General features: G+C 42.4%; 1 protein-coding gene and 2 long non-coding RNA genes across 4 annotated transcripts; 2 read left to right on the top strand and 1 right to left on the bottom strand.

Moving 5' to 3' along the window:
• Positions 1-21,567: 21,567 nt before the first annotated feature.
• On the bottom strand, positions 21,568-24,950 carry LOC146763591 (uncharacterized). Its single transcript, XR_014951450.1, has 2 exons — positions 24,720-24,950; positions 21,568-21,802 (listed from the first exon to the last, which is right to left on the bottom strand). It is a non-coding gene; the product is annotated as an uncharacterized LOC146763591 (long non-coding RNA).
• On the top strand, positions 21,799-25,074 carry LOC146763590 (uncharacterized). The gene is made up of 3 exons (XR_014951451.1): positions 21,799-23,681; positions 24,731-24,826; positions 24,948-25,074. It is a non-coding gene; the product is annotated as an uncharacterized LOC146763590 (long non-coding RNA).
• Positions 25,075-66,373: 41,299 nt separating this feature from the next.
• RAD23B (RAD23 nucleotide excision repair protein B) lies at positions 66,374-101,953 on the top strand. Of its 2 annotated transcripts, none has more exons than XM_021533994.3 (10): positions 66,374-66,494; positions 78,846-78,927; positions 81,416-81,495; positions 83,711-83,958; positions 87,050-87,105; positions 90,911-91,038; positions 95,358-95,481; positions 96,410-96,540; positions 96,939-97,115; positions 98,964-101,953. In XM_021533994.3, exons 1-10 carry the CDS (start codon positions 66,429-66,431, stop codon positions 99,075-99,077), a joined length of 1,206 nt encoding a protein of 401 aa, XP_021389669.1. In that variant the 5' UTR covers positions 66,374-66,428; the 3' UTR covers positions 99,078-101,953. The 2 variants fall into 2 exon arrangements, with proteins under 2 accessions (XP_021389669.1, XP_085423733.1); XM_085567607.1 differs by lacking the exon at positions 66,374-66,494 and adding an exon at positions 67,347-67,536 and having other exon boundaries at positions 98,964-99,856.
• Positions 101,954-126,411: the final 24,458 nt, after the last annotated feature.

Below are 126,411 nucleotides of genomic sequence, written 5' to 3'. Positions count from 1 at the left end.
GAGATTTTTTTTCCCTCCCATTAATTTATATCAAGTGGATGCTGTCGCTGAGTCAGTGGGGTGTTCCTGGGAGAGCCTTAGAAGGAGAGAATTCACCTGGATTTTGCCTGGGGGGGGGGGGGGGGAAATGGTAGACCCTCTCCTCATTGTGATCCTTGAGAGAAAATTCTGTGATTATACACTGTGAATTCAAATAGAGGCATGATCATGTCCCTTCAAAGCCAGCAGTGGAGAACTGATGTGCTAACAGGTGGCTAAAGTGCTCAGGGAAGAGCTAACCACTTCATTTTCCATGCAAAATTGGAACCTTGAGCAAGACAAGTTTCCAAGATTTCTCGGTTAAAATGTCTACATTAAATTTCAGAGAGCCCCCACCCTGAAATGAACACCAGCAAATGCTGTAAATGAAATATCAAGGATGTAATGCAGCTGGACTGTTCTCCAGTACTCAGGTGAGCTTCTGCTTTGTGGGAGTTTACTAATTCTGTGTTAATTCGTATTTTCTGCAAAGACCAGGAACTCCATGCCATGGCTGGTTCTCATGCACACAAATGTGGTCTGCCTTTTTATCAAGGTAAAGTATCTCAAACTTTGCCATTATACTTTTTTCTTTTTTACTTTTATTTTTTTTTCAATGTCTAATCTGAAAGCTAATGATGGAAAAGGGAAAACAAAAGCAGAGAGTTATGATATAGGCTTGCTTCCTGGTTTCTTCCTCTCTTTGGAGTTGTCTGTAGGTTGACACAGTGGTTTTCCACACAAATCTCAAGGCAGAGGATGAGTTTGAGCTTTTGGAGCTTGAGCTGGGTGTGGGTTGAATCCTCTCAGGTCCAAACTGAGCAAGATCTTTGGAGACATCAGGATGTGAGCACCTGAATCCTGATCAAAATTTGTGGCTCAGATCCATGTCTAATTTGAAAATCTAAATTGATGGTCCCCGAACAACCTGTCAGTACAGCTGTTTCACTGCTGGACTGCTTTGCTCTGCACCAGGTTTTCCAGATTGTCTTTAGCTGGCTCTGTGCAGTGGGGAACCGTGTTTTCCCCTTCAACAGCAGGCTCCTAGCACTGCTTTGGTTAGTCCAGGTTGTCTCCACGTTCAGGCTGGGGTGTATTTCTTCTAAAGGTAGTGATAGTCCCCTCTTGATTAACTTTACTGTGTCAGGAATAACAGCCACCAAACCAAACCTATAACATTTGAGTCTCTCAAAGCAGGAAGAGTTGTACAAACTTGCATTCAAAATCCTCAAACTTTTATTCCTGTTTACAGTCCAGTAACAGACAAGGGCTTAAACCTCCATATAAATATCTCCTATCACAATTTCAAGGTCCTTTTCGTGGAGGATCAGTTGCACTAGAGAGGCTTTTGTTGCTCATGAAGTATTTCAGTTATTTTTAATCTAATGTTTCTTTGCACCAGCAGTAGATAGAGTTTGAGCAGAAGTCTGTTAGCATTTCATCCTCTGCCACTAATGCTCTTTCAAAGAGAGTAATTAGGGGATGTAATGAGGAAAATGGAATAAGACAATAACCTATTTTGCATGACAATAGCATAAAGAAATGATGTCACACAAATATTTCTGTAGCGTTTCCTGTCATAAGAAGAGAGCAGAAACCTTGCGCAAAAAGTCTTACAGTATAAAGGACAAACAAGTTGTGTCTCACTGTTGGGGCAGAAAAGGTGTTTAACATCCCTTTTTGCCAGATGTGGAACTGGTAGAAGAGGGAATGTTGTTTTGAAGAATTCTATCATAACCCAAAAATTAATTCTGGTGAGTTGGGTCTTTGTCCATGGCCTTAGCCTGAAGACATTCACAAGTGGAAAGGATTTAGTCAAATATTTTCTCCAAATTATACCTTTGTGCATGAAAGGCACACACATTTCTTATTACTATTTTTATTTTTTTATGCTTATTTTTAATTTTTTTTTAATCTTTTAATCTGGCAGGGTACCATATATTAGGATTTACTATCTAGATGAGTAATTACTAGAATATTGTCAAATATTTTCAAGTCAAATCAAATACTGTCAAATAACTTAAGCAAATTTAGTGAGGGGATACCCTTTTTCTGAGGGGGAAGAAATTTCCAAATCTCCTTGGGGCCTGTTAAAAAACACTTCTGAAGAAAGGGAGGCATTTCTACCAATTTGGGGAAGAAGCAAACACTCATCTGTGTGTCTGGGGCCAGGAGATGACCCTCTCTTGTTGGAGTTCCAGTTTGACCAACCACATCCAGACTTACCCCATGGAATCAGGGTCTGTTTGGGTGTCCCGTCCTCATCACCTCCCTTTGCAAGCAGAGAAACCCTACAAGTCCCTGGGCTGCCCTTGGCAGGCTTGGAGCTGAGGTAAGGATGTTACCTGGCTTGGAAAATGGAGTTTGTGCTTCCAGAGCTCGTTGTGATGGGGAGGATGGTAACATTAGCTTGGGCAGCAGCAGATGGCTTTTTCAGGAAGATGTTCTGGGAACATGTTCAGGTTTTGCCTTTCATGTGGTGTGTGTGCACGCTGGCAGCTGACTTAGACTAAACAAAGGGTAATTCTGCGTTGTGGTTTCCTTCTGTGTCAACAGGCTGTGTGGTTGGGTGACGTTCCCAGTGGCACACATCAGAGATTATTTTCCTCCCTCTGGGATCCCTAGCAAGAATCCATCCTGACTGCAGGTCCTACCCCTTGCTCTGCCAGCCCTCACCCTGGGTTTCCTGCTTTTTCAGACTCCCGTTGTAATCTCCATCCCTCACTTCCCTCCTGGTGATGGTGGGGGCCTCCAGCCCTCCAGTTTTGGCTCCCCTCTCCCTGGCCTCTGCCAAAATCCCTCCTGCTGAAGTCACCCAGCACTGATCTCCTCTCCCAGCATGAGTAGCTTCGTGCAGGACCCTTTTCACTGCCCTGATGGGGCCAGCACAGTGTGAATTGCTGTTCACACCTCATTTTCAGGCCAGATTTCTAGGCACATTCTCCTGGAGGTGAGGGCTGCCGACCATGCCCAGGAGCATCTCTTCCCACTGCCCCTCCCCTGCCCTCTGGCTCTCTCAGGAATATCCTGTGTGGTGAGGTGATTCTGGAGTCAGGGGAATCTTTGTCCCCGACCTAAAATCACTGAACAGTAGCTGGAATCACCCAGCTCCCAGGACAGTACGAGCCCTGCCTGCTGAGGGATGGTTTCACATGGCTAATGTGGAGCTCAACAATGTTTTAGTGATAATTTGGTACTTAACTTTTAGCCTGTTAAGTACATGCTAATTAAATGTTTTAACATGCAGTACATGTTTTATGTATTAATAAGCAATAAGTGTACAAGTTACACTTTTTAAAATGTGATTTAGAACTAATTGCAGGGTGGTGAGATTTTCTCCTTTATATACCTATTAAACCCACATAACTGCTGTTTTTACAGTTGATGGGTGTTCAGTTAACATATAGTAATTGCTCTTTAAAGGCTTCAGTAAGTGTATGTTTGAGACAATTTACAATGTTAGGCAATTTCCCCGTACTATTCCTCGGAGGTTCAGGGAAGTTAATCACACCCAGCTCTGGATTTCACTGGGAGTCTGCCTGGACTCCCTCGCAAGCTGCATCCAGCCACGAGGGATTCCACTTTCAAGGATGATAAATGCACAGAGAAACACTTCACTGGCTATCACACAACTGTTTAGGTTGAAAAAAGTCCCTTTTAATATCATCAAGTCCAACCATTAACCCAGCGCTGCCAAGCCTGAGGTGCCACATCTGCATGTCCTTTAAATCTCTCCAAGGATGGTGACTCCGTCACTTCCCTGGACAGCCTGTTCTAATGCTTAATAGCCTTTTCAATTAAGAAATTCTTCCTAATATACAACTAAACCTCCCCTGGCCCAGCCTGAGGCTGTTCCCTCTGCTCCTGTCCCTGTTCCTGGAGCAGAGCCTGACCCCTCTGGCTGTCCCCTCCTGTCAGGAGCTGTGCAGAGCTCCAGGTCCCCCCTGAGCCTCCTTTCCTCCAGGCTGAGCCCCTTCCCAGCTCCCTCAGCTGCTCCTGATGAGATCTGTGCTCCAGCACTTCACTGCACAGCATCCCGAGAGCAGCTGTGATGCAGGGACACGTTGTTAGAAAAACAAATCAGGAGGGGCATCACTCAGTGTTTCCTGGTTTATCCTGCAAAGCCACAGAGGAAAACTGCCATCTGTCCTCTTTTCTCTTGGTGGATCACGCAGTCCCCTCTGTGTTTGCCTGCAGAGTGAGGCCAGGGATGCTGTGAGCCCTGGTCCCTGCTGCTGCACTCGCTGTCAGCTGGGGCAGATCCCTCTGTGTCCCTCTGGGTGTGACACTGCCTGCCTTCACTCTGGGAATAGTGCTCATCCCGGCAGGAAGCTGTTCAAACACATATTTAAGACAGATTTAAAACCAGACAAACAGCACCACCCTCCTGCCCCATTAATTTAGACATTTTGTGGGCAGGAGGGAACTGCTTCCTGAGGCAGCAAGGTGTACTTGCTGTTTAATTGACAGAGTCATCTGAAATCCAATCTACCAGGCAAAGCAAAGGAGGAATGTGATTTGAAAACTGTATGCCAGTGAGAGAGAGCGTGTGGAAAAGAAAGCAATTTTTTTTTTTTTTGTTCCACTTCATTCCTTTTGCATAATGTTGTATCCTTTTGACAAGGCAGCATAATAAAGCTTAACTCCCTCTCTGCTGTCCACCCTCCAAACGCTGACTTAAAAGAAAACAGCAAAGCTCTATCTTTAGTGTCAAATGAACAATGGGCTCTCTTCCAACAAGAAGAAATGAGCTGATTTTGAAAGAGTTCTGGAGAAAAGTGCAAAATGTTCTTACTTCTCATGAAATAAATATTTGAATGATAGTCACTTGGCTGATCCTGTAACGTGTCAGCACAGACTCTGCACTCCAGGTTTGTATAAAATATTGGTTGGGGTACAGAGAAGGGCCAGGAAGCCCATATTGCAGATAACAAGAGACAGAGACACCATAACATCTAATACACTTCAGAAACAGTAACTAATTAATATTTCCACCACAAGATGGTATATTTCATCCTATCTCACTGACAAAGCTTGGCCAAAGCTTCCCAAGCAGGCTGTGGGATGTTGGTTTTCACAGGCCTGGGGAAGCTCAGTGCCTCAGGCAGCAATGTGCATTTCACCAGAGGCTAAGGGAGCTGCAGGGGCTTCACTCAGCACAAAAAGCAGGGAAAGTGCTTCATCCTGCAGGACCAGCCAGGAGCCAAAGCCACACACCACACACAGCACTCGGACCAGGCGTGAGGAGCTGTCCCCACAGAGACAGGGACAGCCTTGATATCCCACAGCTTTTCTCATTCTGTCTCCTTTTTCCTCACTTTTCTTCTTTATGAAGCTGTTCAGCATGGAAAAGACATTTTGTTTACAGTGCTTAGGCTGCTGTTATTGCTGTTGAGAGCTTTTGGAAAAGTTTGGAAAAGCTAATTTAAAATATGTTCTGGTGGGCTAAGGAGTTGTAAATTTAGCATTTTTGAAGGAATGACTTTATTAAACCCACTTCAGGGTGCTTGAGGGACACCACCAGTCTTCTCCCCCTTCCAGAAGACAGCCACTGGGCAAAATGGAGCTTTCAATACTTCCTTCAGAATGTGGCAATAATGAAAATCCCTCCTATGTTTTTGCTAGCTCCCGTGCCCATAGAAAAATACATATCAAAATGATAATTTACCTGGATGTGCATAATGTCAGACCTCAGCAGCTGTCACAGGTCTGGTAGAGCTGCATTGTCTCAGTTACTCACATTGTCCCAGTTATTTTCCTCCTCCAGTGCAGTTACGTGTTTCCCACTGATGATGATATATCGAGACTTGGCACACGCAGCTGGGAGAGGGAAAACAATCTTAAAGGTCAGGCTTGGGGGTCAGGTTCAGAAGAATCGTCTCAGTTTTCTCCTCCACAGAATGACTCCTGCTTCAGTCAGCTATGACAATGCTGTCCTCCTCCTGCAGGGAGCAGGAATGTGGGGAAGGTGAATTCCATAGGAGGTTCTAGGTGGGCAAAGGGGATGTGAAGTGTTCCGTGTGAACCTGGTTCAAAACGTGGGCTGATATTTCAGATCATTTTTACCTCTCACTACCTACCTTCTGATACAATAGTGGCTGTGGAAAGATACCTGGAAGAGACAAGAGCAACAAAATACGTGTTCAAAGCAGGTTGCTTGGAGGCATCTGATATTCTGTTTTTTTTTCACAAAGCTCAGAATTTAGGATTCTTGCTTGTAGAAGCAGAGTGATAGTTAAATGCAGCCATATATCCTGTTTGCTTTTAGTGCTTCTGAAATTGCTGCCTGTGAGTAGCTAGCATCACCTAGAAGCTCCTGCAGTGGTGAGAGTAATAATCTTAATTTGGCAGAGAGCAGCAATGTAAACATTTATAACAATGCTCATTGCCCTGGGAAGAACTGGAAGTGGAAAAAGGATTTTTTAAAATTAAGGGTGTGGTGAAAAAAAAAAAAAAAAAAGCTTGTTCTGGTGCTCTGGAAACCCTCTAGGCTTGTATCTTAATCTGAGGTATTATTCAGTGTTGATGTGGCAGTGTGATTTGCCCATAAGCACTGTTTCCAAAGCAATGATGGCTGGAAACTTTCCACAGGCTGAGGTTGAGGTTTTCAGCTGGGAGGTGCTGATTCTAGGGATGCAAAACCTGCCAACCTGCCTGGCAGGATCCCTGCTGTGGCTGGAATCTCCTGGCAAATCAAAGCAGCGGGTGCCACTTGCTCCAGGTCCCCACAGCAATGGCCTTTGTTTAGGGACAAGGTGCTGCTGAGAGCTCAACTGGAGAGGCGAGGGTTTCCTTTTGGTTGGGACCTGCAGCATTCCTGCTCCACCAAGCCCTACAAATCCACCCCTACCAGCCCAGAGGACACCTGGTACTTCAGCACCTGGGAGCTTCATTAATCAGACAGGCTGAAGCAGGAACCCACGCTCTCCAATTTCTCTTAAACCTCGTGCTGAAGGCTGGGGTGTCGAACGGGGCACAGTGACCCAGAAGAGGGGTTCCAGGTGAGTTATCTCACCCCTGTGGACCTGAAGCAGAGACGCAGAGGAAAGGGGGCTCAACAGGTTGGTGGCATCTCAGCCAAGCAGCAGAGGTGTCAGGGAGCCAGTGCCTTTACTGGCAGCTTCTCTGGAGCTTGGTAAAGAGGCAGGCAACTGAGATGAGAAGCTTCAGTTCTCGCCCCTGGATCCAGGCTGGACACCAGAGAAAAGGATGAGGTCAGGATTACAGAAACAGCACAGGCTGAGGAAAGGCAGAGCATGTCAGGCAACGTTTCCCTGGTGTTTTTCCATGACCTCACCAGCCTTGGTTTCTCACCTTCTGAAGCCCAGGAGATGTACCAGGGAGCCTCACTAAACTCACTAACAGTGGATCCTAAAGAAGGGCATGCACTTTTCACACTCCTGGTGAAAAATTCCTCTGTGCCAGAAAACTGGATCATGCCTTTAGACTTGCAAGCATCCCACAGTAGCTGGTTTTTTTTCCCTGTTGTATCCTGCTGCCTGAAAACCAGAGCATTTTCCCCTCTCTGTGCTTTTCCACAGACATAAACACAGCCAAAAAGAGTTTTCAACTGTCAGTGGACTTGCACAGGTTCAATATTCTTTCTTGTTGCACAAAGTCTTGTTACAGGTTTTCCTGAACCTTAGTTTAGAAAAGGTTGAGTCTCACATGATGCCCAGAGCTGTAATGCTCCCTTTCTTACAAAAACACCTATTTTGCTCAACTGCACATCTGTGTCTTGTTCCTTTCTCTAAAGGGGACTACAAAAAAACCACAGACATTTTGTCAGCTTCTCCTTCCTCACCCACACTGGTCAACCCTTGTTTCCTCCACCACTTCATGCTGCCGAAGAAAAAGAAGATTATGAACTCTGTCAAATTACCTCCAGAAAGATTTAATAAATACAAGAAGACTCTGAGTACTATTAAAAATATTTTTCATAAAGAATAAAAACACAATGGCAGGTCACCTCTTGAGTGGTTCCCAGCCTATGGCAGTGACAACAAAGATGCTGATCCCTGATGGGGGCAGGTGTGGCATTAAATTCTGGTTCCATTGCCAGGACAAGTGCTGCCTGACAGAGTTGTGGCATGTAGATGGTGCAGGACACAAAGTTGTTGGGATGCACTGGGCATGAAAAAGTGGGAAAGGTGGGAACACTGCAAGGACAGGCTTAGTGGGGACCATGAACGTGGAAAGCTGGGGACACCAGAGCATGGAACTAGAAGGTGTGTGGAGATCTGGTGTCTGGGGAGCTGCCACACAGTCCATGAAAAGCTTGGATGAAGCTGTTCCCACCCAGTTGCAGAGGAAAAAAAAAAGAAAAAAAAAGAAAAAAAAGAGGGAAATCTTGCTGGCTTCACACACTTGCACAGATGCTTCTTGCAGTGTCTCTGCAAGAGCAATTTCCTGGTGAACTGGAAGGTGTGACTGAAGGGTTTGTGAAGTTTCCTCCAAGGCAACAGCTCTTCCACTGGCACAGATCACCACCCCACCCCTGACTGATGGATTAACCTCCCTTTGTACCCCCCAGAAATCTGAGCAGAGGCTCTGGCCACAGCTCTTTGCTGCCCTGTTGAGTATTCAGAGGTGCAGATTTACACAACCAGGTTCTTTGAACTCCCATCTTCTGGTTCCAATGACAAAACGAGTCATCCTGGAGCATTTCCAGTGATTTGGAAGATCCTCCTATGTCCCTCTATAAGTCGCCAGCTGGATCTAGCTCCTCAGTGTTTCTGACCGTGCCTGCAGTGACGTGAGCTGCGCCTCATAAATTTGTGAAGATCTGGGAGTTATTGCTGCTTCTGCCTGGAGAGCAAAAAAGACCTGAGGAACCTCCAGGAGCTCAGTGCATGCATGATTTCCAAAGCGTGGCTGGCTGCTGGGGCTGCTGCTGAGCTGAGTGGCCTCACCTGAGAGTGTGTGGAGCGGCGTGAGCTCACCTGTGCCCCAGCTCTGCCTCCTGGGGTGGAGTGCTGCTTGGCCCAAGGGACTCAGCACAAGGCAGGACAATGCAAGGTGTCCTCCTCTGGCAGGGAAAAATGTGTATTTCTTGACACAGAGCCGCCCCTGAGTGAGGCTCAGCTCGGCTCTCAGAAGTGCCTGGAGAAGTGCAGGCTCAGTTTGCTGGTGACCTCCCCACCCTTGGTGTGCCATGACTGCCCCTTCCTCCCCACCTGCCAGGCTCCCCAGCTCTGCCTCAAGTGCTGGGAGCACGTGGGGTGTGCTCATCCTCCTTTGTGAGCAGCAGGAGTGGAAGGCTCTGAGAGGAAAGCTCTGCTTTTCATTCCGCTCACATTAATCCTTGCAGGGTGGTGACAGGAGCTCAGGAAACAATTTGGTGATGATCCACAGCCGCAGACCAAGCCCGTCTCCTGCTGTCTCAGGGATGTCATCTCCACGGTGCCTGGGGAAGGGAAGAGCTGTGGAGTACTTGTGTAATTACTGGGGTCACCAAAGCAGTTGTGCATATGCAGAGGATTCCCCGCTCTGCAGCAGCTGCCTGGCAGATGGAGATTAAATGTAAGCATCAGAACTGGTGAAATAATAACAACAACTGCAATAATTACAGTAACAACCGCAATAATGGGGTTGTGGAGGTGGAGGGAAACTGTTCAGAGGAATTTCTGATTTGGGTTTCTCACCAGATTTCTCTGTTTAGGCCATGCTTCAGGTTTGCCCATTTGGTGTATGTGTAGCCCCTCAAAAATCAGCTTTTTCTAGCAACACATGCACATAAAACCCTTGCAGGTTGCTGCTGCTGTCCCTGGCTGACCTATGCTGGGCAATGCCTTTCTGCACAGTCTCCTGTCTACAAGTGCCTTCCCTGTGTTGCACTGAGCCCTGGATCCTGGTTGGATCCAGGACCCCAAGCCAGATGCCCAACAGTAGAACACAGTACCACTTCCAGAGTTTAAGGATTTTACCAAAAATTTCAGGATCTTTGATTCTGTCTTCTAGAAATGACGGCTGTGTTACAGACTGAGGGAGTGAAAAATCCAAAACCAGCTTTTTGTGCCTGAGTATTTTGGTTTCTGCAGTCTCAAGCCTCTATCGTTATAACCTGGTGAGAAATGAGATTGGATAGATTTATTGAGGGAAAAAAATTATTCCCTTTAATTAAACTTTTGTAGAACACATCTCTGCTTTAAATATGGTCTTGAATGGCTCCTGACACCATTGCTATTACATCCCACCCAGATCTTCCTGTTGGTGGGCAGTAGGGTGACTTTTGAGAGTTTCACTCTCATTTTCTCAGCATGGAAGAATATTCCTGAAGGCACCAAAAATAAATAAATAAATAAATAAATAAATAAATAAATAGGGAGGAACACCATACATTTCACTTCCTGCAACTGCTGAGTTTGAAACCATTGTTCTCTGGATTGCTTTGGCTTTAACCTGGATGCCATTTAATCCCATCATCCAACTGACAGCATTGTGTTAGGATGTATGGGATGGCTCTCAGGAGATTACTAGGCAGGCTGGGAAGGATCTTTTGGTTTGAACTTGCTGTATTATATTACCCTGGAAAATAAGAAAAGCCCAAGATTTGCCCTGATTTCACAGAGGTGTTGAAGGATTGCAGGTGCTTTTGATTTTTGGAATTGTGTGCTCTTAGAAAACAAAAATGAGGTCGACCTGAAGTTTCTGTGAACTAGATTTCTTCCCTTTTTTTTTTTCTTTTCTTTTCTTTTTTTTTTTTTCCCCATGGAAAAATAAAACTTCCTTCCTTCCCAAAATTAATTTCTATGCAGACCTTATGACCCTCAGCACCTTGCTATCTTGTTAACTTGCTGGTTGCAGCACTTTTTGCTGCACAAGTTGGTAAGAACACAAAGGCCCCCCATGGGATGTTCTGTAGTGCTTTCATAACCCTGGAACTGGATAGGAGAGAAAACACCAAGCTCACGTCCTAGAAACTGCCAGTGTGTGGTTCCAGACTTATTTCTCTGGCATTAGAAGGGATTTTACCTGGTAAGTAAACTCTGTGACAATTTGGCTTCATGTCTCACAAGGTCTGATGGATTGAACACAACATGGGGACTCCGGAGATGTTGTCAGTCAAGTCCTTTATTTATCAAGTTTTCAGCTCCCTTTATTGCCTTAGCTCATTATGCCACAGGTGAGGTCTGGCTGGGTTTTTGTTTTTTTTCTTCTTCTTCTTTTTAAAATCAGAAATACTTCCCACTCCTTTTAGGAATGACTGGTGTTAAACTAAAGGTTGCAAAGGGCTTTACATCTTTACATTGTCACCCTGCACAGCCTTGTTTCCAAAACCCAAATGTCTTCTCTGCTGTGCCTCTCAAGGGCAGGAGTAGATGTTCCTTGAGGCTTAGATAATTTATTTTCCCTCATGTTTGCTGATATTGATGGTTACATTACAGAGAAAGAGCTTCCTGTTCTGGAGGAATGCAATATTTGGCCAGGATTCGATTTCAAAACTGAGCAGGCAGGAGAGCACCAAAACTAAGGACAATGATGAAACCAATGGCCTTGGAAAAATGTCTTCAGAATTTGAAAGGATGTAGTAGAAGTCATAAAAGCTTTCTTCCCTGAGGATGGGACTGAAGGAATGCAGAAATGTTTACTGTGATGGAGTTAAATTCAGGGCCAATAGTTACTTACAATGCAAGAGGAAAAACTCTGGAGGGAAATGAGTATTTCTAATGACCATGCTGGTGAGGAAAACGCTGAGGAAATGCATCCATTTTTCTGATTTTAAGGATTGTGTGCATCTTTCTTTACCCACCCTGCACGAGGAGCTGAGCCTCAGCCCAGTGTTTGTGCTTGGACATCTCTGCTGGCACATGTGGGTTCCTTCTGCATGTGTGTGTAGGTGAGAATTGGACCTCCGGGTGCTGCTAAAAAACACAGTGGCATGTGATAACTGCAGGCTCCTGGCAGGATGCTCCCTCTCCAAAGCACATTCCTGGAGGTTCAGTCAGTGCTGCTAGGGCAGCCTTTTGTGTGTGTGTGGAGCAACTGCTTGGTATTAAGTACCTAAACCCTTGGTGAGCTGCTTTGGGGTGGCATAAACAATGTCATCTGGAGATGACTGTTCTTCTCCTCCTTTCAGTCCAGAACAATTGGGGTAATAGATGAGGCTTCCTGGACAGATGAGTGTGACTCACCCAGCTTGATGGACAGAAGGGAGGGGAAATGAAGTAAGGGGCCCAAAATAGTCTTAGAGACATTGGCTTGGGAGGAAGGACAAAACAGGGCACAGACTAGAAAATAAAAGACCTACAGTGATGTGACATTAAGACCATCTGGACAATGTTTGGCAGCAGCTGAAAAGCAAACAAAGCCCTGAGAAGGGTTTCTAAAAGTGAGGGGAATATAAACTACACACTGATGGGCAAGTACTCAGGAGGAACTGAGCTCTCCTCATCGATCTGCCTTGGCACCTCCAGCTTTGAAAAGGGGCAGTCCAGAGGCAAGGGGGATTAAAAAAAAAAAATCAAAACAAAAAAAAAGCCAAAACCCCCCCAAAACAAACCAACATTATCTCAGGGAATATGACAGCATCATATTCCCTGGAAGAGAGAGGGATTCCACCAAGTCTTGGCTTGCTTACACTTGGAGAAGCTCTCTGAGAGATCTGGCTGAGACAAGGCTGTTTGAAAGGCAGGTAGCACAGTAACACTCACCAGCCATGCAAATCAGTCCCAGCAATAATAGGAGAGCTCAGGGGCTGACATGAAGAACGGTGCAAATGGACCCGTGTGTTTGCATAACATCTGCCAAAATGATTGAGGTTGCTAGGTGCTGCTGCCAGAGAAGTGAAGTAACAGTGATTGTATCAAAAGTGGTGCAAGGAGGACCTCAAAGGCTTGAAATCCTCAGGGGAAAAAAAAAAAACAACACTTTTGGGGTTGTCCTTGGTAGCTGCTTTGCCCATGAGAAATGCTGTGGTTGAAGGGAAAGCAGGAGCTGCTGCCTGCTTTTCTGAACTGAGTAAGGTGGCTTCCTGCAAACCCTTTTTTTCCCCTGAAGAAAATCCCAAAGCAGAAGGTTTGCTGTGCTTTCCAGACTGGTGGTTTGGAGTTTTTTCCCCCCTATCTATCTTTTTCTTTAAAAAATCCCAAACCATACCAAACCCAAAGATATTCTAACTACAATTTTTTTCAGGCTGTGAGTCAGAGAGATAAAGAGAAAGAAGAAATGCCAGGGAAAAACCCTGTTTAATTCCTTGTTCCACTCCCCTTGATAACATTGATTTTGATCCAAGTGCCACAGCAACATTGTTGGGAATGTTTCTCCTATCTCCAGTCCAAAATTAGAGAGAAGGAACTTTGCTGGCAGGCAGCTAAGCTTTGTTTTGGGGAAGCATATCTGTATAGACAATCATGGTTTTGGAGAGCAGCTGAGGATGTGGGCCCTTATCCACCCAGACTGATGGATGGAACAGAAGTTTTCCTATCCAACAATTCCAATAAAGTCCTTAAAAACACCACTGCTACTGAAGTGGACAGGTGTCATTTGGTAACAGCAGTGCCTTTGGACAGAGTGGTGGTTTGCCATCTTTCCATATAATGTGTCTGTGCCTCCTCCTGCTGCTCAAAGAGCAGGAAAAATGATTATCAGCTTTGGGGTAAGACATATGCTGTTTTGTTTTGTGCGTGTAAAACAGGAAATTCCCCCTGCCCCCTCCTTCTTCTGACTCTGTTCTTGTCTCCCCAGCTCTGGTTTCTGCATCCTTTTATCACAACTGCTGCAAAGTTCCTTCTTATCTAAATTGACTTTTGTGGTCTTGCATCTGCACGCCCAGCACAGAGGAAACAATCCATTGCAGGAACACAAACCACAGGGCTTCAGACTGTTGATTTCACACTGATCTCCCTGCAGCTGGCAAGCAAATCCCTGATTTCCAACTTGGGCACTCCCAGTTACTTACTCCCAGAACCGGGAGTAAGAGTTGAATTATATGAGGGTATTTAGTGAGGGAAATAAGGACTCATTATTTAGAAATTAATATAAGTGTAATTAAGCATTCCGCTTCCATGTAGACCTTCAACATCAAAGGGTTGAGAGGAGTGGGATCTTTCCAAAAGTGTTTTTTTCCCCAAAGTTTTCAGGCTCTTTATCAATAAGTAGAGCTTGGAGAGGATGGCTGGGGCTCCGGCCAAGGCTGGAGGAGACACCTGGCTCCTCCAGCTGAGCTGTGCTAACTCGGGGACAAACAAGGGAGATGCTCACAGTGATCAGACAGCCAGGAAACCCTACTCTGGGGCTCTCTGCCATGCCACATCCACAGGCAGTGAATCTGAGCATCAGCAACCCATTCACACAACAGAAAAGCAAAATAATCCTCTGATGGAGGTGCTTCATTTAAAAAGTCAGTTGGCAAACAGGAAACCAGAGAACGTGCCTGGAAGAGATGTCTGCTCCATGGCCATGCCCCAAGGCTGGTTCGAGTTATGGATGTTTGTCTAATCTCTCCTTCAATCCCTCCGGAGGTGGAGGTGTAATACCGATGCCCTGGGGCTCAGCTGCTCCTGCTGCCTGCGTGTTTTGTTTCCTGAAGCTGGAGCTAATGACCTTTTCCTGCAGTAGACGCATAATTTTGTGTCCCATCTGCAATGGAAATGGAAGGCAGATTATTCCATTCTTCCTCAGAGCAGCTGAGGACATCTCCCACACCTCCCTTTGCTGTCCTCTGAGCTGGACAGACACCAAGGCTTTTCTGTCTTTTGCAGGTCAGGATTTCCAGACTCTCAATCTCACTGTTGCTCTCCTTTGCATTTGCTGCCATGGACCCACATTTTCCTTGGAATCTGAGGCCCACAAAATGACCGAATAGGTATATTGCATGCAAAATCTATGTGTGAAGAAGCAGAGGGATGACTTCAGATGTGTTAGGCATAACTGCTAAATTCCTGCATCCAGACATAGTTTGTCTGTATCGCCCTTGGCTTACATGTAATTTGTGACCACCTAAAACCCCAGATATTTTTATACTGTATTTGAACAATTGATTATTCCTTCCAGATTATTTTTTTTTTGAGACAGTTAATTTACTTTCTTCATCCTTTTCCCAGGATGAAGATCAGATCAGATCTGTCAAGATCAGATTGAATTCTTCAGCTTGTTTTCCAAAGCTCACAGGCCCTCTCACTTGCAACCTACAGAGTAATGAAAGACTTTCAAGTCCCTCAAATCAATAAAAATATTGAATAAAAAATGTTGAATGCAGTCTTTATCTGAATATTGTTGCAAATTAACTTTTTATTATGCCCAGGTAATTTCTGCTTCACTGAGCAATGTCTCCCTAAAAGGAAGCACACAGAGAAGTCTCGTTTTTGCCTCATGCAGGGAAATGAAATTTAAAACATCAGAGATATGTGTAAGGGAAGGAGGCAGAGTTTGGAGGCAGACCTGGTTTATGGCCGAGGCTTCACGCTGGCTTTGGGTCTCACCAAACTTGGGAATGACATCAGGAATCTCTTCTTCACCAAGCAATATCACCAGGAATGTGACTTTCACAGGCTGCCAGACTACACTGACTCACTCCTCGGCATTGAAAAGGGACAAAACTCCTAAAAGTATTATTCCTTCACTTGCTTTTACTACTTGACAGCGGTCCAAAACTTCCTATAACACTCATCAGCAATTACAGGGACTGCCCAAGAGTATCTGTTACCACGGGTATTTCATATGCAAAATGCAGGGCTCTGTGCTCCCAGCAGCTCCTTAAATTCCTACGATTCTTGAATCCATCCTTGTTGCAACAGCCAGAGGTGAGAGGGCTCATATAAAAAGAGAAAAGGTGATAATGGATGTGTCTGCATGTTCCACCAGCCAAAGATATGGGCTAAGGCACCTATTTATTACTGATTCTTTTAGCTGCTGCTTTGTTATATAAGAAAACTCCAACTTTTTCCGGACTTGAAATGAGTTTACTCAGGTTCAGAACTTCTTTAGCTGTGTTACCTATGTTTTAGCTCACCTGTTTAACAGAATGCATCAAGCTGTAAACACAGCTTGCCCTGCCAACCTGAAATTGTGTGGCTGATTCAGCTCCAAAGTTTATATTTCATTTTAGAGTTTTCTTCCTCATGCAACAGCAGTTAAGCCCCTTAAGCAGGTAAGGGATTTCCAATGGGATACTGACTTAATTCAGTGCACTTTGCATGCACTCAGGTATGTTTTAAGAATCCCAGTTTTGGTGTATGCTGGAATTTGTCTCCTCAGTCTTGTAAACCACACCCCACCTTGGAAAGCATGTAGGCAAGATTTCTGTCCTTTATAGCATTCCAGGCTGGAAAAACTGCACTGTGCTGTTTCTGGGGAACTTGTTTGATGCCAGCACGGCCAAATCTGCACAACTTCCTCACGTCACACCCAGCACAGCTGGAAGAAAGACACAGGAAGGACAAACAGACCCTATCTAAAGTGTTGTTTGCAGTAATCAGAGTTTTCCTCAGGTCTGAGGCAGGACGTGTTGCTCCTGAGGGGGAAAGCTGCCTGGGATTCAGAGAGGAGAAGCTGATGTGCCCAGCAGGAACATGCAGCACTGTCCACACCTCTGGCTGCTCTCCTGCTGCCCAGGCAGGTGTCAGGAGACACCAGGCAGCCAAAATCAGCAGATCCTGAGGGAAGCTTTGCCTCCTTCCAGCACAGACTGCCTGGGTGGATCCGACATCTCATGGTTCCAGTTTATTTTCCTGCTAGGGAGAGGATGTCAAAGAGGAAGGGATTTCTTGGGATTCAGGTGTTTTCTGCCCATCTTGGACATAATGATTTCTCCACGTGTGGTGAGCTCACTGTGCTTCTCAGGGGGTGCTGCCTTCACTGTCCAGCCCACTGCTTGCTGTGGGATTTGGGTGTTGTTCTGCTGTTTTTGGTTCTTTTGGAGGGGCTCTTACAGTCTTGATGGTGTTGCCCTAGTTTGGATAACACCCAGGCCCAAAAGAAAAGGCTGTTTCTCATTCCAAGGGGTCCAAACTCAGCTGGGAGGTTTTTAGGACCAGCACTTTTCACTCTACAGCCGTGTTTTAGCACTGCCTCTGCACCATGTCAGCCATCTCCCAGCACTGGAACTACAGGTGTTTTCATTGGACCTCCTTCCCATTCCTCCAGGATATACTCAGTCCTCAAACAAGTTATTTCAGGCCTCTTGGAGACCTTATTTACCACATTCTTACTGCATTTTTTTGCTGGAGTTTGTGCACATTATGAGCTTTCTTTCAATTTTTTTTTCTTTCTTTTTTTTTTTTTTTTAACCTCAGGAACTGATGGGAAGAGGGAAATGCTTTGCCTCCTATTTCACAAATAAGAACACATTATGGACCTCGATGAGACAGACATTAGCACAGTTCTGGATTTCATGGCCATCTCACTTTACAGCCAGCAGGCAGGGCAGAAGGCATCAGGGGATCCAGCCCTGAGCAGGAGGGATGCCTGCAGCAGACAGAGGAGATGAGATGGGCTCTCCCCCAGAAGAGCAGGTTAATCCCCACTCTATTCTTCCTGCCAGCTTTTTGGAGACAACTTTTGGCCAGGCAGAGGGGAGGAAGGCTTAGTGTGTAATCTAGTAGCTGGCTGTCCCCCAGGCATCTTTTGTGTGATCTCCAGCAGCTCTTGTGTGCTGCCAAACCATACCCCTGCCACACGTGATGAGCTCTGACTTGTCTTAAATTATTTCAGAGATGCTAGAACCCGATCCCACAGAAATAATAATAATAAAAAAAAGACAAATAAATCCACAATCCACACAAAGATTGGACAGAGTGGTGGCATCCTTGCACACAACAAATGAAAGCCTGTTTTGCCATCTACTTGGGGGTGGCATCATCTGACAACTTAAGGAGTTGTGAAGGTGAAAACGTGGCTGTGAAATCGTGTAATTAGGTGGTTTTCTCTCTGTGATAAAAACTAAATTAAATATAACATTAAATAGTTCAGTTAATTAGAGTGCCAGAGTGTAGTCTCTTCTTGTGCTCTAATTTGTGCCATGGCTGCTTCTTCCACCTCTGCCTTCTTATAAATAAACCATATGTTTTCTGGATCAACTCATCCAATTATATCTTAATTGTTTTTAGGAGCACATCTCCCTACTATGTTAATTGTCATACAAGGATTTGTACACCCAGGGTCAGATTCCCACTGGTGATATTTTAATTATTATTACAGTGCAAATATGGTACTTAATAGCTTATTAACACACCAGAGTGTTTAGCAAACTTCTACCAGCAAGCAGATACAAACCAGGATATTTTTCTGCCAGGGTTTTGGTAACCTCTTTGATAATTTCCTTATAACACATCTGAAGAACCTGGGTTGAACACGGGCAGGCCTCAGAAGCCAGATTTGGGTATTGGAATGCATCTGGTGATGTATCTGACACCACGATTCCCACAGGGATGTCTGACATGCACTGAGTAGCACAAATTGCACACGGAGAAGAGGAGGGGTGATTGAATAATTTTGTTACATTCCTGAAGTGCGGAGGGCCACAAAAGCTTTACAAATTGCATCTAGCTAGGTAGTTACAGGTTTAAACAGAGTTAAAAAAACAAAACAAAACAAAACAAAAAAGCAAAACAAAGCAAAACAAACCACTGAAGGAGGCTTTGGTTTCTGAGCTGCTGTTGGCATTCAGTAGGGCTCATCCTCCTACATCACTTTGCTGCTTTTGAATCTGCATCTCTCCCGTGTGTATTTTAGCACCTTCCAATAAAATTTGTGCTGAAAGATAGAGAGAGGACAAGCGATGCAGGAACTTGCAGTGTATTACCTATGTTACAGATTAATAAGATTGAAACTTTGTAGAAAATAGGTCTTTGCACTTAGTTCTACTGGCCATGTGACAACTTTTTACAGCTTTTTTTTTTTTTTTAATATTTCCTTCATAAAACAAAAAAGTAGCGGGGGAAAAAAATAACTTCTTTAGAGTCAAGCAAATCTTTAGTCTTGAACAAAAACATTTAACTTCAGATGAGCCTGGAGTTTTAAAAGTACACACATAAGAAGAAGGAGTTTTGGTAAGAGACGTGACCTTGAAATGAGAAATGACAGTGTGATGTTTAGGCAGTAGTGGACCCCAAGTAGGCTTCCTGTTGCTTGAGCCCTCTCTCTTGCTCCTAAAATATTTCTTTCCTGGTGGGTTAAATTTTAAGCTGCTCTGATTGTGTGGGTTTTGTGCTTCCATTGGAGGGGTGGGAGAGATGAGGAAGGTGTGGAGCCCTGACACACAAGGAGCCCCCGTGCACAGCAGGGCAGCCGTGCTTCCCTCCCACCTCTTCATGCTGTGTGAGCAGTGAAAAAGGGCCAGAAAAAAGGCCAAGCCATGCCTGAGAGAGGAGCAGAATGTTGCTGGAGCTGAGCTGGGGTACCTGCTTTTCTGTACTGCTCGCTCTGCGTCCAGGATATTCCCTGGGAGAGGACATCGGCAAGGAGGACACCACGTGTGAGCTGCAAAGACAACCTGAAGTGAAAATAAATGAAAATGCAGGCTGATTCCTCGTGTCTGCAGCCAGGCAAAGTGAACCAAGAGCACTTGGGGAGATGGACACTTGCCCATGCTGGACACTTGCCCACTTTCAGTGCTGCTTGCCATGCCTGGAGGGACCCAGCTCAGGCACTTCATCGGACATGGAGAGGGGACCCAGCATCAAAGCTCCACTCTGCAGGACTGTGCCTGTGATTCCAGCGTGCAAATCCTGGCTCCAAAAGCCACTCACTGTCTGGAGGAGCCATGGGTGGTTGTGTAAGCTCCTGCTAGAGGAGGCAGTGACACTGCAGGCGGGTGGCACACGTCTGTGAGGGGTGAGGGATGGGCAGGGCGGTGGCACTGGGGAAACAGGACAAACACAACACCTCAGCCCTTTGCTCTACCTGTGGGTGTCTTCCATGAGGTTGTTTTGGTCCAGCAGTTCCTCACCTGGAAAGAAATGGAATATTGCCCCTGCCCCATTCCAGTGAGAAGGAAAGGAGAAGGGGAGTGTGAAGTACTCAGATCCTGGTGTGGAGGCACAGCAGTATTTTGTGCAGAACTGAGCTGCAACACCACCCCTCACAACATCTCATTTACTCAGCTGGGCCAATCCTTCTCTGGGAGCACAAAGGAGCTTCTTTTCAGGCTGGGATCTGGTTTTTGAGGTCAACACCAGAAATAAAACCTCTGACAAGCAAAGGCTTTGTAGCCAAAGAGAAGGAGATGCCAGAAACCCAGAGAGGGCCCTTGAGGAAGGGAATCTAGAGAAACAGTGGTTCAAACCCTTCTGTTCTGTTGTTTACCAAGCCCTGGGAACCTCAGTCCCTGTTCCATCCTGCTCCAGTGCCATTACCAAGCAGGGTGGGGGGAGAGGCTCAAGCCACTTGTGGAGACATCACTAAGGGTCAGAGAGTACACAAAATTTCATTGCTAATAAGTGTGAGGCACTTTGCAACAGGAGCCCAAAGTGCAGTTTTTAAGCAAAACTGAAGCCTTAGTAGTGGACAGCGTGCCTTGGCCTATGCCCAAATTGGTACAAATGGACATTTGTGTTTAGAGTACGTGCAAATGTATATATAGTTGTATTTATGTTTCTATTAAGTTATCATTCTCCATCTTTCCTTCGTATTTGCTTCTCATTCTTCCTTCCCATCCTTGTCCCCACAAACCCTTGCTACAACAGTGGTTTTTTTAACACTTTGGTTTCTCCTATTCTGGCAAAATTGTGAATTCTAATGGTTGGAGATTTAACCAGAAAATCTCAGTTGCCTTGCTGTAATTTTCAAATCTAATTTAACCTCTTGGAAACCTAATGATTTATTGAAAATTAATAGGACCTAGGACATTAAATTTCTGATTCTCTTTTGGATAGGACACATAAACTGCATGTCTTCATGAATTCATGGGCCAATCCCATTCCTAATAGGAAGCTCATGGGTAACTGCAACGAAAACTAGCTGGAGGAAAAAGTGTTTTAATCTAGATTTTGATCTCAGCATTCACCTGAGTTTGTAAATATCTTTCAGCTGAGCAACTCTGCAAAGCTATCCCACTGTCATGAATATGACTTGGGCCTTTAATGATCTTCTGCACTATTCCAGACTCTTCAGATTTCAAAGGTAAAAACTGAGGCTTTGAAGAAAAGATAATCTCAATGCAACTGGAAAAAAAAACAAACAAACCAACAAAAACCACCAACAAAACAAATAAAACCCAAACCAAAACAACAAAAAACCTCAAAACAATCTAGTGCATGATTTAGTTTATAAATAATTCCTAATAAAATGCAGCTATGAGAAGGAACTTCTCTATTGCCTTTTTCACAGCTAATTCACAAATAATCACTATTATTTGCTCTGGCAAAACCAGCAGAGACCACTTCACAGGTAACAGCACACAGAGATAATTATGGCCTTGCTATTCACAAGATAAAAACTTGTGCCTGACTACTCAAGGTACCTGTTCTTCACTCTGAACTTTGTTCAGGTGGTTTCTATCTACACCATATTCCCTTAACAAAAACTTATTTCTACTTGATCGGAGATTTTTGCTGTTGCCACTAGAGGTCCATTCACCACTACAAATATAGAAGAAAGAGGCAAGCAATGCATTTTCTTCTCCAGAATTTATTTATTTAAATCACTGTTCAGTGTTAGCCTTGGCGTAATGATCTAAAGGATGTTGTGGGCACCTTATAGAAGCGCCTCTGTTTTTTCAGGGTCTGGTCTTACTGATGTCATCCTTTTGGTTTGGTAACAGACACTTCTTGGGTTTTATTTTCTGTTTCCTGATGAGCTGCGCCCAGGTCTGTGTTGCCCACACCTGCTGTGTAAGCACATTCACCTGTGATAAACAAAAAAAGCCAAATGTTCCCCTTCTCCCCCAGAGTGCCACACTCAGTTATCACAAACTGCAGCAGCGTTTGCTTCAGCCTGGGTAAGAGCAGAGTCTGTCCTTTTGTTCCCTGAGCTTCCCTTCTCCCTCCTTCCCTCCTCCTGTCTTTGTCAGAGTCCCTGTGAGCGCTGCCTTTGCCCCATTTATCTTTTCATCCCCGGCTCAGCGCAGCCTCCTGTTCTGCTGTGACATCCTAGGGTGTCTCTGAGGTTTCCAGCTCTCTCCCCCTTCGGCTGACATTAAATGCAGGCTTTTTGCTGATCATCAGAAACGTGCCTCTGCTCAGCTCTGGAGGGAAGGAACAATGCTGCTCTCAAAGGTGGGGTTTGCTCACTCCCGACTTTATTCTGTTCCCATTGGTAATCAGGAGTAACATTCCTGCTGGCTGCAGTGAGACCAAAGCTGGGCTGAAGCTCATGGCTTTTGAAAATCTCCTGCTCGCATCCTTTGGATCTGTTATTCTGAAGGACCAAAATTAGAAGGCACTTACTGCACTCCACCAGTTTTTCTCTGGTGGGTTTAACAGCTGTCCTGCCTGTCCATCCTTTCCCCTTCAGTCTGTGAGGATGATCCCACCCAGGACAGGACAGAATCATGTCCCACCTCAGAAGGAGTGGTGGGAGGAAATCTCATATGCAGGAGAGAATCCTGAAGCACTTGTCCTTGCCTCTCTTTGGAATCAAGACATGTTAACAGCACAGGGCTGGCTCTTCCATTTGTCACCAGAGCCACTGTCTGGCACACCTCCCCACCCCACACTGTCCCCATGCTTCAGCCTTTTGCCTTTTCCTTCCCTGGATTCACTTTTTTTTTTTTTTTTTTTTTTTTTTTTTTTTTTTTTTTTGTCCCATGGATCATAAAAGCTTGGTAAAACTCTTGGGAGACACAACTCGCTTTTACTCAAGCTGACAACCTACCAGATCCATGGATCTCAGGAAGTTTATTCTTTGAGTTAAACCTACTCATGTAATCTCCCAGTAATTGGCCTGATTGAACATAACATCATTTTGAACTTATCAGCCAACAGCCCACCTGTGGGCATTTTACAGTTGAATTTCCAAGTTTCCTCTTCCTCTGCCAGTGGAGATTGGTAATGAAGCTCAGCACTGGCAGGGAGGTCACCTCAGGATGAGTGTTTTCATAATTCACCTTATTTCCAAATTAGGAGAGGCTTGGTGCCCTGCACAGAGACCTCTCGTTTGCTCAGGCACTTGTCTGGCACAGGATATGGTGAGATGGAAAATTCCTGGCAATGGGTGACCCTCGAGATGTAACTCAAAGTTCCTGGGAAGGTGCTGGTGTCTTGCATCCCCCTCTGTGTGATTGTATACACCCTCTGTTTTCTTTTCCCTTTTCCCTTTTCCCATTTTCCCTTCCCCCTTCCTTTGCCTGGCTGTGCAGTCACGATTTCCTCAGGTCATGGGACAGATGACTTGCACTGTGGTGGACACATATTTCTAATATTTGAGTCTGCTCACTTCCCTTCTGCAGCACTCAAAAAATTGTTCCTCCTCTCTGTTTTTGACATGCCTGCCTTGGGCCATGTGAGTGCACAGAGAGGATAATCCTGCCCTGAAATGCTGATGTGTGCAATCATTCCTTTAGGATCTGAGTGTGGGCTTCCTCTCTCCAAACAATCGACAGGAGGAGGAAATTGCCTCAAACTGCTCCAGGGAAGGCTCAGGCTGGACCTCAGGAGGAATTTCTCCATGAAAAGGGTGGTCAGGCACTGGAAGGGGGTGCCCAGGAAGGTGCTGGAGTCCCCATCCCTGGAGGTGTCCAAGGAATGACTGGACATGGCACTCAGTGTTGTGGCCTGGGTGACAAGGTGAGGATCAGTCACAAGTTGGACTTGACCTCTTTTCCAGCTGTAATAACCCTGGGATTCTGGTCCTAGTCCTGTTCTCTAGTTGTGGATGAGTGGCAACTTCAAATACCAGCAGAAGAAAATCTGACCTGCACATAAGAAGCAAAGTTCTGTTACTTGAATGGCAAAAGAAAACACATACTCATATATCTGAAGTATTTCCTATTTAAATCTGCATCAAAATGGTAGAAGCCTCCATACACAGAGATTTTTAATACTGAAAATCAGTTTGTCCAGTTTAAGGACCTTGTTTGCTTTGTTTTTTTCCATTGTGCATTCCAAGTGCCACTTTTTATTCTGTTACTGCTGGAACAGAAATTAGCAATGAATACTTGAAATAGGAATGTAGCAGAAAGGAAACACATTGAAGTACAGCAAAGATACAGAGAGTTACTCTGCAGAAAAGATGAGTAGTTTTATCCTTGCCTTACATCAGCCCAGCTCTCCAGATTTCCAGTGGGGATTTAATGGTTTTTTTGTTTGTTTGTTTGTGGGGTTTTTTTTGTTGTTGTTTTTTTTTTTTTGTTTGTTTTTGTTTTTTTGTTTTGGTGGGGTGTTTTTTGGGGGGTTTGGGGTTTTCTTTTTGGCTGTTATTTTTTTGGGGGAGGGGTTTGGTTGGTCTTTTGTTTGGGGTTTGGGGTTTTGGTTTTTTTGTTCGTTTTTGTTTGTTAGTTTTTTTTTGTGTGTGTGTGTGGTTTTTGTGGCATTTTGTTATTTTTATTTGTTTGTGGGGTTTTTTTTGGTTTGGTTTCAAGGTTTCTTGGTTGCTTTTTTCCCACAATATCCTAACTGTTTGAACAGGAGAGACCTAGAATGAAAACCACCTATTATTTTTACATCAGCCCTACCTGAAGGTCCAAAACAATATCACAGTACCAGCAGGATAAGCCATTTTATACCCCTGATCAAGGAGAAATGTGCTGCCCTGAGGAGTTTTGAATCTAGAGCAGTGCTTCTCAGCCCTGTTAGCCCAGCCTGTGTTAGATTACTGTGACTTACTGGTTTTGCAGGTTTTATCATGGCTCAGTTCTCCAAGGGTGGACAGAAAGATGCTTTCCACTGAGCTCTGGGATGCAGCAGAGATGGAGACCCATAAACCTGGACAGGTAATAGAGGTGAAGATTAGGGATGGATCTGCAAGTTCCAGAAGACGAGCAAAAATACAAAATTTATCCCACTCCCCTCAAATCTTCACTCTCTTCAAGTGTCATTTTGGATTTTTCACAGTGCATCAAGACCTGAGCATGGCAAAAACCCCACAGAGGCTTTAGCATGTGGCTCCTGGTTGTGCCCCACGCTGGGAAGGAGAAACCCCATGCCAGCACTTTTTATTTTTTTTTCTTGTTTGGCACTCCTTGGAAGCTTTTTGGCTTTGCTCTTCACCTGACCAAAAAGCCACAAATGCAAACCAAGGCAAAAAGAGAGGTGTGCACCTCTTTATGGGCCTGTGTGGACACCAAAAAACACCCCCTGCTCTGCCTTGAGCCTCGCCACTAATCTGTGACTTAAGGGCTTTCTGAGACGGGGAGGTAAAACCAGGCAATTTTCCTGATCTGGAATGATAATCTTCTTTGCCTCCGTGCTCCAAAAAGCCTTGATAGGAATGAAGTGGTGAAAGAGTCACATCTTCTCTCCATGTGAATCATCAGGAGAGGGGGGCTGCCCCAGTGAAAGGAAGCAGGGCACCTGTCCTGACACACTTTGCTCTGCATCCAGAGGTTTAGAAGAAATCCTGCTGGCCTCAATGCTGGAGCTGTTTACTGGTTTTAGGCTTGACAGCCTATTATTAACTGCAACAGCAGAGAACACCATCTGTCTGCTCTTGAGCTATTCCATCAGGCTGTGAGTTGGGGGTTCTGCTTTTTTCTAGGGAAAAGGTGTAGTTGTCCTGATTTAGTGAAAGGTCTTGAATTATCATATCTAAAGCAGAAATTTGAACCCTCAAACATTTTTCTTTTATGGCCTCTTGATATCCTGAGCTCATTTTCTCTTGACAGCTTGCTGGTTTTCCTAATCATTTGCAGGCAATGTAGGAAATACAAGAAAACAAATAGAATGAGGACAGAGTGGGACATCAAAGATTTTGGGGCAGGTCATTAGTTAACATGTCTAGCTTAATAGGTAGCACTGGTTGTTTCTTTTTAATTACCATGTGAACTTTCATGTCCTATCTTTTCTCTCTGCAAGTAATAGGATTAGATCTCTGTTTTGTTTCTTTTTTTTTTTTTTTTGGGGGGGGTTGGGGGGAGATTTTTTTGGTTAAATGAACTGTTGTCTACAGTTGGCTAAATTTGGAGGATCTAGAACCTACCAGCTGACATCTGACAAAGGAATGGTAGACTGGATATCCTAGAGATGAGCTTTAAGATGAAAATCAGAGAAACTGGAAACATTATGAGCAGGAGTTTTTGGTTTAAGCGATGATAAAGAGGTTTGTTTCCTGTGGGAGGGATCCATGCTGGAGCAGTCCATGAAGAACTGGAGCACTCAGGAGAAGGTAGAGCAGGGTAAGAGAAAGGAGCGGCAGAGGCAAACTGTGATGAAGTGACCACAAGCCACATTCCCATCCCACCTTGGGGGGAGGACGTAGGAAATATCTGGAGAGAAGCTGAAGGAAAGGAAGAGCACAAGGAAGGTGGTTTTGTGTTTGTCCTTATTTCTCATTGTACTAATCTGTTTGATTGGCAATAAACTGAATTAATTTCCCCCAAGCTGAATCTGGTTTGACAATTTGTGAGTAATCTCTCCCTGTCCTTAACTCAACCCATGACCCTTTTGTCACTTCATTTTCCCCCTTCACTTGAGGAGGCAGAGCTACAGGGAATATTGGTGGGCTCCTGAGAGCCAGCCAAAGTCAGCCTACCATGGTGGGCCCAAATCTTTTAGTGGGCTTTTCTTTCAAGGCTAATGCAATCCTCATGAGCACCGAGGGTCTCTTTTGCTCTGCACCAGGATGAGATGAGGAGGGGGAACTGGTTTAGAGGTGAGAATTCAGGTTGGCTTTGAAAATTACTTGCTGGCTTCCTGAGGAAGAATCCCTGAGTGAAAATCCCTCCAAGTTATCTTCAGGGAAGATGCTGCCCCTTGGGCACACCTGCTGCCCACAGAGCATTGTGCACAGCTGCCACCAGCATGTGGTGGTGTTGCTTTTGCAAAAAAGCCAAGAGAAACTTCCATCAGTAAGCAAGTGTGGGTTTTTATCCTTGCAAAATGCAGAGCCAGCTAGCACGACGTTGATTTTTGCACACATGCACGCACTGCCCCCAGCCCTCCTTTTTTGCTGGCACTGATGCTGCTGGATTATTCCTCCAGTCCTTGTATTACAGATGAGGGATTTTCCAACCTCTCAGGCAGCAAGGATGGATAGTGTCCACTCCCAGCCTCAAAACAGGAATAAGAATGCGTGAGGAAGTGGGGGAAGGAAGTCCTGGGGGCAGCTGCCACCTCCTGCAGGTGACAGTGACACTGCCACCTGCTCCCTAGTGGCTCCTCCCCAGGAGGAGATCCACTTGTGGATCTGAATCCAGCTTATTGTTAATTAACAACAAATTAATTATTTTATACTGCATCAATACTGCACTGTTCCCATAGGGGAGTCAGACTGCAATTCATTACATTCTTAGTGCAGTAAACATGAAAATGAAGAGCCAGCTAATATTGTAATTATAGCAGGCCTGGATAGATGTCATGGAAGTAGCGTTTTTTACTTTCCTTGAAGAGCTGAAGAAAACTTACACTTGCTTTGTAATAATTAAAGGAAACAAAAATGAGCCCTCCACACTCTGCATTGGTGTGAATGAGAACTGAACACTGTGTGACTTTACATAGAAAATAAGATGTTTTACTTTTAAAATTGACATTTTGAGAATCAAAATCAGATTTGAGCCAGCAAGTCTGAGTATTTTTTTAAGTGATGTTCTTTTTTTAAGTGATTTTTTTTTAACTGATGTTCCAGAAAAAAACAACAAAGAAAGAAACCAACCTTCCAACTTTTTACCTGTATTTGTTTCTCTCTCCATAAAGACACTTCACTGGCACAGGTAAAGAAGGGATTAGTGCTATTTTTTTGTGGGATTGTGATCTATAATGAACTAACAGCAAAATACTCAGGTATGGGGATTTTTGAAGGAATTTTGGATGAATTAGAGGCAGGACCTCTGAGTAGTTTTTTATTACGTGATTTATTGTTCTTATCTTTGACTTAGGCAGGAAGGGTGAATTTGGCTCACCTTTTTACCCCATCATTCAGAAGGTCATCTAGGGGTCTTGTAACCCCTAGTTACAAGACCTTTTAAGGAGTTATTGATTAATATATAAAACACTGCTAACAAAGATATTTATGGTTTTGACCCAATCCTTAAATATTTCGTCGTATGGACCCATTCTACAATGTCAGCTTTCTTAACCATGTTATGACACACAAACCAACAGTACTGCATTCTAAACTCCTTGTTTACCTTTGCAACTATTTTTATTTTTATATCTTAAACTCTAAACCCTAATTTTCCTTTACTTAGCTTAACATACCTGTGCTTTAAACTATAAATCCACATTCTCACTACTTGCCCCTAAGTTCGGAAGCCTTTTCCAAGGTCTCAGATCAAATCTTGTGTTTCATTCTAAGCTTTGTCTTACAGGCCCAAAGTTCTGAGAACTTCAGCATTTCAGATTCCAGCATCCAGGCGGTGTGCTGAAAAAAAAAGGGCAAGCTGCTCTAATGGTTTAGGGAACTGAAGTCCTAATTTGCAAAGGATGGGTGAAGGGGATGCTATTCACATCGCCATCACATCATCTTGGGAAAGGTGCCCATAAGATGCTTAGGCACCCCAGTGTTGGAACTCAAAATGTCCCTCAGACATTTTTGGAGGTTCCAGGCCTTGGTCAGAAGCATTTGAGACCCTGGCAGGCAGCTGGAAACAGCTGTGATTTTGGGTTTGAGCCATGGAATGAATTACCAACTTTGCAGGAAGAACAAGAAGCCACAAAAGTTTAGATATTATAGTAGAAGTAGTTACAAAGTAGAGGGAAGAAATTTTTAGTGTTGTACAGGGCGGTTTTAACACCTCTACAGGGGGGTTTTTACTTTATACAAGTAAGTCAAAAGTTTTAAAATAAAAAGATTCTTTGCCAGTCTTATCCTTCCTCTTTCTTCTTCCTTATCTCCATGTTTTTAGTAATGTTAGCACTTATAAATCAGTTTAGAGTAAAAAAAACCACCATTTAATATAAGTAGTAAGTATTAAAAAAACCCTATAAACATTTATCACGTAATGTGCCATATAAAAAATAGCAACAACCCAAGGGCAGGAAGGAAAAAAAAAGAAGTCAAAAGACAAAGAAAATGTCAAAGGTGTGTGTGCCTCTGCCTGAGCTAGTAACCAAACTGCAGTAGCCCAAAAAGACAATCTTTTGAATAGCTTACAATGAACTGCCTTAAAACCAAACAACAAAAGACTGCTGAACCTTTCTTTAGAAGCACAAATTAGAAAATAAACTTTTCCACCACGCGGAACCCCTAAACCAAGCCTGGGTTCCGTCACCCCAGCAAGGTGAGCTGTGGGACCTCAGAGGCAGGTCCCAGCCCAGCTGGGAAGGGGAGGAAGGGGAGGAAGGGGAGGAAGGGGAGGAAGGGGAGGAAGGGGGTTGTGGCTGCAGACTCGCCTACAGGGTGGAAGTGGTACCTCAGAAATCTCCATCTGGGACCTCAGCAATTCCCAAAAGCAGCTCATGACCTGCTGGGGCTTTTCAGAGAGGCGCTGCCACCAAGGTGCTCAGCTGCTCCGTGTGATTCCCCTCCCTTGGGAGAGACAGGTATTCCCTGTTATTCTTGGCCTGGGCAAGCAGTTCCTGAGGTGGCTTTTCAAGGCAAAAAACCAGAGAGACACAAGTGTCCATGCTCTAGGACTGGCTGGATGAGGTGTGATAGCTGGAGTGAGCCAGGACTGTGAGACAGAATGCAGAACAGCAGCGTCGAGGACTTTCTGCTTTGGTGCTGAAGTATTACCCCTGCTTTTCAGTCAAGTCTGTCTTTCCATTTTTCCACTGCATAAGCCTTGCTGCTGCCTGCCTGCCTGCCTGCCTACTTGCAGAGCTTGTGAAAATGAACCTTGAAGAGGTTTTTCAGGCTCTAAGGAATTACTTTGGAACTCACCAGTATTTATTCCCATTTGATAGGGCACAGTGCATCAGAGGAAGCAAGGTCAGTGTGCTTTTTTTGCAGCAGAGACCTGCAACAAGGCAGCAGCTTCTCCAGAGAGAGCCCACAAACTTCCAACATTATTTTCAAGATAACAATGATAAAAATATTTTTGCTGTTGTGTGCAGGGAGCCACAGGCATTAATGCAGCTGCCACCACTGTCATGCTGCTGGTGAGTCACTGGTGAATGCCACTGGAATGACACACTGAGAAGCTCCAGCAGGTCCAGCTTGCTGAGTCCTTCCAGTGCTTTGGACACTCATGTGTTTTATGACAGCAGATCACTCAAGGGCATAAAGGGCACTGAACCCCAGACTGTGTGAGCACAAAATGGTTTTTTAGCTCTCCATGCCCAGTGTTCACCTGCACTTACAAGAAAGGGCAAATTCACCTTGTTTGTGGAAAAAGTATATTTATCTGGGTCAAGGAGACCATGCATTTAAATCCTACTCTGATTTTGTCACTCATTCAGAGCAGGAGGGTGGTCATATCCTCAGCTCCTCTGGCATAGCACAGAGCTGTGGCTGTGGTGGTGTGAACTGTAAATTCATGGATAGAATCAGGGATGAGCATCCATCTCCTGGAAACAAAAGAAAACTGCCTCTCTGAGTGCAAAACCAGCAGTGTGCTGGTTTTCCAACACAAGGGGTAGGTGTGGGAGGGAAGGGGATATTTGACCTCCAAACTCAGCCTAGCTACTGGTCCTATCCCAATTTTCACACTTCTTGCCATCACCATGACTAAAGGCAGGCAAGTCTATTAGAACAGACCTCAGGAGATCATCAAGTCCACTTTCTGGGTCCAGGGCAGGCTCAGCTGTGTCTAGGTTAATTCCCAGTGAGTGTTTTCTTATAACCTGTTCTTAAATACATCCCTGATAGAGGCCTCACCTTCCCTCCCAGCCTCATTGCTGCAGGATTGCCCAAGCTTCAACACCACAACTTGAGCTCATCACCCCCACAGCTGTGGAGATTTCCATTCCTTTTCTAGCTCTTCTTCTTAAGTATTTGAAATTCTCTGTCATGATCTTCTTGAATCACTTCACAATGTTTTTCCCAGTCCGGCACTTTCCAGATTTCTCACTATTCCCAGCATGGACTGGAAATTATTTCCAAAATGGGACACAGCTGCCATGCAGAGAAGGAAACTGGAAATTGCTCTGGGTGTGTTGTACATAAAAACCCTGTTTGCACCCCCTCACAACCTCACCTTCTTTTCCTTGCTTTTCCCACAGCAGCAAACCACTGCCACATCCCCTCTGGTTCTGCTGGACTCTGATCAGTGGTGGCTCCCTGTTTCCTGGGCCTTTCAGGTGGTGGAAAGCCATGTCCACAGTTTCCACCAGGTCTGCCTGAATTTCAGCACTCTTCAGGGAGCTGGTTGTGAAGTGCTGCAGGGTAGGGGTGAGTTCTAGCAGGTTGCAGATGCCTGCCTGGTGCTGGGCTAAACACAGCTCCACCAAATAAGGAGTTCTATCTCTGCTTCAGCGTGTCATGCAAGGGTCTGAAACTCTTTTATTTTACTTTTTTTTAAACCAGGTTAAAAATGGCATTCTGTTCAGCCTAGCCAGAAGCTGGGAGCTGGCTTGTGCTCAGGCTTACCATCAATAGCAAACAGACCTGGTGTGGTGGGAGCCTCTTGATCCCCAGAGTGACTTCCACTCAGCACTAACAGCACCAATTTATCTAGCAGCTGTGACCAGACAACAGCTCACAGTCTCCAAGGAGCTCAGAGGAAAATAAAATTATCCTGGTATGCCTGAATATTTTCTGTCTGCATTTTGGCTTTTTTGTAGGGCTTCCTGAAGGGTAGTTTGTTGATAGGGTCTAGACACATAACTCCTGAATCTAGTGACTTTTAGTCACTGATACACCAGGAATTACAATTAAATATAAAGAAGTTACCAAGAGAGGAATTTCTCCCAGCTGTTGTGGGCATTGAAAGATGTAATTTGGAAGATATGTGTTTCAGTACACTAAAATTATACACCTTATTTCTCAGGCTAGACAAGCCTTTAGCATTCTCACCACACCACCAGAAATTCCACCATCTGAGGAGAAGAAATGCCTTGGGAAGCTCCTCACCAACTTGCAATACACACAGTGCCCATGAAAGAGAGTGCTTCCCTTTCATGGCTCACTCAGCAGAACTTTAATATCTACAGCAGAAACAGCTGCTAAAGAGAAAATGTGAGTTTCAGGAATGAGGGTTGGTGGTGTATGCCTGTACAGTGACTTGGTTTTGTTGTGTTTTTCTTAACCACATCCATAAGAATATGTATCACAAAGAAAGGAGCACAGAAGGGAGAGAAAGGAGAAGAAATCTGATTCTTTACTCCTCCTGGGGTACGAAAGAGGCTATTCTGATTCTACAACTTACTGCAGTGTAGTGTTTTCTTCATCTACATGCAGTTGCTCCTGTGTTTTTGTTGCACTCATAGTTTGCCAACCATTTTTTTGGATTTCAGTGGAGGGAAAGGTATGTTCCTATCCCATGCAGTCAGACACCGTGGAAAATGTGATAGTTTACAGCATAGACCTTCTGCCAGTGGAAAAAAATATTACAGCATAAACCCTACATTTTAGTATTTGAAAAAAATATAAAATTACCGTTTAAGCTCTTGCTGCCCTGTTTCATGCTGGGCTGAGACACCTCTCTCAAACCCACTTCAAAGCTGCCACTTTGACAACTTGTGAGAAAAGTGACCCATTTTTCCCTAATGCAGCTGAATTACCCTGGTGCAAGAGGACAGGATGCAAGTATCATCTGCCTGCTCTGGGCCAGAAGACTTAAGCACAAAGATAAAAACAAACAAAAGCCATTGACAGTTCTTCTGCAACAATAACATCTGAAACCACAAGTCGGGTCAGGGCTCTGCACTCGTGAGGTGAAAAATAAAGAAAAAATCCCTGGTTTTTAGAATCAAAAGAAAGGTTGTCAGACAGCAGCACACTGATCAAGTCTCAGCACTGAGTAATTAAAAGACTCTAGCTAAGTAACTTGCCTTATTTTATAGTGAAAATAAATAAATAAAAAAGCAGAGGCAAGAGATTATCTACTCCAGATAAGTGCAAGATATTGTTCCAGCAGATTGTTGGTAGACCATCCCACCCACACAGCAATTAAATGGCACACATTTTAATGATGCTGTATCCTTTCAACTGTGCTTTCAAAAAGATTTTTTTTTTCCTCCAGAGCAGAATGACTTATCTCAGAACTTCTGCCCTATGAAAGTTTAGCTGTTTTGTTAGTTGAACCCCTTTGCTCCCTGCAGTGTGCCATGTACCTACCAGGTCACCCTGACACCAGAGCCCTTTGCTCATGGGTACACGTTGCAGGATTACTATGACAGCTGAGTCCTTTTGGCAAATATCTATGCTAGGATCCCAAAACAAATAATTTTCTACTGCTCTTTGCAGTAAGCCGAGAATACAACCCACTTTAAAGCAACAAAATCAAACTCTTTCTTTGGAGTGCTACACCTTTAATGATTTACTTCTAAATGCTTTAACAAATTCTCATCTGACCCAATCGTTGACCCCAAGAAAGTACCCACTTAATTTATTGTTGAGTAAGAAAGTCCCCAGGAGAGCTGCTGGATAGAGCAGTATGGTGAAAATACAAACTACACAGGCAAAGTAACAGATTTCTACTTTATGGCAATGTCCTGACCCTGTCTGAATATTTTAATTTCTAGATTCTTACTATTCGAAAGCAAGGTGGAAATCAGGTTTGGGCAACAACAGACCAAAGCACACCACCTGTTTTTCAGACCTTAGAACAACAACAACAAAAAAAAAAAAATAGAGAGGATGAATTAATACAATTTAAGAGGAGACAAGGCAGGTGAAGTGACTTGCCAAATACCACCCACCAGGGGAAGATCATCTTAATTACAAATAAAGAAGGTAACTCAGTGAAGTAAACTTTTACCATACTCCTGATCACTCCACTGTACAGTTCAAAGACAAAGCCTGTGTTTTTTGTCTTGGTTTGGCCAGTGTCAATCAGCAATTGAAGGAGGAACCCTTGGACATGTCTAAAATAAACAGAACGTCCAACACCTGTAGAAGATAAGCCAAAATCCTTGGAGGAACTTTGTTATAGACTTGAAAATTAGAGCTATTCTGCTACAAACAGAAATAAATTACTTTGATCCACTAAAACAAGGAAACTGATAAAGTTCAGACCATTTCCACAGTGAGGCACCAAAGACAGAGGACCACAGGGTAAGCTGGACAATTCGAGTCACGACCCACTGGGGAACCCTCTTGCAGCAGCTGGTGCTCATCATTTTGCTGCATGGGGCTTGCTGACTGATGTCCCCCTCTCTGGAGGTGCTGGACAGGCCTCTGTGAACAGAGCTGCCACATCTGCCTGTGCAGAGGCAGTCTGCTGGCTCAGATCCCCACAGCTGCTTCCAGCACAGAGTGGCCTGATGGCTCAAGGAAGGAGACCCATCCTAGCCATCCCTGCTTGCCAGGGCAAGGAGCCCTCTCCTAGCCAGGGGGGCTGGGGAGAGTCACCTGAGCTCCACAGGCACAGGAGCTGGAAGCTCAGAATGAGATTGGGGGGGAAATTGAGCTCTGCCAGTGCATTTCCCAATCAGCCTCAGCTGATGCTGTGCAAAAATCTTGGTGCTCACCCCACGCTGACCTCGTCTCTCTGTGTGGTCTGTGTGACACACTGCCAGATGCAGCACTGCTGTAGTCCTTAGAGCAGTTCAAGGTTATTGAAAGAAAAAAGAAAATAAGGGGAAAAGAAAAGAAAAGAAAAACCAACTCTCTCTTCTGAGAATGGGATGGTGCTTAACAGATACAATGAAAAGAAATTAAGTGGTGCTAATTTGTTGATTGCTCACACTGCCATGAACACGGCAGATTAAATAGCAAATTTATAAGCTGACTGCACTCCAGCTGAAAAATCACAGTGCTTGGAAGAGAAAAGCCCCATAAGAGTGCTGCTGTGCAATTTAACTGCTTTTTCAATTGTTATGACCCACCTCCCTGCCTATTTTACAAGACATTTCTTTTCCTTTTCTGCTCCAGCTTAACAGGTGCCTGGTGCAGGAAAAGGAAAAGGAAATGAAGCAAACGTGGAGGAGGACAGAGGCAAAAAGGTGGGTGGAAGCAGGGTAAAGGGACACAGAGACATCATTTGAACAATGCTCAGACTTGACATTTTCAGGGTTTAACGTGTGACAAAGGCTCATTCTTGGGAGCAAGGGTGGACCTATGGGCCTCAGAAGGAAGGCAGTGTTGTTGTAGGAAGCAGAGAGGAAGAGGCCAATGCTTTGACTTTTCTATTTGCTCATCAGGCTGGAGGAAATAAGATTTCCTCATGTTGAAGGCCAGCAGCAGAGTCCCCTTTAGCAGCAGGGAAAAAGCAGCAGAGAGGACTTGTTCCTCTGGTGCATGTCTGGGCATCAGACTGGCTGCTCAGGAGGCCAGGCTGACTCTTTGAGGGCTGCAAGATTAACAGGCAAAGAGAAAGCCTGGAAACCAGTGATGTACTAACGTGGGCACAGCATCACTTTAAAGCTTCCCTTTTATTTTAAGAATGTGATTACGGGCTCCTAACACTGCAGGGAATAAAATCAAAATGTGGAAGCCCCTAAATACAACAAAGGGAATCTGTTATGGGATCAGCCTCAAATATGGAGGGAAGTTTTTCAGTGAATGTCCCAGTGGGAGAAATGGTATGAGCACTAGCCCTCCTTATCTGCATCAGCAATTCCAGTGATCAAGTGGGAGGGTCAAGAGGAACTCACAGTTTCTGCCAAAAGTAAGGATTTTGCTTGCTTGGGGATGGGACAGGAGGACACCAAAATGAATGACTCTTCAGGATCAATCAGTGTTAATTACATGCGTGTGTAGGAAGGTGTTGATAATGGCCTGTAGTAAGAAGCATCTCTGAGTTACCCTGCCTAGAGCAGATTGCTAGAGTTGTGACTTTGCTTTTCCCCACCTTCACCCCAGGATAAAAAAAAATTGAACAGCTCTTGCGTCTATTCTGTCTCTTGCTCATTTGCTCCTTGCCCTGCAAGCTGGCTCTGCTGAGCAACCAGCAGCACTGGTGATCCCAAACCCACATTTTTCTCCCCTCTTCATCCTCTTGCCTACAGGAGTGCCAGGCTCTGGCTGACAGGTTGCTCTGCCTGAGTACTTGTGAAACAGAGAGGCTGTGCCAAGGAATAGGCAGTATGTCTGAAAACTGAGCACACAGATCTGTGCTTGGCCCTAAATAAGGGCATAAAATATATTACGATGTGTGAGTGTTAGAACTCATCCAAGTCTTCACATTCTGAAATCCTGAGGGGAATTACTAATCTAATTTCAAGGGGAAAGGAAAAGAGGGGGGAAGGCATCCTTCTAAAATGTTAATAATTTCTATGCACCCTGATTAGCACCCTGTAAATGTGGGGGGTGCTCTGCACAACTCCTGCTGGGTCTGGGGTAGGAGTAGGTGGTGATTCTGGACTGAGACCAAGGCAAGACCAGGGGCTGTGTTCAGAGTCACCAGCACTGGGCTTTACAGGTTGCTCTCAGAAGCAGCTGCCAGCAGGAAGGCTGTTTGGTGTCCTAAGATTTTCCCTACCTGGTATGCTGGCAGTTCTGCAAGACAACATTTTGCTAACCACTCAGAAGACTTTCAGGAATTTCCACAGGAAACAAACAGGAGGCCAGGCCAGGAGCTGCTCTGCAGCAAAAATGACAGAGGGGAGTTTGGAGGAGTCACATCTGGAATTTAGGGAGCTGTCCTAGCAGTGGCAGCATGGCCTGCAGGGGTGAGGTGGCCTCATCTGCATGGCTTTGGGAAAACTGCTTCTCCTGCAAAGGTCTGTGTGCCAGAGCTATCTCTTAGCAGGCACTGGTGTGGCCACTGGCCCCTGGTCTCAGGCGGTGGCTCTGTGGCCACCCTAACACATACAGAAAGGCTCTAGCCCCAATCTTCCCAGTTAGTCATGTTGGGTTCATAGCAAGGAAAGAATCCTTGGGCTTCTAAACTACCCCAGCTGAACTGCATTGAGAGCTATTGAGGAATTCACGGCTATCCACCCAGGCTGCAATCCCCAAAAAAGGCAGATCTGCAAGCACACAAAACTGAAGGTTCCATTAAGAAAGTGAAGACATCATCATGATGGTCTCACCTTAAAAAAGTTTCATGGAACTCCACAAAGGGTCCTTTGCCCAAAATTGCTCCAGTCAGCTGTTTCCTTTTTTACAGCCAAAATAACATGGCTAGACCTCAGGAGAAGGTGCAGGGTGAGGGGCAAAAATTAAATCTCTTGGAGCACAAGATATCCTATGAATGAGTCTCCCACCAAAAATAATCCCAGGACATCCAGCACATGAGAACCTCTTGGACCTAGGGGTGTAAATGTATCCCAGGACATTTTTTCTAGCCACCAGTGCCTACAAAGATGCAAATGGCTTAGACAGGGCCTCTGCTTTACCTCTACAGTGGGAAAGTCCAACCAATTGTTAGCAGCAAAGGCAAATGGAAGCCTGATTTAAGCGGGAGGTGAGACAAAACAAATGCAGTGGTTTTTTCCTAACATGCTTTCCATGGTGTGGATTTCATCAGAAGGTTTTGAGCAGCCAAGCTGCAATGGCTGTAAGAACAGATGGAAGGAATCACTCCTGAGCTGGAACTGCCATCTCCCATCAAGCAGCAGTGCCCAGTGCTCTGCTCCTCCTCTGCAGCAGAGTTAGCTGAGAAAAAAAACTCCCACAAAACATGCAGCAGTTGAGTAAAACACAACCAGGCATATCCGCACTGACTGTGGCTCTATCAGACATGGTAGACAGTAAATCCTTACTTCAAATTAAGAACTGAAGTAAGAAGTTTTCCACTTTTTGTGGAAAAAGTAAACAAGTAGGAGTAGCAGAGGGGACAGTTAAGTGATCCCATGCTGACTCATGAACACCCATGCTTTCATGACTAAGGGGTCAAAACTCCAGAAATCTGAGGCCTGGAGGCTTCAGTTCTGACTTCAAGACATCACAATGACCAGGGTGTAAAGGACAGGTTCTCATGTGTGAGGTGAGGAAAGAGTGGAACTCTTACTCAACCAGAGGAAGAGGACTGCGTGTGACACAACACTTTTATTTCCATTCCTTATCACCCTCTTTCTAAAGAAAAACTGTTCCAGATTCCTCCTTGTCTTCCAGGAAGAAAAACATGCAGGAATCACACATGTAACAGCATGGAGCTAACCTGGATAATGAACAACTCTCTTGTATTCCATCTTTAGCCATACCTTCAACTGTAGCTGTCTAAAATAGGACACATCTTTCTTTATGGTGAGCCAACTGTACTGTGTACCAAAACAAAGCCAGTGGTAGTTCTAAAAGGTATATTCCAGTCAAATCTGTCATTATTGCAAGCCTTTCATGCCCCACTTTGGGTGTCAAAAGGGACTGACAACGAGTAATTACCACACAGCCACTTGCTCACTCCCTCAGCAGTGCAGTGGGGGAAAAAGTGGATGAGGAAAAATAAAAAAAATTCCTGGCAGTTCAAAGACAGTTTAATAGGAAAAGCAAAACCTGCACACACAAATAAAGCAAGATGAGGAATTAATTCCCTGCTCCCCATGGGCAGGCAGTGCTCAGCCATGCTCAGGAAAGCCAGGCTCCGTCACAGGTGGCTTGGGAAGAGAAAGGCCATCACTCCAGATGTCCCCTGCTCCTTCTGCCCCAGCTCTGTGTGCTGAGCCCAATCCCCAGTGGTTGGACCATCCCTTGGGCCAGCTGGGCTCTGTCCTGGCTGTGTCCCCTCCCAGGTCCTCGATGGGCAAACAGTGAGCTTCCACAGCCAGCACATCCCTGAGTTATCAGCATTGCTTCCAGCACGGAGCCAAAGCACGGCCACGCTCCTGCGGGAAGGAAATCAGGTGTGCTCCATCCAAAAGCAGCACAAAGTGACTGCCATATACTGGATATCACAGGTACACTCTGCTCCAGCTGTCCTTAAATGTGCTCTTTCCATGGCATTCTGCAGTAAGTGGAATTTCTCACTTTTTTACTGGCATAAGGGTACTTTGTAGGCATTTACTCCAGGTAAAAGCATCCAAACAGGCCATCAACAGAGAGCATGACTACTTGTGACTCTTTGTGAAGTGGTAGCTTTGGGCTACCACACCACTGAGTAAATGGAAATTTATCTTGATTCCCTCTCTTGCGAGTTTCAGTAGATGAAGCAGGCATTGTTGTGTTGATTAAATTTTTTTTAGGCCTTTTGTGTCTCTGAGAATTTCTTCATGACTTAAAGGGCCAAAATCTGATTCCTCTGCAGGAGGCTACCACCCACATTATGGGAGGAGGAGGAAATCAGATCATGTCCCTACACCTCTGCTGCTTTCTACTTGCTCAGGGTTTTATTTTTATCTTCCAGTAAACGTGCTAAGCAGTGAACAGTGGTGGCTGAGAAAAAAGGCTCACGTCCCGTCCTGCTGACCCTTTTCACAGAAGCAGAAAACCTTTGGTAGTGGGAGAAGGAAAGTGAGCAGCACCTCAGCACCTGCCCAGAAAGGATGAAGGGAGGAATCAGTCAGATCCAGAAAAACAGTTTCTGAATAAGAGAGAAGTGTCAGGCAAGAATAGTGCATAGGACCAGAGAAAAATGGTTGGATTGCCTGGATACTACAAGTAAGCCGTGTACTGGTGCCCTGGAGACCCAGCTGACTTCCTTCATAGTTGTTTTGTACTTGTTATACTTGTAAAAAACCAGCTGAATCTTCACCACTGTCTACTGCTGAAGAACCCTTTTGCTCTAAATAGGCAATTTCTGATGCCTGTGAAAAGTTCTGCTGAATGTGTTACTTTGAAAAGTATTGTGAAACATGATTTCATTACCACTGATGTGTGGTTAGAAACAAATACCCCACAATCTATCCAGCTGAATCCGCAGCCACAATTTGTCAGACAGATGCAACTGCCAGATTTGCAGCTGCAGAAGTGAAACTAGAATTCAGGCAGAGTCAGTCACTGAAAGAGCCGTGCTGTGCAGATAGAGCTGCACTTTACCATACTTGCTGTATAGTAAACCCAACATTTCTGTTCATTTCCAGCTGCTACAGAGTATGAAAGCCAGCACGATCCAAATGGGGCAGGACAGGATCAAATATCAGAACACACCTTTTCCCCTGTGCTATTTAATTAAAATATTTTATTGTAGAAAAAACTACATAGCAGTCAGAGAAGTCAGCAAGTTTGGGGTTAGAATTGCCATCAAAACAACCTACTCTCTTTCAGTTTGAAGCCATTCCCCCTTGTAAATAGTTTCTCCATCTTTCTTGTTGGCTCCTTCAGGCACTGGAAGGGGCAATTATAAAGCCTCCTCTTCTCAAGCCTGTACAAGCCCAGTTCTCTCCGTCTTTGCTCACAGCAGAGATGCTCCATCCCTCTGCTCATCCTGGTGGTCTCCTCTGGACTGGCTCCAACAGGTTGATATCCTTCCTGTGCTGGGGAAGAGGAAACCACAGAGGAAACCTGCGCATACAGAGCAAATTAAGGATGCTGTCAAGAATTCCAGGTGGGAATTCTGGGGCAATCATTTCTTGGCTGTTCTTTATGTTACTGATAGCAGTGTCCCCTCACTGGTTCACCCCAACAGCTCTGTCATCCAGGACTGGGTTTACCTGCAAGGCTGTCATGTGTCCTGTGCTATTCCTTAGCTTTCTGCAGCCTGCAGGCTTTGCTTGTCCTTCTCTGTTCAGTCAGAGTGGGATGCTGCTGAGGTCAGACTCATTTTTGCACGGCTCTTGGCAATGCAGGCATCCCCCAGAGCAGTCCCCACTGCTTGCAGCTCTCAGCACACACACATCTGTTTCTATGATCAGGAAAATGAAACAGCAGAATTATCCTGTGGTGACATATCCACTACAGGTTTGAGATGCTGCTGTCAGCCAAGGTATGTGGAAGCATGAACCTACCCTTCAGACAGCCTTTGTTGTCATGTGGTAATTCACATCCGTAATCTCTGCCAGTTACAGCTTTTTTCTTTTTTTTTTTTTTTCATCTGCCCAAATATCCTTCATTTGAACAAAAAATATGCCCCTAAAAACAACATGTTAAAGTGGAGGCCTCTTCTGTCTTATGAACCTCTTGATGAATTCTGTCTCCATTGGTGAGGATGCACCAGCATGGAAGACCATCACCGCTCAGTCAGAGATGCTGTTGGAAACAACCATGGTTTATCTATTCAGTTTTGCCTTTCCTGACTGATTATTAAAAACTGCTAGATAAAATCTTGTGCTTCATATGCTATAAGTTTCCATTTAAAAGGAGTACTGAATTTTGTTATGCTGATTCTTGCCTAGTATATGCAGTAGTGCACAACTTTCTCTTCAGCATTTTTAGTCAGAATTTGTTAAATTCCAGAGTATCCAAATTAGACACTTGCTAGGCACTCTGTAGGTGTAAATCTGATTTTCCACTGATTCTAGGATATCACAACATCTGAGGATCTGACTTTTTAAGCTGACCATATTTGCCCTTCTAGGTCTGTCTGAATAAAAGCAGATAGTTTTGTCTTTCCAGTTTGGGAATTCTGCCCTCTCCAAACTGTTTCTGAAACCACTCCTAGGATAAACAAGAGCATTTCATGTGGGTAAGATATGACTTTTCCCTAACGGCCAAATTAAGATGTGTTACCTGATGAAATACAAGGCCTGATGCTCGCTACATGAGAACAATACCTATTTTAAATGCCAATTCATAACATCTTTACTATAAATCACTTGGACAACTGCAATGTCTTGTTTTTGTTCCCATGTAAAGGTCAAAGTGTCGTAGTGAACAGAAGTTCTCTACAAATACTAGCAGCTAATACTCTGCATGACAAAATGCTTAACAGAGAAAATGCATCACTTAGAGCAGACCTGGACAGAGCAGCAGAGATTATAAAAATCCTGGATCAGATTTTCTGATATGCCTGTCTGAGGATAGCATGCCTGAAGGGCAGCAGAAGCAACACAAATGGCTTTTTGCCATCATCTCACACTGTATCTTCCCCACAACTTTATCTCAGACCTTACCTTATCTAAAAAGCAAGAAGACTTATGACATGAAAAGCATGTATGTTTGTGCCTTAGTGCAGTCTTGAGCTTCCAAACATTTGCTGCTTTAAAAAAAAAAGGTCATACAAATGACAAAACAAAACAAAGGTGCAGTTTTGGTCTTGCATTTATTTTAATCTTCACAAAATTCATGGTTCAGAAGAGATACACAGGAGCCTAACCAGGACTATTGGGGTGTTTGTTTTTTTATGGCACCATTTGGAACAGTTTTATCAAGAAGGCTGAACACCAAATTGTATTGCAGACAGCTTCCAAGAGCAACTTTTTGTTTTAAGACCATAAAAGGCAAAAATAAACTGCTTTTTCTGTGTGATCAAAGACACAGCATAAAAAGTGTCTGGAGGACCTTAAATGTCAGTTCCTGTACTCCCAATGTGTGTATCTTGGACATCTTCCAGTGTGGGAGCAAGATGGACTTTTATTTTTATTTTTCTTTTAAATGGAAGAAAGCTGCCAAAATACATAAGGAGAAGGATTAGAGCCACTTGCTTTTTGTTGGTTCTTTGGTGGGAACACTGCCAGGCAAAGCTGTATGCTGAATTCCCAGGGAATTTCACTCTCAAAAGCCAGCTTCTGGATTTCCCTCATTTGAGAAGCTCTCCCTGAAAGGGATATTCATATCTAGGAATCAGCTCAATGCAGAATTGTTGTACTGGCAAATTGGCTGCTCTCTATTCAAATGCTGCTCTGCATAGCAGCCTTTGCTGTTTTTTTGGTTGTTTTTTTTTTTTGTGTGTGTTTTTGTTGTTGTTTTGTTTTTTTTTAATTATTATTTTTTTTCCCATTAGGTTGGGATGCCTGGTGAGTTGGGCATGTTTCAAAAGCAGGATTGCAGAGCACCCTGGGTAATCCAAAGTGTGCTCTCACAAAAGCAGGAAGAGACCGTTGCTCTTGGTATCAATAGCTGCTAACACTGACTCTCCAGGGTCACTTGCCAAGGCTGAACAATTGGCCACAAACACATTATTTCTGTCTTCTCGGGGCCTGTGACGGTGGTGCAGCTGTTATCCTATAAAGGGACAGAGGGATGTCTCTTGCTGCTCATCCACCCTGTGCCAAACATTCTTCCCTCTGCTCTCTTAGGTGGTCACATTGTTGGGGAAGAAAGGAATATTTCTAAAGGAAGCTGCAGCTTCCCAGAATCTTCTTGCTTGCCTACATAAGCAGAGGAAAAGGATGTGAAAAATCAGACAAAAGATGCAGTTCTGAGAACTGTTTTGACATGGCAACAGTTTTGTCAACTCAAAACAAAAAAATCTTGGCAGGAATCACACTTATTATTTTTCATGTGTCAAGGAGAGATTTCCTTGAGGCTTTCCAATAAAATACTGTACTGTAGAAAGGCTACACCCATGATTAAAGCATTAGACAGGGCATCTGGATTTTTCTTCCTTAGAAGATAATTTTTACGTGTCTGTGTATCACTTCATGCCTTTAAATTTCACTCTGTAAAATGGGTACAATAACATTTATGTATTACAAATAAATTCCTGAGGTGTTTTGAGACATTCAGAGGCTGTAGTGATAAGAACAACAGTGCTAAGAAATAGCAGTATATATTACAGGTACTGCACAGAAAAACTAAGCCACTTGTCAAACATTTCAGTTGGCTTCAGCAGATAGCAGAGAAAGAAAGCAAGAGCATACATCATTGGCCAAGCATGAAAACCACATAATCCACCTTTAACCTATAAACTTCTGTGATTTTGAAATAGATTTTTTCTCTGTTCATTAGTACATTCGTAGAGGCATTATTTACCTTTGCAATAAAGTCCAAATGTCCTTATTAGTGCTGAACCCTGACGCTGAAATGTAGCTCTTTTAAAGTTAGCAGTAATCATTTGCAATACAGTAAGCAGATGGAGACCCCATCAGCAATCAATGTCCCATTGTAATAGGTCCTGTGTGTCTAGACAGTCAGAGACAGTCCCAGCCTTTGAAAAGATTACAGGCTGAATAGACAAGAGAAACAAAAAATGTGGAGAAGAAGCCAGCAGACCACAAATGAAGTGTTGTGCTCAGGTTCCCAGTGATGGTCCCTGGTGAAACAGAGATGAGGATATGCCTGGGGGTGCTGTGGCTGAGTGCCTCACACCCCACCTCCCACTCTGGGCACAGAGTAAGGACTGCTGAAGGGCTCCTGCTGCCAGGGAGAATAACAATGAAAGAAAGATAACAGGATCATCCAGGGATTCAGCAGCGGAGGAGAGATGACATGATATTTATCTGCTGTCTGCAGGAGAGAATCATATTTCTTTTGCACAGATGGATGTGCACACAATCAACTTCTGAAGATGCAAAACAAGGGTTTCTGATTTCCACCCAGGCTTACCTAGTGATTACATTAAAGCCAGAGATAGCTGTACCTGCTTCTGAATAATTTTAATTACCAAAAATCAGTTAGTGTTGGGTTCGTACACAGCAGTACCTGCAGGTGTAGTGGACTTACTTAAGGTTAGCTAAGGTCTAGTTCAGATTTAGCTGCTGTGAAAACAGTTTGTATGACCTCCAAAACTGCTTGCAAATTTCATCCAAACTTGGTAATTAGTTTCCACATAAGAACTATGAAAATCTGTGTGTTGATAGTGAAGACAGAAACAGTGATAGTATCTCTCCAGCTGCCCAACCTTATTCTACTGGATATTGAAGGTTCTATGCAGACAAACACATTAGGAATTGGGGTTTCTTTTGTCTATTGCACAACTTGTTTGTAAATGCACTTATTCTATCTTATATTAACACTACCTTAAATGCCCTTCTTCTCTTTAACAGCAGTAGGTTAAACAAGATTTGGGGTTTTATTAGTATATATGCTTTGACAGTGAGGAGGTATTTTTGATAGATATTTCTTTTTCTTCTACTTTTATCCTGAAGCTTTGATTAAAGTCTGAAGTTCAGAAACAATCATGTTAAAGTCACCTTTGAACCAAGAAAAATCTGAATATATCCGAATAAAACTGAATAATCTGAAAATGCATGTCTTGGGCTTACCTTGCTGGTCCAGGACTTTCACAGTGTAACATCATTAATAACTCTGAGAAATCTGTCCCTGGTGAGTTCCTGGGGCTGGGTTTTGCTTCAGCCTCAGATTTTGTGATGGCCAACTCAGACGGTTGTTGGGACAGGCCGCCCCTCCTGCATATCCTTGTCCCTGCCTCTTCTAACCTGTCCCAAGCCTCCAGACAGCCAGAACATTGTTTTGAATTCAAAGACACAACATTTCTATGGCTAAGCCCTCCAGTCCCTCAGAATCCTTAGCTGCTGAATTGCCAGCCCACGCCTTGCACTCAAAGGCTCTCCCACTGCTCCTTCTGCTCAGGGACTATTTCCCTGTGGTGATAAGAGCAGAGATGTGGTACACCTGGGCAGATGCTCCTGGCAGAGGTGCCAGTTTCTCCCCCAGGGCTGGAAGCACTGCTGGCTTGAAGCATGGCAGGCAGAAGTGGCCTCTTCCCTCATTGAACCAATGTGTGCCACCAGACTCTGCCAGCTGGCCTTGTCCAGGTCAGAGCAGCACTCAGCATTTTGTCCTGGCTGGAAAAGAAGAGCTGAAGAAGAGGGGTTCAGGGTGAAAGCAGCCAAAGTTCTCCTGGGGACAGCTGCCAGCTCACTGTCTGTGGTGGTGGTGGTGCTGCTGAGCAGCAGGAGCATTCCAGGACAAGGAAAAGCCTATTGTGTTTGGGGCACTACCTGCATATTGCAGCTGCCAGAAGAATGTGAATGAATGGCAGTATCTTTGTCTTTATTGATGTGAACACAGAAGGCCTTCCATGGTTCAGCTTTCTCATCAAGAGGACATTGGTCTGATGAATCATTGCTTGGCTGTTTCCAATACCAAGGGATGTAGGAGGCACTGCTTTTCATGTACATGATCGAATTAATAGATCAGATCTACGCATCTATATCCAACTACAAAAATCACATCAGTGCTTTTGCTGATCACCCACAAACCCACATTTGCTGAAAGCTTTGTTTAGCAGATTGTGATATAGGGACATTGTGATTTCTTTCCCCAGCAAGACACAGAATTATCAACATCTTTTTGCTGATGTGCTCAAATGTGCTGGTCCAGACTGTAAATTAATTGCCCACAATGTTTCAGTCCAAGACTCAAACAGAATTCTTTAATTTAAATACACTTACGGTTTCAACAGCTGAGTTGAAATTACTATTACATAATACTAATCAAAACTTGGCATGGACACATTAAAAACAGACTGTGCCTTTTTTTCTAGTGAGGTGGCAATTTACAACTAGAGAACAAATGTCTAAGTTCCAGGAGATCAGTCTGGGGAAACAAACACTAATTTATTGCAAGAATCTTAGACATAGATGAAGAACCAATTTCTTGAGCACATAACTTTATATTTAAAAGTATGCTTTGATCCAGCTGGCTTGCATACTAAAGAAGAATTTTCTTAATTAGGAAAGAAGATACAGCTCTTATAACTCCATTTTACACTTTTCTTATTTGTGTCTGTCTCTCTGTGTGCATGCAAAACAACCTGTTAACCACCCTGCTTATAAACTCTGTCTGGTGCTAGGGACCCTCTACATTATTCTATTCTACATTGCAAATTCTGTTCTCATTGTTGTGCATGCCTGCGACCTTTTGCCTTCAGATTCAGCTGAAGTCCTCTGGGAGGTGACAGAAAGGAAAAAAAACCCTTTAACTTGGCTAGATATAACAGTGGAGGGTCATTAAATCTTGGTGACCAGTTATTCAGTTACAGTCCATTTAATCATACAGCAGCAAAATAATTGGCAATGGCTCAAAGCAAACTAATTATTCCAATCTGAAACTCGGCAGGGTAACAAGTAAACTGTGGATGAGGTGGTGATAGATTTTGCACATCTGACAGGCCTGATCTGTGAGGCTCTTGACAAGGAGACTAATGACAACCCAGGAAGTGCTCTCTTTTCAGTCATGCCAAAAAATGAGGAACGACTGAGAGCAGAAAAACATCTGCTGGAAGGAGAGGAAAAGACCACTTTCAGGAGGAAAAAGGGAGACAAAGAAGGGTGGGCTCTTTAAAAGCCTCTAATCCAAACCTTAAGGTTGGATGGCCACAGGGGCACAGAGTGCCCTTTCTTTTTTTGATGATATTTTTCTCCCCTCTGAATGTCTTGCATCAGCCAAAAAGTAATTAGGCTTACTGGCAAATATACATGTCCTGGGAAAACCATGTGGCAAGCTCAGAGAGCTCTTGGACTTGCAGTTTGGGAAGGAATTAGCCGGAGCACTCTGGAGTCAGCACAAGGGTTGGGACGCTGCTCTGTGAAATCCCAACCACAAAGGCTTTGGAGTGTCCAAGAGACAGAGCCTGAAGTCACAGCAATGTTCACACAGCCCATTGAAACTAAAAAGACAATATTTGGGTGAGTACTTTCAGGTTTGTGACAGCACAGTTTCTTCCTTTTTGGGAGGTAATCACACCACTGCTGTCTGGTGAGGCCCTAAAAGGCTCCAGGAGACCTTAGTGGGATAAACATTATTCACTCCTGGAAAAATATAGAAGTCAGCTGGATATTGTTCTGGTGCAGAGTGGAAATTCAGATGTTCCTCACTAAGACCTCAAAAATCAGATCTGCCAAAATCTTTGAGGGATGGTTTTGAAGACAGTATTTCCTGGAATGGAGGTACAATAGTGTTCCTCCTTCTTACTCTGTGGTAGCACAAAATCTTTCCAAAAAGCAGAGAAGGATGTACAACAACAGAGCAACATAGTGGAAATTATTCAGGTGGGAGCTGAGAAGAAGTTATCTTGCTCTATAAGGCATGACCTGGTGAGTAGCTGCAAATACCAGAAATCACAACAAAATTTTATCATCAAGAAAAAGTGCTTTTCCACTGGCTCTTAAACAGAAGAGCTAATGACAGAAGCCAAAGCTCAAACATTATGAGCAAATAATTCAGAATCAAAAAATCAGGGGTTTGGAGAATAAAACATCTCTCTCTGCAACTGCTTCTGTGATCCTTAGTGCAGGGACACTAAGTGTCAGACATAGAAGAAAAAGAAAAAGTTTAATTGAAGAGATGAGCTATGTACAAGTGTTATTAAAGTCACCATTATAACTGTACAAAGGGTTTGAAATCAGACTACTTACATCTATCACTCATTGTAATACTTCTGCAGAAACTAGAGGTGATCATAAAAATGACATAAAGGTCCAGATTTGAATGGGACTTCCAACTTCCACGGAAAGCAGTGCCTTATATTAAGTTCTCCATTCTTTGTCAAACTGTCTCTTGAATACTTCCATCAAGAAAAGTCCACCACTTTCCTGGCTCCTGTGGCTAATAACTCTCATGGTGATGTTTTTTTCCCCCCTGAAACTGGGGAAGCTTTTTATAGGTGTCCAATTTGTGGAGCTGGTCCTTAAATGAACTCTCTGATACAATTGTTTGCCATTCCTTCTCAGCATAGAGGCCTGGGGGCTGATCTCACCCATGATGACTGATGTGAAGAGGGCACTGAGTACTTCTGTCTTTTCTTTGGGCATTTGTAATTAACCTTCCATCACCATTCAGCAGCATACCTGCAGCTTTGTGCTTCCACTCTGTAACAGAGCAATAACAGCCTTTTATTTGCTGTGTTTGACATCATTTGCCAATTTGAGCTTTGGCTGAATTTTTCCTTTGCTAACTACATCACTGCATGCAGGAGCACTATTTCTATATTTCTTTGTGGTATTCTCACCTTTTCCATCTCTCTCATGTCTCTCTTTTGCATTGGAGCTCTCTCAGTAACTCACTGTTTACAGGATGTTTTCCTTCCTTTTTCTGATGAAGAATGTAGGCCAATTTTATGCCTTGAAACTGAAAATATTCCAGTGTTCCTGAGCTCCTTTGCCCTCCAAGGGACACAGATAGGTTGGTGGCTGGTGCAGCACTGTGCTGTTTTCCCAGCAAATACTGAGTTAGCTGGAGGATGGACAGCAGCTTTCCTGTGCCATTTGAGAGAGCTGCTGATAATCAGATGAAGCTGCTTCTGACAAAGGGGCGGTTTTCTTGAACAAAGGTATGAGAAGAGAGCCTGTCCTGCCCGTGCAGGATTTGCTGTGAGTCTGTACACGATTTCTCTAATAAGTTGAGCCTGAGAAACAAAGAATCAGAGAGTTGCTTCTGAGAGCTGACCATACGTAAGACAGGCATAAGGCAAATTTATGGCTGTGGGTGAGCACCTGAGGCTTCAAAACATGCAGGAGAAAAAGATCCTTTTCACAGATAATTAGGGAGGAATAGAACTGTTAGAACCTGATAAAATTAATAGAACCTGAGCTACCTGCTGAAGGAACAGAGGCCTTTTAATTGTCATTTACTGTCTGCAGTGGGCATAGAGACAATGACAGATGACTGAACCTTGCCTCCTAAGCACAGTTACAGTCCTGCTCACTGCCTCCACGACAAAGAAAGAAGCTAAGCACACCAGCACAAGTGATCCTCACCTCTGTTTGACCCTCCCTACTGTTCTACTGACTTTGATGATGGCAGAGAAAGAGCTTGCAGACAAAATGTGCTCACAAACCCAGTTTTTTCTCCTGCCAGCATAACCAGCAATCTGGGTATTACCACCCTCAATTTCCTAAAAAATCAGACCTCTGTGGAGATTCATCTGAGCAACAATTCTGCTGGAACAATAGACAACTCTTTGTTATTTGAACTGCAGAAACACTGGGGGTTTGGATGAAGGTCTCTGACCATTCTGAGCTGGTGGAACCTGTGTCCTGGAAAAGCAGTGACTGGTGAGCTGAGGAGCTGCCCAGCCAGGGTCACACAGCATTTGGAGCTCCATGGTCTCACACAAATCACTGGCCACTGGCAGTGACTCCAAAAACTGAGACCTTGCCCAGCAGCCTGAATCAAAACCTGGTACAGACAAATCCTCCTCACCTGCCATTCCTTCTTTTTCACACCTGCATTTTGTTCTGAGAGCAAACTTTGGCTTCTGGTAGCAGAATACTGAGTCAGCCACATGATCACTTAACCTGGCAGTCCTCAGTACTTATTCAATATTTAAAAAGCATCATTTCACATTATGTTTTCTACAGTTCTCACTTTTGTTTACCACAATGGTGTAGTAGCAATTAAATTATTATGCCTTTTAAGTGATTAAATAAATAAAATTAAATATTTTAAGCATCATTCAAGAAGGAGTATTATTTGTCTTCTTGGGAATGTTATGTAAGCATGCAACCATGCCAATATGCATTAAATGAATCTTATTAACAACAACATATTATTTATTTACTAAGAATGTGATAAATTCTGTCATATTACATATCTGAAAAAAACTATCGTTAATCGGCATGGATCACCTCGGTGAAACAGAATTAAAAATAGAGTATTAGCATAGTTTTTAAGAGTAGAGTCAGTAATAGTAGAATTAGAATTAATATGAGCTGTAATTTTTAATGATATGGAAAACAATCACAGAAGAAGACATTTGAATGTCCTGGATAACCTAAAAAATCTACTACCCAAAACCTAAGTAAAACTTCAAGAGATGCTTAACAAATACCTTTATCACAGAATCCATGCCACTGAGGGATGGCAAAAAAACCCAAAACAACTTGTTGATCCAGATGTTGCTGTTTTCCCAACATCAGTAACTGAATTTACAGTGGATAAACTGAGAACAGGCAAAAATTACTCATCCAATGTCTACATCCATCTTGAGCAATCCATGATTCTGAAAGTCAAGAGAAATCCCATCACCAGAAATGGTTAACTTCCTATCTTATTTAAGGCCAAATGGACTTCACTTCTTAAACTTCTCTTATCTATTTTATTGTTCATATCAGGGAGACATAGAAAGATATTTGAGTACCACAAATGATAAGGGATGAGCTACAATTATTTAATCCATAAATATTTTAATCAAATAAATGGCTCAATAGGTTTTGTTTGTTTTGGTTTTATGTTTGTTTGTTTGTTTTAACCTAAAGGACTATTTTCTGGATTTCTGAAGAAAAATATTCTACCATACATAAATTCTGTTGAATTAAGAGCATTATTTGGAACCCTCCCTCATGTGCAATTTAATATTCCTGTTGTTGACAGTGTCAAAATGGTTTTGTTAAAAAGAAGAACAAGAGGGGAAAAACCCTACTAATTGAATATTTTTTCTTGTTCTGTTTGAACCTATGAAAAGTGCTTCCTAGGAGAGAAACAGGCACAAGACACTTTCCATGAAGACTAATGTGTGTGGGTTTAGATACAAACAGTCAGCTGTCTTTTGCCATCCTGGAAATGAAAGAGCAAATGGGTTATCAGAGTCAACCTTGCAACTGAATTAATTAGATCTTATATATTCACAATGGGCTTTTTGTATTAGTTTTTTTTAGACATGTAAACAGCAGTTTTGCACTCAGTATTCATAAGGTATTGAATGCTATACCTAAACTGTGAAGTCTAGCATCAAGAAGAATTGCCATTTAGAAATAATATCACTTTAATACATCTGATTATCATCCGCTCTTTTACCCAAGTCAGCATTCATAATAACCAAACTTCTGGAGAACAGATATTATTCTAAAGAATGAATTTGATAAATCAGACATAAAATGAGATATAAAATTAATCCTCACTTAAAACCATTATAAGAGAAATTCTTAGATTTCCTTTAAGTACCCTGAAGGAGAAAAGTAAGTTAAGCTTCAGGAGAAAGATCACCAAATTTTAAAAATGTGTACATATACTACTATCAAAACGTTCTTTTAAGCTAACAGGAGGCCAAATGGAAGCCTATAGAAATAATAACGTTTGCACCAAGATGTCGAAGCCAAAAAAAAATCTGGTCAGGGTCCGAGAGAGTGATGACGTTTCTGGAGCTTCGATGCCATCTGCTGTCCGGGTAAAAAGAGTGCAGTGATCCCGACATCCACATAGCACTTTTCCATTCCCACATGGAAAACTGACCACGGGCTGACCCCGCAACTGCCGAGTCCTAACAAAGTGACAGCAGAATTGGAAAAAGAAACACCCCCAAAAGCTTCTTGGGACTGGGCAGCTCTTCAGGGAATGGGATTTAAAAAAAAAAAAAAAAAAAAAAAAAAAAAAAAGAGGGATAAAAGAATGCTGTAAAACAGTAAACTGACACCTCAATTCCATGAAGAGGGAATAACTGTTTCAAGAAAGAGGGATGTGGGCACCAACGTCACAGTTTTGAAAATGTTTCTCCAGCAAGACTTCTTTCAAGACAGCAACCTCTCTGCTTGTTCCTAAAGTTAGGACCCAAGACAGGAGTCTTATCTTTAAATAAGACTTACACTTCAAATATGAGAGACATGAGAGGCTACAGCAAGATTGCAAGTACAGATGGTCTCAGATTTACATCTTAGTTGTAAATGGCAGGAGAATGACAAATAAAACTCCAGGGATAAAATATTCCAAAGGAGAAGGCCCACAAAAGTGAGATTTCTAGTCTATTTTACCTAATTCCAGATTTCTCTGTGCAAGTTTGGACTATTACACTGAAATTCTGTGATATTCACCAAGCAATAAAGTTTCTGTGGCACTCTCACTTCAGAGAGCAAACGGCAATGATACTTGGCAGAGAAAAATGAGGTAGTGCAGTAACTGAGCAGTAAGATTTGGGAATCTCCTACCTGAAGCAGCAATCAGATAGTTGAGAAGTGCATGTTGATGCATGAGCTAACTATTTTTCCCAACACAATACAGTCAATATGCGCATATTGGAAAAAACATCACTTATCATATTACAATTAAATTTTTACTATAGAGGCGAACAACGTAAGTGCTTTCCTTGGGGCATGCAGACCTGAATCTTCATGCTAAGCCAAATAATCTCCATTGTGGTCTTGGCTGTGGATGTTCCTGGTCTTTTGGAGGGTCCTTTGCCCTGTCTTTTTTTTTCTTTTTTGTCCAGCAAGATATCGAGAGTGTCTTCTGCAAAGCTGGAAGTCTCTGATGAGATCCCAGAATGGCCTGAACCATGGCTACCAGCTGCAGTAATTGTGCGTGGCTGCTGTGCTGAATAGCTGGGGCTAATATCACTTGGGCTTCCATGCACTGGACACGTCCTCTGTCCTGTTCTCAGCAGGTAGAAGAGGTTTAATCCATACTACGTGCAATGGGTGGCATTTGTACATGAATAAGCATGTCATTCACATGGGCTTGCCTGTCATACTTCAGCTGGAAACATGAAAGCCCTGTCCCTTATAAGAAGCAGTACACTGCTGAGGGTTGTGGTTATTTGGGTCTTTTGCCTCTCTGTGTGAAGTGCTATTGAACATGTACTAGTATTGCTCCACTGACAGGTTCTTTCTTTTTTCCCCATTACTTCTCTCCTGCTCCTTTTTTAAGTGTTCACTTCTATGGAAGCAGGGTCCTTTCAGCCTTTTCTATTATAGCAACCATGCAGCAGCAATGCTCAGGAGAAAGAAAAAATTATAACTCCTGGTAACTCTAATTTTAAATTTTCTTCTCAGTGCCAGTTAACTTGGACAACATGACCCTTCCACTGGGTCTCACCGAAGCTTGGTTACAGTCTGCCTGCTTTGCTTAATTTGATATTTACCCTTTATACCCAACCTGAATGACTTCATGCTTAGTCTTTTAAAAGTTCTTACCTCAAGCAAATTATCCCTTTCAGACCTCTAACACTTCCAATAATCTTATTTGTATGTGACAATTGTAGCAGAAATGAAGTGTCACTCTACCAATATTTGTAACCTGACATGCAAGTGAACTTTGCATAAATCCTGAAACAGAATTTCTGTTGTTTAGCTCTCTCCTTGATCTCAGAAGACATCATTTAGCCAAGAAATTATGAAGATAAACTCAGCAATACCGATCAAGTTTGATTTTCCCCTTCACTGAACCTGTTTTCTGACAAACAATTAGTGAATGACTGTTACTTCTCGTTCTCACTGGCAGTAATTTAATTTCCTCTTTCATTTTAATTTTAAAAAACATTGTGAAGCTAATTTTCAAGTCATTGCACTTCACAGAGTCTGCCTGATTGGAGAGGATTGAGCCACATACAGGTAAAATCAAAACCATTACCTGATCATTTATTTTGGGCAGGATTAACACGCAGGCCTCTTTACCCCCAGTCAGGCATCCTACCCACTCTTCTGAACCACTTCTTAAACTTGCAGTTGGAAACTGCAGAAAAAGGAAAAAAAAAATATTTAAGCCAGTTGGGAGTTAAGGGGGGTGGGGGGGTGGGGGGAAGCTACTAAATCCCAAGGAAATCAGCCCTCTGTTTTATTCATATTTGATTTCACTGGTAACCATGGGAAACTGGAGCCAAACCTGGTACCCTCACTGCAATCCCTCACTACAATGCAGACAGAGACAGAAGAGCTGCAATGGAAAAGGGCATTTCAGCTAAAGGTGGTTCAGTTAGCACTAGAAAAGGCTTTACCTGAAAGGTTCAATAGGGATCTAACCCTAAATATAAAATGGCCAGGTGGACTTGAGAGACTCTGCAGTGCTGCTTAGGAACAGCACCCTCGGACATGGTAGGTATTTTGCAGGGACCTGTTGTGTGCAGCCTGAGCACATGAGTCCTATGATAAGCTGGGTGTCAAAAACACACAATACACTAACTGGAGATGAGACACTTAAAGCATGATTCTGGGCTTTGGGAGAGAGGGAAGACCCCTCTGAGCTAAGAGACTGCTGTTACCTAGAAGCTGAACTTTTTTTCCCCACCAAGGTTGACAGGTAGAGGGAACAATCTGTTCATCTGTTCTACTTTTCAGCCTTTCACAACTCTGTAATTATTCTGTCTGCCCTAGCTCAATTGTTTGCTGAACCTTGAAATTTGGCTGGTAAGTAGTGTTCAACTGGAATGTGTACTGCAGCCAACTAAGAATCTGTGTAGATCTCTATTAAAGATAGCACCCAGCACGCTTCTCAGCCACATAATGAAGCAAGGCAGTTCTTCCCTGTGAGCCTGCTGCCCCATTAGCATTCAAGCACTTGCTGTGACAGTTGTGTGCAAATGTCTGTGGATGCCTTCCTAAAAAATGACATTGACAACATAAAAGGGAAGTACAGAACAGGAATGTGTGTATGTGTGTATCTATTTGGGTGCTAGGAGTGAGTAGACACAACAGCATCATTCAGCCCAAATCATCTGAAGCAATCCAATAAACACAGTCTTGAGTACCAAGAGCCATCAAACAATCCTGGATATTCTGCTGATGCCCTTTGCACAGACAAAACATTATCCACATAACTCAAGGTCATCTGAGAAATAATTAGCATTACTGGCATGGATGGTGATCAGTGCCATCAAGGTACAGCAGGTAAGGAGCTGACTAGGAAGAATAGGGAAAGCAGGTGCAGAGACAGTACCTTATTTCAGGAGCAAGATCTTTGAGAAAATCTCTGGGGATTCACTGTGAATTTCCTTTAATGATAGTGTTGCAAAATGTGGAAACAGCTTGAAGAAACTTAGGTGTATTAGCTCAACAATAGTAAGACAATAGTAAGAATTTCTGTGAGATCAGTGGTTGAAAACTGCTGAAAGAGACAGGAAAGTGTGTGTTACTATGTCCTAAATGTATCAACATGTCACTAAAAAGACAAAGCTGTGAGAAGCTCAAGTGGTTCCACAGGGCAGGTGCAAGGCAAGATCCAGAAGCACAAACCACACCAGTGAGACACTGCATAGGCTCTAGCTCAAGTTCAAGAAAGATTGAATCAACTCAGAAGACCTGCAGAGAATGACAGCTAAAATGTTAGTGAGAAATACGGCAAAACTACAGAAGTTTGGCATATTTAGTCTCACAAAATGCAAGCAGAGAGTAGTACAATTACTGTATGTGAATACAAACGAATGCTGAAAACCTGAGTGGTCATGCTGGCTCAAGACTAAACAGGTTTAAACTGATCACAAACACATTACACAAGAGACAGTTACAGGAGAAGCAGTTTCTGACTCATCATAATTAATTGGGAGAATCATATGGAGTAAAATACCCTGAAAAAAACAACAACACAATACCAAAAACAAAACTCCCAATTTTATTATGTTTTAAGATATTTCTAGGAAACAGGGAATCATATTTGATATGCTGGCCCTGTCTCATATTCCTGCATTCTGCATTTGAGATAGATCACAGTGTGGGGGACAGAACTACAGTGCTCCTGCCGTGGTCGAGTTGCTGGTCCCTAGAATTGGTTCTCCTGGAGAGATTCATTATCCCTGGCACCTGCAGCATGGAAAACACCATTAGGGAGATTTCTAGAGGATGTCAGGGATGACACAGATGTTAGATATACCAACTGGGATTATGCTGGTCAGGATGTGCTTCCTTAAAAATAAGGAAGAACTGGTCAGGGCGTAACTGTAGTGATCCAGACACAGGGAAGTTCAAGATCCTGGGCCAGGGTAGGGAGTAGGAAGGCCAATAGCCCTGAACCTCACTTCAGAAAGCCGTGGCTTACTCAGGGAAGAGGTAGGTGTGAGGCAGCTCTTATAGGAGCCAGCTCTTGTGGGGTTTGAAGGGCAAAGGAGCTCAAAAAAAAAGTCCTTGTTGATGCTCAAGGATAAAAACAGATATTTTAGGAGGCTGGCTTGGCTATAAAGAGAATTAATGGCAGAGCAATGCAAAAAAAAAAAAAAATTATAAGCACAGTAGGAATTAGGAGAGGTTATAACAGAGATTATATTATTATTTCTGATGGAGAGTCCAGAGGTGTAATCAGGAAAATCAAAGCTAAGCCGGGGTTCAAGAAGTGCTTCTGCTGCTATGTAAGAAGTAAATCATGTAAAGAAATTATGACAAATGGGTTGAGCAGTACATTGACAGCAAATGCAGGCAAAAAAGAGGTACTTGGTACCTTCTTCCTCTCAGTTTCCACTGACACTGTTCACAGGTGTTTTAGCCCAAAGGCAGGGATGAAGATGAATAGAGTACATTCAGCTCAGAGGTTTCCTAGAAAATCTTATCTTACACAATTCCATTGACCTAAGTGGGATTTGTCTGAAGGGGGTTGAGTGAGGTGGCTAATGACAGTGTGAAGCCACTCTCTGCCATTTTTGAAAGGTTGTGGAGCCTGGGGAGGTCCCTGATGATTTTATGTCCATCTAGAAGGCACTTACTGATCCTGTAATTCCCAGTGCTCCATCAGGTCACTCTGTCTGGGGCAGGGGACTCCAGACATGTGAGGTAAGAAGGTTCATTGTGTAGTTCCCCATGTCACCCTGGGAGGCTGCAGTGCAAAGTTCCACAGGCTTTTCCCACATCTCAGCACTTCTTGCCAGCCCTCTGAGCTGCCCTGATTCCTCCCCCAAGGAGCTTTTCATAGGATCTTGGAAAGATTTGGGTTAGAAGAGACCCCTAAGATAACCTAATTCCATCTCTCTCCTCTACCCCTAAGAGCAGGGATGCCATCCACTAGATCAGGTAGCTCTAGGCCCCACACAGCCTGGCCTTGAACCCTTTTATACCGAGCACTCACAGCTTCTTTGGTCAAGTATGTGTCAGGGCCTCACTATCACCTGAACTAAGATTTTCCTCCACATATCTGGCCTCTTTCAGCTTAAAGCTATTCTCCTTTGTTTTATCACTACATGCCCTTGCAAAAAATCTCTCTCCAGGTCACTTGTAGCCCCTTTAGGTACTGGAAAATGCTCTAAGGTTTCCTTTCACTTCTCCAGGCCGAACAACCTCAACTCTCAGCATGTCTCTCCTTAGCACAGGTTCTCCAGCCTTCTGAGTATCTTTGTGGCCTCCTCTGGACCAGCTCTAAGATGTCTACAGCTTTCTTGTGCTGGGGAATCCAGAGCTGGATGCAGCTGTCCAGGTGGAGTCTCAAGAAGGCAGAGTAGAGGGGAATAATCACTTCCTTTGACACGTTTCCTCCATTGCTTTTGGTGTGGCCCAGGGGGTAGTTGGCCTTCTGGGCTGCCAGCCCACATCACTGGCTCATGTCCACCTTTATATTCCACCAGAAGAAACTCCAAAGTCCTTCTCCACAGGGCTTCTCTCAATGAATTCTTCTCCCAGTCTGTGCTCATGTCTGGGATTGCCCCAGGTGCAGCACCTGGCACTTGGACTTGTTGAACCTCACTGTGTTTTTTAGGCCCCATTCTCGAGCTTGTACAGGTACCCATGGCTAGCCCCATCCTTCAGATGTGTCACCAGCACCCTCAGCTTGGTGTCAGCTGCAAACCTGTTGAGGAGCTGCTCTCCCTGTCTATGTCACTTATGAAGGTATTGAAGACCACCAGTCCCAGGACACAGCCCTGAGGGACACCACTCATCACCAGCCTCCAGCTGGACATGGAACCATTGACCACAACTCCCTGTCTGTGTCCATCCAGCCAACTCCTCCTCCACTCAAGCCTACACCCTTCAAACCTGGGTCTCTCCAAAGGCTTTGCAGATATCCAGGTGGATGACATTGGTCAGTCTTCCCTTGCTGACCATTGCAGTCATTCCATTACAGAGGGCCACAAGATGGGCAGGGACAATTTTCCCTTAGTGAAGCCATGCTGGCTATCTTAGAACACCTCTTTGTCTTCCATGTGCCCTAACATTACTTCAAAAGGATCTGGTCCATGATCTTCCCAGGCACAGAGGTGAGGGTCACTGGTCTGTAGCTCCCTGTGTCTTCCTTTCTCCTGGTTTTAAAAATAGGAGTGATGCTTCCTTTATTCCAGGCACCAGGGAATACCCGTGACTGCCCTGAATTTTTTAAATGTGATGGAGAATGGCTTGGCAACATCAGCCAATTCCCTCAGGACTCTGGGATCTATCTCATTGGGCCCCACAGACCTGAGTGTATTTTCTCTCCTATCCAGGGTGCAGGCAGGTGGGCCAGGGTGATCCCACCTGCCCAGCTCCATCGGGGCACTGTGTCCTGTTTGGGACCCCAGGCAGAACTGACAAACCAGAAGGGCTCAGGGGAAGCCACTAGAACTGTGGGGCTGAAATAATCACCCTGAGAGGAGGGTCTGTGGGGCTGGGGCTGGTTCAACATGGAACAGAGAATGATTTGGAGCAGTTCACAGCACACCCTTGTGCCTGTGGGGATGAGATCAAGTGGATGGGGCCAGGATCTTCCCAGTGAAGAACACTCCCTGGCAGGAGGGCAAAAGACAGTGACATCAGCAGAACCTAGAGAAGTTCAGCATACAGTTAGAAGGGGAAAAAATGAGATTAATTATGCACTATAGCAGGAGCCAGAGGAGGGATCTTTGGAGGTTTTCAAAGTCTGGCTGGACAAAGCACTGAGATTCAAGGTCTGAATTAGTTCAGGGTCTGAATTAATTAATTCTCCTCCAAGTAAAAGTTTGGGGTAGAAGCTACTTATAACTGTGCCAACTACAAGGCTTTTGTGGTTTGTGACCTAGGAGTTGGTATTGTTTTACACAAGGTTTTATGTAGACAGAATAACTACACATCCAAGTGAATTCCTGTTGAATCCAGAGGGCTCACACTCCCCAGCTGTCAGGTTACACATATGCTAGGAAATAAGTGTACTGTAGCAGCAACATTACTTCACAGCAGATGGCCTGTAGAAGCTATGAACACTGTGACAAAAGCTTCAGAGCATAGCATATTGTTCTCTTTTATACAGTAGTCAGCACAGAAAGCAACATGTTGGAAAGTGCATGCTCAAAATCAAGTAATGTAAAAATCTATAGTCAGGTTACTGTAGAAAGACCTGTTTTGGTGTTTAACTCCTCACACCACACTGGAAAAGATTGTTCTGTGTGTGTGGCTGTCCAGCTTAGGCCAAATTTGTTTATATGAGTTTTAGCCGCATTTTGATTAAATTAAAATACTTTCAGATAACCACAGTGATGACTGCAATATGATTAATGACTCATACAAAAATGAACTGATCTAATTTACTCATAGTAGGCCCAGTTAGACCTGTAGGATTTGATTCACTATTTTTCACATAAATATTATTCTTGGAATCGATGTTCCAGACTAATTGCTGACGATTCCTGACGTCATTTTCCCAGCTTTTTATAGAGCACTCATCAATCCACTCTGGAACTGCTCAGTCCTGTCCTGAAGCTCGGAAGACTCACCCTGTGACAACTGTCAATACTAATGGGCTGCCCGACTGGCTGCAGTATTTACGATTCTAATGGCTCATGCAATTTTTGGCCTTGCTTTGGAATATTCAGATGTCTGGCCTTTCCACAGCAGCTCTGCAGAACCACGGGAGGACAATGTACAGCTTCCGGCTCCCGTTTGTCCTTGTTATTACAGGACAGGCAGGAACACAGACAGGACAGAAGCTCAAACAAAGCCTAAATATTAGAATAGCTGGCAAAGAGTCTGCACTCTGAAACACTCTAAACTCCCCCTAGAGCCACAGCAGCCCTTCCTGGTAACAGACACAGACATCAGATAACTGTCTTCAGAGGCATTTGTCAAATCCAAATAATTTTTTATTCCTTCCCTTTTAGCTGTCTGGCACTCCAAAGAAATCAGTGACAAAATAAGGAAACTTTACATGAGTAAAAATATTTTTTCACCCTCAGGTAAACTGTCTTGAAGCATACAGAATTCAATACCTCCCTCTCCTAGGTCATTTCTGCACACAGAGATTTAAAGAGTTTGATTCCAATGCCAGTATGTTCAGGGCACTAACATGGCTGGGATAAGCTTCCAGAGTCACTAGCCAAGGCTGTTACAAGAGGACCTCTTCCCTGAAATGCTTGGGGAAAGAAGCACTATGCAGCCTGGTACTCAACTTCAAGTCCAATTTGGCCTTTCTTGGCAAACATCATTTCCTGCAGTTGCAAAATGACACTTACCAGGTGGCAAGGGAGCACATAAACAAACAAACAAACAAACTGATACATAAAGGGGTTAGATTCCAACTGCAAGCCCAGTTGTGAAGCTGGACTATGCTCTAGGAATATCTCCTGGAGGTGCCTTGCAGACATGCCCTGAACTGAGATTCCCCTCCTCACCCCTTATCCCTCACTTCCTTAATAAATGGTATAAAACAAAGTTATTTCAAATTAAGAAGTTAATATACTTACTATAGCTATTGCCCCTAAATTTCGGAATAGAAAAATAAAATAAAAGGCTTTACAGCTGAGTGAGAACTTTTATTACATGTTTAAGGAAAATTTACATATTAGAGTCAGCTGACAAATCTTTTGCGGGTTTCCCCATATTTGATACTGATTTTACTGATGGAAAGTATCTACATATTCCTAATAAAATTACTACACCCACATATTTAGCATAATAAATATATAAGCCTGTCAAGATGATAGTCTAATGCACTTGCCATGCTGTTATTGTATAGTGAATTCCAAGTATTCTTGGCAGGTATTTTGAGTGTCAATCAGGCTAAAACACTAACAACAGAAAAGCAATTGCTCTCAAAATAAAAGACCTCAAGTGTGAACCCTGCATAAAAGAAATTTTAGTCCCTTTTATCAGTAAAGACTGGGTTTCATTTTGATCTCATACTAACTTTCCATCAGTGTGTGCAATAAAACTGAACTGTAGGTTCTTGTCTGCAGACTCCAGTGCTAACATCCATGGTGTCCAAGGGCTGGCAGGAACTCTAATGGGATTTTCTATGCTTCTGAGTCTGGTTCTGAAAATGCACCAAATTATTTCCCTCATCCAAGGCAGTACCACTGCTTCAAAGTGAGATGTCTCCAAATCTGAAGGACCCAGCCCCTTTTGTTGATTTTTTTTTTTTTTTCAGACCATGAGGCATGCAGACATGAGAGATTACAGGTAAATCCAAAGAAAAGCAAGATCCAGACCCTCTTTTCCTGCAGTTGGTAGTGGCTGAAGTGGTTACAACCACCTTGCTGCAGGTAACCACTGCCTCCATTATTGCATAATACCTCACTGTCTAATTAGCTGATTAACCTGCACAGCTGCTCTTTACTATCGTGACAAACAGCGTGAAGCTGCTTCTGTGTTAATCCTGCACAATAAATGAGGATGATTGAGAAGCATGGTAGCAGTTTCACAGCACAAGTAAACCCCCAAATTACTTCTGTACCAAAGGAAACAATGCTGGCAACAGGAGGCAGATAAAGCTCCGGAGTGCCTGCAGAATAAGATGAAGGGTGAAATAATGAGTTACTGCAAACTGGAATCTAAGCAGAGGTTCACCTGCTCCAGAGATGTGTCTGCAGTTGGTTCAGCCTTCACAAAAGGTCAACTAATTTGTGATACAGGGAAAGCCAGCGGGAGATCTGCATTGGGAAGCATGGAACAGCAGAGAACCAGTCAACTCAATAGCAAATAAACACTACAGCCTAGGACACCTCGCATTCATTCATTTTTATTTCACATTCACAACCAGTGGGAAAAGACTGCTTTTGAAGCATTTTCCAGGGATAGGTCACTTATTGTGAAATAAATGTGAAATGCTGCCTTTCATTAAGGGTAAGGTCATGTTACTGCCTGTCAATGATGGTGCTAACTTCCCTCACCTCTCCATTATCAACATGTGCTCTATTTGATCCCAAGCCCCTCCAGGCTGTGCTGCCCTTCTGGATCTCTTCTACATCTACTTTTGTAACAACTCTTCCTAACCACCAGCAGCAGCTCAAAAGCTTGCTTCTCCCTTTCATTACCTCTGTTATCCAGACTGACAAGCATCTGCCTGGAGTACTGCCCTCTGCATGCCTCCTCCTAGCTCAACACAGACAAAAAAAGTTGCTTTCTACACCCTCAGGGCCTTGTTCAGGCCATTTCTGTCAGTGCTGTCTTCTTTTGAAAAGCCTGCACCCACCTCAAAAGGCCTGAAACAGAATGTGCTGCTTTCTTACAAGCACCATTTCACCCCTTGCTTCCCTAAACAGTTCTTTGGGGTGAGTCACCTTCAAAGCCTTTGTCTGCCATCACTCCCAGAATCTGGGCAGGACCTGTAAAAATTATGGCAATGATAAGGCTGCCTTAATAGCACACACACATCTAAGACAATGGGATGACCCAGGTAACAAAGGGGGTGTGTGTATTTACTGTAGGTTAGTGCAGAGGCAGAATTGACTTCCCAAGAGCACTGACTCGAGACTTTGCCTCAGTCTTTGCCACTGAAAACCACAGAAACTCTTCCCAAGATAAGCAGACAAACTCGAGTATCATGCAACGGGGACATTTTTTGTGGCTGGAGAGGTGACACGCAGGTAACCTGAGGTGACAACAGGCAGACGTGTACACACTGATACTGTTACAACGGGTTCTGTAACAATCAGGGTCCTTGAACCTAGGAGGGTGCTCACAGCTGTGAACAGGCTTGGGTAAAGAGCAGGTCCTGGGGAATCATGGACAACCAAAAGGAGCCGAGAGGGACAAAGCTATGGCAGCACACAGCTCACACAGCTGGAGTTAAGTGCACCAGGGAAATCAAGTTACTTGGAAGCAAGAATCCAAAAGTAATCATCTTATGCATTTGCCACCAAAACATCTTTCTAAGTCTTTGGCTTCATTTCACATTTTTCTCAAATCAATCCAATTTTTTTTTCTCTTGGATAGGGGATGTTTGTATGCTGATTGAGTCAGCATATAAACTGTTGTAAATAAAGTTAGCTAACTGTGATGCTTCAGTCTGTACACAGGGCGATTGCGCAAAATACTTCAGATACAGAAAGAAAAAAAAAACCACAAAGCACTGGCTGTCAATGAGAAGCACTATGAAACTAAATTATGAGGCTGCTCTGGGGGAGAAATTCCAACTCTAGATTCTGCAACTGCAAGAAAGAACTGGAGAGCCAAGCCCTGACAGATTTTATGGAGCTGAATGGGCTGAGCTAGAGGAAATATCAAGATTCTATTTATTTATTATATTCCCAATACAGTGAGTTGTCATAAATTCTTGAACCACTCAGAGGGAAAAAAAAAAAAATCACAGCTTCTTTTTTTTCTCTCATTCTATTTCAAAATTCAAATAAATTGTCAGAAAAAGACCTTCATCCTTAGCCGTTCATAGCCTCTGGAATTGTTTCCCAGTTATTCTGGGGCTTTTACAAGCAGAGCCAAACAGCCACTGTTGAAATGAGCCCCTAGCCCTGGGCAGAACTGCTTCACACACTAACCAGCAAACACAGAAGTCAGAATGAGTAGTTTAGCACAAGCTGAGCAGAAAAGGGTAGTGAAACTGACACAACCCCTCAGCATGAGGTATTTTAGTTTGCATGTGAAGCTCATGAAGCTCAGCACTCGCATATCTGGACTGCTGAAAGAAAAGTTTAAAAAAAAATCCCTTTTATCTTCAAAGTATAGACTTAGGTATCAGGCAAGAGTGAAAGTGAACAAGCAGCATATTTTAGGTTGTAACCACCCAAGCAAAAACTAGCAAGTGATATTTTCTCTCTCTCTCTTTTTTTTTTTTTTTTTTTTAATGGCTCTCCACGCAGAGCAAGCAAGTTATTCTGTACTGTCAGGAATGCTGGATTCCTACTAGCAACAGTCAGCGGTTTCTTTTTCGTTGTGAAAGCTGCAGGAGGCTCTGGCTCTCTGGCAGCTGTATGACAGAGCATGAGCAGGACGCTGGCAGAATCAGCACCTCCAGCCCTGTGTGTACGTGTAGCACGTCCCCATTCCCTCACTCCTGCAGGGAAAGGGGTCTTCCTCTTCCCTGCTGCCTGGCAATGCTGTCTGCTGGCCTGGGAGGAAATGCTGAGGAAGCTAAGCCTACTGTAAAAAATGAGTTAGGAGATGGTTCTCATTACAATGATTAAGCTGACAATCTTAGTGGCAGGCTAGAAATTTTCTGGCCATTACACAATACTAGGAAATTTGGAGTTTAACTGCAACTAAGTCAGCCTGACATAAGTATCCCCTTTTGCAGAAAGACAGCCTTTATTCAAAGAAGATGCCCTGGGAGATCCTACAACTGCAGATGGAAGAGGTTACAAGGAGCAGGAGAAAAGGTCTCTTTTACCAACACAGCTGGCTCAACTTTAAAGTTTACTTGTAGCAACTTTCCTCCTACATTATCTAAAGAGCAACAGGGCAAACACAGGTTAATAACCCATCAAAGGTATGCATCAACTACCCAAACACTAAACTGCAAGCTACTAAACTCACCATGAGCCAGCAGTGTGCACTCACAGCCCAGAAAGCCAAATGACTGCTGGGCTGCTTCCAAAGCAGCGTGGGCAGCAGGTCAAAGGAGGAAATTCTGCCTCTCTTCTCCTCTTGTGAGACCCTCACCTGCAGTGCTGCATCCAGCTCTGGGATACTCAAAGTGAGAAGGACTCATGGAGCAAGTCCAGAGGAGGCCACCAAGCTCATCAGGAGCACCTGCCCTGTGAAGTCAGCTTGAGAAAGCTGGGGCTGTTCGCCCTGGAGAAGTTTCCAGTATCTGAAGGAGCATACAGGGAAGCCAGAGAGGGACACTATGTTGGGAACTTTAGTGATAGGACAAGGAGGGGTAGGTACAAACTGAAAGAGGGGAGGTTTAGGGAATCTTTCCTTTTGAGGGGAATCTCTCCTATTTATCCCCAATTTAAGCTGGATATAGGGAAGACATTCTTTATTGTGATGGTGAGACACTTGAACAGCTTGCCTGGGGAGGTTGTGGATGTTCCAACACCTGGTGTTGTTCAAGGACAGGTTGGATAAAGCAACCTTGAGCAACCTTAGTTGGAGGTGTCCCTGCCCATGGCACAGGGGCTGGGACTAGATGGTCTTTTATATTCTATGAAATGAGCACTGGCGGAACTGAGGGTGCTATAAACCTGCAAGCGTGTATTAATAAGCTTGTATAACAACTTACAAGCGGTGTGTCCTGTGCCACTCATTTCAAGAAGAACACTGAGGGGCTGGAGCATGGCCAGAGGAGGGAACGGGGCTGGGGAAGGGAATGGAGCCCCAGGAGAGGCTGAGGGAGCTGGGAAGGGGCTCAGCCTGGAGGAAAGGAGGCTCAGGTGGGACCTTGAGCTCTGCACAGCTCCTGACAGGAGGGGACAGCCAGAGGGGTCAGGCTCTGCTCCAGGAACAGGGACAGGAGGGAATGGCCTCAGGCTGGGCCAGGGGAGGTTTAGTTGTATATTAGGAAGAATTTCTTCAGAAAGGCTGGCTGGACGTTGGAATGGGAGACTGCAGAGTCACTGCCCCGGAGGTGTTCGAGCAACGCCTGGACGCGTCACTCAGCGCCACGGCCTGGCTGACACGCTGCTGTCCGGCCACAGGCCGGACTCGCAGACGTTCTTCCCCACAATCACTCCGTTCCTTCTCTCTCTATCTATTTATACACATTGATATCTGTATTTCTGCCTCGCCGCCCGCGCCCCGCCTCCCGCTCTCCCCGCCCTCAGGCGCGCCCGCGCCTGCGCCGTGGCGCGCGCCCCGGGCGGCGCATGCGCAACCGCCGCTCCCGCCCAGCCCGGCGCCGCCTCCCTCCTCCTCCTCCCTTTCCCGGCCTCTGCCCCGCCACCTCTTCCCGGGGAAGGGACGAGGGCGGCCGGAGCGCGGCACGTACCCGCCGCCATGCAGATCACGCTGAAGACGCTGCAGCAGCAAACCTTCCGCATCGACATCGACCCCGAGGAGACGGTGCGGCCATTCCCGGGCTCCCGCCCCCGCTCCCCCCACCCCCCCCCCACGCTCTTCCCCCCTCTTCCCATCCCCGGGACGCGGCCGTGGAGAGGGATGCGGGATCTGTGCGCTCAGCCCCTGGAAAGGGAGATTCCGTGAGGGGTTGGGGTCGCGGGGGTGAGGCGGGGTCCGCCCGGGATGATTTTGCGGCTGGCGGGGCCGGAGGGAGGGGATGAGCTCAGGCGGGGGTGCGAGGGACCCCTTTTCCTCGGGATGCTGGTGGGTAAGAGGGACTTCCCATCGCCGAAGGAAAGGGACTGCCGTGGCCAAATCTCCGGCGGAAGGAGTTTTCCCCCCTTGTTTTAGAGGAGAACGCCCCGGAGGTGGGAGGCGGAATAGCTCGGGAGGTGGAAAGGGGGAATAGCTCTGAGGTGGAAAGGGGAAACAGCCCGGGAGGCGGGAGGGCGAATAAATACCTCACGTAGTCCTGGGGAGGAGAGGAGCGCTATAGGAAAGTTTTCCCTGTCGGGAAGCGGGGTGCCGTGGGTTGGCAGTCGGTGGGGCACAGATCGCTGCTGGTTTATGCTGGGAGCCCTGGGAGAGGGGGATGGGGACACTGGATATTGCGAGAGCATCTCTCTCCCGGGATGAGGTTGGGGGTCCAGCAGAAGGAAAACGTGGTGGTCCTTCCCTCCTCCCATGGATTCGCAGGAGGGAAACGCTGGGAGGGCTGTGGGGCTTCACTGCCGGGGCAGGAGCGTGATCTGGAGAGGGGCTGGTGTTTGCTGCCGGGTGCATCGCTGTGTGCCCGGGCAGGGGTGTGCTGTGGAGGTGGGAGAGTGCGGGAGGGTTTGGTGTTTGGCCTCACAGGGCGAGCTGCAGCGATTAATCAGTGTGCACTTCGGACGGGAGGGAGTGCGGGAGAGACGCTGCTGACCTCGGTGGAGCCGGTGTTGGGGTGTGCGGTGGGGTGCACAGCAGCCTCATTCCCCCTCTCCTCGATGCCTTTGGATGTGTCTGATGATGCTGTGAGCGAGGAGGAGACATGTTTTGCTTCCAGGTGAATGTTTTCTTCTGGCACACAGGAGCCTGCTGGAAAATCCTCGGGGAAATGCTGTGTTGTGAGATGAGAGGAAGGGCCCTAAGTGAGTTGGCAGGGTTGGAAGTTGCCTTGTCACTTGCCTGAGCAGAGATGGTTGTTTTGATAGCCAAGTCCACACACACTTGTGGCCTTGGTTTGAAAGATCTGGGGAGGCTGGCAGCTTTCCTTTCTTTCCAGCAGCCTTTCCTGTGACAGGTGAGCAGTGAAGCTCAAAAAACTATGGAACATTGGATCTGCTTTTGTAAAGTCTGTTGGTTTGCCCTCTTCCATCTTAAGAAAACTAAAGGATGACAGTTGAAAGTTGGACTAAGAGCTCATTTGGGTTACCATTGTGACTGAGAGGCATGACAAATGCTTAGGAGAGGCAGGGATCAGAAACCTTCAAATATTTAAAACATAAGTCTGTGCTGTTACTGAAAAAACTATCTTTTTTTTTTTTTTTCCTTTTTTTTCCCTCTTGCTCTCTGCATTCAGTAAGGTCCTGGGAAGTAAATTCAAGGAGAGGACTGAAGGAATGTTGTCGGTCAAAGCCTTCACCAGTTTATGAGACAGCAGAATGCAATGACTAAGTTGGATTGTGGGAAAATGAAACTGCACCCTCTGTTTATAGATGTAGCCGCTACAGTGGCTCAAAATAAAAATGCTCCTCATGAGCATAACTTCAGGTTTTGGCCAGGAATGGGTGGTAAAACAGAGGAAATCTGGTAGAATTTGAGGAGAACTTTGTTTTTAAAAGAGCAGGATAAAGGCTTGGTCTTATTATTAACTATAGAGATGAAAAACATGTTTAAATTTCCATGTACACTTTTTAGAAAATTACTAAGAAAGTACTGTTGGAAATACTAAAAATCAAAAAACTTAGTAAAGAGAAGTTCAGCTTTGAGCTTTCAGTTACAAACTGAGTCTTAAAATCAGAAAACGCTTTGAAATGTGCCATGCTGAGGAGGTGCCTCACAAGTGTGTGCTTTGAAGTTCTCGGTCAGACTTTTTGGAATGCACAAATTTTAGCTAAGTGTGCTGGTTTCGTAGATTATTTTCCTCAGACCTTGAAACATGTTTCATGGAGTTTGGGAAAGATTACTTTTAGTCTTTGGACCATGTGTGTGTTTCTCAGAGGTAGGCAGGCTTGTTTACTTGGATTTCTGCCCTATGGTGTGACAAGGCCAAAAATCGTGTAGTTGCGATAGGCGCAGGAAACGCGTTGCTCCGAAGCTGTGTTCTGGTTCTCTAAAATTGTTTTTGTGTTCCTATCAGTTTCTCCTCGTACTCTCAGTACCCAGTTAATCTGGAGAGACTTGATGATACTATGCAAGGTAGAATTCTGATAAGTTTAACTTAGAGCTGTCGTTGATAGGAATATTTAAACCAACCTCCAGTGAGAGTTTGAAGCAACATACTTCCCAATAATAAATTATCCTTGCTAACTGGCTTTTTGCACAAGCAACTGTTTTTTTTTTTTCCTAGTAAATCTCACAGTTGAATTTTAAACTTGCCTTCAGTGGTGTGACTCCGGTTTTGGTGTGGTTGTGTTTTAAAACATTGGCCAAGTGAGTATTTTGGATGAGTGAAAATTATACTTGAAGCTATTATCTTGCTTGCCAAAGCACTGGGAGAAGACTGTCAGGTACCCTGACTGACTAAAGATGAAAAGATTTAGCCTCAGGCCCTATTATTGGGGAAGGCCTGTTATCAAATTAAATTTTTGGAAGCCTGTTTTTCCTTAAGTTTTGTGATGCGCCCATCAAGCTCCACACCTGGCTGGATTTACCTCTTGAGGTCATTCTGGTGTTCCAAGTGGGGGGCCGCTCAAGGCTTGAGCATTTAGACTTAACCAGGGTAAATGAAAGCATGTATCCATCTGCACAAGCTACTGCTTCTTTTTGTTGGCCCTCTGTGAGAAAGTAAATCTGTTAAACATTGTGTGAGGAGCAAATAATGAGCGCGGTCTGACACTGATGCAGAGCTGTGTAGCCACATCTCTTGTCCGAGGTGACACTGTAGGCTTCTAAATGTGGCACTTCTGTTGTAGTTATCACTTTGTAGGCCCGAAGCAGGGTTTTAAAAATCTTCAACAAACATTCTTGACTTTGAAAGTGAAACACCAGGCGAAAGTTGAGTCTGTCCTGTTTTGTTTTCAGCTCCCTCTGCGCTGTTAACCTAAAAACCTGATTGTCAGAATGCAGAGGAGTGCAAGGAATATTCAGGATGTCAGCAGTCTTTTGGCTGCAGTCTCTGTGTCACATAATATGGGCTTTCACATTTCGCTGTTCCACCACAGCACTTGAACACCCAGGAAAAGCCAGCTTGTTTAACACCATGTCAGCAGAACATGTTAGTTGTGGAAGTTTGAGCTTCTGCTGTGTTCTGGTGCGTCCTTAGTGTGTGTATGCTTTTTGTGGCGATTTCTGTATGAGAAGCTTACTGTGTCAGAAGAATTAACTTTGTAACAGTTCTGGAAGAATCAGGGACTGCTGCTGACTGAAATGGTGAAAGCTGACTCCCGGGTCTGTAACTTGTGAATGGGTATGAACCTACTCTTGAAAAATCTCCTTCCTACATGTGTTTGAGTGTATTTCCCTTGGAGTGTGTCATTTTATGGTTAGAGGAAAAGTGCTCAGTTCAAAACCAGAAGTACCTTTCTAGGTTAAAGATGTTTTTCTCTTCCAGGTCTTGGTATTCTTTTTTAATTGCTCTTTGGGTTGTACAGTAGGTATCTTTCTCCTCTTCTGGAGGATTGTTTTGTTGTTATTGACTCTCTTTAGGATTTTATTACTTTGTGTGTATGTGCTTGCACAGGCAGAGGAGGTGTGAATGTGAAGGGCTTGTACTTGCTGCTTGTGGTTTGATACATGACTTTGCAAAATTGTAACTTCAGAGATCACTATAATAAGAGTAGCTCCATTCCTTTTTTCATTGTTTTCATATTTTCTTCACTGCCTAACATTTTGGAATTTTGGTCTGTTTCAATTTATACTTGTTTAATTAACTCTCTACGGGCTTTTTGCTACTGCTTTCTTTTGGTGGGTAGTCTTTCTTTTTCCTGATTAGAGTTAGGATTTTCAAGCAAAAGAGGTTGTTCTGATTCTTGGCTGAAGAAGGCTAGGCTTTCACATGTTCAGGAATATTTTCCTGAAATTCCAGTGAGTGTTCTAAATACGATTTCCAAAGAACTTTGGGCAGGATGACACATTAAAAAAAAATAAAGGAAAGATAGCATAAATTACTTAATACAACTAAAATTATTGTATTCATATTGGAATATATCTTTACATGTTGCCCATTTTTCAAAAGCTGTGGCTCTGCCCATAATTTTTCAACTTTATTGAGAATGTTGTTACCCAGTTTAGCTGTCACCAAAGAAAACTTAGCTTTGTGCTTTTAATGATTTGGCAGTATTATGTGCTGTATTTCTTAAAATTAAACTTTCTTGGGCCAGCATTGCCAACGTGGCCAGTATACTGAGAAGTTAAATACAGAGCTTGTACACACTTAAGGATGGTTCTGTACATATATTTAAGGTCTATTTTGCAGGTATGACTAGAAAGCAAGGGTATCTGTCCTTGGTATGAATAACAACAGGCTGGAAGGTGTTCCCTTTGAAAGTTGGTAAAACTGGAGACTGCATTTTAATTAAAAATATTTAATATGAGCAGATGATTCTGCTGCTGTTTGGAGTCTCATTGTTGCCTTTTTGTGTAAATGGCTCTATTTACTCACAAACCTTTCAAAAACATTTTCTTTGAGTTCCTGAAACACTGAAAAGGTTATCTGTAGGTGTGAGGTAGGGGGGTGTAAATTTAAAGCACTGAAGGGTATGGCTGGCAATGTTTTCTCCCGCCAAGGTTTGACACAGTTCCTGTGGGTGGAGTGAAACAAATCTTTCTTTATTTCACAGGACATGGTGATGTGCAGCATGTCTTACCTAGAGCCTGTAAGGATGGCTGTCCTCTGTGTGCTGCCCTGCAGGGAGCACCAAAGGGACGGGGAAAAGGAGTGGGAAGGGCTTACCATGGCTGTGAGCACGGAGTGTTATCTACACACTGACTTTGGTTCTCCCTCTCCTTGTTTTTCCCTGTGTTTTTGTGTCAGAGGCACCCTCCAACTGGCTGGTCAGCATGCACTGTTGGAAGAGTGTTTTTTAGGTGTCTTTTTAGCATTGCTCGAAATGGCTTGTCAGTTTTCTTCACACTCAAACAACAGTGTCTCTTTTGTAATTGTAAATTGGTTTGTGGGGACTATGCCTGTAAAAATTGTCTGCCCAAAGCTACAGGAGGATTTTTTGTGCTAATCAATAAGACCATGCAAGAGTCACCACTCTTAATGTAAGCTTTCTTCCTAAAACAAGCCTTTGTGGCTTCAGAGGCAGGACTGTCCATCTTGCTACTTGTCTTCAAGCTGCAGATACCTGAAAGCTCTGCTATAGGTTAACATTTGTGTTCCTGTGTTAGTGCAAAGCTGCTTTTAGTCACCTTTTTGCATTAGAAGACTGGCCCTGGTGTCTCGTCTTTCAGGCAGGGCATACATTAATTTTGAAAAGCAGGGCAGAAGTGTGTGGAGGCCTGGAGGCCAGCTTTGAGATCAGAAATTATTTCTATTGATCTCTGGTCAGTGCATGACAACTACTACACTTAAAAATTTCACTTGTGTGTAGATGAGCTCAATTTTGTAGAGGAAATTAGAAAGGTAGAGGTAATTGCAGAGAAGGTAAATGTCAGGGCTAAATTTGGATTTTTACCTTAACAATTCTGGATTATTTTTCTTCAGAGAATGCTGCTTCTTTCTTTGTATGCAAACTTCAGCAGCAGTAAATACAGCAAGTAAATAAAGGAGATTTTGAATGCTTTATCCTGTCTGTTTTTAAATGCTGGAGTAATTCTAGATGCCTTGTTTATTTGAGTACAACTGTTTTGTTTTTGTTTTTTTTCCCCCAGGTTTTTAGTAAGCTCATAAGCCTGACTGGATTCACAAGGCTCTTCCTCTCCTGTGGTTCTTCCCAATTAATGTATCTGTTATGCCTTTGAGGCTTGAAGTAGGGCACTGATCTGTTCATGTAACCACCATTATTGTTGCATTCTGACTAAATATGAGTGCCCTGTTTAGAAAGACAGTATAAGGGAACACTGTAAATGGAGTTTTGTGCCAGAAAAAGGTGCTTTTATAATTTGTAGAAAGAAGTATCTGGAACTAAATTAACTCTTACCAGTGAAAGTACTGTAAAGCATTGACTTATGAGCTTGCTAGTTTCTTATCCTCTGTGTGTTTTCAGTAGTAGGCACAATATTTGTCATTAATCAGTTGCTGATCATGGAGTTTGATTAAGGGTAGTAAAACCTGTTGCACTGGTCATTTTGTTGCTTCATTAGCGGGTTTATTATCTGATACAGCTGCATTGTCCTCACCTGACTTTGAGCAGTTATTTATGTAGCAGTATAACATGTGGTAAATATTTTTGCAAGGGCAGTGGGAGGAGAAAACTCAGGAATATTAAGTCTAAATTCTAGACAAGTTTTCAGACTATGATGCCCTCCCTCAGGGAGGAGGAAAAGAGCAAAGCCCTTTGGAATTTAAAAGCTTTTGTCCTTGTCTAACTATGACTTTTACCAAAGTCTGTGAGAAACCCATTAGCTTACTACAGGAAAAAGATGAAGGGTGGTAGAGAATTATAATGTAGATTTTAAAAAAAACCAACCCTCTGTGCAGCATTTATTTTCAAAGGGAAGCAGTTCAGCAGAGCTAGGCTGGTAGTGAGGGTCTTTCAGAGTTGGTCTTGGGATCCACCTCTTCACAGTCCTTTAATTCATGTGATAAGAATTTGAGTACAAATCAACAGAAGCATGACAACATTGACAAAGACAAAATTTAACATTAGTACCTGTCTGCCTAATTGAGGGTCAGGCTTTGGTAAACGGCTCTCAAATGAACAGCATGAATTGATTGGTATCAGGTTCATTAAAAGGTGAAGCCCTGAGATCACAGATCCTGAAACATCCAGGGAGAGTAGTGATGCTGTTCAGCTTCAAGTGTGCTGGCCATGTGTTCCCAAGGGCAATGAATTTCTACCTTTGGAAGGAGGTGCCTGGAGCCTGTGGAAAACTGACTCTGACATGAAAGTGAACTAAAGACACCTGCTTGGCTTAGCTCGCAAGTTTTGGTGAAACTATGTAAATGTTTTACATTGGCAAGCACTAGTGGATGTGAGAAGGCTACTCATGCTTGAATGATAACACCAGCATAAGAACAATAGTCGCCAATTAACTTGGTCTGGAATCCAGGAGAAGACTTCCAATATCAAAGTAAACTTTGTAGCAGCCTCATGGTAGAAGTAGCTAACAATCTTGTCTGTGGGTGCATCAGATTCCTGATGAAGATTGTGGTGTGGAAGATGGGTTTGTAGCTTGATATCAGAAGAGATCTTTTCCAGCTTTGTATTCAGATTCTCCCAGCATCTCAAGAAATTCAGCAATTTGTCTTGCCTATGTAATTATACATTAAACCCAATGAAAGTTCACTGTTCACTTTTTCATTAGGATTTATGAAATGAGTCTCTGAATAAACTTACGATTCTTGCCTCTTTTGTGTTAGCATTTATATGAGGTAGGAGAAATGAACATGCCCTGCTTGCTTAGCTGGCAAAAAGTGACTGCAAGGAACAACTGCGAAACTCGGCACTGGTGATTTCATGAAACCCATTTTTAGATACCTGTCTGGGATGCAGTTGATGACTGGTATTTCTTTGGAAGACCTCAGTGTTTCAGTTAGGAGTTAGTCAGCTCTAGCTCTTTATTAAACAGCTTGCATGTCATATATTCTTGAGGACACTGCATTCGGTTTCTGAGTAGTAGGGAGTTTCATGTCTAAATTCATAGGAGACAGAAAAAAGTCATCTTGACTTCCAAGTGTGCTGTTTCTGAATCTTTAGGGTAAAGTGTTTGTAGATGAATTGATGCTCATTCTTAAAGTTATTGCCATAAAGTATAGGCTCTGTTTATTATGCTGTGAAATTTTATAAGGGCAGAGGAAAAATGGGATTTGGTCAGGTCTGAAATACATTTTGAACCCTAATCAGGCTGAATAAAGCTAGGAAGCCTGGAGGTCTGGTTTATGGATCTGTATTTATGAGTAAAATAAATCATAATCTGTGAATGGTTTCTCAATTTGATGGATCAATGTGCTGGGTGTGCTTCCCCAAAATTAATTTTCACTTAATAACCAATGGGGCTGCTGAAGTTAGGTTCCTAGCAACCTAATTTGCTAGAGGCAAAGTTCAGGATGTTGCTTTTTTCAGCAGTTCACTGGACCAGCAGCTGGAAGATGCAGCTGTCTTTTCTGAAAAGCATTGAGAGGGTTTCTCTCTCTCTCTCTCTTTGTTGTGTGGTTTTTTTGTTGTGTTTTTTTTTTTTTTTAATTCCTCCTTGAAAATGGAACATCTATGGTTTAAATCTAAATGAAAGTGGATCATACTACTGTCTGACATACAGGTTGTTGCACCATTATGCATTTTCTTCTCTTAGCAGAATTAATGGCACAGTTATTTCTCACAATGCCTCTATGCCTTCAGTCACTTCAGCTAGAACTACAAGAGGAAATTCTGTGCCACTGGAATGTTACTGCTAAAATTGATGTATCTGATCTTATCCATTGCTTTTTTTATTCTGAGAATTAGTATTGTATCCTCTGCAAATGATGTGTTTCTGGCCTCGGCTAGGCAGTGATGAAAGCCAGAAGAATAGGCAAGTGCTTTTTATTTTAGCCTGAGTGTTTCTTGAGCATCTGTCTCTAATACATGAATGATGAAGTCTGCAGCTGACTGCATTTTCTTGCAGGTTCAGGCCCTAGTAGTTAAGAGTTGGTTTGAGTCCTTTTGTTTGTTCTTTTGAATAGGTGCGATCCAATCAGTTCATTGTATTCATTTAAGATAGGACAGATTCCCTTATCTAAATCACTATTCTTTATAAAGTAGTTGAGCAATGCTCTGAAATATTCTTATATGTAAGCTGGAAATTACTATTTGGTGTATTTTCAGTTTTAAAGGAGCAATTTGAATGACATGACAGAATTTTAAGTTTGTGATTAGGAGCCTATGGTGCATTACTGTCAGTCACCATAACATATTGGGTATCTTTGGATGGCAAAAATTCACAGTAGAGTGAATGTCCATTTAAATGAGAGACCTATGTAAATGATCTTCCCATTTGCAAATGGCAATGTCCCTGGGCATAGATAGCAAAATACTGTAAATTAGCTCAGTTATGTTAACCTTAAATTTCTTTTAGATTTCTGTAAGCTGTCAGCCAGAGAACTGAAGTAATTTGTGTTCCAATTTAGGATATAATCTGTTCTTAAACTGATTGATGTATGTGGCAAGAATACAGGCAGGGAATAAAGACTAGCACTGAAAACTGTAACGGCCTTTTCTCCTCAGGGTTTCCAGTCTTTTCAAGAATTAAGAAGTTAATGGTGGCCCCTGTGTTGGCAAGCTTTATCCAAAGATTGTCTCTGTTCTTTAGGAAAAAACCTGTAGTTTTTTTTTTATGTTCAGAACCACTATGGTTCTGTAACCTCATGGTGTTATTTGCATTGATAATTATTTCACTGAAACAATAACTACCAAACTCCTTCATGTGGATCCACTTACTGCGTAGTAATTAGTATATGTCTTTAGTCTGTCCCTGACCTAGGCCACCACAATAATAAAAATTATGCCAGTATTAGTATGCAGAGAGGGTTTTTGGATTGTGGAAAGGGCCTGTACAGCTGAAGCACAGCCACCTGAATGTCCAACAAGGCTGAAACTACCTGTGACCACCGAGTTAGTTTTCCTAGGTGTAATCCTGTAGAACATAGGGCTGCGTGCTGTTGCTGGTCCTCAGCACAGTGTGAATGATTTGGACCTTTTGGAGCTGGTCCAGAGGAGCCCATGAAGATGTTCAGAGGGTGGAACACCTCTCCTATGTAGACAGGCTGAGAGAGCTGGGGTCGTTCGGGCTGCAGAAGAGAAGGCTCTGCGGAGATCTTGGAGAAACTTCTAGTGCCAAAGGGGGGCTTAGAAGAAAGATGGGGACAGACTTCTTTGCAGGTCTGTTAAGACTAGATGTAAGGAAGGCATTTTGTACAGTGAGGATGGTGAAACACTGGAACAGATTCCCAGAAAACATTTTTTTTCTCACTTCCCTTGGCCACATGGTGTAAATGGAAGTTTGCCTATGTCTGGAGATGAATGCCACCTGCCAAAGGGATGAAAGCATAGTCCTGTTGGTCACAGGCTTATGGAAGGGGGAATATTTTGGAAGGTTTTGGAAAACAGCAGTGCCTCAGGTTGCTTGCAGTACATCACAGCATAGTAATAATAAGGGGAAATGCTACAAAACAGGGGGTCAGCAAAGGCAAATTAATTGTTGGATCCTCCTACAGTAAATATCTTAACTCCTTTTCATGGATCCAATGATTGTGTAGTAAATCAACATGTGTGTTCAGTGTGTCCTGACCTAGACTTTCAGCTGTTCAAACATTTATGTTTGAAAGCACACATCTTGGTTTTGTTCCTTGTGGGAAAAAGACTGTTGTCTGGAATAAAACAATAGAATAATGGAGACTTAAGTAGACATTTGAAGCCAGTACCCTGATTGATGCAGTGGACATGAAACAAACTTTAATTTTCTCCCTCAAAATAGATTATGCACATTAGATTATGCACATTATGCAATATTTGTTACAAATCTATGACAAACATGGTACCTGGGTATCAAAAAAGTAGCATCAGTGATTGGTACAAGTGCATAAGAATACATAAGGAAAGTGTTAAAAAGTAGACATTTGCAAACATAACAGGCTTTTAACATAATTCAATTAAAGTGATTTGCCCTCGTGCATGCAGGCCTTTAACTGAAGTTTTGTAAAGTATTAGACAGTATTATTATTAATGTTTAGGAGAAAATCCTTGATGACTTATCTGTGGTAAAGAGATTTTTCAGTAGCAACTTGAGTCACTTCCATCCTTAAAACCAGGGAGGAATGAACAAGTTTATATTTTTAATTTTCAAGAAAATATGCTTTAAAAATAAATATAAATCCAATGATAGGACAGATTGTTGTGAAGTAAGTGTGTGAGAATAATGATGCTTTCAGCAAACTGCTGTCAAATTTGACTATCCTCTGGACTTATGGGTGGCAGTGAGCTGCTCTTAGTTTTGCTGTGGAAAAGCAACTGCCTGGTTGGAGACTAATTCCAAAGCATTTGGCAGGTGCTGAGATGGCATGTATGGTACAAAATACCAAAAGCATCCTTTCTTCATCTGCTGGGGAAAAAGAGCTGGCTCCCTATTTTTGTTTAGTTCTGTAGAGGGAAGCAATATGTTGCATTCTGTATCCTTGCAGAGTTTTATGAAGAAGATTTTTTGAATATTCAGGAAAAAGAAAAACAACCTTTAGAAAGTGGTGTTAGCTTGAAGTAATAATCTCATAGCAGATTGGTTGTCTTTGTTTTCTGTATACTGGGAGTGTCTGCAAGAAAGCAAGAAGAAATGATTGTGTTTGCAGTCAAAGCATGACTGCAGATGTGTCAGTGCAGGAATGCTTTTACAGGAGCTTGCTTTACTTCCTCAGGGCAGCATTACAGAATCTTCCTGGAGAACTGAGAGCATTCTTATACATGACAGCAACTAGCAGTGCCACTTGAGCTATTGGTGCTGTGAAAGTGTGGGTGATGCATTAGTGCAAGCAAGTAAAGGCTTAGAACTGCTGTGTGAAGCTCCAGAAATTGTGGTGGAGAGGGAGGAGTTGAAAACAATTTATATAAGATAAGCATCTGAACATCTTGCCCAGTCTTTGCATATGGAGACTTCAAGGTTGAATGTCATGATGATCTTACCAAAAAAACACCCAGGCATTCCCTGAAAAGTGGCTATGATGATAAGAACCTTCTGTTCTGTTTATAGCAGGTGTACCCTCTACATTTAAGGAAAGAGTGGGTCAAGAGGTGAAAACATTTTTGCTCCCCAAATTTCTTAATTTACTTTTTCACTCTGTTTTACACTCATACTAATAAATTCTCATGGAAAAATTAATTAACTAATTTGATTCAGCACAGGAGACTGGGAAAGGGACAGTGTTGCTCTGCAAAGTGGTTACAATGACATAATGAGAAGACTGGTAAACTTGACATCATCAAGGCATGATTGAAACTACTCTTCAGTATTTAAAATTTAAAGTACACTTAATTGAGTTTGTACTGTGAACTTTTTTTTCATTAAGGCTGTTTTTGTGCTTAGGTGAAGGCACTGAAAGAGAAGATTGAATCAGAAAGGGGGAAAGATGCCTTTCCAGTAGCTGGCCAAAAACTAATTTATGCAGGTAATGAATATTCTGAAGATAACTTATCTGAACCTGCTTTATTTTATGTTGTTGTTTGATTTGGATGTGAATGTTAAGCCTTCTACAAAGTCTAAGAACTGAAGTACAGACAGGATAAAATCCCTACAAACACAGAAACTAACTCAGTGTCAAAGGGAACTCTTAATTTTGAATTAGAATCTTTGAGGTTTTAATACATGTGTGTCTGTCATCTTTTCTCCTGTAACGTGATGTCTTAGGGATATGCTGGGTTAAGAAGAAATAGCTTTTTTTACAAGAATTCAAGATTTAAGCAGGTCAAAGCTGCTGTTCTGGCTTAATTCTTTTCTTGTTCAATTTATGCTGTGTATAGTATAGCTAAAGCATTGCTATATAAACATCAGAGAATTAAAAACCAGATTGTTTCTTTTGGATTGACAAAAGAAATCCACCACCAAAGGTGTACAAAGGTACTTTCAATACTTTTAAGCTCTGTCACTAGAAACGTGCATTATGTACTAGCAAAAAGCAGGCTAATGTCAGTTAAAAACATGAAATTAACCTTATCTGAGCTTTATTTTACTTGCCTTGTGCATTCTGGCGCTAATACAGAAATCAATTTTTTTGGTCTCGCTTCATGTCAGAACTTTGGTGCTATTCCAGTACTCCCTTTTGCTTTTTTTTTTTCCTATAAAACTGACCTTGAAAGAAACTTTGGTGGACTTTTCACTTTTGTCATGTACTGCTTTGTAACAAGTATTGTCTCTTTCACTTGTAATAAGCCAAAACCACTGTTAACAGTGGGGAGATGCTAATGGGAGACAAGTTTTGAGTCTCTGTGTTTGTACAGCTCCTCTGAAATACACCTCATAGCAGGTTTTATGTCCCTGGTACTTCAGTGGAAGGAATGCATGTCAGGAACATGAAGGTGGAAGTCTCATGCATAACCAAGAAATGTGAATCAGGCAGAAGGCTTTGTGCAATGTGTGTAACTGCCTGGCGCTCTTAATATTGTGTTTCTGTGATTGCAGAAATCAAAGATTGCGTAAGATTCTGTGACATGACTTGAGTGTTTTGTGAAGCCAGAATGTATCTGCAGTATTGAATAATCCTCACAAGCAGTAAGAAACGTAGGAAATAAGATTAAGAATATAATATTATCCAAAGGTGTATTATCTTTTTTTTTCCCTTTGGACAAGAGATATGAGGGTATATTGAAGACATTTTTACTTTTATTAAAATGAGCTGTAGAATTTTCATAGTTTGGCAAACCAAAGTGATATCCCCAGCTGACTTTCATTAGAGAGGCAGATCCATTGTGTTGACATCTGTATTAGTGTGAGCTCTAGAAACCCTGAGAGCGGTGGGTTCTGAGAATACAGGATGTCTGTATATTTACTTTCATAAAGTATATATATTATATTGCATACACATTCATTAAAGCCTTCCCCGAAGTGCCTATAAAAATTGTAAGTAAACCCATGTAGGTTCTGAGTCAGATGCTACAGGTATTGCTATTACTGCACTACTTGTAATACTTCCTTGAGTGTTTGACCTGCAGGACTGGTGGAACCAGTCTTCTGTGTTCTTTGTACTATAAAGTGTATGTGTTGCTTGATTTCCTTGCAATCATCAGGATAAGGATGTGTCCTGCTTGCAGTCCACTAGAGAGGTTGTGAAATTGAAGCAGTCTGTGTCACATCTTCAGAAAATTAATCTGTTTAAATTGGAAAATATTCCCTGAAATTCTGTAGTAGAAATCAGTGCTATAAAACTCACTGAAATACAGACTTGTTTTTCTGATTTGTGGTGCTACCTCTAAGTTAGCTTATACTGAGGAAAGGCAAAAAGTATGTGGCTTACTGTGTTCCTAAATTCTTGTAGAAGTGATGCAAATCTATTTTGTCACAGTACCTCCTCTGCTTATGAAACATCAAAAGTCATAGTATAACAGATGTTTCTGGCTTTTTCTGATAGCTTTTTCATCCTTCTATCAAGGTGTCAAATTATGCAATAGTTCTAGCTTTCTAAAGTTTTAGCCTTGCAAATTGTTGCAGTTGCAAGGTCACACACTTGTTATTGCAGGTAATGCTCTTATCTGAAAAACAAATGGAAGATAAGTAGAAAGGAATTTTCCTTACTATGTAAGCAGACATAAGTTACTTGGTTAAGATTTTTGTGTGTTAATGCCTTCCTCTGTATTCCATGTATCTTTGTTAAGGATCTTTCCAGACTCCAGTGAGACTTTCCAGATTTCATGCTTTTATTTTAAATGGTTCTAAAGCATCTTCAGCGCTTAAGGCAGCAGCCCTCAAGGTATTCACTACTCTGCACATCATATGAGAAAAATTCTAGCTCTACTGCCAAAGCTTAATGGCCAAACTGCTTTTTGTTGCACTGTTTAAGTTTATTTATAAGTCTGCATAAAACCTATTTTCATGAGGAAATCCCAAGATCGTTTGTTGATTAGTTAAACAACTTCGTAATTTCTGCCTGTTTAATTTCCCAGGTAAAATCCTTAATGATGAAACTGCTCTTAAAGAATACAAGATAGATGAGAAGAACTTTGTGGTGGTTATGGTGACAAAAGTGAGTAATCATTTCTTTTGAGTAGGAAGCTTCATTAATTTAATTCTGTTTTTTTCTTATGATGAATGATTGTATATGCCCATCCTTAAAACCAGTGGAATTTCATCATATGCAAGTTCAGGTTAACAGTAAAAAGCTTATGTGAATAGATAAAAAATAATGCTTCACAGTCTTGGTTTGCCTAGGCTGATTTTTGCTTTTGCTCTCTGTTGAATGTTTGTATCAAAGAAAAAAACTGCTAATGGCTGATTTTACTGTTTATTCTTTCTAGTCTCTCTGGGTTTTTTTTCCCCTTTTATTATTAAAAGGAATAAGACAACCTAGGTAGTTTGTTAAATTCTCTGTATGGAGCTCTTCCAGCCTTGCCATGTTGGTTTTCATAGTTCATGGCTTTTTCTTCTATCAAACTCAACAGCATAAACCAGTAGAGACAGGATACATCTGGCAGTAAACAAACCTGTGGGTTTTGAAAGACTGCAAGTGCAATTTATAGGGAATGACATGTGTTTGAAGTATTTCTTCTCTGAACCACTTGTCAGGCTGCTTCCAGGAATCAAGCCACTGATTTTCCAGGCATTCCAGACTATTGCAATCTGAATAAAACTGGCTTCATCTGTCTTTTGGAATAGGAAATTAATTTTGAAGCTAAAGTTCCTCCTCCTGACAAAGAAAACAGTATTCCCTTTATTCCCAGATATGCCCTTTATTTCCATCTGGTAATAGTAAACATAGTTAAACATGTGGGCTTGTTAAAGATAACTGTTGTTGCTGTGTTCCTGAATGAACAGCTTCCTAGTCTGTGGCTTGCCACAAGGGCATTTATCAGTACAAGAAAACAGGTGTAGACGAGATGTCAGAGTCCAATTTTTCATTTTGTTGCTAGCAGAAGACTCCAGAGAAGTTGTGCAATTGCCACTCCTGGAAGTGTTCAAGAAATGTGTGGCTGTGGCATTTAGGGACACGGTTTAGTGGTATGTGTGGCAGTGCTGGGTTAGAGTCAATCATTTTAGAGGTCTCCTCAACAATTCTTTGATTCTAAAGGCAGATCTCCATGAAAAACTGCTAAATTCAGTATATTCTGATAATAAAGGTACTTAGGGCATTTCTTCAATCTTACAATCTTTTTGCTAGTCTTGGAGCTCAATTGCCCTTTTCCTGATTCTATTGTGGATAAGACATGCCCAATCACGTAGGCACTGCTAACTTGTCTGATGCTCAGACATTGTTGCATTAAGGGTTTAGGAATCCAACAGAAAATAACCCCCCTTGCATTCCAACTGTGTTAGTGTTTTTCTTTGAGTGCTTATTAAAATGTTATTTGCTGTGCCCATCATGTTGGAAGCTATTCATTCTTAGCTTTACCTCTCCTTGCAGACAAAAGGAGGAAGTAAACGTTTTCTTCTTCAAGCAGGCAATGTCTGAAAGTGGTGCACCTTGAATAAGTAGTTTTGTTAAAGTTCAGCTCTTTCTCTTGGAAAGCCAAATATTGGGGTCAGCTTTGTCAGCCCTTGGGACTATTTCTATATAACAGGGTAAATACTGCATCCAAGAAAAAAATCAAGTTTCCATTAGAGGTGTGAAGATTATTTCACAATTGCATACAAGTATTAGTCATGCTAAATATTCTGCTGTAAATTTGGTAGTCCTTCATTCTGCTGTGTCCTTGGTGCTTACTTCATGAACTGAAGTATTTGAGATGTTATTGTAGTGTCCTGAATGCAAAGATTGCATAACCAAAACATGTGCAGGTGAAGTTTATTTTTTTTTTGCATCTTGTGTTCCAGCAAACAGCATTTATAATGAAATGTGATTTCTGTCTTAATCACTTTTTTCCAGATCTGAGTGGTGAGAAAACCTTGTTCTCCAGATGTTTTTTGGTAACTCTCTTGGTTTCTTCTGGAAAATGTGCTTTTGTAAAACACAGGATTGTTTTCATATTCACAAATTTAATATTGTGATCTGCAAATATTTAGATCTTTGCATTTCACTTAATCCTCAGCGTGTGAGCGCTCCGGTGTGCAAGTACTTCAGTGACGCTCTCAGTTGCCTGTTTAAACACAGTGAAGGACATTAGAGAGTTAATGTCTTGCAACCTTTTAATGTTGTGCTTGATGTTGAGGCAGCAATAGCAAACACAAATGGTCTTAACAGAACTTAAGAGAGCTGTGGATTTATGATCTATATTTTGTGCCTGAACTCTTTTGTCCTCCTGTAGCCCAAAGCAGCAGCTGGAGTGACTCAGCCATCAAATGCCACTTCCACTGTTGGCTCAACAACTGCAGCTCCCACAGCAGTTGCTGCACCAATCCCTGTTCCTGCCCCTGTGCCAGCTCCTGTCCCTCCACCACCAGCACCAGATGCAGTGGCATGTGAGCCAGCACCTGTGAGTACTCCGAAAGAAGAGAAGCCAGAAGAAAAACCACCTGAGGCACCAGCTGCTGTCAGTCCATCATCAATTGACAGGTATGAATAAGTTAACAAAAATGGGTTCCTGTTTTCTGTTGCTTCTAGTTTTAAGTTTATATCACAGTGTTAGGCAAATCAGTCTCTCCATGCTATGTAATTTTTCTTCTTTCTTAACTGTAATTTCAATGTCTCACTCAAGTATGATAGTACTGATTGTAAGAAGCACCTCTCCTTGCTTATGCCTTCTCCTTTGGGAAGTGTGGTCTTGGGAGGAGACCTTGTGGAGGGGAGAGTTAAATGACAATAGACTTGAGCTCCTGTTAGGCATTTCAGAGTTATCCTTCAAGTTTCTGTTCAGACTGGGGATATTCACCTGCAGTGGGGATCTCCTGTTCACAAAGCTCTTGAAGTCTGAAGAATGTATCGTGTCCTGCTCATAACCCTCTGATTGTGCTTTTGATAATGTTGGACACATTCAAACCATAAATTCCTTTATGCTGTATGAGTCTCTTAATTTCTGGAAAGAGCATTTTCTTCCAAAATGTAGGATGTCATATTGCTCTTAATCATGTAATTCTTTAAATCTACGATGTTTGGTTTTTTTTTTTTTTTTTTTTTTTTTTTTTTTTTTTTTTTTTTGAGACCTGGGAAAACTTCTCATCTCAATTTTCTGCAATTGAGAAGATCAAATGGAAGTTAGAGGTTCATCCCTGATGTGTGCTGTTGCCTTTTTTTTTGCTTAAATTGCTTAAGTCCTGCATGGGATTAGAATATCGTTAACTGGAATTTAATGGCACCTGAAGTGCTGCATAGTGTCAAATCTTAATTTTTCATACTCTGGGTTTTAATTATTTGTGTGTTACTTCTGGGAATGCTGGTGCACAATACAGTATTTTTAAAATGATTGTATTTAAACAGCATAGAATACTGATTTGATGATAATGAAGCAAAACTTGCAATTGCCTAATGTCTTGAAAAACTCATAACAAAGTTCTTGTACTAAATACACAAATTGATGATTTGGTCTTGCAGTTCTGAGAAATGAGTATCTTTTAGAAATGGAATGCAAATGAAGTTTATCAGTCAAATTCACTTAGTTGGTAAAAAATACTAATGAGTGGGGTTATTTTTTTTTCCCCTGCTCAGTTTGTCCAGTGGGTTCAAAGATCAATCTGTCATACTGAAATAGTAATTTTCATGTACGGATTGCAGTTTTGTAAAACTGCAGTAAGGGACCCTCAGTGTACACACTTGACAGAGAAGAACAATATAATTTAACATATACATCAGAATTATCACCTGCCAGATTTCAGTGAATACTGTTTGCTTCTGATTTGCTTTAGAAGCTAAATTACTAAGGCAAGATTTCTTGACCCAAGGCCAGGCCAGCTGGCGTCCTGCTTTGTCTTTGATCTTTTTTTGATTGTAAATCTTAACTACTGGCAGATTCTAGTGAAGCATTCTTGTTTGAACAAATTATTTCTTGCACAGATCTTACAGAGATCTTTTAAGTGCCTTGTTGGATTTTTAGTGGCATCTTCTGAAAACATTCCGATCAATCTGATGATCTTTCACTTGCTGGTAGAAGTTGCCAACTCTGGTAGCCTGATAAATGTGAGGTTTCTGCAGCTCCATATCCTCAAGTCTATCATGTTATCAAGACTCTGTATTCCCAAAATATACACACAATATGGATATACCTATAAATGTGTGTCTGGCAGCTTAGGTCAGCTCAGTCATGCAAGATACATCAGCCACATCTGCTTCCCCTCTGGCTGTTTAGGGCAAAGCCCACTCCTGCAAAATTAATATGTACAAAACACAAGTGAAAAGTAGGAGTTTCTGTTTTGACAGCATGCTCCTTAGAATTGGCCAAGTTTTTGGTACCAGGGCATGGGGACTGCCTGAGCCCTGCCACCCTGCTCCAGGCCCTGTTGCTCAGATTCCCATTGCCTGCACACGCACACGCACACACACACACACACACACACACACACACACACACACACACACACACACACACAGAGGGCTCACCCAGGAGCTGGTTGCAGTCCTTGGCCTTCAGACTTCCACAGTGTCTAGTCTCAGCATTTGCTGGCTCCACAGGTGTCTGGATCCCCCTAACTCACAATTCCCTGTCAACACTTGGAATTCCACAAACACACATGTGTGTAGAATAGAGACACACATGCCCTGCATTATGAAAAATGTTTTGATGTAGAATTTAATAAAAAGACAGGATAGATGGGTGGTGAGGTGCAGAGCACAGCCAGGCAAGTGTTTCTTATGTATGACTGGCCCTTTTTCTCCTCTTTTTGCTCTCTTGACCTGTGCTTTTCTTCATGCATGTTGCCTTCAGCTTTCCTTTCCCTGCTTTTGGTTCTTCCTCTAGACTTCACCCCAACACTTTTTCTGGCACCCCACAGTGAGTTGCACCACCCTGTAGGCTGTAATGCCCTTGAAGGAGTCCTGTTGACCCACCCTGGGTGTCACCCTGAGACCAGGGGGCTGATGCTCTAATTTTGCAGCCCTGGGAACTGGGCCGCCCTTGGCTGTGGCTGATTATTAAAACCGGTGTTCCTCTGCCTAGTGTTGTGCCTCTGTGTTCATGGAGGTGAGCCTTTAATCCTGTAATTTAACAACTTTGATAACTTGAGATAGAGTAATTGCAAATGTTAGCAGTTTATATTCCTGGGAAAGTAGTATACTGAGATTTTAATAAGTGCTTGCCACCGACTTCCTTGAGTCCTCATTGAGGTCAAACTGGTGACTGTGGGGAAGCAGTTAGTGAGACTGCTGTGTGCTTTTGAAAATCCACCTTGTTCTCCCACCCTTTAAGGCATTCAAGCAAGCAGATGGCTAATCCCTGAGCAGATGGGCAAGAGCCAAACTTCTGGGGGGTAGCGGGGGAAGGTTGGCCTTGTTTTAAAAATGCTAGCATTGTAAGTTTGTAAAATCTATTCTCACTATAGGACCAAAAGAGAGGTCTTTGGAAAGCTTTGTTGGTTTTTTAGAAACAAAAGGGGCTATTAGAGTTACAGCTGCTGCTGCTGCTTTTTTTTGTCTTTTTTTTTTCCTTTTTTTTTTTTTTAAATAGGAAGTTTTCCAAAATTTTGTAATTACCATTGCACTTGTCTTCATCTTACAGTACAACAGGTGATACATCTCGATCAAATCTTTTTGAGGATGCTATAAGTGCACTTGGTAAGTGGAGAGTTTTATTCATGTAGGCATTATTTTGCTGCAGCAGAAACATGATGGATTAGCAGATGTTGACATTTTCTTCTGTATCTGTCATTGCTAAAGTTATAATCAAATTGTTCTTCTCTAAGTCCTGAAGTTGATATCTTGGAACCAGCTTCAAGAACTACCTTGTTGAAGGATATTTTCCTTTATATATTTTTATTGTGTAAAAAGAAGATCCTTGCACTGCTGATTTTTTCCCCAGTTTGCTTTAATTTCTCTTCTGACTATTCACATTGAATAGAATAGTAGCTTGAATAGAAGACTAGATGTAAATATGTGTGAGCTTTTCACTTTTGCACCCCAGAGTGCAGAGCTGGTAAAATGGCTGCCTTTGTTATTCACTTGTTCCAGCTTTAAAAGTACTTTGCTATTTGACACATTGAGACTAGATAAATTCACCAGATCTGCTGCTGTCTGGGCTGAGAAATTAATTCCTCTGTGCATTTACAGTCAACTTACTTTTATTTTGACAGTTTAAATAATCTTTGTTTCTCAGTGGAATAGACAGAATAAAGACAACAGGAAGCTGTGCCCATCATTTATGTTGATTTGGGTAGCTAAGAAATTATTAGGCAAACCCACAACTCCTTACTTCTACTGAAATTTTTAGGTTGTTTTGGAGTGTAACAAATTCAGGTACAGAAATAAGGAGGAGGTGGGGTTTTTATTGTGTCTTTTGTATTTAAATATTAAGTGGTAATTTGGTACAAAGAGTGAAACCAAGTAAATGGTTTCACTTACATTTTCATGTGTATATATTGGAGGCAGGTGCTATGATTAAGCAGCTCAGGGTGATTTAGAAGCAGAAGTAATATTTTGCACGAGTTAGTGGTTGCTACCAGATTTAGTCTGTCCAGCTGCAGCTTAGATCTTAGCTGTGACATACTATTTTAAATTGTATGATCCAAAATAGCTGATAGAGACTAACAGCAGGAGACAAAAATGAAACACTAAAACTAAACTTGCTGAAGTGATAGCTGTTACCAAAAGAGCTTCCTTAACCATTCTTAATATCTTAGTGGCCAAAATGAGGTCATCACCAACACTTGTGTTAACAGTGTTGATCAGCAAGTTAAATGAAGCTGATAGTCTTGATCCAAATCTCTTCAAAAGTGGGGAAGAAAAACCCAAAATACTTCAAGAGCACCCCCTCACCATCCATTTTATGTGGGAGTTCTTTGGTTGGTGTCTGATGGAGTAAACCCATGTGTCCCTAACATGTTTGGAAATAAGAGGTATTGAGTGTGATTTTCTGGGTAAGCATACTGCAAGTGTTGCCAGCCAATGAATTTTCAATGGCAATAGATATGAACTCCATGGTTCCTTTTCTTTAAAAATTGTCCTGAAGGGAATTTGCTTGCACAAATTAATGGGGTATGTTTTCACATCCTAGGTTGGTTCAGACACATATTCTAACTGTGGCTTCTCAATTACATTGTCTGAAATTAATTGACTTCACTTTAAAAACACGGATTGTTTTACATGATTTGCTCTTGTTTTCAGTTAAATGCTGAAAAGTGATGTGGCTTTGTGTGCTACGTGAAAATCTGCACGTCTTGCAGTCCTTGTGCAACCACATCTTTCACAGGAGCAGTCTAAGATTTCTTTAGGGCATAGAACGAGAATTTTTGTTGGGAATGTAATGAACTGGATTTGAGAGTTAATCCAGCTTTAAAATGTTACTTGAAAGATAAAAGCAAAGAGCAGAATCAATTCAGCATTGACCTCAAACATTTCCATTAGCACTAGGAACAGATAGGCCTGACTCTGGATCATGACATTGCTGGTGTGCAACTTCTGAATTATTATTCTTGATCTCACTCTTGCACAACTTGTATGGAGTACATGCACCTACATTTTCAGTAGTTCTGTTTTCTTCCTTTGGTTTTTAATTATGCCTTATGTAGCAGCCTGTGTGGAGCAAGCCAGACTTTTTGCATCATTTTCCTGTGTCAAATCTCTCATACTGTTCCAGTATGTACCTTACTTATATTGAAAAAACAGTACAGAAATGTTCAAGTAGTAACTAATTACATCAACAGGTGTTCTACCTGCTTGGTTAGTTTCTTAGGAGTAGTAAGGGTAAACTAGTGCTGTGTAAGGAAGAAGGTGAGCAGAAGTAGCAAAATCATTGTGTTGGGACAATTATTGGCTTGGCTTTTTTGCTTCCCTGAAGATATGTATAGAAGTATGTATCTTTGGAGCAAAGTTTAGGTGATTTTTTTTTATTTCACATTTGAAAAAATGCAGGTAGATGTGAAATGAATGATTTTGTAGTTCTGTATGAAGACATGAAGAACTTACCATTCCTTAAACTCAGGTTGACACTATTACTTTGAAGCCCAAATAATGAATACTTAAATTAGTCAAGGCTTTAAAATCCTTTAGTTATGGATAATGCACAAGTACCCTTGGGCTAGGGCTGTTTCATTGTTTGTTCTTGAGTATACTGCCCTAAGTCATACACCCACTGATGGTTTAGAAGCACACGTTAAGAAGCAGGCAGTGGTGTTGTATTAATGTTGGCTTGAGTTAAACACCTTCTCCCTAAGGGAATAAAACATCATGTTTCCTTTGGTTTTTAAATTATGACTTACTTGCCTTAGCAGAGTAGCTCTTGTATTTGTTTCCTCTGTTGTTTTTTTTTTTTTTAATATTATTATTAATAAGTTGTTTTTTATTACGAATGTTAATTGTTCAACTTTCCTGTCACTAACTTGCTAGTTGCAGAGTCAGTCCGTAGTAGGATTTCACTGAGATCAGGAATACCTGTATCCAAGGGAGGAGATGGTAGCCTGGGCTTTTTTGTGGCTTTTTCCCCCCAAGGAAGATAGCCTTGAAGATTTGCCCAATTACAATGTATAATAGAATAGTTTTGCAATTGTAATACTTACTGTCTGCATTTAAGGCAGGAAAATTATAAATTGATTATGAAAAGTGATAATAATTGTCCTTACAACGACATTAGTGTAGTGAACAGTTGCCCTTAAATAGTTCCATGTATAGTGTGTGTACCTTTTGTCTTGATTGCTGTAGTTTTCATCTATTTTTGCTGTAAGAGGTGGAGGATTTGATCTAGTCAAATGCTAAATTGAGTGAGATAAAAATTAAAAATTAAATGAAATAACTTGCTTTCCTGAACCACCACTGAAGACTTGAGTGACTTTCCTAGATACAACTTTTAAGTCTTCTGCATGATTTGAGTTGGTTCATATTAAGTTGATTAAATTACTTTGATCATCATCACCAGCATGTAGCAATATATAGCAATATCTAATCACTAATTGTCATCTATCTAACAACAGCACAGCAGAAAGTCTTTATTTGGAAAATCCTCAATGGCTAATAAATTGACAGGCAGATTTCAAATTAATACATTTCCAAATGTAAGCTGCAGGAGACTTCTCTTGATTATATCAGGAATTGAATATTAGCTGTGAGGATGCCCTTGACCTTAAATGAAAACTTGAAGAGAGAACATTATTTCAATTACAAGTACAGAAGCATCACAAGTACTGCTTTTGTCAGTAGAAGTTTACATTTTTTTCATTACCCTTCACTATTTCCAATCAAATTCATAATGAGACCACTGAATATATTTGGAATTAAAGCCACAGAACCATGCCATGTTTAATATGAAGTACTCTTTTCAATGAATGACTGAAATTCAGGTAGAAATTACACTTATCCATTCAAACTTTTTCTTTGTGTGTGTGATTATTTTCATCTTATTCCCTTAAAATGGTGGTCCTGTGATGTCTAGTGACCGGTCAGTCCTATGAGAACATGGTGACTGAGATCATGTCCATGGGCTACGAGCGGGAGCAGGTGATTGCCGCACTGAGGGCCAGCTTCAACAATCCTGACAGAGCAGTGGAATACCTTCTGATGGTGAGCACTTAACCTTACCTGCACCTTTGTTTTCCAGTTGATACCTTTCACTTTGATTTGGTGTTATTCTCAACATTACTCAGTCACTGACAGTGACATTTGCCATCTGGAAAGATGAGATCGAAATTTTGACAGACATGGTGTGTTATAGAAAACACTGAAGGAATCTCTAACCACCTCCACCACTTCTTTGCTTTCATTTTTTTGTTGATTGATATGGATATGTCTGTAAAGTATGTCCAGTTACAGTGATAACTTTAACTGCCAATGGTTGGCTCAATGGTTTTGTGTCACCTTTTAGTGACAGCATTAGTTAATTAGTTGTACTTTTGTGTCTATGTCATCACCATTCCTTAAGTTCCAGTTCACTGTTTTTGCTAATAATTTGGTGTTCTTAATATGCTTCACAAACGGAAAGGTTTGAGAAGTTATTTTTTTTTAAATTGTGCTTCATTTAACTGGTGTTTTCATTTCAGCAGTGTTTTAGAAAATAAACAATTTTCATGTGATAAGTAAAGCTTGAAGGGTTAAATGAACTTCATTGGCATGAGAAGAAATAGAAGAGTAGTTTCACTTCATTGGAAACCCTGGGCTTTTTGGATTGTTTCTTGTTGTATACCTTAATCTGACAGGTGAACGGTAGCCATGTAGAAGCTGTCTGATTTTGTTGCTTAATCAGTATTTCCAGTACATTTAATTTTTGCTCTGGCATACCATTTTTCCCCAATGAGGTTTTTCCTCCTAGCATATCTGAACTTTATTAGAATCTGGCAACCAGATATCTTGACCTAATCCTTGCAAAAGACATGTGGATTGAATTTCTGATTGATTGATAAGAAATCTGGCATCTTTACCCTCCAGTTATAAAACTTCAATTTTGTTAATGAAGTTTTCCTTCAGTAGTTAAAACTTCAAGACCCTGGCATGCTTCTTAGTTACATTGATGTTCCCAAGACTGTGATCTTCAGATTTTAAACTGACAACAAATGTTTTGAGTACAAGAATATGAAGAGTTTTAACTCCCAACTAGCATTAAGCCAAGCAAGGGTGAATGCAGTAGGTCCCAATTCTCTGTCATAAGTCCACAAGTTCAAACATTTGTTTTTCATGTTGTAAAAATGTTTGGTTTACTGTTCATCTAGTCTGTAAATACACCATGAATTCAGTGCTTCCCCTGAGTGTTTGGCCTGCTGTGTGTGTGGCAGTCCTATACAGTGTGCATTTCTTATGCAGTCAGTTTCTGTCATTTCTCTCCTCTAGCTTATTTCAGGTCAGGAACTCCAGATCAGAGATAGAGTATCTCTGTGATGGAGCTGCATGACACATCTGCCAAATGCATTGACTGCAATGAACAGTTTATTTCTAGTCCTTCAGTTGGTCCTTCTGTTATATAAGATGTCCCTTTATATTTTGTGTTATCCTTCACTGGAAAATACCTTTTCTTTTTTCTTCCTCTTCTTCCTCCTGGAAAAGGGAGTAGGGAGGAATGGTCTTGTTCTTGGAGACCATATTAGATGGAAGACTTTTTGCTGTCCTTCTAGAAGAATCCTTTTGCTCTAGATGGTCTTTATAACTCTTCTGGATCTGCTGGGGTCTGAAGATGTTCCTTCCTCTCCTGCTGCATCACAGAAAGGTTATTTTTAGTTCCTGTTGATCTGATCTGTTGATGATACTGTTCTTTGACCCTCTCTCTACATTACTCACGTCAAAATTATCATCAGCACTATCTTTTATATAATCAGCAGATTAGGATTAAGACATTGAGATCTGTAACTATAACAACACTGGCCAGGTTTAAAGAACCTGGGTACAGCAAGCTAAAGGTGTTGCAAAGGACTTAAACTGTAATTAAAGCACAGCTGCTCCTCAGATGAGCCCTGAAGATTCTACTTGTTGTCCATGTTTCAGATGGCAAGTTCTTCAGTTTTCATGGCATGAGCATTGAGGATTATAGGTGTAATCCTGTCTCTGTGCCCTGTGGCTGTAGAAGGAGTTGCAAAAGATGATCTTTATTTTTCTATGCCCCACACTCATCTTCGGAGGCATTTACATTCAGATCTCTCTTTCAGCCAAGGATTTCCTAACCTGTAGTTAAGGAGGAGTTTTGTTGTCTGTTCAGCAACCAACCTCTTAGTTTGGATATTTTTAGGGAACATTTCTTTAGTGTGACTGTAGTCAAATACTGAACATAATTTCTAGAGATGTGGTCAAAGTCCTGTGCCTGTCAGTGTTTCAGAGGCATTTGGACAATGCCCTTTACAGGCTTTAACTTTTGGTCAAACATGAACTGGTCAGTCAGTGGAACTAGATGACCATTCTAAGTACCCCTGAGTTGGAGCTGTTTTGTTCTCTGTTGTGTGCAGAAGCTGGACCTGATGTGATTATTGCCCTGCAGAGAGCAATGTCAGCTAAAAACCACTGTACTGCTCTGTAAAACAGTAAACAATTGTTTCATCCACCATAAGGCAACAGTGGCCTTTTTTGCTGTCCCAGCAGCGTTTGCATTCAGAGTGGCTTGTGTGTGGTTTAATACCATGCTTTATTCTGTTGTGTGCCTGTGCGAGCAAGGTCCATACGCCTCACTGGCATTGTCTGATTACAGCTCTACACGGTCTCTGTTATTTGGAGAGTGATACTTTAAGCTTGTATTCAAGAGTTAAGATGATGTTCAAGATGACAAATAATTTCTAAGTAAATTTGTTTGAACTAGTTTGCACAGTCCTTCCATTCAAGAGCAAACTTAGAAGCTTAAACAAGCACAAGGTGTTTGATTTGGACACAGATTGCAGTGATGACGTATGCCTGTGAATAGGTGAAATCAACTAGTAATTTCATAAGACTAACCCAAATTGTTACATTATGCTTGGACTGCCAGAAATTACTGATTTGATGGAAAAGGTATTTAATCAGTGCTCTGTAAGCCACTGATAAGGGAGAGTTACATCAGAATTATACCATGAATGGAATCCTCCTCCCCCTCAGTGGAGGGAGGGATGTGTAGCAAGCTTACTGAGCCATGTGAAGGTAATGAAGTATGTGACAGGAAAATCTTGCATTTATTCCCCTGGGTGGCTTAAATGTGCACTTGATGATCAGGTTATTTATACCTTGATGTGCTTCTTAGTCAACAAGTAAGGCAAAGAATATTGCTTGGAGCACTGTCCAGTTCTCCCTTTCTAGATGTGTCCTCTATATTAGCTGTATATTCGTCCTTTTTGTTCAGGTGTAATGATGAACATACCATGTGAAGATCATGTTACAGCAGGACTTTTAATCTGCATTACCAATCAGTGATTTTTGTGGTAGGCTTGGCAAACCTCTTAATTGTCTGGTTACCCTGTAGTTCTGTAATATTTTCACACCCCCCCCTTTCCTCCCCCCAGTTCCTTACATTTTGTGGTTCCCCAAAACAAGGGTGGCCCTTGTTTGGGTAACTTCTCTGGGCTGTTCCAACAGGGTTTGTGGTAATATTCTTTGTCTCTCTCGCATGAGTAAGTCTCCGGGCTTCAGAAAAGTAGATTAAAAGGACAGACTTGGTGCAGGAATTCAGTGACAGTGAGGAAAGCAGTGAGGTTTAGGGTAGGAAGCCTGAAGGATTTCCATGCAGGAGAAAAGCAATAGAGTGAAGTATCATTGTTCTAGATCCAGCATTCTAGTTTATCATAATATTATGTTTTAGCTTGGTCTACTTCAGCCCTCTGAGCAGTCAGTTCATATATAAAGTTGCTTGCACATAAAAAATAAACAAAAAGCAAAAGTTAACTATTTTTTTTTAAACTTCCTAAAGCTGGGTGACATACAGACCTTTTCACTTTAAAGATATAATGAATGACAGCTTTTCATGGAGGAAAAATGTCCCAAGAGCTATGTTCTGGTATCTCTTCTCAGTTCCTTGCGAGTTGTATGGAGCTGTTAATCTTAGCTAGCATTTTATACTGCAGTTTGTTGCTGTAATATCACTTTTGCACAACAGTATAACAGTGTAACAGTATATCTAGGTTAACTTTTTCATTCATATCAAATATCTTTAAACAGGATTCAAAGCACTTTTTATTTTACTGGGCAAAGTTGATGCAGGGCATGCTTTACCGCCTTTTTATACAAACCACACATTTTTCCTGCCAAAAAATAAAATTAATCTTTTCATGGTGTTCTCTGTCAGTTATAAATTAATAACTTACAGGATCTTGCCTTGTATTTGCAGAGAAATCATGATTTTTTTTTTAATTTTTCCCCTTTTTTCTGAAATCCAAACACTGCATGCAGTTGAAACATGTCTTTTAGCAACCTGTGGGTAATGATGTGAACTGTGGCTTTAGGGTATACCTGGAGATAATCAGGCTGTGGCTGACCCGCCTCAACCACCAAGCACTGGTGCATCTCAGTCTTCAGCAGTGGCAGCAGCAGTAGCAACTATACCCACGACTACTAGTTCACTAGGAGGTAAGAAAGGCTGGGTTGGAGAAAATATGATAAACAATGTGCCCTTAATCAGTCTATTTTTCAGTCAGTTTTACGTTCCAGGTGCTTGTGAGCCATTCAGAGGGAATTGGGTAAGAGTTGTTAACGTGGAAATTCCCAGTGTGGTACTTTCCAGGGACAAGTGCTTAATTGTATATCATGTGCAAAGTTTTCAAAAAATGCAGTGAACTTGCACAATTACTTTAATTCAGTGTTCTGGATTCTTAAGTGTAAAACCATGGATGTGGGGTGGGTTGTGTTTTTTCTCACTTAAACTCTGTTTTTCTACTCTGACTGACTGGGCACTGTCCAGTGTGACTATATTAATATATTTACCACACAGAAGCTAGGATATCAAGGGAGAAACCTGAAATTAAGCCATGAAGTATAGCACTGGAGGGACCTATAAATGACCTAGGACTCCTCACTCAGCAGTGCAGCACTTTGACTGTGGCTGGTGCCTGCTGAAGAGAAGGGTATTTATCATGTATTTATCTCCCTCTTAAAGGGGGATAGATGAATACATGAAAGGAGCCTAATTAAGGGGTAGGAAAGGTCTGTCTAGAAATGGTGCTCAAGATACAAGAGACAAGACAGTGGATTGGGTAGATGTGTCTGATTGAGATTAACCAGAGCTGAGACACCCAGAGGGAAGTGTTGGAGATGAGGACAAGGCTCTCGGATCTTAAGAGAAGACTGAGTGAAAAGGAAAATGTATTGTTTAATTTTAGAATAAAGAAATTTTGCTTAAAGCTAGAGTGAGGAAGCAAATTCTTTTATCCTTCAGTGAGTGGTGTATCCTCCACTTTAATATCCTGTTTCTATCTAAAATTGCAGTGTACTTATGCATTTTATTAAGATTCTAAGTAACTTCTTAAAAAACATGTTATTTCACTGATCTTTTTTTCAGGACATCATCCACTTGAGTTTTTACGAAATCAGCCTCAATTCCAGCAGATGAGACAAATTATACAGCAAAATCCTTCTCTGTTGCCGGCATTGCTACAGCAAATTGGACGGGAAAACCCCCAACTACTGCAGGTGGGTCTTAAAAGAAGAAAATAATGCTTACTAATTCTGACCTAGCTTTGCAAGAGAGTCATATGTTGATGTTGTCTGGGATAACATATTACTAAGAATTATAACATTCTATTGCTTGCTTTTCAGCAGTTGCTGCTGTACAGAATGTATTTTCTGTGACATTGGACACAAATTTGAGGCTTCATAAGGGGTGCAGAGGGGGTGAGGAAGTGGGAAGGATTGAAGCATAAAAATTGCATTTGTTCTAGTTAGATATAATGATTTTTCTCTGTGCACTTTTTGCATGTCCCTTTGGCTTGTTAATTCTCTGAAAATAAATATTTTTACTTGTCTGTTGGCATTCTTAAACTTCAGTTTCTTAAATATATGTTTTTCTTTTCCTGTTCTGTGCATCATAGCAAATAAGCCAGCACCAGGAACACTTTATTCATATGTTGAATGAGCCAGTTCTTGAGTCCCGCCAAGGTTTAAGTGGCAGTGATGATGGTGCGAGCACTGGAGGAATAGGAGATGCTGGGAATGCTCATATGAACTACATTCAAGTAACACCTCAGGAAAAAGAAGCTATAGAAAGGGTGAGCCTTTTTTGAAATTCTTGTTGCTGTGGGGTGTTGACTCTGGTGCATGCTTAAGATATACCTAACTTAAACTTTGTTTAGGTCAGTAGTTCTTGCATCATATTTGGTATTTTCATACTTGGCATTTCATAGCTGTTGTAGCCTTGTTTCAAATCATGTATCTTCTTGCTTTATAGCAGTTGAGTCTAAAACACCTTAAATCTGTCTTACTGAGAAGAGGCAGAGCATTTTAAGTGATCAGACATCATCCTGTGATAATTGATGATGGAATGGGTTTCCCTCAGGAATTATTTAGGAAGTAATTCCTCTTGCAGAAGCCTCAGCCAGTACTGCTCTAGATTGTGCCATGACAGGTCTCCAGGTACAAAGATCTGGCTGCTTGAGTACTGTTTGCAAAGTACTTGGAAAGTAAGAGCACTCATAGTTAAGTACATTAACTGAAGTCAAAACTTTACTCAGTTATTTATCTGTTCATGCCAATTTGTTAATTACAGTTTTCTAAAAGTATTGGTAAGCATGAAAATATACTCTGAGGTGGTATATTGCATACATAAATTCTGTGTGACTGACTAAATATGGTTTTGCATAGATGGCAGTGCCCCTGAGATTTTTCTCAGGACAAATTGCAAGACTTTGGCACACTGTGGTAGTGGTTTGGTACCCGAAAGACAGTGTTTCTTCATCTGGCAAAACCAAAGTTCAAGTAAGGATTATTAGAAGATATGAATTTGAATACAGGTGTCAGTTCTCTAGATCTTGAGGAAATTAGCAATTGATAAAATTAGTTTAATAAAATTAATAAAATTAGTCTAATAAAATTATTTGTCCATGTGCTTCTTCACAAGTTCTCATCTTCTCTAGTCTGTTGCATTTCCTTTTTAAGCTATTTTATGCAGTAGAGCTCTTACACCTCTACTGCCTGTTTGGAAACCCAGCAGAGATACATATGCTTCTTTTTCTTTCCATGAAAGACAAACCTCAAAATTTAAGTGTCTTAGTATTGCAGCTGATGCCTTCATGCTGTCTGTGGTCTCAAAATAAAATCTAAGAATGGCTGGTGTGAGATAATAGGACACAGTTTTTCTCATAGTTCTTTGGTCTGTCCCATACATGAAATGCCTTGCAGGTACTGTGAGGATTTTAAGAAAATCTCCAAATAGTAGACTGTACTTGCCTTTGGTAAAACAAGAATTCATTTGCTGAGTGCCCAAAGTGCTGGCTGAACCATTGGCAAATTAGTAAGTTCTTCTCTGATGTTCTCATGCCCAGTTGCCACTGTGTTCCAGACATTAATTAATTCCTTGACTTCTGAAAATCAGATTGCTCTCAGCTTACTTGTCTTGGCTGCAATGTGTAGTTAATTTTTTAAGATAAACAGTTAAAAATATGTCTTAATGTGATGTGCTGGACAGCCTACTAAAGATCACAGGCTGAGAGGTTTTCTTCCAGCCAATTTTTTCTTAAAAGTGCTTTGAAGCTTTGTGTAATTGTTTAAAATAAGCATTGTTTGAAGTTGGGTTTTTTTCCCTGCACCAGTGCAATGTGCCATTACTTCATGGCAGTACTGTGACCCAGGTCTGTTTTAGACTTACTATGTCACTAAAGAAGTGGCAAGTTTTTATGGTGCTTCATTAGACTTAATCCAGTCACTTTTTCAAGTGAGGATCCTCTTTACTACAGGCAGAGGCAGCACCTTATTTTTAACTCACTAAAGTCTGCATTGAGCTAGGCAGCAGCATTATTTTCAAGAAGGCAGTAATTGCTTAAGTGACATCTCAAGGCACTAGACATAGAAAGAAGCCTAACATGCAAAATGCACTTGCTAAATATGTCTCTTTTCTTCAGTTAAAGGCATTAGGATTTCCTGAAGGACTTGTGATACAGGCATATTTCGCTTGCGAGAAGAACGAGAACCTGGCTGCCAACTTTCTTCTACAGCAGAACTTCGATGAAGATTGAGAGAATTTTTTTTCTATTTCACACCTCACACCAGTGCATTACACTAACTCTGTTCACTGGATTGTCTAGGATATTTGGGCTTATATTCATAACGCTTGGTGTATGGAATATAGGGGGTGGGTGGAAGGGAGAACATAGGCAACAAAGCAAAGGAAGCAACAAGTTTCAAATGTCTGTTTTAAATCAGCAGATGCAGAAAATCGCACAGTGTAAAGAAAAAAATATATATATACAACCAAAAAATCAGCTTCTGCAGATAATTAGTTCCTTCTGTAAACTGTAGGTTAACTTTTTCTAGGTTTTCACTCTTACTGTACTAGTTCCAGAAATGTAGTGTAATGCACTGCTTCATGTTCTTTTCCACTTAGTATTGACATTGGAAGTAGCCCGTACTACGTAGATTTTGCAGTCTGTATTTCATGGCAACACTGGATAGCAGCTTTGTGAAATCTAAAAGATCTGAGCAAATGCAATCCTGAATGCCCAAATAGGCGTATTTGGGTTTTTTTCTTCAGCTGTGTTAAAGTAGTGAAAAAACCACAGAATTAGAACAGTGTTGGCTTTTTTCTTTTTTCCAACGAAAACCTATTACAGTTAAAATTGTCCTGATTATTGAGAAACACCACCCCCTCCTTTGTCCCCTGAAATTATCTGAGAAATTGTATACATACAGAAGAAAAATTATTATCCTGTTTACATATTTTCTCTTTGGGAAAAAAAAATAGATAAGTAATTACTGTTCTTCTAATGTTATCTTGCAGTAAAAGTTTCAAAAGCAATAGATTGCATGTTTGGTTTTGTTATATGCACTCTAGTGAGTTGAGTATTCTTTTTCTGCCAGCAAACAAACTGCAAGCTTAATTTTTGTCCGCTGCAATGAGACTTTATCAAATCAAATTTCACCTTCCCAACTTCATTGAACCAGCTTTTATAGTAGAGCTGTAAGTGTTCTGTTGCTCTTGAGTAGATTGTAGTGTTCAAGATATTTCTGTTAAGTAAGGATTTTTGGGGATTTATTCACTTTATAAGGATGAGAAGTTCAAAACTTGAGATATCAAGCAAACTGTCAATTTATTCCAATGTAAAAAAAATTGACACTCGAAACTTTCTATTGAAAATAAACTCTGGTTACAGAGTTTTGAATCTTACTTGTTCATACCTACTTATCATTTATTTTGTTTAGTCATCATAAAATGTTAACAATCTTTTTTTTTTTTAATACATGTTTACTTTTAGAGGTAATTTTGCCCATCATTGCAATACTATGAATAAAAACAAATGTAAATTTAATCTAAAGCTGTTCTGTGCAACGTTACCTGAACACAACATGGGGATAGTTTGATTTTTCTACTGTTGTAGTCCAATTACCTGGATTACAAATTTATCTCTACAGTAACCAGGAAAAAGTATTATTAGTGGTACAGCACTGAATTCCTGTACTACTAATGATGTTAATGATTTTAGTGATTTAGTGGTACAACTAAAAAATTATTTTTTGCTGAGTTTATCAGTGGATTAACTACTTAGCTACTACTTAAGCTCAGAGTACAAGTCAAGTGTCTTGAAAAACGAACTAAAAAGACTGAAACATTTGTATTTCATTTCTTCATTGATTGGCCATAGTCTGTAAAAATATCTGCTCAAAACAATGAAATGTATTAAAGCCTTTTACTTTTTTTTCTATTCTTATACATCTGTGATATTTTTTCAGATAATGTGTATTTTAATTATTCAGATTTTATTCTTTTAAAATTTCTTAGATGAATGTCATCTAAGTGATCAGTAGCACAACCCAAATCTATCAATAGGAGATGTGATACTGCTAAATAGGAAAAAAGTCTTTAATAATGTTTTCATTTTAGAGACATTAATACCTGAGTCAGCTAGTAAACTTCATCTAAATAGGATTCTCAGTTTATCTGTGAACTGAGAGAGATGGATTTTGATTTAGCACTGCATGCCAAAAGGGGCTGTTTGTTATCTGTAAAAGGACCAGCTGTCAGGTACTTGAAAAACACCAAATTGATACAAGGACTTCTTGAATGTACTTTTACTACATAGCTAATACCTAACCAAGACAAAAGCTTTTAGTTTGTGGGAGTCTTCTGTACTGATCAAACTGCTATGAGAAATAACCATTCCTTCTCTAGGAGGGTGGAGAGTAAAGCAAGAATGTCTGAGTGTTTCAGTCCACTCCCTCCATTTTTGATTTTGAAATGTTTACTTATTATAAATGTATTTGAATTAAAGTCTGTTGAGCTTGTTCTTTGTAAAAAAAGGAAAAAAAAAAAAAGGAGAAAAAGAGGAAAAAAAACTAGTAGCTTTGTTCATTTGTAACTTTGTATGCTGAGTGACTGAGGGATTTATGGCTGCTGTGTTTGAAGCCTTACTAGTCATGCTGTTCCCGTTTTTTCCAGCAGTGAAACAGTGTTTTTGTGACTTCTGATGAACAACAGGTGTCTGACCTTACATGCTAGCAAAAACTGTTACCTGTCCAATAGCGGGATACTTGCCAGGGAGAATCATGTCTCTCTTTGTAGTAGCTGCCAAAAGGGAAGAATACATGGAATTCATGTGGTGTTGAGGAGGTGTGACCTGAGCAAGCTGCCTAGGTATGTTGTGCCTCGTTTTCTACCAAGTACTACCGGGAGTTGTCTGCACAGAGTGCTTCTCAGCTTCTCTGCTGCAGATCTCTTAGGGATTTGGGGATCAGTTTCCTCAGGGCTTTCTGAACAGTAGCTGAGAAAATAAAGTATTTCTTCCTAAGTTTTGGTACTGTAGTCTTTACCTTTGTTGTAAAACTTCTGAATATCTGCTTAGACAAAAGCTATTTATGATGCACTTTTAATTGGGATTAAAAAGTTACTCTGAAGTCATATTAATTCTGTAGTTGTCTGTTTTTAAGTCCTCTCTACAGCTGCATTTTAATGCTTTGGTTCATTTACCTCCTCCAGAGCTGCCTGTTTAATCCAGCTAAAACCCAAGCAATTTTACTGGTTAAATGTCCTGTTCTTACCCCACACTGAAAGAACTTTTTAGGAATGTGAGATAATCACTCTTGAAGCCAGATTGTGACCGATTCTGGAGTGCTGTGTTGAGCTTCACTTCAAGAATGTACGTGAATGAATCAAACAGAGACACAAAGCCAAGTCCTCAAATAATGTATGCATATTGTCATCCATGGTTTCATTGGATATTTATTCTGAGTTTTGGAGGCAGCCACATCTTTCTTATTTTCCGATTTCTCTTAAATCCAGCTCTGTGCACAGAACTGACCTACAATTTCTGCATTTGAAAATACTCTGTAGTTCAATGGAAACAATAAGGTGGAACTGGGGAGAACAGCTTTGTCAGTAACCTTTCTAATTCTTCTGTGCCTTGTTTGGGATGCCAACAGTGTTCAACACATCATTTGAAAACATTGTTTTGGCACGGCAACATCCACCACTATGTGGTTATGAAGCCAAAATTTACAAAATCTTGTGTCTTCATTAAACCATCCAGAAAAGCAGGTTTATTTCATCTGTGATTAAGTGATGTGTGGGAAAAATTTAAGTATTCAGTTACCACTGAAGACATGACTGATAAGTGTTGCAGATGCCTGTATCTACAGACTGCAGCTGATGTTGACTTCTAATTGTGAACTACCAGTTCTGTATTGATATATTTCTTCACAGAATATAACCTGTGAGGAGAAAAAAAGTTTGTGAAACTTCTTGGTTTCTGTCAAGAAACTTCTTGACAGAAAGAATTTCTGTTTTGGTTTCTGTTTCTCAACTTCTTTACTTCTGTGCAAGAGAAATAAATGTTAAACACACACAATTTAACTCCAGTTCTAATCAAAGCACATGTTCATGAAGACATCAGCATCTCTGGAATTTCCTGTCCAAACTGCAGTGAAACTAGTAAAGACAAATATGTACTCTTCAATAATGGTAGTAGTCTGGACTAACTAATAGTGGTAGAGTCTGAAGACCTCTCCACGTCATCCCTTTGCTTTGGCATTTTCCTTGGTGCTTCATGAAGTTATGTCTCACAAACCTGAAGTGCAAAGTGTTTTTCAAAATAGGTGTCTCTCTATTTTTATACAGCTCCACACATAAATGTGGCTACTCTGTGGTGCTGAGGGCAAGGAGCAACATCCTTGAAATTCTTGTTGCCTGAGATAAGAGATTTTAGATGTGATAGACCAGGAGTAACCAGATACACCAGCAGGCAGCTGTTTGCCATCCAAGGGGAAGGGTTGGTTGCTGTCCTTGTAATGTGAAGCATTTGACTTTAAAAGTGCAGCAGCCAAAGATAAAAAATAAGGCTATGTCTCCCACAGGTCTGTGTGGCTGTATCTGTAGAATTGTTCAAAGTCTTGTCAAAGTCAGACATGTATTTTTAATTATATCTTTGAATTAAGTTTGTTTCTTCCCACCCCCACTCTCTTGTCCTTACTCTGAATCCTTTCCTTTCCTTTCCTTTCCTTTCCTTTCCTTTCCTTTCCTTTCCTTTCCTTTCCTTTCCTTTCCTTTCCTTTCCTTTCCTTTCCTTTCCTTTCCTTTCCTTTCCTTTCCTTTCCTTTCCTTTCCTTTCCTTTCCTTTCCTTTCCTTTCCTTTCCTTTCCTTTCCTTTCCTTTCCTTTCCTTTCCTTTCCTTTCCTTTCCCTTTTCCCTTTTCCCTTTTCCCTTTTCCCTTCTTTTCTTTTCTTTTCTTTTCTTTTCTTTTCTTTTCTTTTCTTTTCTTTTCTTTTCTTTTCTTTTCTTTTCTTTTCTTTTCTTTTCTTTTCTTTTCTTTTCTTTTCCTTTCCTTTCCTTTCCTTTCCTTTCCTTTCCTTTCCTTTCCTTTCCTTTCCTTTCCTTTCCTTTCCTTTCCTTTCCTTTCCTTTCCTTTCCTTTCCTTTCCTTTCCTTTCCTTTCCTTTCCTTTCCTTTCCTTTCCTTTCCTTTCCTTTCCTTTCCTTTCCTTTCCTTTCCTTTCCTTTCCTTTCCTTTCCTTTCCTTTCCTTTCCTTTCCTTTCCTTTCCTTTCCTTTCCTTTCCTTTCCTTTCCTTTCCTTTCCTTTCCTTTCCTTTCTTTTCCCCTTTCTTTCTTTTCCCCTTTCTTTTTATTATTGAAGAAAGCATGCCAGCTGCAAAGGGAGCACTACCAGCTTCTGTTGGAGGATGGAAGAACAGGATTTCAGAATAGGAAAAGGGGTAGGAAATGGTCTTCAGGGTGGGATATGAAACAGGACAATAAAAGTGCTGAACATCTGGGATACAGACCTGCATAGGGAGGTTGAGGTGAGGACTCTGGACGTGGAATTGACAATGTGTGTAAAAGGAAATGCCTGGGAGAGTTACAAGTGTGAGGAAGGAATGGAGTGGTGTGACAGACAAATAGGGAAGCAGAATGAGCAAACCATTGGTGGGACTCTGGATGTATAAATGAGAGATAGATGGAATATTTGGGAACAGAACTAATAGTTATCTACAAGGACACTTTAAAGACAAAGAAATTGATTATTTTAGCCTATCTAGTAGCTTTTTGTATAGTGCTTTTTTTCTAAAACCAGTTCTGAGGGAAGATTATAAAGAAGTTACAAAACAATGAGGGCAGTAAAATGAAACAAACCAGTTTGTACTTTGGCATTTACCTCACAGATGCGATACAGTACTCTTGGGTAGTCTGACTGTACTGAGGTCCTCCTGCTTAAAGGTGGAGAGGAAAATAAAGTAATATAAATTTTATTTATGAAAGTCTCTGTGTTGCTTGAAGTAAGAGAAATGATCTGCCTAAAAGCATGCATTTAATATTAACAAACATGCAGCTTGCTTTTCCTGTCTCCTGTGTTAAAATATCAAATTTCCCTTGGCAAAGGGCAGGACTGTGCAGGACACGGAGCAATGCTGCAGAGTCCTTTTGGACAATTCATCCTGATGGGATTGTGCCTTTGGAGCATGAATGTAATTCGTGATCCATGAGTGTCCTAAAATCTGAGCTGTGACCTGTGGAAAACTGAGAAAACCTGGGAACACTCAATCTTGGAAGAGCAACAGGGTTAAGATGAGAAGCTACTGGAGTATATTAAATACAACTGTAAGTCAAGAAAGCTGTAATTTTTCTCCAGCTGCAGTAAGAAATTGTTGCTAAATGTGTACATAGCCGTATTTTTCACATTTCACACAATTTGCAGTAAGTGGCTCTCTGGTACACAAAGGAGGCAGAATACACAAAAAGCCACTTTGTAAATCCAGTTGAAGGGTGCCTATGTTGCCTTCAAAGCCTGTGGCAAATGGTCATTCCTGGAGCACTGAACCCCAGTTTGCCATGAACAAGGGTGATTTTGCTCCCAGGCAGGGACAGCAGGGATGGAGAGCTGTTACTGCTGAAATTAACCCCTTGCTGTGGGAGAGGCTTGTGAATTCATCCACTGCTCTTGGCAAGAGGGAGCCTTGTGATCCCAGTTCAGATTTCCCTTTGCTCCAGGGCTGTTTGGATGGTCTTTGTCACTTGAGAGTTCAGCCCTGCTTAAAGGTGAGGGTAGCTTGAGCTGAGAGGAGGTGAGGAGAACAGAGAGGATCCCTGACAAAGGGGTAAGACAGTTTTTGGGAAGAGTATCGTTATTTAACTATTCTGATGCAAAATGAGGCAGGGAGTTGAAGCCATGCATTGATTGACATGGTGCTCATGCTCGAAGGTGGCAGATACAAATTGGTGTTTTTAGAGGAGACAAAACACCCTGCTGGAAGCTAGGGTGGCAATTAAAATATGTTTGCCTAATGGAGCTGCTTATGGTGCAGAATTCTGCCGTTTTTATATTTGGATTTTGAAAGTGAGGCCACTGATTGTGCAGTTTTGTTTCCTTGCCACACAGCTGAAGGTTGTGGTGTCTTTAGAATGCTGTGTTGTTCCCTAATAAGCCTTATCATGCCCTAATAATATCTTCTGAATGCCTTGGATGTGAGTGATTAAGCATGTGCTTACATAAATAGGTGTCTCAGTGGTAAGATGTTATTTGCATGATTGTGGTTTGTAGGTGGAGAAGCTGCAAGCCTGTCATCAAATTACTTGTTCCAGATGAGAAAAATCTGCTCTGTGTGGCTGTCACATCGTCATCATCATAGCTTGCATGGAACAATTAGTGTTATTTTGCAAGGGACTGGATTTTTGTCCCTTTTTTACTCCCTGTTTTGCTTTATGGTGAGTGTGCTGGTTTTGTCTGGGACAGAGATGACAGTAGGAGGATGGAGTTTGGCTTTGTGCTGCAGTTTGGATTGTGCTGTATTATCATTTGTGTTAGTAATACAGGCATGTTTTATTTATTGGTGAGCAGTGTTTGTACAATGAGGCCTTTCTCTGCTCCTCTCACCACCCTGGCAGCGAGGGGCTGAGAGTGCTCAAGGATTTGGGAAGGGACACGGCCAGGAGAGCTGATCCCAACTGACCCAAGGGGCACTCCAGACTGTGTGATGTCATGGCCAGCTTAGGAAGTGGTGAGGACACAAAGGAAGGGCAAAGGACACACACATTCAAGGCTTTTGTCTTCCCAAGTGATGGAGCCTGGCTTTCCTGGGGATGGCTGAACAACTGCCTGCCCATGGGAGGTGATGAAAGAATTCCTTGACTAGTATTTGCTGGCCCTATGGGCCTGTCTTTATCCCAACCCATGAATTTTGCAGCTTTTTACCCTTCAGGTTCTGTCCCCCGTTCCCCTGCTCAGGGGGGTGAGCCAGGGGCTGTGTGAGGACAAGTTGCTGACTGGAGCTGAACTCTGGAAGTGAGGAGAAGACAAGCCAATTAGAACACTCAGAGAAATTTAAGTTTTCTGGATACTTACCTTTTCCTGGATTCTGTTAATACCCAGCTCTGTGTTTTTGGACAGCCCTGTGTTCTGGAAAGTTTTAACACTACTCTCCCTTCACCTCTGACCCCAGCCACAGTGTTGGTTGTCCTCCTGTTTAACACTCAGATTTTGTAATCAGGAATTGATCCATGCTGGGTTGATGGAGAATGAGCAGCTCAGTTGTCAAATTAAATTAGCATTTAAAGAAGCGTAGGCAGAGGTCACACAGAGCTGACCAGGCATCTTGCATGGTTGGCTGGCCAGGTAACTGGGAAAAAAAAGGTGGGGAAAAAAGGGGGAAAAGTTTTTAATTCTGCATTTGAGGAAAGAGAAGGGGAAATATTTGCCAGTCTGGGGAGTTCTGTGGGGGCTGTAGTGATGAATCCCAGGTTTGAGACTCTTAGCAACACACCCATGAGGTGTCTGGAGAAGGGGGATGCCTGAAGAAACCCTGAGGGGTTTATAGATATACAAAAATACGTGTAGCTGGCAATACTAGGGTTGGGCTTAAGTAATTTAAACTCAAACCTGTGTTCCTTAAGTTATGCAGACTTTGAGTGTGCCAGAATCTCGATGGAGACTGCCATCTCAAATCTGAATACGTAAATCTGAGGGTAAGAGACACCTCCAAGAGCTGGTGTAGGGGTGGGAAAGGCAGTCATGTGAGTTTGGTCCTGTGCTTGATCACTAACCTGCTCATCAGATAGGAACAGTTTAAACAGTGTCAAGGACTAGTAATTTCACTTGGAAAATGTCATGATTGTGAAGGATGAAGGTTTTGGAAAAATTCCCCATTCTGGTATTTTGTTGAACTAAACACAACCTTATTTACATCCTGTATTCCATCCTGACCTGTTCTTTCTAAGTTTGCAGCTTTAAATGAATTGGAAGGAAGCTCTCCATGCTTGGTGTCTGCCTGTGACTTTGTTTTGGTTTGGGGGTATTTGGGGTTATTTTTTGGTTGTGGTTTTTTTTGTTGTTTTGTTTTGTTAGGTTTTTTTGTTTGTTTGTTTGTTTTTTTTAGTGGGGGTTTGATTATTTTTTTGTTTTAAATGTTTCAGATAATAACTGATTTTACTGTTTTGGAAAATAGAACTGGGGGCAAAGAGAATACATTACTTTTTCAAATTTGATTTTCTTTCACTGAGCAGAGGCACTAGGTATCTAGATGCTATTGAATGTGGTTCCTATGTTTCCCAATATTCATGCATGGGACCAGGAAGATGAAAAATTCTGAGGGTTGATATTTTGTTTTTTCTCTTTGGTTTCCAGTGCTAAGTGCCTAGGCAGAGTTTCTGTGATGCTGAAAGTCTGAAAGTCTTGGCTGTATCCCCTGTGCCCATGGCAGCAAATCTGAAAGCTTCCATGGAGCAAGTTAATACTTCTGGTCTTGTGCACAAACATTCATCTGACCTGTTCTGGATATCCAGGTGTTGCTGTTCATACATGGGACACCTGTTTGTTGTAGACATGAAAAACTGGTGGTTCTTGTCTCCTGTGACAGCTTAGAGCATGTGGAGTCTGTAGGCTTGGAGTTTGGACCACTGGAAAGGAAGAGAGCACATTGAATCAGACTTTGGTTATAAAGGCAGTTTTCGAGCCACTTGGAGTCAAACCAAAGGCAGCTGAAACTCTGTTGTGCTCCTTCAATAACTTCCATTTGCAAGTTTGTAAAACTCGAGCTCTCCATTGGCGCCATTGTTAATAATTGCATTTTTTCCTCACTTTTTGCTGATTTTTTTTTTTTTTTAAGATGCCCTAATACTGTTTGTCCCATCTCGTGGTCCTGCCTGTGCAGATCACAGAGGATGAATCACCAAGCTGTGGCACATTGAACTCTGGAAACAGATCCTCAGAATCTGGAGCATTGTGTCCTCTGCTGTCAGCAAGTGCCTGTGAAGGCTCCTGATGGGGTTTGTGTCATCTTGTCTCTCTTCTGCTTGAAGGACAATGTCCTCTCATAGTTATTAGCTGCTGCTTTACATGGAGTGGAAAGGCTGTGTGGCTTTCACCATCACCTGTGAACCACAAAGGGGTGGAATCTGATTAGGTTTTTCATATGGGCAGCTTGGCAGGGGGATACACAGTTCACACAGAATTTTTTTCACATTTCAGTGGTGTCTAAGCTTTCCTGAGTAATAGAGGATATTGTTATTAACAGAATTAAATAAGATTTGAGTCACATATTGGAGCAGGTTGTGCTGTTTCCACCTTTGGAGGTTTCCAAATCCAGCCTGGTGGAAGGCCTGAGTGCTCTGATATAATCCTGTAGATCACCCAGGATGACTGAAGATGTCCAGAGGTCCCAGGCTGATTCAGCTCCTCAAAATTAATTATTTTTGTCATGCAGCCTTACCATTCCAGTGGGGATTTATCTTCTATGAGAGCTTAGCCTCAATTTCCATATCCTGCCTTTTCTTTAATTTTTTTTTCTTTTTTTGAAGCTGCCTAAACAACCTTTTAATACTGAATTCTGCCACCTTCTCTTCATTTTTAAGCAGATCTATAGAAATTTAAAAAGCAAGCTTGTCTGACATTGTTAGTTCTTTAAAAATCCATCAGTGGTGTCATGACAAATTAAATTAGGCCTAAGTTTATTTATTAGGATCTGATAGGCAAAAAAAAAACAAAAACAAGAATTTGCAGAATCAGAAAGAGTTAGGTGACTATCAAATGATGTATTGGGAAGAAGGATTTTCTGAGCTGGCATATAAAATAGATGCCAAGGATTATTTGCTGTGAAATTTTCTCATGCCCTTTATTGTTGTGGAAGCAGCTGCCCATTTATTTGTTTCAAAACCATTGCTTCCACAGTGGGCTTACTTCTCCACCTCAACCCCTCCAGCTAAAAGCATCTATTAGTGCTTGTGAAAATTCTTAAAGAGGCAAAAGTCCCACTCAAAAAAACCTGTAATTGCACGGCTTTTTTTTTATTATTATTCTTTTAAACATTTCCCAGTTTTTTTAAGTGCAGACTGAATAGAAAACGTGACTGGAAAGCGTTTAATTTTTTCATGTCAACCAGACAGCGCAGGGATCCTGTTCAACCTTCCAGGGTTGTGAAGAAGTGAGTAGAGTAAATCATAAATACCAAACAGATTTCCGTGGCCTGGACTCCCAGGCTTACCTTGAAGAGGAAACCAGTTGAGTCCCTTGGGTGAGGTGCTAGAGAAATGCCACAGTGAACTCCCTGCAGACTGTGACAGGGGAGCACCTAAAAATCAAGTGCTGAACTCATCCTGCTGGGAGAAGCAAGGAGATCTCTTTTTTCCACAGTGTGTTGGGCTTTCCAGCCATTCTGGTGAGCGTGGAACAAAGCAGATGCATAAGGCACTGCTTTCTCTTCCTGCCTTCTGCTTGGGGTTGGTTTTCTGCTATTTCCTTTCGCTCTGGGACAGCTGTGATGGATCTGTAGGATGGTTTTGCTTACTCTGTTGGGGTACTTAAGTTCAGCTATTAACATTGGTGATTAAGGGCATTCCTAAACAGAGCTCATTTTCTTTGTTATGTCTTTGTCTGGAAGTTAGCAAGAGGTGGAAATCTCTCCCACCACTTTCAACAGCTGGCACTGAAAATTTTGCAACAAAATTAGTCTTTCACCACTAATAAATATGCAGTGGCTCTTTCTGTTGCATCTTCTTGGGACTTTATGCTATATAACTTCCTTATTCCAGCTGTCTGAAAGGAAGAATGAGGATCTTGTTATCCTGAGCCAGTCAGTCACACCACAAGGTGTAAAGCAGTCATGTTTATCAAGACTTTTAGGAGACAGAAGGTCAAAGCTGCCTTTCATCCATGAAAATAATGCATTTAGCTTCTTGGGACATGCTTGCTAAAATTACATCCCCCTGATCCTTCAAGGCAGAGCTGCTTTGGTCTCCATGCCACTGAAGCACTTTGTTCACTGATAAATGACAAGGCGAAAAGGATCGTCCACGTGGAAGCTTCCCTGAGGATTTGTCACCTTGTAATGTCTGAGCTATTAAGAGCAGGTTGGGGGTGGGAGGAGGAATTCCCATTCTGGAGTGACAGGGCAGGCCACAGCACCAAGTGAGGTACCCAAAACTCTGTTTCACTTCAAAGGACTCCCTCACCATCAGCCCTGAAGTTACCAATGCCCCTTCTGAGCTGAGAGAAAACTGAGGGCTAGAAAGGAGCAGGTGCTTCCCAATCCTGCCTCCCTTCTAATGGCACAGGCTGGGCTGTCTCAAGCCTGCACATCCCAGAGCTCATTTCAAAGTGCTAAAAGGGTCTTGACAAACCCAAAGTGAACGGTGCATCCTGCAGTGGGTGTGGAAAGGAATATTCTGGCCAAGAGGGCACTTTGCTGTGCTTCTCAAGGGAGGCTTGCATTTTGAGTGCCTGCTTGCCCACTCTGTCCAAATCTGAGCCTGAGCAGACTGAAAACAATCCTTTCGATGCTTGAAAATAACTTGAGAGGCCGAAAATTAACTTGCCTGCTTTTTAGACTTGTACACTATAATGCAGTGGCTTGTTTCCATGGTGCCTGTTTTCTGCACGGCTCTCTGATTTGTATTAGCAAATTAAAAACCTTGGATCTCCTTTCTTCTCTTCCGTCCCAGACCCAGTGTTGAAAATCACTTTTGAAGCAGTCACTCTGATAATAAATGGAGTCTCCATGGTGACTTGCAGGTGTAAGTGATGTAATGAGGCAAGAAGGATGTTTTTCTCAAACTCCCTGCTGAAAATAACCCAGATGCCCCCCAGATCACCTCTCTGTTTCATCACAGTCTAGCCTTGTGAAAGAGAAAGTAAAAATGGGGGAATGATTCACGTCAGCTGGCCCAAGACAGTGTAAAGGGCATTGTAACGTTAGGCTTCCTCTCATCCCTGCAAGTTTCCTGTGATCATAAAGGAAATCTTGTCCACATGATGAACAATCTGTTCTTCCACCTGAAAGAGGAACCATCACCTGCATGACACAGCCAAAGTGGGGCTTTTTGTGAGACTCCTCAGCTTAAATGCATTAAGTTTCATACAAAGCTGGAGGGCTTTCTGTGCCCAAATGGCAGCAGAGTCTTTGTGGGGATCTTGGTGAGGGTTTGGATTCTTCAGAAAGCTTTCAGTTCTCTGGAAAACGTTTTTTGATAGTGGGATGCTCAGACAGAATTTTTGGCAGCTGGGTGATTTGTCACTGGGTCGGCACCGGTGGCTTTAGTTGCTAATGGCAAGGCAAAATATAGAAAAAAATGTAGGAATTGGCTTTATGGGAGTCTTGACTGAATATCTGCCAGGTAGTCCCTTGAGTGACAAAAATAATAAAAGCCTGGTTTATATGTGGGTTTGTGGCTCTTAGTGTACACTGAGCCCTCATACAACTTTTCCCTGTGCTGAGATGCTCATAAAAGATTTTTCTCCCTGCCTCATGTGAGTTTTTTGGATTTCTAACTGCTTATGGAGAAGTTTGCAGGGCAGTTTGCTTCTCTTCACCAAGACCAATCTGTCTTTGTCTGCTTAACCTCGTAGGGGTGCTACACCTCTGTCCCAGTTCAATCTCTTGAACAGGTTTGGGGAGGGAGTGAAGGTGGCTGAAGAGATCTATGGGACCACAACATACCTCAACTTATCAATGCCATTGATACAACTTAAGCAATGAGGTTCTCTTCAAAAACTTGATGGAAAACCTCAAACCCTTGGGACTAAGCTCTAAGTCCTCAGTGGCTCCTGTTTCCTGTGTGTTATTTGGGACATCTTCCTCCACACTGAATGCCTGAGCCCATCCAATATTCAGATTCATAGCCATAACTATTCTTTTATTTGCTGATGGATATCTCAGCTGCTGTAGTTCTCCCAAGTGTCTTTCCAAGTAGGCCTGTCCTAAGAGGCCTTAATAATTTTTTAAGTTTCAAAGATACAGACCTTCATGCCAAAGCAGGGAATGATTTCCACTTGACTATTTACATTTCAAATTTTTAAGATTTGTAATGAAAAAAAAAAAAATTTCCAGGTTTCCCTTAAAGAAAGGGCTGGAAAGCGACTTTACTCAAGGGCATGGTGGGACAGAGGAAGGAATGGTGTTAAGGAGAAGGAAAGCAGGTTCAGGAGGCACTGAAACAAAGACAGTGAGCCTTGGAAATTCCACTTCTCTTGGACACCTCTTTGCAAAGCCAGAGCGCTGTGAGGAAGGCTGAGAGTAAATAAGATTCAATCACTGTTCAGTGTGCTGAGGGCTGACAAAAGGAGCCACTAATTTTCCTTCTGCAGAAGAAAAACAAAGGATATTGCCTGGGCCAGAGGATCTGCTGATGTAAATTACCAGAGTTTTAACTGCTCATGGAGTTCATATCCCATTAACCCAGCTGGGAATGTGTCCCTGGGAGATAGTTTAATGATTTACACCATCAACATGGAGGCAGATGAAAAAGCAACATTAAAAAAGCAATATGCTTAGGTCAATACTTGGGGCATTAAAGGCCTACATTAAAAAAAAAAAAAATAGAAGAAGATTTTACTTTGTTGCTAGTTTGGAAATGGGTTTCTAGTGGTGTGATTTTTATGGTCAGGTAGCCTTTTTAAATCTGAGGCTTTTTGTTTGTAATTACTGGCTTTACAGATGAAATAAAGTTAAAAATAGCACGAACTAGTGCCCTGCTCCTGCAAATGCTCAAGTGTTCTTATAAGCAGGACCTCAGAGTTCAAAGGGTTCTAAGGTCCTTACATGAGCAATGTGAAATGCAGAATTTATGTGTTCTAATTCTGTTTTCCCGAGTTGTTTCCTCCTGGTGCAACTTGGGGTGCTTCGTTTTGAAAACCAGACCAAGGACATCTGGAAATTCCTAGGGTAATCTAACTACATCTAATTACCTGCTAATAAACAGCTTGGTTTTTTTTTTTTTTTTTCCCCCCCCACCTTCCCATTCCCCTCCCTCCTTCCATCCACAAAGTAGATTTCTTTGTGGTTTTTTTTTGTTTGTTTGTTTGTTTGTTTTTTTGTTGATTTTTTTTTATTGTTTTGGTTTGTTTTTGTTTTTGTTTTTGTTTTTGTTTTTGTTTTTGTTTTTTTTAATTTTTTTTCCCCCTGAGTGGTTCTGCAAGGCTGAAATTAACTTCTGGCCAGGTGGCAGACAGCCTGGTCGGGCATCAGGTCACAGAGGTGACAGGTGTGTCACCGAAAACGTGGGGGTAAGTGAAACTCCCTAACGCTATTTTTTTGGGGATCTAGCATTCCTTTTTCCCAGGCTGGGGAGCATGAGGGAATAGCTCCACCTAGATGCACATGGTTTTCAAAACTTCCCACTTATTTATGCACTTCAGGCAAACAGATTTACCATCCATTTCCTCTTATTTACATATTCCCTTCGTTAGTTTGTGTTCTCTCTTCTGCTGGTTATTGTTTTCTCATTTTCATGCTAACTTATCCACATTTTTCTGTGTCTTTTCATTATCTTTCACAGGCAGGGAGTTTCCAGCATATACTGAATTGCCTTTGATAGTCTTTTCTTTATCTTCTGGTCACTCCACCATCTCTTTGGAGGGCTATAAATTCTGCATTCCAGGTGTCCAGGGTTTAGCTCTCCCAGGCTTTCTTCACCGAAGCTTATCAGGGTTTAACAAAACTTAAAGAGATTTGGTGATCTCATAACCTCACTCTAAAAATAACAATCTGAGAAAAAAGCTACTTTCTGCCTAAAGTGGAAAATTACACTGCTTAACTCTTGTGGATAAAACACACTTCTTATGATTAAGTGCAACAACAATTAATTAAAAACTAATTTAAACTGTTAATGAGAAAAAAATTAATTAGGGAAGCATTGTCATTCCCAAACAGGTGCAGGGGGCATTCCTGGTCCTGGGCAGGAAACATCAAAGGTTGAAAGGGATTGATGCCCTCCCTGTGAAGGCTGACCTAGAACAGAAGCTGAATAGAGTTAAAGAATAAAGTAGGGATTTATTAAAAAGCCTCAATGGATCCACCTTGGGCAGCACAAGAGCCCAGCCAGGGCTGCACCCAAGATGAATCAAAATGGTCACAGAATGCAGGAGTGCTCATGGGGTCTCTCATTTTATAAATTCTGCTCCATTTGCACCTTGGAGTTCATTGTCCAATTCCAGCTTCAGCCCATGAATTCCCACCCTGCTTGTTTTTCTCTCTTCAGCCCACAGTTTCTGCTCTTGGGACTGAGATTTGGATTGTTTGTCCTTGTAAGCAGCTGGAGAAGGAATTCCCAAATATGAAGATCACACACTAAAGCAGCACAGCATCTGAAAATGTAAAACTTACATCTGAAAAATGTAAAAGCCAAAACCTGAGGCATCAGGAGAGTCTGTCTCCCTGCAGCAGGGCTGGGCAGGGACCTCATCTCTCTCTGCTGGGCTCCTCTCACTGATGCTCCAGCCCAGCTCTGTGGGGCTGGGCTGGGGTCTGGAGGGAGGAGGGATCCGTGGAATTGTGCCCTGGGCTGGCAGCTGACCAAACCTGTCCGAGCTGGGGCTGTTTGTGCAGCTCTAGCCACTGCTGTGTTTTGTGTTTTGTATTCAGAAGGACCAACACGGCTCTGAGGGTAGGTTCATGTGACCCAGCCATGCACATTACAGCTTGGCTGATCCAGCCCAATTAGCGCTGAATGTCAAAAGCAGCAGATTCCAGTGAAGCTGTTGTGAGAGGGGAGTCCCTTCCAGTGCTTCCCACTGAAGTTTTGTGTGTGCCTTTGTGTGCTGAGCATCATTTTGCTTTCTAAAACAGATTAGAAATGCTGTTCTTGCCCCTTCCATCTGCAGTGGGCTGCTCTTTCTGTTTGGTTCTGATGCTCCCCGGGCCTCCCTGCAGGTTTGCATCCGTGCCTCCTGCTTTGCAGAGGTACACAGCAAATAAGTCCTTCATCTGACTCCCATTTAGGTTAATGAGAGTCTTTCACTTCAATGGCAGCTGGAGAGAGTCTTTCATCTTTCCTTCTCAGAGACTGGTTGGTCGAGGTCCCTTTTTGTTCTTCTTGTGCTGGCCTTTGTCCCCATCATCTCTGAGCACTTCAGTCAGCAGTGGATTGCTCTGTCTTGTTCTAGTACTCTTATTCTCTTTTGGGGAATAATAGTGTCTAGAGTGTTCTGCATGTCCCCATTTTAACCAAGGCTAAGTGGCAAAGATGAAAGGACAGGTTTTCAAGATGTGCATGAGAGTCTGCTGTGGTTTTTCAAAGATATTTAGAAGCTTCAAAAAACACCACTTTGTTCCTGTTCCTTTAAACCCCATAACTGTCCTGAGAAGACAGAATTAAATAGGTTGGAAGAGGTCACAGAGGGGGAGATCTGCTGCAGAGGGGGCCTGGAGAAGCCCCAGTTCCAAATCTGCCTCTGAATGTTCTCTCCTCTAAAACCTGGACACCTCCCAGCCCTTGGGCTTCACCACACTGTAGTGGCTGTACAAGCAGAATGCCATCAGAGAAGGCTCCCACCTGGAAAAGCTGCTCTCCTGAAGCACCTGCCAGTGGGTGTGGGTTGATTTCAGCCTTCAAAGGTTTCCCTGCCTTTTCTTAGTTACCATTGTTCACGATTTAAGGGTCCATAAGGAGATATAAACAGGGTAATATTTCCAAGGCCCAAAACATCACAGGGTGGCCACTGTGTGACTCTGACTTAAGGTTTCAGAGGCAAAGAGCAACCCAGGGACTTGTTCCTTTGATACAGGGATGTGACAGAGGCAAACAAAACAGAACAAACCAAACCACAACACATCTGCAAGCTACTGCCTTGTTGACACAACACAGCTCCATTTCAACTAGAAAATTTTCTGCTTTTTTGGCTGCTCTGGGGTGCTCAGATATGCACACTACAGCAATTAGCTGTGCCAGCAGTTACTTCTGCCTCCAAAAAAATGGAGTCCTTCATTAAGACCTGGCCTAAGATGTCAGAACCCAGCAGTTCACCTGGAATCTTTGAAGTCTTTGAATGTTGAAAGACTAGCAGTAATAATATGTAAACACATAAATGCTTCCCTAGGATGTCACAACCACATGAAGGGCAGACTGAAGCATGTTGGTGAGAGTGCAAGAAGCAGCAGGACAAAAGTTTGAAGATTCTGACTGCACAGGTTTGTAACAAACATCATTATTTTGATAGAAATTGTGTCCCTTTGACTGATTTTATTGTTTTTCCTCCCTAGTTACTCTGGTGCACATTCATGGCACTTGGTAGAGTGACTGAGTCACTCAGATTACAGAGCAGGACTGGTGCTCCCTGGGCTGGTCATTTAATTATACCCTTTGTATTAAAGTGTTGTGAATGACTGCTTGAAAGGCTGACAAAATTATATCCTTACCACCTTGGCTGACAGGTAGGAAGAGATCATTAAAATAATCTCTGCAGTATGGCAATGATCAGGCTTGGCTCCACACACTGCTGTGTTAGGGAAGAGGCTGAAATTTAAAAGAACAATGCAGGAGCTGCCATTGTTCAACGAGAGTTTGTGGCTCATAAACCAGAGGACATTTGAAACAAACACAGTGTATATATATATATATATATATATATATATATAATTTATATATATAAATATATATATTTATATAAATAGGAACACTGCTATCCCGAAGATCTTCTCCAGCTGACAGTAGACAATTAATTATTGCTGAGCCTTTAACAAAGCCATCTGCAGAAGGTGTTATGCCCTTTGTCAAATGATACTGGTGTGGCACAGACACAGGAAAGAAAGTGGAGTTTTGAGTCTTCCCAAAAGAAAAACTTTTGGGAAGTGTTTCTTTTGGGAAGACACCTACAAGTTCTGCTAGCTGGCAAATTCACTGCTTTGTCAGTCCTCCAAGATGGGGACAATGAGGTTGTTATACAGAGCTTATGATTAATGATGCTTAATGACCTGTGGCAAGCAGCTGTGGTGTGATCTCCTTTCCACGTGCTCCTTGTTTGTTGACTTTGATGGACAGGGGAACAGAGGAGTGGGAAAGAAGAGCAGGGTCTTAATGCTAGAGGATCCACTCTTTTCAGGGCAAAAGGGTTTTGCTCCAGAAAGGTTCTTTTTCAGTTTTCCCCTGTGAGAACTCGGAAGCAGAGGGAACAAAGCATGTACATGAACATGGTCTTGGCTGCTGTCTCCTGTGGCTTCTGCAGCACCCCACAGATGCACCAGGCTGGAGCAGCTCTGCTATGGACACAGGCTGAGAGAGGTGGGGCTGTTCAGCTGGAGAAAAGAGGGCACCAGGAGGACCTTTAAGCCCCTTCCAGTGCTTAAACAGGCTCCAGGAGAGATGGAATTTTTTTACAAGGGCCTGGAGAGACAAGACAAAAGGGTCTTTAAACTGAGAGAGGGCAGGGTTAGATCAGATATTAGGAGATAATTCTTCCCTGTGAGGGTGGGCAGCCCTGGCAGTGCCCAGAGCAGCTGGGGCTGCCCCTGGATCCCTGGCAGTGCCCAAGGCCAGGCTGGACACTGGGATTTGGAGCAGCCTGGGGCAGTGGAAGGTGTCCCTGCCCATGGCAGGGGTGGAATGGGATCATCTTCAAGGTCTCTTCCAACCCAAACCATCCCATGAGTCACAAATACTGCAGGCACAGAAGCTGGATTATATCAGTGCATAACTTCACCACCCGTTTCCTGTGTATTTTGGGGTCAGCCTTTTGCCTTTCTATAACAAGGACTGATGTTGTTGTGTTTCTGAGCCCGGGGTGAAATCCTTTTAAGTGGAAAGCTGTGCTGTTTTAATTTTGTTGTGTGGGTGAGATACAATCCTCAGAAGAATGAACAGTCCTGTGCTTACTGCCCAATGGTCATTAAGGTCTCCAATTAATTACAAAGCCAGGTGGTGCTGAATAAAAAATGAAATCTGTGAGGTGTTTCCAGAGCTGAGCCAGTAAAATATTAGATTTTTTTTTTTTCCCTGTGCATTCCTTGTGCAGCACAGGGGGTTGGGCTTTATGGCATCATGAAATTTCTCTACAGACCCCAAACTTCTGTGTCCTGTTTGCTGGGGAGAGGTTTTTTGGGAAAATTGAGTTTAAAAAAGACTGAAAGCCTTTAAAAAAAAAAAAAATCCAGAGAAGAGACATCCTAAGTGCATTAATTTGCAGTTTGTAGCTGGGGTTACATGAAGGGAAAGTGGACAGCATTTTGCATGACAGGGTGAAGTCTGTAAGTAAGAATTTAAATTAATTAAATTTAGAAATTTAGTATTTTCACTATGGAGCAGAAATTTTAAAAATTGTTTGGATGGCCTTTACCAGGAGGTACCAGATACATATTTCTGGAAAAATCTTAAGCCACATGCATGTAGCTTCCTGAAAGTCATGTATCACTTTTGAAAATGTAGGATTAGGGCTTCTGGGCTGTTCAGAATCCCCATGTCCACACAGAAGTCCTGCAACACACAGAAGTGGAAATCAGAGAAACTGATCAGCATTACAAGAGACTTTCTGCTCTCCTGCCAAGAATTTTAGGCTGAGTAAAGGTTACCACCCTTATCAAGAAGATAAGTTATGGCACATGCCATATATGAAGACCCAGATACTTGATTTTTGAGACATGGCATCCTTGCAGTCAATCCATGTAATTTATTGCAGGAGTCAAACATCCCATTTACTTACCTGCTGCAGGGAGCAATTTCTTCCTCTTCATATGTATAAGTAGTCTCTAGAGTTTTTTGACTTCTCAAAGCATAATGACAGCATATTTCTTTGCAGCACCAAGTCCTTGGCTGGTGTTAATTTCACCTGTGCTTATCTGAACCCAAACACTGAATGCTTGTTAAAGAATTTGAAGGCATAAATGGGAAGGAATTTGTGTTGTTTATTCAGAATTCAGGGGTAAAATAGGCCTCTACCTGTAGATGACAACATGCAAATCATACAGAGTGCCCAGTTTTGCTTGCTAGCCACTTCTGCAGCTGTCCCTGCTGGCAGGCACGAGATGTTTTATGGCATCTGATGCCTCCTTCATGTGCCAGTGTCTGTCCTGAGCTGTCTCAGCCATGCTGGCTCCTGTTCTCCCTCTGCCTCCTTTTCCCACAGCTTTCCTATAACTCCCAAGCCTTCTTTTCTCATAGTTGTTCATCTCTTGAGCTCATTGGGGTGTGGATTAGCTGTAAAGTAGCATCTCACACTGACTTGCACTCTCTGCCCAGGGATTGTACCCATTTTTCAGCTCTACAAGGACACATTTCTGTTACCATTAACTGGTTTCTCCAGCTCATCCCCTAAAGATGACCCATCCTCCTGAGGTTCTCCTGCCCTTGCAGCCTGTGAGTCATGCCCTGAGTTTGCCTGTGGAGCTCTGATGTCCTTGTCTAGATAACGGGCAGTCAAACCAAACAACATTGCAGCAAGGGTGGCAAAAACAGACCCACACGTTTCTCATGATCTCATTAACAGCTGCAGAACCTGGAAGACCTGCCACCCCCGGGGGAGAGTGTTTACTCACCTCATGTCTTCCCCCTCTGAAAATTACATCATGCGAGGTCTTACGACAGGCACTGGGGTAAAAACACTCTGGAAAATTCGAGTGCATCCAGGCACAGCGGCAGCCTTATTGAAATAAAGTGCTTGTTTCATTAAGGTGTACTGACTGGTTTTAATTTTATCAATTTAGGCCCTGCCAGTGTGTCCCAGACACCACACACTTCACTCACTGAAAGAGGCGCCACTTTGAAGCATGTCAGGAAGGAGTTTTACAGATTCTTGCAGAATTAGACAACATTTGTAACTCCTTTCAAGCACAAATATCCTGACACCAGGCACTTCCCTTCTGCTGCAAATGCCCCTGGATCAGCTACAGATGACTGGGGGAGGACGTGCCAGGGTGTCCAGCACTCTCCTAGGATGGCAGTCACTCATGCCAGCAGTGTCCCTGTGTGAGAAGGGCCTTGCCAGTCCCAAATTGTCCCTGTGGAATGTGAGGGATTGCCAGTGGCAGGCTTCTGGAGGCATTCCCCAGTGTGGTGTGTGTGTGTGCAGGGTCAAAGGAGGTGCTAAACTCTGCTTAATTCCATCAGTGCTGCCACACCGGAAACTCACAGTGCTAACAGACTCTTGGCTCCTCTGCTGCAGGCCTTGTGCTTCTTTTTTTGTTCTGCTTTGTTTTCCAGTTTTCTGCAAGTGTAATTCTCTCTTTCCAGTTCCACTGTAGGGAAAAAAAAAAAGCTGAAATGGGATTCATAGCTAAAGTGAACCTCTTTTGCAGTCCTGTGAGATATCTACACCTGACACACATCAATTAGCCAAACTACAGAGAAAGAAGTCTGCATAACGTAAATGAGCACTTTTTGCAGACTTCCTTTAACTGATAATGACCCTGCATCAAGGAGCAGGTGATGTAAAACACATAATTAAGGCCAAAGGTAGGTGGTGATACCCAAGGACTTCAGAATCTTCTTTGTGATCAGCATCTGGCAGCACCTGGGGCCAGATTCTCCCAAGATCTCAGCTCCTTGGAAAACCAAAGCCCTGATTTAGGTGCTAAGCTGCTTTGAAACTGGTTCCCAAAGGAAATCAGGGAGCAGGCAGTCCCTCTTTGCACGTCTCTGTCCTTGAGGGCTCATCCCTGCATAACTCCTGAATCCATTTGCTCCCCACGTGTGACCCAGCAGCAAACAGCCCCGCAGCCTGTGAGCTCTGCAGGGCAGCTGGCTTTTCACACAGCCAGGTGGAAGGGCTGGTGAAACAGTCCCTTAACCACTGGGAAGGGAATCAACACTCCTGGTGCGAATCAGCTTCTGTTTGCTCAAGCCCAGGGGTGGGGGAGTGTGAAGAAGGGGGTGGTATCACTGATGCCTTTTTGTGCCACCGAAAAACAGAGGCCGGACAAAGTTAAGGGAATAAAAATTTGTTATATGAATTAAAGGGACTTCAGGTACATTTAGGGCTGACAAAGCCTCCCCCCCTACCCAGGGGCTGCAACCAAAATGGATGATGAGTCACGGGTTTTTATACTTGTATAAGTTTGGTCCATTTGCATATTGGGTGTTAATCTTCCAATTACAGCTTCAGGACAATGCCCCAGGTTTTAGCTTTCATGTTTTTCAGATTCTGAGCTGCTTTAATGTGTGGGTCTGGGCTTCATATCAGGGGATGGTGAGCTCTTTTCACAAAGTAGGGAGACAAAACAATTCTTTCTCCAGCTGGGGACCAAGGACAAATGAGCCAAATCTCAGGGCCAAAAGCATTAACAACTGTGGAATGAAGAGAGAAAAACAAGCAGGATGGGAATTCATGGGCTAAAGCTGGAATTGGACAATGAACTACAATATATAAATAGAGCAGAACTGATCAAAGTGAGAGCCCCTGGGAGCACTCATGCATTTTGGGACCATTTTGGGTTAATTTTGGGTGTGGCCCTGGCTGGGCTCTTGTGCTGCCCAAGGTGGATCCATTGAGGCCTTTTAATAAATCCCTACTTTATTCTTTAACTCTATTCCACCTTTGTTCTAGGTCAGCCTTCACAAGGCACCAGGGTCATTAAGTCATTCACCCCAAGTTTGGCCCCCACCAAATCACTTTTGTTTCCATCTCTCAGGGTCTGAGGCAGTGGGGTGTCCTTGATTCCCAGGCCTGGAGAGGAATTGTGTCTGACCAAAATGGGAAAGCAAATCCAACGCTCTGTATGGAATTTAGAGCTATACACTAAAGAATTGCAGGATTACAAATACATATGAAAAATATAAAAGCTAAAATCCTAAGGCATCATCACAGCAAAAGGGAGCAGGAGGCAGGGAAGGAATCATAAAGGTCAGCACAGCCCACAGCCTGGTCTAATCTGTGGTCCAAGGCTGGTGGGGGCTTTAACACCCTCGGTGGGGAGGAGATTCTAAATAAAACAGCAGCCCAAAAGGATAAAGGGATGTCTGTGGGACCTTTACATCTTCTCCTACAAAATCAGATGTGGACACTCATAAAAAAGTAAAATTAGTTATATCATCAGGGTGTAATATAATTGTAAAACCCCAATATTTTAAGTTAATAATTAACAATTTCACTTTTTAGGGATCATTGTTGGATTAGGAATTTTGGGTTGTTGTGCATTCATTAGGGTCATTATTGTATTGATACTTACTGTGGTGCTTTATAGGTTAGTAGAAGGAATTATATTTTTTATATGTTATAATATATAATATAAATATAATATAAGCATAATCTAAATATATAAATAATATAAAATAAAAATAAATATAAATATGCAAAATTAGTATAAATATATTAAATATATCTATATTTACATTTAATAGTTTTTGATTAATTTTCATGTTTGTTGTAGGTGGTTCTATTGTTATTTTTGGGTTTTTTTGAGGGTCCACTGAGGGACCCATAGAAGAGTATTTGTGTTTTATGTGAGTTTAAGTTTTGGTTGTACGTCAGTGGTCTCTTTAAAAAATTTGTTGCCAAAATCAGTTTTTATTGTGACAGCAGATGTAGATACTTATGCTGTGACACTGGAGCATGGTCTGCACTGGGAGGAGCATGAGAGACTGCATGGCATGGGTCAGACTTCTCCCAGGTCCTGCTGCCTTCAGTGAATTCCTGCTCTCAAGTTTCACTGAGTACATGTGTGGTTAGAGGATATATTTTAAGCTGAATACACTTGATCCCATATCTTTGTTATAGAAAGTGAGAATTTGGCCAAAGCTGTAAAAATACAAATTTAACTTTTCTTTCCTCCCTCCCCTTGGAATATCCAAAAGATGAAACTGAAGAAGAGACCTGAAGAGTTCTGGTACTCATGTGGCTTCTGATGTGCTTGCTGGTAAAGTGTGTGGTAATCCCCACAGAGGGTCTTGCTGTAATAAATACAATAAAATTAACATTGTCTGACATATTGTGTCTTAAAAGAGCATTTCTCAACCTTGCATTTCTACCTGCTCTCACAAATCCTGTCCCTCCACACCCATGCCAGCTTGAGCACCCTGTAAATGATGTTTTTCCTTGGCTGTGGAATGTGTGATAAATGGTAACAGCGAGGCTGCCTTTCTAGGTGTCCTTGATGAAATCCCAAACATTGCAAGTGGTCTCCTCATCCAAAGGACTGATATCCTGTGTGAGACGTGAATAAATGAAAATGTCATTTCATGACACGGCAGCAGGCTGTGTGCTTGCATGGTTGTAACATCTGGAGCATAACCCAGGAGCTTTGTGCTGATGGCAACTGTGCTGTGAGGGACCTGAATCCCTTTCCTTCATGCCTGTGTGACAGGCAGAAGTCCTCCCAGAGAAAGAATGGTGAAATCATTCTGTTTTTTTCAATGCCAAAAAAAACCCCAAAACAATTCTACTTTGGATAAACTTCATATTTTGGATCATTTGAAGTATGCATGCCCAGACTCAGACTGCTCAGGGGGACACCTGGTTGTAAAGGGTGTGGGCACTGTGGAGAACCTGGAGCAAAGGAGGCTCGGGGGGACCTTGAGCTCTGCACAGCTCCTGACAGGAGGGGACAGCCGGGAGGTCGGGCTCTGCTCCAGGAACAGGGACAGGAGCAGAGGAACGGCCTCAGGCTGGGCCAAGGGAGGGTCAGGTCGGACATCAGCAGGAATTTCTTCATAGAAAGGGTTGCTAAACCTTGGAAGGGGCTGGCCAGGGAGGTGGTGGAGCCCCCAGCCCTGGAGGCTCCAAGGGCTGCCTGGATGTGGCACTCAGTGCCCTGGTGACAAGGTGGTGACAGTCACAGGCTGTGGGCTTGATGACCTCAGAGGCTTTTTCCACTCTGCTGGACTCTGTGGTGCTTTGCTCAGCTGTGCCATCAAAGGATGAGCCACAAAACCAGAGAGCAATTCTCACTGCTTCACCAGTGAGGTGACAGCACCATCAGCATCTTGGGACCTTCCAGCTTTCCCCTGTGTGCCAGCCTGAGCTGCCACGTGCAGCCTCTGAAGCTCTGGGGCGGGCATGGGAATCACCTTGGGCTGCCTGTTCCTTTCAGCACCCTTCATGCTTGGCACACATGGGAAATAAAAAGTCTGGGGTGAGAATCCTGGTAGAAAAGGAACGCAGCAATCCTGAGGGCAGAGCTCCTCGGGAGCCTTCCTTCAAGGGACAATGTCTAGCTCCAGCCAGGGCTGTGTGACACTCTAAAAGCACGCCAGCCTCCCTCTCCTGGAGCACATCTGCAACACAAAACACATTACACGGCGTGTGTGGAGGTCCAGCTGGAAGGTAAACTTAAAAAATAAGGCGGGAGAGAGAGCATGTGCTTTGAATACAGATCACCCTTCCACCGAATTTGGAGCAAGGACCAGCAGCTCTTTTGGCTCTGATCTTCACAACCACCTATTTTGCAGCTACTGCTGTGCTGGGGTCAGTAACCAGTGTTAAAATGTGCTCTTGTTCTTTCCAGGGATGGTGACTGTACTTTCCTCTGAGGTTGGTGGGGTCACTGCCCATCCCTTTAAAAGGCAGCCCTCAGTCCCAGTTTGGAACTGTCCCCTTCCAGTTTTCAGCTCCTCTTAGCTCCTCCTAAGCCCTGCTCTGCTAGATGTTAGATACTGCAGCACACCCTTCTCTTTAAAATGGATTCTTTCTGCATTGTGTTCTAGTGCAGATACCCAAAGATTCTAAATGAGCAAGTTTGGGTTTCAGAGAAGCCTCAATATAGCAGCATATGCCTTTTTGTTTTGAAGCAGATGGTGTTGGTCACAGAGGAAGAAAGCACACGAGGAATGACATGCGCTTTTGGGCTGATTTATTCTTGTGTGCTGGGCTGTTTTTTTCCCAATCACTGTCTTACAACACAATTAATTAGTACTTTTCTCTGTCTTGGCATCCTGGCTGTAGAACTGGACTCAGTGGTTTTGTCTCAGAACACAGGACTGCTGGGACCTTTCAGTGACATCCTTGAGTGTCAAGTGAAGGATGTCACCCTTCATCCCTTTTTCTCCATATTCCCAAACATGTAACATAAAACGCTATGGATTGCCATACCAGCAGCAGGAACCCTAAAGGGCTTTGTTGTCTTCTTTTTGAATGGTCATTGTACAGCGTGAAATACCTGGCTTGGCTTTCCTCAGATTTGTGTGGCCCTGCCTGCCACCTCATGTGAGCTGCTGTGGCTCCATCAGCACCACGGAGCTCGTGTTGGACACCTGGAGAACGAGCCTGGTTTCTGTCTGTCCTTCCAGGAGAGAGCTGTCCATGAGAGTGTCTCTCCATCTTTGTGTCCTGCACTGCAAAAAACCCAGCCTGGACTTCTCCTTGGAAAGCTTAGGCTTGTCTGGCTGTTGCATTTATTTGTCCATGCCCTGCTGTCTCTTTGTGGTTTGCTGTTTTTTGTTTTTTGGTTTCTTTTTTTTTTTTCCCCGTGGTTTTCCTCATCTCTACAGAGTATTTTGGTGGTTGTTTCCTCTTGAAGACTTTCCACCCTTTCCAATTATTGGATGGGTCCAGTTTCTGTATGAAGCTCCTGTGTGAAATTGTGTCTTCCAGTGGCTTTACAGTAGCTCTGCTTTAGGTCACAGTTGTTCTCCAAATGCCTGGCAGAGGTGAGTTTGAGGAAAAACAAACTACAGGCCCTGTGATGAATCTCTGCTGGGCCAGGAGAGGAATAGGAAAATATTCAGCCCTGCTGGCTGAGCATCCTT

The sequence above is a fragment of the Lonchura striata genome, chromosome Z (genome assembly GCF_050655825.1).
Source record: "Lonchura striata isolate lonStrDom1 chromosome Z, ASM5065582v1, whole genome shotgun sequence".
Lineage (NCBI taxonomy): Eukaryota > Metazoa > Chordata > Aves > Passeriformes > Estrildidae > Lonchura > Lonchura striata.
The sequence above is the reverse complement of the archived record's forward strand: the minus strand, read 5'-3'. Positions and strand labels throughout refer to the sequence as shown.

What these genes read in the sequence shown, in the direction of transcription:
- RAD23B (XM_021533994.3), top strand. Translation starts at nt 66,429, where the DNA reads ATGCAGATCACGCTGAAGACGCTGCAGCAGCAAACCTTCCGCATCGAC. An exon ending in CCAAAAACTAATTTATGCAG is followed by an intron (nt 78,928 to 81,415) that starts GTAATGAATATT and finishes TTAATTTCCCAG; the next exon opens with GTAAAATCCTTAATGATGAA. An exon ending in TGGTGGTTATGGTGACAAAA is followed by an intron (nt 81,496 to 83,710) that starts GTGAGTAATCAT and finishes GTCCTCCTGTAG; the next exon opens with CCCAAAGCAGCAGCTGGAGT.